At 40.3% G+C, this 136,850-nt stretch overlaps 2 protein-coding genes across 10 annotated transcripts; both read left to right on the top strand.

Moving 5' to 3' along the window:
* Positions 1 to 15,502: 15,502 nt before the first annotated feature.
* On the top strand, positions 15,503 to 80,184 carry LOC131258196 (pseudouridine-5'-phosphate glycosidase). 9 transcript variants are annotated; one of them, XR_009177960.1, is made up of 15 exons: positions 15,503 to 15,664; positions 18,719 to 18,830; positions 29,725 to 29,835; positions 41,346 to 41,428; positions 52,276 to 52,335; positions 52,479 to 52,539; positions 59,498 to 59,604; positions 60,923 to 61,000; positions 69,749 to 69,794; positions 69,867 to 69,987; positions 70,384 to 70,469; positions 76,935 to 77,018; positions 78,308 to 78,400; positions 79,386 to 79,485; positions 79,625 to 80,184. XR_009177960.1 is itself a non-coding variant. In XM_058259318.1 (14 exons), exons 1-14 carry the CDS (start codon positions 15,599 to 15,601, stop codon positions 79,406 to 79,408), a joined length of 1,122 nt encoding a protein of 373 aa, XP_058115301.1. In that variant the 5' UTR covers positions 15,503 to 15,598; the 3' UTR covers positions 79,409 to 79,599. The 9 variants fall into 9 exon arrangements, 6 of the variants coding, with proteins under 6 accessions (XP_058115301.1, XP_058115300.1, XP_058115304.1 ...); XR_009177962.1 differs by lacking the exon at positions 78,308 to 78,400 and having other exon boundaries at positions 76,935 to 77,009; positions 79,625 to 80,181; XR_009177961.1 differs by lacking the exon at positions 78,308 to 78,400 and having other exon boundaries at positions 79,625 to 80,178.
* Positions 80,185 to 82,471: 2,287 nt separating this feature from the next.
* On the top strand, positions 82,472 to 109,761 carry LOC131258194 (ribulose-1,5 bisphosphate carboxylase/oxygenase large subunit N-methyltransferase, chloroplastic). Its single transcript, XM_058259315.1, has 12 exons — positions 82,472 to 82,930; positions 84,444 to 84,607; positions 84,755 to 84,838; positions 85,908 to 85,965; positions 86,504 to 86,557; positions 86,750 to 86,821; positions 87,503 to 87,583; positions 95,344 to 95,516; positions 100,572 to 100,674; positions 103,669 to 103,800; positions 106,394 to 106,516; positions 109,407 to 109,761. Exons 1-12 carry the CDS (start codon positions 82,547 to 82,549, stop codon positions 109,491 to 109,493), a joined length of 1,515 nt encoding a protein of 504 aa, XP_058115298.1. The 5' UTR covers positions 82,472 to 82,546; the 3' UTR covers positions 109,494 to 109,761.
* Positions 109,762 to 136,850: the final 27,089 nt, after the last annotated feature.

The following is a 136,850-nucleotide window of genomic DNA, read 5'->3' as shown; positions in this document are numbered from 1 at the left end:
ATTTTATATGATTAATTTTTGGGTTCAAGCCCTAAAATCATATGGTAAAATGGATGGACGGAGTGGATCAGATACATAAATCATGGTGGATCTCACAGTGTCTACTCAGTATGCTAAGGGTAGTGAGTTACTTCGCAATCTGTTTCCGTCGAACAGGGCGCGGATTAGATAATGACACGCTGAGCAATGAGACTCACTACTGAAGTTACATCACCAAGTTCTGTGGGCCCCATTATAATGTGTGTTTTGTATCCACTCCTTCCATCCACTTGGAGAGATCATTTTAGGGCAATATCCAAAGAACGAGTTAAATCCAAAGCTCCAGTGGACCCCAACACAGAAAACAGTGGGACAGTGACGCCCACCATTAAAAATTTCTAAATGCCACAAATGTAAGACCTGTATCCTAAACCATACTGTTCTGTAGGTCTTCGCGGTCCTCCTGGTCGAATTCCGGCAACCCGCGATCTGTTATCGGTAGTTGCGCGCGACCCTGAATCGTATCTCGTAGATTTGAGTCGGCTTGATCCGAGACCTATACTCTAGTGACCGCGCCGTCGCCGCGGTTCCGATGCCGCGTCTCGCGCGCCGAAGCGATTCCTGAACAAGGAGATGTGGGCCCGCGTTCAGTTCGAGGAAAAACACCGCGCATTTGCAAACCCGAGAAAGATTTCAAATCATGTCCCATCAATCCCATCAATCACATCTCATGTCAAGTACACATCACCCCATCCCCAAGCAACTCCTAAAGTCAACACTCTCTTACATAAAGTACACCCATCACACACTTCACCCATCACCCCCATCACTCACCCATCCCTCTCTCTTATAACCTCTCTCTCTCATTCTCTCTTCACTCAAGCAACTCCCAAGAGAAGCCAACGTCCAAGGTATTTCTAAGCACCAAGAGAACTTTGTGTGGCCCACTTCCTATCTCCCATCCCCACCCTCCAAAGATCATCTCCACCGTCGAAATGCATCCCTTGGAGCTCTACGATGCGTTGATAGAAGAAGAAGTCCAAAAAGATCAAAGGTGGGTGAATCTTCATTGTTTTTGGTTGTTTCTCTCTCTCTCTCTCTCTCTCTCTCTCTCTCTCTTCCCCTTTCTTTTATGATAAGTGGCCCACCTAATGATGCATGTAATATCCTTACCGATCCAGTGGGATCAACCCACCTTTCTACCTATTTACTTGAAGGGTCTAAATGATGGGAAAGTACATGTGTTTGGTAGACCCCAACATGGCCAGATGGGCCAGCCCAGAACTTGTTGGCGTTGTCCAGACCGTCCAGCAATGTCTGGACGTTGCCGTGAACCAAAGAAAAAAAAAAGAATATATCAGCTTGGTTGAAAGCTTTGGGCTGAGCCGCTCATGCAGGCCCCACCTTGATGTATGGGTCCAATCCACGCCGTCTATCCCATTTCCCAGATGATTCTAGGCGTTGAGCCGAGAAATGAAGCTAAACCGACTTTCTGGTGGGCCATAGCATTGAGAATATTACTTTCACCGTTGAATTACACTCCGATATTTCTATACACCAAAACCCATCGAATATTGGGCTTGATGGGTTTATATTAAGACATGAGAACCAACAGCTGGGTCGGATTGCCCTGCTAAGGGCCCCACATAGGAAAAACTGTGAAAAAAACCCTTTTTTCAAAAAAACAAATATATGGTTCATTATGCAGCAGCACTCAACTGGACACAGCAGCATCCTGCGGCTGCGCGTCGATGGAAGAACGGGCAGGGACGGGTCCCAGCCATGGGCCCCACTGTCATGTGTGTGAACATCAAGGTCGTGCATTTGATGGGCCCCTCCTTGCCGTGGGGCATCCCAAATCCTACCGTACTTGGGAGCTCAGGTGGCCCACACGGCAGAAAACAGTGATGAACTGAACATCTGCCATAGGAACTCTGTTCCAGGAGTCGGGATCCTCTGCTATCAGGTCAACAGAGAATTGCTGTTACCCTAATGGTTTGGCGTCCGAAGCTGTTTTTCATTATTTTTAATTTTTTAGTGAATGGTGACGTGGACCAATGAGAATTAGGGTATCAGGAATTCTCTGTTGACCTGATAACAGAGGATCCGGACTCCTGTTCCAGACGTCTTGGAGCAATATTAAATTTATAATTTTTATGCCTATGTGACCGTATCTACAGATGGATGGCAAATAAACGTTATGGTGGGCCCCACGTGGGACCCACCTTGTTTGGTTGCGGATTGGCTGGACTACAGCAGCATATTGCTGCTGTGGGACGTCACTGTAATGCATGCGCCTTACATCCTCGCTGTCCATCTGTCCTGACGGTGGGACCCTACCTCGTCGTATGTATTCTTTAGCCACGCCGTCCATCTGTGTGGACCTCACGTGAGGTATGGGATCCATCTGCACCGTCCATCCATCTCCTGCTGGTGGAGCCCACATGGGGTATGCGTTATATCCTAAACCGTCCAGGAATGTGGACCCATCCTGATGCATCTATTTCAAGTACACCGTCCACTCATTTGAGGCCAACCCTGCACGTGCCACACGTGCAGGTGGTAGGACCCACATTAATGTATTGTTTTATCTGCACCGTCCAAGGTGCTGAGGACCCCACCATGACGCATGTGTTTTATCCCCTACGTCCATCCATTTGGCAAGCTCATCTTGAGGCTTGGGACAGAAAATGAAGTAGATCTAATGATCAGGTGGGCCACACCGCAAAAAAACAGTGTAGAGAGTGAAAGTCCACTGTTGAAACCATGGGACCCACCTTCTGCTGGGAGCATATTGGCTGGTCTACCACACCAGCTATATAGCTGGTGTATTGACGTCACCAAACTCTGATGGCCCCACCATGTCTGGTATATCATCCAGACCGTCCGTCTGGACGGTGGCCTGGTTACACACCAGCTATATAGTTGATGACGTCAGCAGTCCTATGGGCCCAGCGTGATGCATTTGTTATCCTATCCGTTCATCTGTGGACGTGTAGCAGAGCAGCTACTGTGGTACTGCCGTCAGCAAATTCTGTGGGGCCTACACATGATCTATGTATTTTATCCATGCTGCTCGGTAACGTGGCCCCACACACGTGTGGACCCCACCATATGATGTATGTATTATTTCCTTGCCGTCCATCTGACAAGCTATGTGGGGCGCACCGCAATGCATTTGTGATCCACACCATCGATCTATCAGGTGGACCACACTACAAAAAACCGTGGAGATCAAACGTCCACCATTGAAACCCGTGTTGGGGTCACAGAAGTTTTGGATTTGTATGAAATTTATTTTTTTCTCTTAAGTCAGGTCCACGTGACCTTATGAACAGACTGGATGGAAAATAAATGTGATGGTGGGCCCTACCCTGATGTATCTATTTCATACCAACACCTCCAAGGGTAGACAATGCTGTGGTGCTTACCTCGATGCATTTATCCTATCCGCACCGTCCATCTATCCAGGACGGTGGGTTGGATCATGAGGTTGTGTTATATCCAAACTGCTCATTCGTTTGGGTGTGTGGGCAGGTGGGACCCCACCTTGAAATATGTGATTCATATCCACATCGTCCGAGTGTAGGGCACACCGTAATGTAACTGTTTCATCCCCACCGTCCGGCCCATTGTGATGTGTATTAGGCCCACGTTATGTGGCCCATTGTGATATATTTTCGGCCCATATAATTAGGCCCATGTGATGTATTTGAGGCCCAAGTGCAAGGCCCACCTGTTGTGTATTCGAGGCCCGATGTGACATATTTGAGGCCCATCGTGATTGTATGTGAGGTCATGGGCCCACTATACGTTTGGCCCTATATGGGCCACTCCTTGGGATAAATGTTGGTTAAATGTCCACGTTAATGAGCAGTGATGGTTAAATGTCTATATTGTGACCTCCCCTTAGGCCTTGTTAAGCTCATTCTTACCGATTTCGATTGTTATGACCGACTGCTGATTCCGATTGACGTGACCGATTTGTCGAATTCTGATTATTGATCGATTCCGATTGTCATGACTGATTGCTGATTCCGATTGACGTGACCGATTTGCCGAATTCTGATTATCGATCGATTCCGATTGTCATGACTGATTGTCGATTCCGATTGACGTTACCGATTTGCCGAATTCTGATTATCGATCGATTCCGATTGTCATGACCGATTGCCAATTCCGATTGACGTGATCGATTTACCGATTCTGATTATTGATCGATTCTGATTGTCATGATCGATTGACGTGACCGATTTGCCGATTCTGATTATCGATCGATTCCGATCGTCGTGACCGATTGCCGATTCCGGTTGATATGACCGATTTGTCGATTCTGATTATCGATCGATCCCGATTGTCATGGCTCCGATTGTCATGACCGATTTGCCGATTCTGATTATCGATCGATCCCGATTGTCGAGCCGATTGCCGATCCCGATTGTCGTGACCGATTTACCGACTCTGGTTATCGATAGATCCCGATTGTCGTGACCGATTTGCCGACTCTGATTATCGATTGACCCCGATTGTCATGGCCGATTGCTGATTTCAATTGACGTGATCGATTTACCGATTCTGATTATCGATCGAACCCGATTGTCGTAGCCGGTTGCCGATTCTGATTGACGTGACCGATTTGCCGATTCTGATTATCGATCAATTCCAATTGTTATGGCTAATTGCCGATTCCGATCATCGAGACCGATTATTAATCGATTCCGATTGTTATGGCCGGTTATCGAGGTCAATCATCGAGGCTGATTCCAATCGCCGATTCCTACTGTTGAGGCCCATTCTGATGAGCATTCGGCCTCGACCTTATGTATTTGAGGCCTATGTAATGTATGTGAGGCCTATGTGATGAGGCCCATTGTGATGCATTTGAAGGCTAGGCGATGGAGCCCATTATGATGTATGTTAGACTCATGTGAAAGGCCTATTATGATATGTATTAAGCTCTTGAGTGAGGCCTATGTTATTGTATATTTGGCCCTTGTGTGAGGCCATGAGTCCACTATACCTTAGACTCTATGTGGGCCATTCCTTGGGGGTAATGTTGGTTAAATGTCTACATTGTCAAGGTCGATTGTCGATGTTGATATTGATACTGATTATGAGTATGTGACCCCATAGCATCATAACACATGCCCATATGCATCATCTGCATGTTTGTTATGAGATGTGATTGACCATTGCATATGTCATTGGGCAGGTTGTTATGAGACTCCCTGATAGGCAGAGATTGTCTCACCTGAGCGCATAGTATGCGCAGGATTGATGCATGATTGGATTGTGTGACTCATGCATCTCGCATTTATGTGACATGACCACCGTACGCCCTAGCGACATCAGGGCTGTAGCCTTCACAGGTATTTCGTGGATGACCAGATGAAACACCGAAAATCTGTTCTACATGGGGTGCTATAGATATCCTTGGGTGAAAGTCCTTAAACCCTTTTGGTTCCAGAGGTTACTCCAACGTCTAAACCGAGTGGATGCATGAGCGCATGGGGGCCGTATACCGTTAGGCCGCGTCTCCCACTGTGTCGTGGTCGGTTGCAATGGGGTACGGCCTTACCTGCCCGAGAGGAGGGGGCAATGCTAGGCTAAGTCTGACCAGCTCGAGGAATGGGTCCGCTATCGATGAGTTGGGCCCGATATTGGCAGGCGGATAGTGAGGTCTCTTCCACTCACCTTGTTGTGCGCGATGGGGCGGCAATCTGGTTTGAAGTGTAATAAACCCCAGTGATTTCTCAAAGAGGAACCGTACTTATATGTGGACTTATTGAGTACGAGTTGCATACTCATACATTCATTTCATTCACTATCCACTCGGGCTGGTGGTGCGCAACTAATTATTATGTACCTTCGCATGGCCAGGATTTCGGTTAGGCGCGCGACTAACCTGAGATCAGGAATCTACCACATTGGGTCTGACTATCTAAATTTAGGTATGCGACTGGTTTGGATAGAAGCCCTTTGTGATAGACCCTGTAGCTTGCGATACTACGCACTACCATCTCGACTTCACAGTTCAGCTTGGTCATTTCATTCGCGTCGCATATTGCATTGCATCCTCAACACATTGTATTTAGCTTACTGCCTCCACATTGCATAGCTGATCTACATTCCTTCATCAATATATGATATTAGTTTATTATATTTTTGCATCACATAGACTGGACAAGGTCGATGATATTTATGGGCCTATTAACATGTCTTCGCATTACTCTGATATCACATGATTTATGAACTTGCTAGTATTTCGGATATTGTATGATTTATGGGCTTGTTAGTATTTTCACTTACTCTGATTACTCTGATATTAGTTACTGGGCACTTACCTTATGCATACACTTTCACCACCCACTAAACTTTCTATAAGCTTATGCACGATAGATGCGTACAGGTGGTGTTAGGTTGCAGCAGCGTTGAGCTTGGAGCATGCAGCGGACCTCTGGATCTTTGATTTTTGACATATGTATTTCCCTTTCAGCACTGTATTCAACTGTTTATATTAGTGGATATATGATGATGATGTTGCCTTTATGATTTGGGTATACTTACGGTTATGCTTATTACGAGATAAATGTACAAAAAAAAAAAATCCTCCATGTAGGATCTCAGGATCAAAATCTGGCGTATAGGTGCTGGGAGCCGAGAATGGGGTACTACGGAGGCTGTCGGCACCGAATTCGGTGATCGGGGTTCTTGTGAGATTAGTTTCCGAGTTTGGGGCATGACAACAAAAGTTTTAGATCAAGCTAATATTTGTGTTTTCCCTTCTTTCATGTCTTTTTTAACCTTTGAACAGTCTCCCCATTGTTTTCTGTGGTGGGGTCCACTACAGATTTTTGTCTACCTCATTATTTGGCTCATGCCCTAAAATGATATCTCAAAATGGATGGACGGTGTGGATACAATACATACATCATACTGGGGCCTACAAAACTTAGTGACGTCACTTTAGTAGATGAATCGCTACTCAACCTTTCAGTATCTTACCCGCGCCCGTCAAATAGGCCCGTTCCGGAAACGGATTGGCTACTCCCTGCCACCGGAAGCAAAGTGCGTAGTGAGTGCAAATTGCGTGCTTAGCGTACTAAGTAAACTCTGTGGGGTTCACTATGATTTATTTATTATATCCACTCTGTCCATTCATTTTACCAAATAATTTATGGGGTATAGCCTAAAAATGAAATATATAAAATGTTTAAATGAACCACACAACAAGAAATAGTTGAATTGAATGTCTACAGTTGAAATTTCTTGGGGGCCACGGAAATTTTGGATCAAGCTTATATTTGTTTTTCCCATTCATCTATGTTTGTATAATCTTATGAACAGGTTGGATGAAAATTAAACATCACTGTGGGGCTTAGCAAGGTTTCAACGGTGAAATCATGATCTCCGCTGCTTCCTGTGATATGGTCCACTTAATCTTTGGATATGCTTCAATTTTGGTCTCAACCCCTTAAATTAGATGGAAAAACGAATGGACGGTGTGGATAAATCACATACATTCAAGGTGGGCCCAAGTAACTCAGTACGCAATCCGATTTCCCTGCCACCCGCCAATGGCGGGTGGTTAGTGCTCTATGGGCCCCACAATAATGTATGTGTTTCATTCATGCTGTCCATCTATTTTTCTAGATCATTTTCGGGTATGAGATAAAAAATAAGGTATATCTCAATCTCAAGTAGACCACATTACAAGAAACAGTGTTGATTGAACGTCGACCATTAAAAACTTTTTGGGATCCAAAATAGCTTTAAATCAAGATGATATTTGTTTTTTCACTTCATCTATGTCTGTATGACCTAATCAACAGATTGGATGTCAAATAAACAATATAGTGGGCCTTAGGAGGATTTTAATGGTGGACATACAATCACTATTATTTTCCTATGATGTGGTCTACCTGAGATTTATATCCCTTTCGTTTTTGGGATAAAGTCATAACATGATATGTAAAAATGAATAAATGACATGGATGAAACACATACATCATGGTGGGGCCCATAGAGTACCGACCATCACCACCCAGCTAGTGGCAGGGGAATAGCCAATTCGTTTTCCCCCGTTCCGCACTGACGCAAAAGAAAGAGTACAGGGATTGCGTCCCACCCGGTAATCTGTTCGGCAGGACTCTGTGGGGCCCAACGGGATGTAATTGTTTTATCCATGTCGTTCATTGATTTTCTCATATTATTTAAAGTTATGATCCTAAAAATGAAGCAGGTCCACAGCTCCAATGGACCACACCAAATGAAGCTGCAGTGATAATGACACCCACCATTGAAACCTTTTTAAGGGCCACCTTGATGTTTTTTTTTACCATCCAACCTATTCAAAAGGTCATGTAGATGTGGATGAAGTGAAAACCCAAATATCAGATTGATCTGAAAATTCTTCATCTCCTAAGAAGTTTTTAATGGTGGATGTTCAATCCCCAACTTGTGGTCCACTTGATCCCTGGACCTGACTCATTTTTTGGATCATAACTTAAAATGATATGAGAAAAATGGATGGACAGGGTGGATTTCTCAAAAAACCCCACGATAAGCCCTATCTAGGTTTTTAGGGCAGGACCTTCATGCGGAGGCTTTTCCTAGGAAATATACGTGAGAGAGAAAGCCGGTTTCACCGGTTTTATTTCTCCACTCACATATAAAATTTCACCTTTCTCCCTATAAAATCTCACCGTTCCTTTGAAACTTTCGCCATCTGACTGCTAGCATAGTGCCAGCTCTCGACCGTATGGAAGGTAACATACAGTCGAGCGTATAGTACCGTTTCCCTATGTGTGTGTGTGTGTGTGTGTGTGTGTGTGTGTACATATAAAAGCTTGATCCAAAACTCTTGTGGCCTATTAAGAATCAATCATATTAAGTCACAACAAGCTTTAATACTACATGTTAGGTGTGGAAGCAATCCTAGATTTGAATCAAATAAGCAATGGAGAAAATAAAATAGTTAACTAATCACAAAAAACACACGAGATTTCAACATGAAAAATCCTTATGGAAAAAAAAAAAAAAACCATAACATAGAGCGACAATCAATCCACTATAATAAGAAGAAAGTTACAAGAGATGGAACAATTTATAATATAAATCATAGCTTTCTCTTAAAACTCTTGAGTATTCGTGCTAGATTCCTCTCAAGTTATAAGCTCTAACCTAAATTGCGATTAGAAGGGTATATATATATACTTCCGTACTTGATTAGAAACAAAAAATTTGCATTTACACATTTCGTCGATTGAAACGATGTGACCTTTGGTCGGACCGAACGGAATTGACTCGCACACCCTTTGTCGAACCGAAAACATGCAGAAGTGGACAACATACATCTAGGGAATCCACCCCTAATTTGGTCGAACTAAAAAGAGACACCGATTGAACCGAGATAGGGCATCTTTGCACTAATATTAAAGGCACTCGATCAACTATCTCCACTGTGGCTTGAATCCTCCAACTATAAGCCTCCAAGCTGCTACCACCATTTCTAATTATCTTCAAAGTAATACCAACATTGCTTCATACATACTCTGTTTTTATTTCTTCTTTGCCAAGCCTAGAGAAGTTGAGCAAAACTAGAACTTCTTTGTAGGAGCAGCCTTCATAAGCATATTCGTCAGATTCTCGTTGATGTGAATCTTGTCAAGAGTGACACCTCTTACTCTAGCATTTGCCATATAAAAGCGATGACGAACATCAATGCGTTTAGTCCGGAAGTGATACACTGAGTTATGTGCCAAATTGATCGTGCTCTTACTATCACAATGCACATGCACAATTTCTTGTTGAAGCCCTAACTCATTCATCATTCCTTTAAACCAAATAACTTCCTTCGATGCTTTTGTCACTACCATGTATTTATCTTCGGTTGCGGAAAATGCAATCACATAGTAAAGCTTCGTTATACAACTGATAGCTCTACTCACTAACACAAGTGAGTAATCGGAAGTAAACATTCTATTACCCACATTTCCCATAATATACATCCATATAGCCTATAAGTTTTTCCTCGGAAATTTTGAAAGCCAAGACATTCTATTACCCACATTCACTGTTGTACATCATATGTACCGAAGTAATCATTTCACTACATTCCATTGTTGCTTGTCGGGGTTTAACATATATTTGCTCACAACATCAACTGCATGTAAAATATCTGGTCTAATATAGACCATGACATGCATAAGATTGCCAGCTACATTCGAGTATGGCACATGAAACATGTACCACTTTTCTTCATCTAACGTAAGACATAACTCAAAAGAAAGCCGAAAGTGAATAGCATGATAGTGATAACTGACTAAGACCTTCTCAACATATTCCTCCTAAGGCAACTACAGTTTGCTCGTTCCCTATCTCTGTGTATATAATGTCGGGAATATTCTTTATAGCCTCCAAATATTTCATCTCAAATATCTAGGATAATCGAGCCTTCAATATATTAATTTCATACATGTTATGGTTGATGATAAGTATATCATCAATATACAACATCAAATTAAAGAATTTCCTATCATTCAGTGATCTCAAATAGACATAATGATCGAATTCACTTGTGATAAACCATTGATTCAACATGAAATAATCAAATTTCTTGTACTATTCCATAGGCGACAGTTTCATGTCGTACGATGATTTTTTAAAAAACCTGCAAACTAAAATTTTCTTTCCTTATACCTGGAACCCTTTAGGTTGCTTTTAATTCTCCATGTACATATGCTCTACTAGTTCCTTATGTAGAAACGAGTCTTTAAATCTAACTATTCCAATTCTAGATTATATGGGGTAACTAAAGGCAATACAATATATGATTTATACTTGTTTTACCACTGGCATGAATATCTCATCAAAGTCGACACCCTCCTTCCGAGCATAAACCTTCAGTACTAATTTAGCCTTGTACCTATCCAATTTCTTCCAGTAAATCTACTTACAATCAATCACTTTACGCCCAACGGGCAGCTTCATCGACTCCCATGTTTTTTATTTATTTATAAAGAGAGTCCATTTCTTCATGTATCGTACCATCTACTTCTCTGCATCTTTGTATTTTAATGCTTATTGAAAAGTAGACGGATTTTTCTTATATGTAATGAGAGCAAATGTAATATTTGAGTTATTCATGTATCTCAATAATATCTTAAGATCCCTTAGTGGACTTTCCTGATATGTGGCTACTTAACCTCTTTCTATACATCTATCTACGACTCAAGTTCTTCAAGTGTTTTACTCTTGTCTGTTTTAATATTAATCATTAATTTTTTCGTTTCCTTGTGCTCATCATTCCGAAACAAGGAACATTCATCAAACTTGACGAATCGATTAAATATAATTTTTCATGAAACCCAATCATACAATCCATAACCTTTCACCTCATCATCACAACCAACAAAGTATACTTCTTAGCCTTTTAATCTAGCTTACTTCTCTCAACTGATGATACATGAGAGTAAACGTCATAACTGAATATCCGTAATACCAAGTAATCAATAGCTTGACCAATTTGTACTTATTCTTAAATTTTGCAATTAGTATTTTAGAGGGAGATTGATTTACTAAATAATAAGTCGTAGAAATGACCTCAACTCATAACTCATTGTCTAACTCATAATTACTCAATATACTTTGGACCTTTTCTATAAGAGTCGGATTCATACGTTTAGCTACACCATTATTCTCTGGTGTATGCCCAATTGTGTTATACCTCGCTATCCCCTCACCTTTATAGTATTAATTAAACTCCCTTAAGTAAACTCATCACCGTTATTTATCCTCAAAATTTTCACTTTTCGCCCTGTTTGATTTTCAATAATTACCTTTTAGATCTTGAAAATTATAAAAACATGAGATTTATATTTCAGAAAGTAAACCCAATCCTTCATAAAGAATCGTCAATGAATATAACAAAGAACGATAATCCTCTTATAGAAACAATGAGCGGCAACCCCCACATATCCAAATGCACATACTCCAACTGACCTTTACTAATATGCTTATCAGTTTTAAAGTTTAACACTGATTGTTTTCTTTATATGAAATGCTCATATATAATTAAATCAAAACTTTTAAAACTATGAATTAAACAACAATCAAGAAGTACCTTCATACCCCGATCACTCATGTGTCCTAGGTGTATGTACCACATATGTGCCGATGTGGACTCTACTATAAATGTACAGCTCCACCCGATATATTATTCCTAATCAATTTGCAAAGATTTCTGCTAATCTTTGCTTTCATAATTGTGAGTGCCCCTTTGGAAACCTTCAGGACACCTTCACAACCGACAAACTTACACCCAAGTATATCTAGAGCTTTTAGAGAAATCATATTCTTCTTCAATTTTGGAACATGCCTTACATCGGTCAGAGTATGCTCCATCCCATTGAACATCCTAATGTGAACCGAACCAATTATGACCATCTTGTAAGCATAATCATCACCCATAAGAATCAGACCACTATCATACTCATTATATATAGTGAACTAACTCTGATGAGGACATGTATGGTACGATGCCCCAATGTCCAAAATATACTGGTGATAGAAGTGACCAACATTGGACACTAACAACATGTCGTAACCATCCGATCATTTACTAGATTTTATTGAATTGGCTTCATTCAATTAATCATTTGATTTCTCCTCCTGAGTTATGAGATATTGACAGTCCTGTAGGTATCCCACCCTCTAACAATTCAAACACTTCAACTTGCCTTTGCCTTTTGACTTAGATTTAGATTACGACTTCCTCTTTTCTCACTTAGATGGTCTTTCTTGAGCAAATAATGCATCCGTATAAATACCTTTGACTTCGCTCTTCATTTTCAACTACTTCAACTAAAGAGCTAAGATAACAGTCTTGATGTCCGATGTATCCCTACTGTAGCAAAGACTATTAACCAGATATTCATAAGACTCCAGGAGATATATCAATAAAATTAGGGCCTTTTCTCCTTCATCAATCTTTACATCCACGTTTGTCAACTTGTAAACTAGCTTATTGAAGATGTTAATATGCTTATAGAGATACAACCCTTCCACTATATTTTGAGAGTAAAACTGTCTATTCAGATATAGTTGATTGGTGAGCAACTTTGTTATGTAAATGCTCTCCAAATTCGACCATAAGACCGTGACAAATCGTCTCATCAATGACATTATAAAAGACCACATTGCCCGGGCATAATTGGATTGTATTAATTGCCTTCTGATCAAGTTCATTCCAATCATCTTCCTTCATAGATTCCAGATGTTGCGCTTTCCCAATGAGTGTGTACCGCATTACTTGCTAAACTAAGAAAGCTTTCATCTCTAACCTTCATAGTTCAAATTTGTTTTTACTTGTGAACTTTTTTTTTTCAAATTTCACATTTGATCCCCTTAATACCATGTTTTCGTATTCAATCTAATACTCCAAATTTAGTCGCCAATATCACTTGTTGAGTCGCAACAAGCTTTAATACCACTTGTTGGGCATGTAAGTAATCTCAGATAAGAATCAAATAAGCAATAGAGAAAGGAAAAAAAAATAAAAAAATCAACCAATCACAGAAAACACATGAGATTTTGACGTGAAAAACCCTTACGGGAAAAAACCACGACACAAAGCGACGATCAATCTACTATAATCACAAGAAAGTTATTAGAGATGGAACAAATTAGAGTAGAAGCCTTGTTTTTCTCTCAAAACCCTTGAGTATTTATGCTAGATTCATCTCATGCCATAAGCTCTAACCCTAATTTTGATTAGAAGGGTATAATACACACCCGTGCCTGATTAGAGAAAAACTCATATTTACGTATTCCATCGGTTGAACCGATGAGACCTTCGATCGAACCGGATGGAACCGACTCACACACCCTCAATCGAACAAAAATTATATATGTGCATCTAGAGAATCCACCCCTTAATTTGGTTGAACCGAAAGAGACACTGGTCGAACCGAGACAGGGCTTCTTTGCATTAAGATTAAAGGCACTTGATCAACAAATCACTATTGTTTCATATGGTATGATCCACCTTAGAATTGGATTGCTTCAATTTTGGGCTTGCGCTCGGTAAATTTGAGGGGCAGAGTAGATATAGAATACATGCATTAAGGTGGGCCCCACGATAAGGACCACACCATCTTGGGTGAAGCTAAGGGACACGCCTAATCTAATCCTTGGTAGGATGACTTGGTCATGACAGGAGCTCCGTGGGGCCAACATGGTGTATGTGTTTTATCCCTGTTGTTCATTCATTCTAACAAATCATTTTAGAGCATGAACCCAAAAGGAAGGAAGAGTTCAAAGTAACCACATCACAAGTAGTAGTGGTGGTAATTATGCTTGCTATTGAAACCTTCATACGGCCCACCTTTATGTTTATTTGCTATCCAACCTTCATAGGAAAATACAAATATCAGCTTGATCAAAACCTCTACAATCCCAGGAAGTTCTTAATGGGGGGCACTCAATCTCCGCCGTGTAGTCCACTTGAGTCTTGGATCTGCCTCATTTTCAGCTCATCGGGTCAAATGTTCTGAAAAAATAAATGGATGGTGTGGATAAAATACATACATCATGGTGGGTCATATAGCGGACGCTGATCAGGTGATCAGGTGGTGTTGCTAACATCAACCCTAGTGGTGGTGTCTCTGTGTTGGGCGCTATGGACCCCAACGTGATCATGTATTTTATATACACTCTGTCCATCTGTTTCCCCCTCGTTTCATGGCATGAAATAAAAATTGAAGTAGACAAGAAGCTCAAGTGGACCACACCATAAGAAAGAGCGGTGATTGAACGCTCAACATTAAAAACTTCCTACAGGCACGAAATTTTGGATCGAGCTGATATATGTGTTTTCCCTTCATCCATGTACAAGTGACCTTATCAAAAGGTTTGATGACAAATAAACATTAAGAAGGACCCTAGAAACGTTTCAACAGTAGGTGTCATTATCCCCTGTTTCTTATGGCATGGTCCACTTGAGCCCCCACAGTAGCTGGTGTCAAAGCTCTGCGAGGCTCTCACCAGAATGTATGTGTTTGATCCAGCAATTTATTCATTTTGCCAGCTAATTTTAGGGATGAGCCTAAATTGTCCAAAATCTAAATCTTAAGTAGACCACACCATATGAAACATTGGGGATTGAGCTCTTGCCATTGTTAGCTTCCTGGGGTCACAGGAGTTTTAGATCAAGCTGATATTTGTGTTTTCACGTAGGTTTTTGATCAAGCTTATACTTGTGTCTTCCCTTCAACCAGGGACGTGTGACCTTACGAAGAGGTTGGATGGCAAGTACACATCACTTTGGCCTAGGAAGGTTTCAACGGTGGACGTCATTGTCCCCACTGTTGTCTGTGGTGTGGTCCACTTGAGCTTTGGACCATGCCCAAAATATGCTGGAAAAATGGATGGACGGCGTGAATAAAACACATACATCATGATGGGGCCCACCGAGTTTTGACATCAGCTGCCTGGCTGTTGTGGGGTAACCAGCCAAACCGCGTCGCATATAACAGGGGTTGTAAGAAACTCGCGTCCCACGAACTCCCAGTACTTCCCGCTCTGCTCTCTCTCTCTCTCTCTCTCTCTCTCTCAAAACATGTCTTCATCCTCAGCACTTTCAAGGCTGGCCAATCTACAAAAACATTTTCACCGCACACAGCAGGTCCATACAATACCCGCTCTCTCTCTCTCTCTCTCTCTCTCTCTCTCTCTCTCTCTCTGATTTTCGTCCTTTCTTCGGATGCTTACCTGCTTACTACTTGAATTGGGTGATTATCCGATTTGGGTCTTTTTCTTTTTTCTTTTTTAATTCATTCTCAATCTGATATGTTTATTTCTTTTTCCATGTATCCGCCATAGTTCAGAAATTTATTCGATTCAGTTCAAAACTCGATTGGCTCGACACGTTTGGAATTCGAGTTGAATCAACGGGGAACTCTAATGCAACTAGATAAAGGAAGAACTAACTAAGGAGGATCTTTACTTCATGACTATGGTAGAGTGCAGTATTAATGGCATGGTGGATATTTTCTTGGAGGCGTAGTTATCTATATTGAATTCCTCTCTTTGAGAGCAACTTGTTTCTGAGTTGCACGATGATGGTCTGAAAAGTCACTTTGGTACTGAGAAAATACTTTTGGCCTAGTATGCACCATGATGTCATGTAAGTGTGGCCACATGGCCCTCCTTTTTCTCCACTAAACTAATTGAATGAGTCTAGTGCAATAACTGGGAAAGACCCAGTTGGGAGAATGGTTGAATTGAAGCCGGCTTATCTGGTTGGCAACGGGCATGAATCTCAATGGCTAGAATCCTAAATGCATATAAAAATGTGCACGCGTGATAGAGTGATATAAACTACCATTTTCAGGTACATGGGTAGGTGTTGGGTATGTCAAACCGCGGCAATTGGGAAAAGACCCAGTTGTGTGGAGAACGGTCTTCGCAAGAATGAGTCTCCTACAATAACTAAGAAAGACCTAGTCGTGCGGGAGAACAGTCGAATTGAGGCTGGCTTCTCCGGTTGGCAACGGGCATGAACCTCAATGACTAGAATCCTAAATACATATAAATATGTGCACATGTGAAATAGAGTGATATAAACTACAGTTTTCAGGTATGTGGATAGGTGTCGAGTATGTCAAACCTCTAAGGAACATTCTCTAGAATGTAGGATTATTGACTTCTGGAAATACATTGGGCTGACACTGTATTCGGTTGGGAATTTTATGGTTGTTGTGGACATACTCTCAAAGATGGCACATTGGAATCCATGCAAGAAGAGATTGGTTGCATTCAACATGATTTTCTTTCAGGAGGGCGTGTGGCTGTATGATATTCCAAAGGCCATCACTTCAAATCATGACTCCTTTTATGAGCCACTTTTGGATGAAGTTATGGATGTGTTTGGGGACATGGCATCAAATTTCCAGTGCTTATCTTTTGTAAATATGCAAAGAAGCAGACATGAAGTCTTGTGGTTCAGCGTTTAGAAAGTTGGGATTTAATCTTGCCCAAGCCGGGTTTGCTTATAAAAACTCAATGAATTGCACAAATGGAGATCTCCTTTTGAGACTGTGAATGGGAGGACTCCTAACCATGTCTTTTATTTAGTTCCTTTGCCTGTTTCTAGTTGTGTTTTTGATGATGCCGATGCCTTCGCAAAGCATATTTGCATGCTAAAATCGAGTGACAAATAGAAAGAAACAATGTGAAGTATCGGGACAAGGCTAATAAAAGGAGGTGCATAAGATTTCTAATGAAGGAGTTTTTGTTATGATTTCTTTGACGTGTGAATTTTTCTAATTGGTACATACAACAAGCTCAAATCTAGGAAGAGTGTTCCATGCTGAATTCAAAGGCAATTTGGAGAAAACAAATATGAGTTTGAGTTTCCTGAGGACTTGAATATTTAATGACTCTGACCTCTTTGAGCATAAAGGAGATATTGAACTAGCACAAGGAGCACAAATGGAATTCACCCAGTATATCAAGAAGCATTACCAAAGAAGATGGGTGCCATCAAATGTGTCCTGTGAGTGAGAAAGAAAGGCATGAGAAGAGAAGAACATCGACAATATCTTGTCAAGTGGAAGTACAAACTTGAATCCGAGATTGCTTGGATCTTTGAGGACTTGGAAAGATTGATAAAGTATTGTACTAGTTACATTACGCAACATCCTTGAGGATGAATTCTCTCCTGCCCAGGGCGGATGATGCATTACACCAGTTACCAGGGAAGGGGTGAGTCTTGGGATCCAAGAAAGTCACCGTAATCAGAATAGAAACCTTCTTGGTGCCCAACGGATTGGAATCAACTTATGACTATCACAGGCCTTACTTGGTCCAAGGGAAAATCACTCTATTCTGAATAGTGGGTTTCTTTTAAACCAAAGGATTGGAATCATCTTAAGACTAATACAGTCCTTCAACTGATTCTATTTAGGAAATCAGTTTACCGAATCTCATGTTAATCAGGAAAGTAGCTGAGGTAATTAATTTTAGTTTCTTTTCAATTTAGGAAAGTTGTTAAGTTAGTTTCTATTGATTCTTTTGTTCTGGAAAATAGGTTAGTTTCTATTTATGGAGTGTCATTGTACAAAGCACTTGATAAATACAACATAGAGAAGAAATCCCTTGTAGTTTTTTGGGGTCTTCTTAAATCTGAGCTTTTGTATCTAGTGGTTGGGTTCTCAACCGCTCCCTGCCCCCCTCTCATTCAATCACTTGGTGGCTAGTTTTGATGCCAGTCTCTGCTTCACGCCTTCACTTTGATGCATGTAACATGGTTTTCTCTACTTCTCTTCCTCAATGCAGCTATATAAAATGGATAAATAAGCAAATGAAAGCTTGAGTGTCTGATGGAAACTACGCCCAAAACCTGTGCATGATCATAGCCTTTGCACTATTATTATTTTTGAATTTCCAATGGCAGACATATGGGGGCTACTTAGGTGGGTAGTAACCCTCATTTATTGATCATTTTCACAGTAAAGGTCATTCCTTTATTTAGTCTGAAAAAAAGAAGAAAAAGAAAATTACTTGAGTAACTACTTTTGCTACTTTGTATGTTACCTCAATCAACAGAGCATTTTCATAGTACTAATACAAAGTCATTCCTTAGTTAGGCCAAAAAAGGAAAAGAAACTGAAAATGATTACGTGAATAACTGCTTTTGCCATTTTATAATTTTTACTTCTGCCATTATTCCTGGTAGGGCAGCAAGGACAACATTGGACGAGGGCATGTGAAGATAGCCCCAGAAGTTTCAAATGCGCTTTCACATGGACGTGCAGTTGTTGCTTTGGAGTCTACAATAATATCCCATGGTATGCCAATTTGGATGCTTGCAATGACAATATTAAGTTTGAACCTTTCACCATGTTTGAGTCCTTTCTCTATCATTGTAGTATAATTTATGTAGTTAATTTGCAAGTTTTTATCATAGACAAGCACCATTACATAGCTTATTCATTACTCAGTTGCCAAAAGATTTTGCCATAGTAATAGAGGGCTGCATCCGCTTGTCCCCTTTCCTCTTCACAATTGTTTTTTGAAGGGTAATGGAGACTTTATTAAAGCCCCACTAGCAAAAACTAGGGGGAAGAATACAAGAGGGGGAAACCCCCAAGAAATGCCCAAAAAATTCAAACTACTAACAATCAGAATTCTTCAAAAGGGAGGCCCACTTGCAGACAGAGGCCATAACATTGACTATCACCGCCTCAACCGAACATGAGCTGTTTCGGAAGCAACACTTATTTCTTTCAGCCCACGTTGTCCACCAAACAGTTGGGAGGACCAAATGACATAGAGTCCCATCCTTTCAACCCAATCCATCCCCACGCCACCCCCAAAGAAGATCCCTAATGTTGTTTGGCACGACTCACAACGTCTTGAAAGAAGAGAGGAAGGGAGCTACGGATCCACTGCGGAGAAGCAATCCACAACTTTAATATCTTTGGAAGGCGCTAACTGAGCCAAGTTAGGAAAAGGTTGACAAAATGCCGATTCACCACGCCATGCATCTTCTTAAAATCTTACTCTACATCCATCGCCAATAGAAAAGGAAATTCCTTTCTTCAATTCCTTTCTTCCGAGTATTAGATGCCTTCTAGAGAGAGGACTCCACCTCCCAGCCCCCTCCATGTAACCTGTATTTGCTAGCAATGATGTCCTTCCATCAGCTCCTTTCCTCCATCCCAAAGTGCCATAGCCATTTTCCGATAAGAGCAAGATTCATACTTCAAAGGTATCTCAAGCCAGTCCCTCCTTCATTAAGTGGTTTACAAACGTCATCTCACTTCAAAAGATGGAATTTGTTACCTTCTTCTGACCCTACACAAGAAGTTCCTCAACTTTTCCAGTCTTTTCTGAATTGCAGTTGGGCATTTGAACATAGATATAAAGTATAACGGCATATTGGAAAAAAAGGAACTTTGATAAGGATTAGCTGTCTGCCTAAGGAGAGATAATGATTCTTCCAAATGGACAACTTCCTCTCGATTCTTTCAACCACCTTGTCCCATAGATGCGTGGCGGGTTTACTAATACACAATGGGAGTCTCAAATACAATGAAGCAAGAGTTCCAACTTTGCATTTGAAAATTGAAGCGACATAGGATACCTCATCTTTGGATAGATGAATACCCAAAATCTTTCTCTTATGTTAACCTATAAACCTGATAACACCTCCAAGCACACGATTACCTTGCGCAAGTTTCCATCATAGGAGTAGCTTCACAAAATATAATGGTATCGTTGGCAAACTGAAGATGAGTAATGGGCTCTCCCAACTTGGACACCTTAAAGCCTCTAATAAAATCTATCTCTTGGCTTCTAGATAACAATCGGCTAAAGGCTTCCGCTACAAACAAGAAAAGGAAAGGGGATAGGGGGCTTGAAAAAGCCTTTTGGGGAGCCATTAACAGTATCGAAGAAGTCGAGGAACTGACGCACGCTTGGATCCATCTTCTCCACTTAATGCCGCATCCCATCCTCTTCATCAAATAGTTGAGGAAGTGCCATTTGATGTGGTCATACACCTTGATATCAAGCTTACAAATAAGCTCTGGCTTCTTGGAATCTATGTACTCATTGGCTATGAGAGCATTGTCCATGATCTGACGACCTCCCATAAAGGTTCCTTGGTTAGCTAAAATGACATAACCGATCACCTCACAGACATGCAAACGATCTTAGCTACAATCTTGTATGGACTCCTGATAAGATTGATTGGGCGACAATCTTTCAAACAATCTTCTCCTTCTAATTTGGGAATAATAACAATAAAATACTCACCATATTCCAAAGCTAATCGACCCTTCTTGAAGAAGTCCTTGACGAAGTCCACCATGTTCCTCTTTACAACATTCCAAAACACTTGAAAGAAGGCCTTGGGAAATCCATCCCGGCCTGGGGCTTTGTTTATACCTAAACTGTCCACTATCTTCTTAATTTTAGATTAGGTCACCTGTTTCTCCAGGAAGATAGATTTTTTTTTTTTTTCCAATCGGCTATCGAATTGGAGGTTTTCTAACCATGGCCGAGCCCAATGATCCTTTGAAAGGAACTTCTCATACAAGCTCACAATGGCTTCACAAACTGTGATTTGTCTTCCAACCTTTTCTAGTCCACCATTATGGAAGAAATTTTGTTATTCCTTGCTCTTGCTGTATTTGTTACTAAATGAAAAGATATTGTGTGAGAAAAATCAATGGACTTATCATAACATTTGTTATATCTTTTAATTCACTCTACACCATTCTTTTCAACTAATACATTAAAGGATTGTCGATGGAAAACTGAGGGATATATTAAAGAATGCTTACGAGCACAAATCTTTTACAAAGTTAGTATTTGTTACTAAATGAAAATATATTAAGTGAGAAAGTTCCCGAGTGATGTTCTTTCTAAATCATAGAATCCTTTGACTGCGTGGAAGGCACAACATGCTTAAGCTAATCTAACAGGGCCAAATACTGCATTGCTTCCTTGTTGGATAAGTTCCTCCGACAAGGATGACAACGAACAATAGATTCGCCACAAATAGAGAAGCACCACGATGCTAGAATATGACGGTCCATAGAAATGGTGGCCAAAGTGGGAAGCACCTCTAGCAACGTCCTATCACTGCACCATTTGTCCTTCAAAAAACGAACCCTATCCCACTTGCCAAGAGAGAAGGAGATCCCTCTTCTAAAGAGGTATTCAATCGAAGCAATTGCTTTACATATGCTGAAGGCCCTATATAAAGACGAGTGCTTCACAAACCAGCCCCCTTAATGATCTCCCTCCAAAGACTTCTCGGTTCCATGCCGAACCTCCATAACCATTTCTTAAGAAGCGCAATGTTCATAAACCCCAAGTCTTTGATTCTTGCTTCTCCTTCAAATAGCAGGTTGCACCCAAACACCTTAGCAGAAGGATCCAAGTCCTCAACGGAGACATGAATCTCCAACATCTCACTTTTCACCACATTAATTTTAAGGCTAGAAACTGCTTCAAAACATACTATACTTTTGTGAAGATTATCCACGACATTCTCATCGGCATCACATAACAAAATGGTGTCATTTGTGTACTACAAGTGGTTGATAAGAGGGCCGTTGTGTGAGGCTCTGAATCCGCAGACTATACCGTTCTCCTCCCCCTTAGTTAGCATCTTGCTGAGAGCCTCCCCCACTAAGAGGTATGGTGATAAGGGATCACCTTGTAGCAAGCCCTTAGAAGCTCGAAAGAAACCTTTTAGCAATCCGTTGACAAGGATCGAGAAGTGTACTGATTGCATGCAGGCCCTCATCAAACTCCATTTTTGGCCCCAACCCACCCGGTCTAGTAAATAGTCTAGAAATTCCTAGCCAACGTCGTCATAGGCCTTTTCCAAGTAAAGTTTGCACACCAAGCCGCTTTTTTCTCCCTGTGTCTTGAGTTTATGCATTCGTGAGCGATAAGGGCCATGTCTAAGATTTGTCTCCCCATAACAAGAGCCCCTTGGTTATTGGCAATGATGTTGGAAAGAACATTCCTGAGGCGAAGGGCTAAAGTTTTAGTGAGAATCTTGTACGGACCACCTATGAGGCGATAGGATGAAAATCTTTGAGTTGCTTTGCTCCTTCTAGTAGCTTAGGAATGAGAGCAATGAAAGATGCCCCAATGTTGACGCTGAGCTTGCTTCGCTCATGAAATTATAAAACAAAGTGACGTAGGACAACTAACCACTTGCTCTAAAAGCTCGAACTGATAGAGCGTGGCAAATCAATCCCTTAATCTCATAGCCCAGGTCAGGCCCTCGACTGAACCCCCCTCGTGGGCCCCACTTCACATGGGTCTCGCCTCACATGAGCCACCCGCCTCACATGGGCCACTCACCACAATTGTGCCCCTGCTTCCCACATGCCACCCCACTCGAGCCCGGTGTGAAAATGCCCATGCATTACAAAGTCCATAATGTCTTTTTGAAGCAAATTCCAAAAAATCATTGCATCATGGTACGGATAAAAACTTGTCCTATTTATAGTAGGTGCCGGTGTCATGATTATTGTTGTGCGTTGGTGCCACTAGCATGCATATTGATATGGTTGTCTAGAAATCCTTTTGATTAATGTCTAAACGCAGGTTTTTATTTGTCTCTCAAGCCTCCCTCCTCAGTCCATAAGGTCTATAGACCCAAGTCCGGCCTTCCTCCACCTCCCCCACATCTTCCTCCTCCTCCCCCTCCCCCTCCTCCTCCCCCCCCTTCTGTGTCGGAAGCCCCCTCTTTCAAGGAGGTCCTTCTTCAACAACATCAACACCATGATAGTCCCTATATTCTACCCGATACACCCGATACACCCCCGACTCCTCCGTGCTCTATCCCTGCTTCTGACCCTTTCTTTGTGAGGATGGGTGTTCCCATTACGGTAAATATGGTGAATTTTCGTAAGGCTCAGGATGATCTCAAAGACTCGTTGATCATTGTTTGTAAAGAAGGCGCCTCCCTCTCTCAGGTGAGGGATTGGATATCAGAAACTACGGGGTTCCGCCTCGGAAATTATAAGATTAAACCGCTGGGATACAATGAATTATGGCTCAAGGTCTGCCCAGGGGTTAATCCTGAAATGTTGCTTATGGCTGGTCATCTTCGTTCGGGAGGGCTGGTTGCCAGAGTTATGAGATGGGAGGAATTTTCGATTTTTGGTAAGGAGAATGTTTGGTATCAGGTATGGGGTATTCCGCTGGAATTATGGTACGACGAGTTTTTTATCGCTGTTGCCGCTTATCTTGGCTCTTTCCTTGAATTGGATGCGAAGACAAAACTTGGGGAGGAGATCGGGGTTATCAGAGTCAGAGTTAGACGGAAGAAGGGCGTTGCCTCACCATCGTTAGTGAAGGTGGTTGTTGACAATTGGACTCTTGAGTTCCCGGTCATTATGGAAGCTCCAGATGACCCGTTTCCTCGGTGGGGCGATCTTTGGCGGGTAAGGGAAGATCCTACGCCGGAGCTGTCGCTGAAACAGTCTCATGTGGAAGAAGGTGTACACTAACCATGCTCCAACAGAGTTTTGGTTCGAAAGCCTGACACCGCTAGCAGATGAATCGATCAAAACCTTGCTTCAAACGAGCCACGTGGAGCCCCTCAGCTGTCTCGGCTGCCCTCGTCTATACAATCCCCCCCTCGTCTCTCAAGCGCTTTGATGATGGTGTCGGAGCCCTTGACGCGTGGCCCGCTTGCAGCTACGATCGGGCAGTCGGATACGCAAACTGCCGATTATCCGGGAGATAAATCAGCGAGTCCCCCTTTTATCCAGACGCAGTTGAGTAATAGCCACTCTCGTCAGAAATCTCAGTCAGACGCATTAAAGGGCCCATATCTCTCTCCTTCCTCGTCACGTAAATTTGGACGCGTGGCACAGCCCAAGGGCTTTGAGGGGATAACGTGATCAGATGCTCGACAGGTGGCAGAGATCTGAGCTTCCCCTCTCGCTTCGCGCCTTCGGGAAAGTGGATCCGGGTCGGGTCCGGATCCGAATCTCTCAAATCTCTCTCTCCCCGTCCACTCTCCCGTCATTCCCTTATCCTCTTCTCTTCCTCTTGCGATCTCATCGCCTCTTACTCTCAATCCTTTGTTTTCTTCTCTCCAATCTGTGGAGTCTGACCCTCAGGTCGATTTGGCTGATCTTCCTCTTTCCAATTGCAGTCTTTCAGATTACCTCTCTCAATCCTCCTCTCCTTTATCCCCCTCGAGCTCTTACATTCCCCCGATCGACGCGCTGGAGATGGGCCCGATTACGCCTTTTCAAGATAATCAGTCTTCCGACATCCTCATGGCAGAACCTTTGCAGATGATATTTGAGTCCCAGATCAACCAATCCACTGAGGAATCGTCTCGATCAGATCTGCTAGCTAAGATCCAGAAGAAACGTTGGATAAGAGAAGCCATAGGCAAGGTGGGGCGGTCCCTCGGTCTGTCTTTTGGAGATAGATTGGAGGATTACATTGCTCTGTTCTAGTGCATAGAAAATAGAGGTAGACCTATTGCGAAGTGTAGAACTCCAGGAAAGCAGTTGGTTAAGAGGTCAAGTTCCCGTGAGCTTCAATGACTTGAAGCCAGTCCAGGATTTATCTTAGCTTCGATGGTCAAATCTAGGAGACAGGGCAACTGGGGAAGTGTAGTGAGCCAATGAAGATCGTCTCTTGGAATGTCAGGGGGGTGGGGTCCAAACATAAAAGAAGCCTAATCAAAGCTTCTTTAAGTAGAAAGATCCCGATGTAGTCTGTCTTCGGGAGACTAAGGTTCCTTCTTTTTCGGACAGTTTGCTGTCTACCCTGTGGAGGGCTATTGATGCTAAATGGTTATCTGTGGATGCGGTGGGAAGCTCAGGTGGAATCCTTATCGCTTGGAAAGTGTCCAAATGGGCCCTCATATCTTCTTTCAGCGGCTCATTTTCGTTATCGGTTGTTTTCCAAGATAAGATATCTTCTGTTCAATTCCTTGTTTCGGTTATTTACGGGCCTAACAACAATTCTCTTAGGCCTCTCTTTTGGGCGAGTTAACTCAGGCCAGACGTCTCTTTTCAGGGCCATCTTGTGTGGTTGGCGATTTCAATGTCACTCGATTTGCAGAGGACCATTCTAGAAGAAGAAGTCCTTCCTCTGCTATGAATTGATTCTCCGAATGGATCCAGAGCGAACAACTGATTGATTTGCCGCTTATGGGTGCTAGATTCACGTGGACAAATGGTCGTGCGGCTCCTATTTAGTCTAGGCTGGATAGATTCCTTGTCTCTCCTGATTGGATTGAGACCTTCCCGACAGCGAAACAAATAGCTCTTCCGCGCACCACGTCTGATCATTGCCCTATTCTTCTCAGTGTGGAAGAAGACAATTGGGGTCTGAAAGCATTTTGGTTCAACTCTTCTTGGCTTAAGATAGATGGCATTCGGCAGAAGATTATCAACTGGTGGGCGTCTTTCCAGGTGGAGGGCTTCACGGGCCACAAGCTTCTCGGCAAACTCCGTCTTCTTAAATTCAAGCTTAAGGAATGGCGTCAGGAAGAAGCTGTCAAGCGGGAGGCAAAAATTGATGCGCTTCTTTCCGAGCTTCAGAAAATGGACGTCGATTTTGAGGGAGTCCCGATGTCAAAAAAACTCTTATCTAGGCGAATTTCCATCATTCAGATCCTCTCGAATAAAGCTCTGGAAGACGAAGCTTCCTGAAGGATTAAATCTAGAGTTAAATGGATTGCGGAGGGGGATAAAAGTACTAAGTTCTTCCACAACATGGCCAATATGCATGCGTGGTCTAAGGTCATTTTCAGCATCTCTGAAAACGGGAACATAATAGAGGATAAGAAGGAGATCGAGGAGCTTGCCATCTCCTACTTCTCTGCCCTACTGTCGTCTGATAATTGGGTTCGTCCAGGCCTTGATAATATTGAATTCAACAGATTGGACGAAGGAGAAGCGCTCCTGTTGGAGTCCCAGTTTACTGAAGAAGAGGTCAAGGCAACCGTAGATGCGCTGGGTGGGGACAAGTCCCCGGGTCTTGATGGGTTTCCGATTTGCTTCTATCAACAGTTCTGGGATACTGTTCGTCAGGATGTTCTTCATTTCTTTCACAAATTCTATTTTAGAGGCAGATTATCGAATGGTCTGGGTGCCACTTTCATCTCTCTTATTCCGAAGGTGGCGGGCACTTCATCTTTTTCCGAGTATAGACCAATCAGTCTGATTGGCAGTCCTTATAAAATCCTTGCAAAAGTCTTATCTATTCGGCTCTCCAAAGTTATCGGAACTCTCATTTCGCCTAATCAGAATGCCTTCATTAAAGGGAGACAGATCACGGATGGAGCTCTTATTGCTAACAAAGTCCTCCACTCATGTCACAGGTCCAAGACTCAAGGTATATTCTGTAAGCTGGATATTGCCAAGGCCTACGATCATATCGATAGGGATTTTCTTCTGTACATGTTACCTCGGATGGGTTTCGGGGTCAAATGGAGACAATGGATTGCTGCGTGTATTGGGTCGGCTCATTTTTCCATCATCCTGAACGGGTCTCCTAAAGGTTTCTTCAAAAGCTCAAGAGGTCTGAGGTAGGGTGATTCTCTCTCCCCTTTCCTATTTCTAATCGTTGGCGAAGCTTTGTCCCAAATGCTGAAGAAAGGTCAGGAGCATAATATTCTTCACGGCATAGCGATGTTGGGCTTGGCGGATCCTCTTACTCACATTCAGTTCGCGGATGACACTCTTATATTCTCTGAGGCCTCTCATGATAAAATCGATAACCTCCTCACTACTTTGCATTGTTTTGAAGCCGTCTCGGGTCTTAGGATCAACATGAGTAAGTCGAAGTTGCTTGGTATTAATGTCCCTCTGCCCTCTATCCAGAAATTTGCCGATTCTCTTGGGTGCCGAGTTGAGTCATTTCCAACATTCTTTGTTGGTTTGCCCCTATCTGTGGGAGCTCCGCCGAAGTGTATGTGGGACAGGGTCATTACAAAATTTTAGAAATATCTGGCCTCTTGGAAGTGCAAGTACCTATCCTTGGGCGGTCGTCTGACATTGATCAAATCAGCGCTCTCCAGCCTCCCCCTCTATTTCATGACGCTATTCAGATGTCCAGGGCCGGTCCTCAGGCGTATGGACAAGATTAGTAGAGACTTCCTGTGGTTTGGGAAGGAAAATCAGAAGAAGTTTCATTTGCTTGAGTGGAAAGAAGTTTGTAAAGTATTCAGGGAGGGTGGGGCTAACGTCAAGAATCTCAATCTCATGAATTCGGCGCTGTTGGGGAAATGGGTTTGGAGATTTGCAGCTGAAAAGGAAGCTCTATGGGTCTTGATAGTTAAAGGGAAATATGGTTCATCTCAGGGAGGATGGTGGCCTAGGGAATCTTCGTTTTATAAGGCCTCTCATATTTGGCAAGGAATTCTTAAGTCAAACAACCGGTCATTGAAAATAGTACCTACGTGTTGGGCAACGGTTCCTCTATTCGATTTTGGAAAGATATTTGGATAGGCGAAAAACCCCTCCGTCTTCTATTCCCCCTAATTTATCGCCTCTCTCCAGACAGAGGAATTTGTATTAACAGATGTTGCTACTCTACGTCAGCGAACACAGTATGGGATATTAGATGTACTCGAAATCTCTCTGACAGCGAAGCTATAGAGTACATGAATATGTTGGAATACATTTCTCTTTCTTCGATTACTCCCTCCTTGCCTGACAGCATCGCGTGGCCGTTGGAGAAAACTGCCTCTTTCTCTATCAAGTCCCTTTATTCCTTCATTTACCCAGCTATGCAGGATCAATGTGATGCCACTCCATTTATTTGGAAGTTTCAGGCCCCCCCCTAAATACATTTGTTTTGGGTGGTTGGTGGGCCGCAATAGAATTCTTACCATTGATAACCTGGCCCAGAGAGGCATGCAGATTGTCAATATTTGTTTATGTTGTATGCGCCAGGCGGAATCGGTGAATCATTTGTTGGTTCATTGTTCGTTCACCTCCTCCATTTTCATAGATTTTTGCCAATGTTTCTCGGTCAATTGGTGTTCTTCACTGATTCGCTGGTCGCTTGGAATGGTCTTAAGCTCGGGAAGTCGAAGACAATCATATGGCGTATGGCCATCCTCGCCATTTGGTGGGCTGTTTGGGAAGAAAGGAACGATAGATGCTTCAACAATTCTTCTTCTTCTGTTAAGTCTGTCGGGTCTATGGCTAAACATTTGGTGATTGAATGGGCTGCCAATGTAAAGATTTTGAAAGATGTGGATTTTAGCTTTTTAGGTGCTTAGGTGTCTTCTGCTATCTCAGCAGTTGGGCCCTTCTTTTTTCTGTTTTTTTGCTTTTTCTTTCTTTTCATTTCTTGTATCCGCTCTCTTTTCGTTCAATGCATTTTCAGTTTGTTGGCTTTTAAAAAAAAAAAAAAAAACATGTACTTTAAAAATATCCATCATTTCCATGTGAAGTTGTGTATGATGTGTTTGACAAGAACCCCCTTGTAGGTTACACCACTAGATTCAAGACTTCTGAAATCAGATTTAAATAGGAGTTGAAATCAATTTTTCATTCATGAACTGATCAAAGTCCACGTTCTCTGTTTCCCCATCTTTTAGATTCTCATTGGATAGGTGGAATCCACAGGAAAAGAGAACATTTCCCTTAATTTTACTTCTTTTGCTGTTTAGATTGCATAGAAAAAAGTTGGTTCCTCGAAGTAATCACTAGGCTTATCTGAGCTGTTGCAAGATTCAAGGTGATCGTTATGACTTGAATTCGGGATTTCTGCTTGTGAAGCAAACTGCCCTCTCTTTTTTGAATCCATAGGTATACAGTACTGGAAAAGGTAATTGTTACACGTATCCATTTCCACACCGTGGATTTCTCATAAACAAAGAGAACCTTTGATTTGAGTGAGGATATGTTCTGGATAGAGTGGAATGGCAGAACAGAATTCGAGTAGCTGACCCCAATTAGTTGGGATAAGCTTAGATGATGGCGATGAGATTTTGAAGGAACAAGTTGATTTTATATCTCTACATGCTTATGGTCTCCTTTCCATTTTAGACAATTTGAGTTTTATATTTGTGCCATTGACATGTTCTAAATGCAAGGATGGAAACATGCATATCTTACAACTAGTGTGTGCATGTTTTTTCCCCCCTCCAAATTACTGTATTTCACATTCATGTTGCACAGATGTCAGTTCAATGTTTCATATCAAGTTTCTATTTACATTTAGGCATGCCCTATCCTCAAAATCTGGAGACTGCAAAAGAAGTTGAGTCGATCATAAAGGAGAATGGGGCAGTTCCAGCAACAATTGCTATTTTAGACGGTGTTCCTTGCATTGGTATCTTGTCCATTCCCATCCTCTCATAGAACTATGCTTAGAATTACTATATTTTGTTGTATGTATAGTGCCAAGTAACCAATATTTTATTTCAAATAATATCTAGTGATTGCCCTGACTGTGTGCTGAATATTCTCCTTGATGTTTGTGCAAGTGTAATGCCAACTTTTTTTATTTTTTATTTTTTTGATGAATGGCTCAAATTTATTAGAAGAAGGAAAGAAAACAAACAACGACAAATTACAGGAGGAATATCATCCTGAACATGCCATGGAAAACAAACAGCTTATATCCTTTCTCTTATTAACTACAAGGAGAGAATCTCTGACAACTCCCTCTTTTCCCTAACTGCCCGATTCTAAATTTGCTTTGTGATGCTTATTTTAGAATGGCACATCGCATGAATCCAGCATCTCCATCCAATTGGCTAGTGGCCAGATTTGACCCACCTGATCGTGCTGCTTGGATCACCTTCAATTATTACCAGAGAAAGGTTCTGACCCCCTGAAGAAGGGCTGCTGCCTCCGTGTAATGGGAGTTACACACGCCATTAGGGGGGTGAGCATTCAATCAATGCATCTCCCGGATCATTCCTAATGATGGCGCCTACACCCTCTGGGCCTGTATTCCCCAGGGAGCATGGTCACGCCTTTCATCTTTTTATCTGCCTTTCCCCACTCCACAATTAGACTGGATATTTTCGTGACAGTTGCATTCACTTGACTTGATTTACTCTTGGAAACTCCTGTTTCTTTTCAACCACAAACACCATGGAGTCGCCCGAATTGCTAACTTCGTAAGGAACTGGCCAATGGGACCCATTGAACCAGCCCACCAGCCTTCAAAACACTCTTCAACAAACCTGGAATCACCCAAACAATGCCGAATTTAGCAAATATAGTGGACTATACTGCCCACTTGTATGTGCAATTCAGGAACAAGTGATGCACTGATTCTTCTGAATTACAACACATGAAACATCTGTTGAGTAGAGAAAAGCTTCTCTTTGTAAGATGGTCAAATGTTAACATTTTATCCAAACATGCTGTCAAACAAAATACATTAACCTTCAAAGGTGCAGTCATGAACCAAAATCTTGGATGTGATATCAAATTATGTCTAGGCTAATCAGATGAGCTACAGAGAAGGATCACACCAAAAAGCATATGTCATCTTCATGGTATTCCGTAACGGCCGATATGGTCTTCTTCTTCTTCTCTCTTTCTCTCTCTTAATTTTTATTTTTTATTTTATAAAAAACCTGTATCAGTCCCGTAACAACTGTTATGGGTCATTTTTCCTGTAATGACCGTTATGGCCGTTATGACCCCATAACATGTAATGGCTGCCACCATTACTGTTACGTAACAGCCATTATGGCACACCTTGGTCCTCTTCGAGGTCCCATATACGTCTATGGGCACCTGAACGAGGAATATAAACCTCCTGCAGCATGTCTAACAATTGAGGCAAGCATTAGGATTTCATCATTCTGAGATTACATCGCAAGATGGGACTTCAAATAATCTTCCCTCCGCTTTCGTGGTAGAAGTTGTTAACTGTTGTGCCCCTGTGAATTGCTATTGCATACAATTGCTCAAATTTCCTACAAAGAGGTAAGTCACATCACCATTGATCTTCCTAGAACCGAATCCTATCCTCAACACCAACACCAACCCCAGCACCCGCAACCCCACCCCCCCCCACCAATTTCTTTGGAAATGTGTTGCATTTAACTGGCTCATACATTTGATCCCAAGCCTGCCAATTCTAATCGGCTTGCAAACATGTTTCCATGTAACCAAGTGATCTTTGTGCGATTCCTTGCTGTTACTCCACAAAAAACTTCTTCTAAATAAATTCAAGCTCGGTTATAACTTTGGAGTGGCAATTTAGTAAGGAGACAAGATATAAATGTACATTAGTAAGAATTGCTTTGATCAGTGTGATTCTAACCTATAGAGAAATCAACTTAGTCTTCCAATTAGCTGCATATACACCTCTTGATCAAATAGTCCCAACCTTTTGTAGCAGGTCTTCCCATTCAGTGAGAAAATCCCTTGGTGCTTTATTGGAAAAATCGCAATGCCAAATACCACCTCTTGAACAATATCGTCTCTCACCATGCTATCAATATTTAGACCAATTGTGCTGCTTTTTGATAGATTTACCTTTAGCATAGAGACAATTTCATATGGCGAAGAATGTCCTTGAAGTTCTGAGCTTCCGAAATTAGTGATTTGGGAATTTTAACTTTCAAAAGCAATTAGTTTATTATGAACAATACGACATTCCAAACTCATGCTAGGGTATTCGCTCTAAGCGACAAGCTGCATCAGAACCTAGGTGCAGTGAGAAATGGGCAAGGGTTGGCTAGGGCATCTCTCGGAAGGGACATGCCACAACAGTGCCCATTTGTGGTGGGAAGTAGGCAAGGGATCTTGAGGCATTCTGGACGCGTGTGGGTAAAGAAGTTAGTCTAGGAGAATAGTATTCGTTTTGTCACATGGAATATAGGAACATTGGCAATCAAGAGCATGAGGTTAGTAGATACGATGAAACAATGAGAGCTAACATAGTCTGTGTTCAGGAGACCAATTGGAAAGGGGCCAAAGTTAGAGAAAGTGATGGATATAAGCTTTGGTAATAATAGAAATGGGTTAGGGATATCGGTAGATAAAGATTTGAAGGATAAAGTTGAAGATGTTAAGAGAGCAAGCGATATGCTTTTATTTATAGAACTTTTGTTAGGAGAGGAGATAGTTAATGCTATCAATGCATATGCACCACAGATAGGGTTAGCGGATAGAATGAGGAGACAATTCTGGGAGGATATGGATGGAATAATGCAAGAAATTTCGAATGGAGAGGATATTTGTAGGAGACTATTTATCAAAAAATATTTGTAGGAGGAGACTTTAATGATCATTTAGGAAAAGAAAGTATAGGATATGAGAGGGTACATGGAGGATATGGTTTTGGGAGAAAAAATGAAATTGGGGGAAGCTCTCCTTGATTTTGCTATGGCATACTATCTAGTTCTGACAAACACATACTTTGAAAAGAGAGATGTACATTTAATAACTTATAAAAAGTGGCTCATATGCAAGCCAAATAGATTTCTTTGTGCTTAGGATGATAGGATGATCAATATGTAAGGACTGCAAGGTGATACCTAGAGAGAGTTTTACTGTGCAACATAGGTTAATGGTTATGGATGTTTACATTAAGAGATGGAAGAAAGAGAATGAAATTAATAGGCGTCTAAAAATTTGATGGTGGAATTTAGAAGGAGAGAAAACAATATTATTTAGAAATAAATTGATGGTTGAAGCAAAGTGGAATGTCAAGGACTAAGCAAATGTTATGTGGAATAAGATGGCTAAGTGCATTAGGAAAGTGGCAAAAGATGTTTTAGGAGTATCCGGAGGGAAAAACCAATCATATAAGGGAACTTGGTGGTGGAATGATGATGTACACAAAGCTATTAATGAGAAATGGTCATGTTTCAAAGCATGACAAGGGGCTTGAAACGAAGAAAATGTTGAACAATATAGAATTGTCAAAAAGCTTGTTACGAAAGTAGTGAGGCTAAGCATAAGGCTTATGATAATCTTTACAATAGATTGGGGACACGATAATGTGAGAAAGATGTCTTCAAACTTGGAAAAATGAGAGAGAGGAAGAGTAGGGAACTAGATCAGGTTAGATGAAGTAAGAGCGATGAATAGAGGGTACCGGTCAAGGATAATAATATCAATGGAAGGTGGAGAAACTATTTTCAGAATTTGTTAAATGACAATGACTTTGAAAGCATAGGGATAGAAGGAACCATAAACTCGAATGATGTTAGAGTCCATAGATACTTTCTTTGGATTAAGATATCTGAAGTGAAAGAAGCTTTTAGAAAGATGAAAATAGGAAAGGCCCTTCTACGGTTGGATTAGATGGTGTACGAATGGAGGTTTGGAAGTGTTTATACGATATTGAGTTGTTTTGGTTGATGAAATTGTTCAACAAGATTGTTAGATGGAAGAAAATGCCAGAAGAATGGAAAAAAAGTAATGTGGTATTTATTTTTAAGAACAAAGGAGACAATAGAGCTATACTAGTCACCATGGGATTAAACTTGTCAACCATACTATGAAACTTGGAGAGAGTGATTGAGTAATGACTAAGGCATGAGATGAATGTATCAGAAAGCAGTTTGGTTTCATGCCTGGGAGGTCTATCACTAGAGGTATTTTCCTACTTAGACAATTGATGAAAAAATATAGGGAGAGGAGGAAGAATCTCCACGTGGTCTTTATTGTCTTAGAGAAAGCATGCAATAGGGTCCCATAGAGAGTTAATCTGGTGGGTGTTGGGAAAGAAAGGAGTTTCAAGAGGATATATTATGTATGAGGGAGCGGTTAGAATGTGAAGACCACTAGTGGAGAGACAAGTGAGTTCCCAATTACTGTATACTTGCACCAACATTGAGCTTGCACCTTCTCGCATTGGTTATGGACTAGCTAATGAGACATTTGCAAGAAGAGATCCCATGGTGTATGTTGTTTGTAGATAACATAGTTTTGATTGACAAGACGTGGGAGGGCGTAAACACAAAGCTAGATTTATGGAGGGGTCCTTTTGAATATAAAGGATTAAAATTAGTTCGATTGAAACAGAGCATATGGGTGCAATTTTACTAACAGTAGGACTGGGAACGAGGAATTAGTAAAGATTGTTGACCAAGAAGTATCCCAAAATGACCATTATGATAGCTTGCGTCGATAATTCATGAGAGTGGAGGGTTTGAGAAGGATGTTGCCCATAGAATTCTAGCGGGGTGGAAGAAATGTAATGTGCTTTTGGAGTTTTATCTGATTGTCGTGAACCGCTCAAACTGAAAGACAAATTTTAAATGATGGCTATAAGACCAGCTGTGCTTTATGCAAAGTGTTTCGTTGCGGTATCGGTGGGCATAACGGTGCCCACCGTTAACAGCCGATACGGGTCTCGTAACGGTGTAATTATTATTATTATTATTTTTTTTTTTGAGGTTAAAAAATTATGAAAAAATATCCATTAAATCCGGAATATTCTAAATATTCCAAATATGTATTCATTTATAATTTGGAACATGTTTATGGTGGTGTAACGGTCCACTCTTTGGTGAGAAATTGTATCGGACTGTCTGATGAATTTATGAACCAGACAACCTGGATTTGACTGCAAAAGTCATATATTTAATTTTCTAACTATCTAATATCAATAATAGATATATTAGAATGAATGTAATATCAAAATATCTTACATGTGTAAGTGTTTGCAATTATTTTTCATAATTTATTCTATATTAAGTTATTAACATACCTGAGGAGGAGTGAAGACTTAGGACTGAGGTCTTTAGAGTCTAAACTAGAGTCCAGACTTGCATAAATTACAATATTCATTCTATTTTAAAGTCTTCATTTTTCAACATGTTGTCAGAGACTTCTCTTCCTATCCTGCATTCCTGTGGCCGTGATTCCTGTCTTCTGACTCGTCATCCTTAAATAAAGAATATTAAAAAAAATTAGTAGTGTCTGATATACTCCCCTGCAACTTGATTAAGGATTACTTGATTGGTTGTTAGGGGAGTTATTTTAAATACAAGTTCGGCAGTGTTAAGTGTGTGCTTGCTTAGTGAATGTGTGAGTAATGGACTAACGGGTATATAATAATAGTACTGCTTCAATACTTATAATTACCATAATAAAATTCACAAGTCACCACCAAAATGAAAATTTGTTTTTTGGTGGTTGCTTGACCTCCACATTGTCTTCATCGTCGTCATCAGGCTGTGGCTGTCCAATAGGTGGAGGTGCTGCATATCTATAATATCCAGTGCCAGAAGGAAATACTAGGTCAACGAAACTCGATGATGACTGATCCTGATTAGGCAAAGACTTCGACTCCGAGTAAGGATATCCACCAATGCCTATCGAATAGCCATACTGGTGCCTGTACTCAGGCTGTTGAGATTGAGAATCTCGAGATTGAGAGTGTCTGTGATGAGTAACTTGGATTTGGATCTGTATATCTATAATCATATGGATATGGATTGGGAGGACTACTCCAACATGAATGTGATGGAACAGGCTCAATATAAGTATAACCATCATAATCCAATTGGCCATAAGAATATCCATCATAATGCCCAGGACCATGTGCCTGGTAATGTTCCAGACCTCCTGGACCCGGTGCACCACTAGACCTACCTTCCTCCTGCTGGCTGTATCGTGACTCAGTACACTCATAAGTTCGACCTCGTGTACTACCTTGTCGATGTTCACTGGCCTTGCGATCTGTAGACGACTGTATGGTGTGCTGAGCAACACCAGAAGTGCCAGCACCAGGGGCAGGGGCGTCATCACCATCATCCGGCACGGTCGGGCTGCTATTAGCCTATTACTGCTCGTACTTTTCCGTTGATCTTGAGCCGTACTTTGCATGATAGCTGCCCCTCTTTGTGGGTCCAATGCAGCTGCAAGACTCTTGTTGCGCTGCGCGTATTAGTGGGTCATCAAGTTCCAATTCTTTACTATCCTCTTCAATTTGCATTTTCCTTGTTTTCAATCAAGGTAGAAGCGGGTCCTCCTCATCATAAATATTGTCCAAGTTTATTGGACAGTAGTCTGTGCCATTGATGCTTGTAATGCTCCTATGATGTCGTCGCATTCTTAGCCTTATGTTATAGTGCATGAAGACAAGTCTATCCAACGTCCTAGTCTGCAATCTATTCCTATTCTTTGAAGGAATAAGTGCAAAACAACTCTAGTTCCTTTCGCAGTTATATGAAGATGTTGTCTGGCTCAAAACTTTTACTGCAATTTTTTGGAGAGCCTTCGTACTCTCTTCGAAATTCATCCACCATTCGGCTGGTTGCAACCTAGATACTGCATGCTATGCAAGAGCATCTCCAAAGCTACCCAAGCTATTTCCAAATGTATCTGACAAGACATTTTTCAATTGTTGTATGCCTCTGTGTTGGAAACCTCGTGTTTGTGTCCATGTCCAACATGGATATGTGTTTATTTCAAGTTTCATTGTCAACTACCGCTATTGCTTTCAGAATAATACATGTTGATGCACCAAACTACAAGGAGTTTAACATGATCTATAAAACCTATACACTTTTTATTTTTATTTTTATTTTGTTTTTAATATAAATGGAAAGATTTAAAACACCATAACTTTGCCTAGGGGTGATCTGCCAGTTGGTTCTAAGCCTGACTAATAACAAGAATTCCTATATGATTTTTTTTGGTCAATCCCAAATAGCTGGGACATGGCTATATGATGATGATGATGATGATGATGATGATGGTGCATTCTTCAACAGGGAAATTAAGGAGCCCATTCTTTTGGACTTTGTATGCTGGCAGAGCTTGTCAGTCATGCATTCTAGTCCGTCACTTGGTTAAATGATTCTATTAGACATTTCACTTGTCATGGCTTTTGAAAAATATATTTCCACTATACAACATTGCACAATATTAGAATGCATAACAAATATCATATGATTTACGAGACAAATACAAAACCTTGAGTGCTATAGTATGGACTGGTGTGTTGATGTCAGACATAACTCTGCGTCCAAATCCAGGACCTAGAAAACTTGAAAGCCAACTCATTTCTATAGACATGAAAGATTTATTATTATATACGATTCAGGTCATATATGCATATGGTACAGGAACATATCTACATACTAGAGTCTAGAAGTACATTCGAACTATATAAAACGACAATAAAAGTAAAGAGGCTCTCTCTTAATATCTGTTTTGAATCTTTTGACGTGTATCTTGCATATGTCTGGCATGGTGTTGGACATGACAATATTAATTTCTCCTCCTTGTTACCTAGACTGAATGTGTGTGCAGGTGCATGTGCTATCTGTTTGTGTATGTGGTATCTGTTATTGCTGAAGAGAAAAAAACACGTTAGGAGAGAACAGAAATACAAAGAAATCTCGAGTTCCCCTTTCTCGTACAGTTCTCATACTCGCCATTCAATTCGTATGCAACAGAAATGATGTTACTTCGTTTAGAAAATACTAAGCTAAGCCTAAACCAAAGCTAGTAGTCTTTCTTACAAGTGTTAGTGTAAATCATGCACTATGTTCAAACTAAAGCAGGGTCCTTACTCATGCCCAGTGTTCAAATTGTCGATGAAATGTCGATATTATCGGCGATAATATCGGTGTCACTAGTCTAGCGATACCGAAACCCCAATTTTTCGTTTCTCTCCCTATTATCGGCGAAAAATCGGAGATATTGTCGATAATTTTGGATTATCGCCGAGAATATCGACCGTAGCCACCAACCACGCAGCCAACAACCCATTTTTTCGATAAATAGGTAAAAATAAGGGGAAAAAAATAAAAAATTTGCTTTGATTTCGCTGTTTTTGTAAATGCGTGAGAGTGATAGCGTACCTGGTTAATCGAAACTCACAGCTCCGAAGAATGCCTCCTGTCGATCTTCGAACAATGCAAAGAGGTAAGAAAAACCGCAAAATCCCCTTTCCCTTTTCCATTTGAAGCTTGAAATTTCGGCGAAAAATCAGCGATTTTAGGAATTTCCTCGCGATTTGGGAATAATATAGGGTTTCGAAACCCTCCCTCAAAAACCCCCTTTCTTCGGCAAGAATCCCTCGCGAACGACATTTCAGGGTTTTCTTCCTCTTTTTTTCTTTCTTTCCTTTTTTTTTTTTCCTTATTTCGGGCTTGATATGAGGACGTGGATTGGCTGGTGTACCTTACACCAGCTGTATACCTGCTGTATTTACGTTAGCAAGTTAAGTGGGTCTGATGATGAGGTATGTGTTATATCCAGACCGTTAATCCATTTGCTCGTCGTAAGGAGTTAGAAGAAAAATAAGATAGATCTAACTATCAAGTGGACCACACTGCAAAAAGCAGTGGGAAATTGAACGTCTGCTATTAAAACACGTTTTTGGGTCACAAAAGTTTTGGATCAATATGAAATTTGTTTTTCCTCTTCATTCATGTCTTTGTGACATTATGAACAGATTGGATGGAAAATAAACGTTACGGTGGTCCCTATGAAGGTTTCAATGGTGTACATCAATCTTCCTGCAGTTTTGTGTGGTGGGGTTCACTAAAGCTTTGGATCTGCCTCATTCTCTAGGAAATGCCTTAAAATAATATCTCCAAATGAATGGACGTTGTGGATACAACATGTACATCCTAGTAGGGTCCACAGAACTTGATGACGTGTAGCGAGTGTCCCTACGGTAGTATCTAATCCGCGTCCAGTTTTTACGTGGAAAGCACATTGCGTACTGAGTTATACGCTCTAACCGTATAGAGTAAACTCTAGTAGGCCCACCGTGAATGCATCTAGTCCATCCACGCCGTCCATCCGTTTTTTCATATTATTTTAGGGGTTGAGACCAAAATTTAAGCATACCCAAAGATTAAGTGGACCATACCATTGGAAACAGTTGGAATAATAACTTCCACCATCGAAACATTTCTTGGGCCCACAGTGATGTTTATTTGTCATCCAACCTGTTCATGAGATCACACAGACATGGATGAAGGGAAAACACAAATACAAGCTTGATCCAAAACTTCCGTGGCCCCCAAGAAATTTTCAACAGTAGATGTTCAATTCACACTATTTCTCATTATGTGTTCCACTTGAGGTTTGGATATAGTTCATTTCTATGCTCAAGCCCAAAATTTATCTATTAAAATGGTTGGACGCAGTGGATAAAATACATAAATTATGGTGGACCCACAAAGTTTACACAGCACGCTTAACCTATTGAGTTACTCGGTACGCAATCCGCTCTTCCTTTTAACATAAGTGGTGTGTGGACGTCACCAAGTTCTGTGGACCCCACCATGACGTATGTGTTATATCCACATCGTCCATCCAATTAGCGAGACCATTTTAGGTAGTGAACCCAAAAATGAGGTAGATCCAAAGCTAGGGTGGACCACACTGCCAAGGCAATGGGGACAATGATTCTTACCGTTGAAACCTTCCTAGGCGCCATGGCCCACAGTGGTGTTTATTTGTCATCCAAGTTGTTCATAAGATCACACGGGGATGGATGAAAGTAAGATACAAGAATGACATGGATCCAAAACTTTTGTGGCCCCTAATAATTTTTCAATGGTAGGCATGTTCAATTCACATTGTTTCCTGTGGTGTGGTCCATTAGAGCATTGGATATGCTTCATCTTTGGGATCAAGCCTTAAAATTATCTTGTAAAATGGATGGATGGGGTGGATAAAATACATAAATCACAATGGGCCCCACGCAGTGATAAGCGTACTGATTTATAGGGTGCGCACGTGTCACTTGTTTGTATCCGTGGATTGATGGGTCAATGTTATGTGGGGCCATCATAATGATAAATATTTTATCAATGTTGTCCATTTATTTTGATAGATAATTTTAAGGCATGAGTCTAAAATGAGACAGATCTGCATGACTGCATCTCAGGTGGACCACACTAAAGGAAACAGTGGCGATTAAATGCTCACCATTAAAAACTTCATAGGGCCATTGTAATGGTTTTTTTTTTTTTTCTTGCCATCCAACCTCTTGATTAGGTTGCACAGATCTTGATGAAGCAAAAACACTATTTAGATTATGTTAAAATTTGCCACATGTACCATTTTCAAATGTTAGGTATCAAGCGTCATACACAGCCAAAGTATCAAATACCACACTAATTGGATAATCTAATCCATCCTTGATTTGGCATCTTTGAGTTCATTTACTTTTACATGTCTTAATTACTGTATACCAGCTGCATTTGTATTATATAAACTAAATTTGGTTACTATTTAAGTGATTTCTTACGACAACGCATACTTTTTGGCCCCTATTAAATGAAAATTTCTAATTTAATGCATTCTTTTTGCAAAATTTTCATTCCTGAATATGTAAATATGTGTATTTAGGCATGTTCTGAAGCTTCACTGAAAAATTCCATCATTTTCCCCATATTTCCCCCTTTTTCCCTGCATTTCCGATTATCAGCGATATTATCAGCGATAACGATATTATATCTTTATCTCCGGCCAGCGAAACTTGTAGCGATACCGACAACTCGAACACTGCTCATGCCTCAGTGGTAGACTCACAAGAGTTTCAACACGAGGTCATGGGTTCAAGTACCCATTGTGGTGAAAAGCCATGGTGGTGAGTGAGTGGGTGTGTGAGTGCGTGTGTAAAAAAAGACAGTTCAAACTAAGGCAGAGTTAGATTCGGCCCAGTTTTTGACAAAAAAAAAAGAGAGTAGAAAACACTTTATTGTTTGACTCTTGTTTGACCTTATTTAGATATGAGGTCCATATATCAAAGATGTCTGATGTTGTTGATAAGTGCTGTCTAAACGAGCAGCTAATTACCTTTCTTCCTAGAGAGGATTTTGACACAGTATACTCGATTTACTCTTTGTTTCCTTGTTCATTTACCTCTCCCATTCACTTCTGCAGGTCTCAGTAATGAAGAATTGCAGAGGTTAGCTAATCTTGGTAAAAAAGCTCAAAAGACAGCTCGCAGGGACATTCCACATATTGTGAGTGTCATTTATGCTACATTTGAAATCTCTGAATCAAATTGCAATCATTCAGTTGAATAAATATGAAAGGACCAGAGTTTGGGTATTCCTAGTCCATTCATTAGGAGCCATTAGCCCCCAAGTTGCAATTTCTGTTGTTTCTGTCCATCTTGATATGCATGTAATTGCAATCAAGGGTTTGGTTACCATCATGAACAATAATTGTGGAATCCTCATGTTGTTCGTTTCTTCTGTATTAAGTCAGATTATTGCTATCCAGTTCAGTTGAGCATCCAAATTCCAAATGACTATTAGTTGTAGTTCACTTTTGTATGAAGAACCCTGGGGACACTATATTTTATTTTATTTTTTATTTTTTATTTATGTTCAATTCAAAAGTTTAAGCTTTAGTGCAAGTGCAAGAAAACACGAAAACCCGACTTGACTTGCTATCTAGCTGAGTTGTGTGACTTGGGTTGGTTTCCAAACTCTTCGTTAGTCTTTATGGGATTTGACTTGTATATGTGAAAGTGTAACATATAGTATAAACAATAAAAATAAAACCATATAAGGAAAATTAGAAACGGATGACAGAAATATGCAAGAAAAGATTGAAATTCCACATACTCAAAGAATTAGATTTCAATTCAAGAACTACTAACCGTGCTAGAAGGATGAAGAGAGAAGAAAACATAGGGTAGTTCCTAGAGAGGTTATGGTCAGTGGGTTCCTTTAAAGCAGCAAATATGTGGTCATTCTTCCCATGTGATTATGTTAGGGCATTTGGGAAAAAAGAAGAGAAGACTTTTTAGGATATTTCAGGTATAGGAGAAGTTCAAGATGATACTCATGATTGGGTTCTCATTTCGAAAGAGTTTAAAGGAGTGTCAACATCGGATCTTCAAAAAAATTGGGGGCCTGTCAGTTGCAACAGAAAATTAAATCCCAAAGAAGATTGACAAGAGGGTCCCTCTTGGTTGTTGGAAATTAAATGCAAATGGTAGCTCCATTGAAAATCCAAGGAATTTAAATGTTGCTAGAGTTTTAAAAGACAACAAAGGTAAAATTGCATCATTCTTTTTTGGGTCCTTGGTAACTCTAAGGGAACGAGGTAGCTTGTCATCACTCTATATTGGTTAGTAGGAGGGAGGCTTGTTAACACAAGTTGAGTTCACTTGCAATCTTTTCTGGGATGATATGGTTTGAGATATTTGCAGGTGGGACAAGTGGTCGACTTTCGGCTGGGAACAATCATGGTTCTAGATCTGAGATCTCCCTTTCAAGTTCTAGATCCAGGAGGTCTTTGTGGAGGTGGGTTCATGCGTCGGAGAAGTGACGGTGATCGATTTGACTTTTGAAAGGTGTGAAATGGTTTGATTTGCTAGGATTTGCATTAGGCGTATTGCTTTGGTGCCAAAGACAATTTCAATATCTATTGGGGAAGAAAGAAGCAAGATGTGGGCGTAGAAGGATTCGTCCTAAAGGGATGAAAGATCAAAGTAAAATGGCTGCTTTGGGAGCATAGTTTTTGAGTAGAAGTGGGGTTGAAGGAAGTCTCTGAGGAAGGAGGAGCACATGCCGGGTGGTCCTTTGGAGCTCTGAATGAGAAGAGGATGGCGTGGCAACAAGGGGTTCGTGCAAGAGAGTGGGATGTTTTAGCAATGTGTGTTCTGCCAGCTGGTTGTTGCAGAGGAGATGTGAGGGGGCTAGCTACCTCGGTTCCGCTGTAGGGCGTAGGCAGCGGGATGGCATCTGAGAGAGTGATGCGTGGTGAAACTGTAGTGGTTGGTGGTAAAGGTGGGGGAGAGATGACTGACACATGTATGGGGTTGGTAGCATCTGTTGGAGTTTGCAATGGGAGCAGGATGTGTGGCAATGAGGTGGAGGGAGATGTCATCTTAGCAGGGACACATGTAGATAAAAGCTCGTGTTGAGAAATTGATTTTCTTTCCATTTGGGTGGGTTTTTAAGTGGAGGAATGTGTGATGGTTTTATTTACTATTTGTGTCCTCGAACCTCTTCGAGAACCAGATAGGTGTTTACAACGACGGGTGGGAAGTAGCACTGGGCTCCACTCTTCTAGAGTGTGATTTCTGTCTCATCTCCTCCATTTGGAAATTTCTGAATGGGGGGCTTTGTTCCTGTTAAGAATTTCAAAGGCAAAGTTGCTTGTGGATTGACATTAGTGGCTTTTGAGGCTGAAAAGGTTGATCGATTTGTGGCGATGGCCCTGATTTGTGATGATGATGATAAGGGCTCGGTTGTTAAGGTTTCGACAAATCTACACGCAAAGAGACAGTGATTTGATGCAAGAGGCTTTGGAGATTCCCCTACTGCAAGTATCTATCAATGAAGGTGTGGGGACCTAGAATGTCAAGAGGTTAACTCCCAGTGACATTGTTCTTTTGGGTGTAGGAGAAGTGGGCCACGTCTTAGTGGCTCGGGGTATGAAGTGGATTGGGCAAGCTTTGGGTCATGTGGGGAGAATGATGGGGATTTGTTTTGGCAATTGAGAAGAAGATTATATTGCTCTCTTTCAGTTTGTTGAGGAAAGGGGGCATGAGAGATTGCAGGGGACAACGTAGGCAAACTCAGAGATCTCCGAAGGGGACAAGAGAACTAGACAGGTTAATGTCTACCATCAATTACGATGTGGGGGATTTTCTTAAAGGCGAAGGCAAGGGTAAAAGTCTTAGAAAGGTTATTCGATGAAAATGAAAAGTTGGAATGTGAGGGGGCTAGGTTGCCTGTTGAAAAGGCTCCAGATTAGGGACCTCCACAAGTGCTATGAAGCTCAGTTGGTTTCTCTACAAGAAAAAAAGATGAAGTTGGTAGATAAGAGGTGAGTTGATTCTATTTGGGGTGCAGAGATAAAGATTGGGTGGTGCTTAATGTTGTGTGATTAGCTGGGTTATAATGGGGAATTGGATACCAAGGTATGGGTTAGAGAGGACTAGTGGAGTGGGCAGTTCTATGTTTTTGTGCTTTTGAAAGATGTGGCTTTTGGTTTTGCTGGGTTTTCTCAGCGGTGTATGGGCCAAATAATACGAGTCATCATCCTCAGTTCTGGGTTGTGTTGGATGCGTGTTGGGAGAAATGTAGATTGCCTTGGTGTGTTGGAGGTAACTTCAATGTGGTAAGATTTGTGTATGAGAAGTCGAATGGGGGTCGCACTACTCAAGAGCATGAAGGATTTTTCTAACTGGATTTGTAGAAATGAAATGGTGGATTTACCATTAACGGATGTGAAATATACTTGGACTAATGGCCGGGTAGGGTGGTGAAATCAAAGTTGGTTTGCTTTTATTGTTTTTGATGGAACGGGTAGTGAAATACCCTCTTGTGCATCAGAGAGGCCTTTTGAGACTAATTTTTGATCACTGTTCGGTTGCTTTGTAGGCGGATGAGGATGATTGGGGCCATGGCTGTTTAGGTTTGAGCTGTCATGGCTAGGGGTTGCGATGGGCTGGGTTAGGGCTGGGCCAAGCTCTGTCCAAGCCTGGCCCGCATTTTACATTGCATGCCCAAACCCGACTTGGGCTCATCATGGGCCAAAATAATCCAGCTCATGCCCGGCCTAGAGTTTTTGTATAGGGCTTGGCCTAAGCTCGAGCTTGAGCTTGAGCCTGAGCCTGATGCCTAAAACACACAGAGAGAGAGAGAGAGAGAGAGAGAGAGAGAGAGAGAGAGAGAGAGACGATGGGATGAACCCTTTATAATATTTCATTCAATTGGAAAGTCCAACTGCCGACTTTATGGGGCCCGCCATGGTCTTCATGTGAAATCCATGCCAACCACTAGGTGTTTCACCCCATGTTAGGTGCATGGCCTAAAAATCATCCCGGTCCGTGCTTCAGGTGGACCACATGATTGGAAAAAAGTATATAGAGTAACACTCACCTTTCAAACTATTTCCATTTGTGTGGCCCACCTATATAATTGATGGGCTTGATGTTTGAGAAAGGATCCTAAATTTTGGTTTGGTATCTAATGGTTGGAGTTGATTTTATATAATCATCTCAATCGGCCCTATAAATATCAAAGGTGGACATCTCTCTCAACTATTTCCCTTAGTGTGGCCCACTTGAATCATGGGTCCGTCTAATTTTTTGTCCATGGCCATAAAGTAGGATTATACATATAATGATCGGAGTGGATTCTACCTATTGCATTAAGGTGGGCCCCATGAAATATCAAGGGGCCCTCTACCAGAAGCGTGGATTGAGTACTAACCCCACCAAGACCTGGTGAGAGACGGACTTGGCAGGGGCTCTATGGGGTGCACCATGATGTATATGTTTTGTCCACTCTGTCCCTTTATTTTTACTCATCATTTTAAGGCATGAGCCCAAAAAGGAGGCAGATCAAAGGCACAAGTGGACCACGCCAAAGGAAGCATGGTGACAATGACAACCACCATTGAAACCTTCCTAGGGTCCACCATGTTGTTTATTTGCCATCCAACTTGTTCATAAGGTCACACAGACTTGAATGAAGGTGAAACATAAATAACAACTTGATCCAAAACATCTATGGCCCCCAAGAAGTTTTCAATGGTAGGGGTTCAATCCTCACTGTTTCAGTAGTGTGGTCTATTTGAGCCTTCAATCTGCCTTCTTTCTAAGCCCACCACTTATAATGATCTTTCAAAATGGATCGATGGCATGGATCCAAAACATATAACATGGTGGGCCCCATAGAGCCCCTAATAGGACTGTCCATCTCTACCTAGGTCCTAGTGACGACAATACCCAATTCTCATCCAAGGAGCCAACTGTTAAGGGCTTAGAAGGTTTTCCTAAAATAAAAAAGAAGAAGAAAGAAATTTGAAGCACAAGGAACTCTTAATTGTTTATAGGCTCGTCGTGATGTGTATGTGAGATCTAATCCGACCATTAGATGTGTAATCTGACATTAGGCTCAGAATGAAAAAATCAGCTCACATGTAATTCTTGTGGGCCGCACCAAAGGAAACAATTGTAAGAGAGATGTGCACCCTTGATTCTTACAGGGACCACTGTGATGATTATATAAAATCCACTCCAACCATTAGATTCCTGACTAATATATATGCATTGGGTCCAAAAATAAAGCCAATTTGTGATTCAGGTGAGCCATGCCAAGAAAAACAATTTGGAGGGTGATCATTGTCCTATATACATTTTCCAACTTTATGGTCCACTTTAATTACTGATGGGGTCGATTTTTGGGAGATTGGTGTAACATGTTGTTACACACCTAATGGCCGGGGTGGATTTCACACCAACACCAAGGTGGAGCTCACTAAAGCCGCAACATATTTTACAAGATAATATACGAGATTATCACCTCAAGACGCCCACCATATGGCGGTGGCGTGTACGAATTAACTCCCTCCCTTCATTTTTTAGGGGACCCATTGTGATGTGTATGTAAGATCCACTCCGACCATTAGATGTGTAATTCCATTTTATGCACATGGATTAAAATTCATGATGAACCACATTTCAGGTGGGCCACACCAAGGGAAAAGTTGGGAGAGACATCCACCCTTGATATTTACAGGGCCCACTGTGTTGATTACATAAAATCCATTCCCCCCATTAGATACCAAACCAAAACTTAGGCCCATAATCTAAAATCAGCCCCATCCAATATTTACATTGGCCACAATAAGGAACACATTTTGGGTGGTGTTCGTTGCCCTGTATGTTGTTTTCAAGCTTGTGGTCCACCTGAAACATGGACGAGACTTATTTTTGGTCCCTGTACCTAGAATGAAGTGACACACTTGCTAGTTAGGGTGGATTTCTCTTAAACACCATGGTGAGGCACATTCAATCTGGCAACCCCTTTTGCACCGCAGATAAAAAAATTTCTCTTTTTCCCTCTGCTAGTAAAATTCGAAATTTCGATTTGGAACCTCAACGGTTCAGGCCAGGCCGAGGGGTCTTTGGTAGCTTAAGCCCGAGCTCGGTCTAATTTAAAATCGGGTTTGAATCTAAGCCTGAGCCCGGCCCAGCCCAGTCCTCAGGCCTGATATTCTAGTCCAAGCTCGGCTTGAGATGGGCCAGGCCTGAAAGCCTGAGGGGCCAGCCCGGCCCATTGGCACCCCTAGTCATGGCAGTGGAGGGTTTTCCGAAGCTAGTAAGGGAGTGGTGGTTGTCATTCTCATTGAAGGATGCGTGGGTTTCTCATTGTTTCAAAAGCTCAAAACTTCTAAAAGGTAAGATTATTTTGTGGAAGAAAGAGGTTATTGCGAATCAGGAAGCCGAGGCGGATTCTATTTGTGGAAAATTTGAGCTCTTGATATATCGTAAGACGGGAGGGATTTACCGGATAAAGAAAAATCTTCGCACGAGTTTAAAGCTCAGCTGAGGGAAGAGGAAATTAAATGGAGTGGTTGAGGGAAACTTGGGTCAAAGGAGACATAAATACAAAATTCTTCCAAGTAATTGCTAGTGCTTGGGCAGGAAATTACAAGATTACAAGTGCGATGGTGGATGGGGTGAGAAAGTGAATATGTGTGACACTGTTGTAAAGTTCTATAATGACCTTTTTGGAGAGGGATGGAGGAGGTAATGTCTTGACAATTTGGAAATGTCATTTTCTGAGGTGGAAATCAAGATGATGGTTAAGGATAAGGCAGAGACAAGGCTCCTAGGCAGGTCCGTTTCTCTTTAACGTTCATTCAGGCATTTTGGGAGCTAGTTAAAGATGATATGATTGGCTTCATTAATGAATTCTTCGAATCTGGTCGTCTTGTGACAAAGCTGAACTTCGATTGTTATCATCTCGAAAAAGGAAGGCGCTGAATGTATGAGGGGTTTTGTATTGATTAGTCTTCTCAGGGGGTTCTTAAAAAATTCTAGCCAAGATATTGGCTTCCAGACTTGGGACGGTCTTATTTAGCATGATCTCTAAAGCCCAAAGAGTGTTTGTGGCTAGAAGCGAAAATACTGTGTATTAATCGCCAATGAATGCATTGATTCATGTTTTATAGAAGGAAAAAAAGGAGTCATGTGTGAGCTTGATATCATGAAGGCTTGTGATAACATGGACTGAGAATTTGTAGATTATATGTTGGGTATCTGGGTTGTGGGCAAAAATGGAGAAGTTGAATCCAAGTTTGCGTCAAATCTCCTAAATTTTCAGTTTTGGGGAAGGGATCTCTTAAAGGCTTCTTTTCAGCATCGAGAGGCTTGCACTAGGGGGATCCGTATCCCTATTTGTTTGTGGTAGTGGTTGAAGCTTTAAAATGCTAGACTAAAGGACTAGTTGTGGGGTTAATCGGCTTTAGGGTGAGCAAGTCAAATTTCCAAGTTTTGCATCTTCAATATGCAGATGACACTATCCTTTTTTGTGATGCGGACAAGTCTAAAGTGGACAACTTAAGGAAGATTATGAGATGCTTTGAAGTTGTTTTGGGATTAAAGGTGAATAATTTAAAGAGTGAATAATAGGAAGTGGTCAAGTTTGCAGAGATTTTCGGCTGTTGTGCAGGAACTTTTCCTTCCTCCTACCTTGTTGTGCAGGACCAATGCATGAAATCAAATAATGTGAGAGATCAATCAGCAAATTTAAATTAATTAATGAAAATTACAGATCTTGCTAACATCATCACCAATATCAAGATTCAAAGAGGAAAACATGCATAGTTTAAGCCTAACTTGTCAAGCGTCATCCTACAAGACCATTAGACATGAGAAACTAGGATCTAATGGATGTAGAAACATCCAAATAGTATAGGGTTAGGCCTATTGTAAAGGGGAATGTCTAATACTACTTAGGGTTTACTAGATTTGAGTGTAGGTGAAGCTAGGGTTAGGAAAGTTTGGGAAAAAGGGCGAGATTAAGGTTAAAGTGGGGAATTGAATAAAGTGATTAAAGGATTTAGGTATTAGGAGGTGGGAATTAGGGTTTTGGATGTAGGGAAATTAGGGATTTTAGGTTAACTGAAGGATTTGTAGATCTAGGGTTTGGGAAATTGGGGGAAATTGGGAGATTTGGGATTTTTGGGTTAGGGTTAGGGTTTTGGACAAGGGAAGATGGGATTTTGGATGGAAGGTTCAAAGATGCAAGGGGAATAGAGATGTGGCCCTACGGACCAGCCCGTTGGCTCGCACGTGTGGCCGTACGGTCACATGTGTGGGGTCTGGTTGGCTAGGGTTTGGTCCGTAACCTTGGGGTTTTGAGGGAAAGGATAAAGAAGAAGAAAAGAAGGTGTTGGGATGAAGAACTAAAGAGATTTCAACAAAATACCTTGCAAAGAAGAACTCAAGGGGGTAGATGAGAATCTCGATCTCTCATTGATGGAAGATTGGCCTCGTACCAATCTCTCTTCCAAATCACATGGAAGACTTTTTTCACATCTCATGAAGAATAGAAAAGAAAGAGAATTTTCTTCTTCTTCTTTTTTTTTTTTTGAGCAAACCAAACCCCCCACCCCCAAATTATAGTCTTAAGAAAATTTGAAAATTACAAAATAGACCTTGTTTTATGACGTTTAACCAAAATAGCCATAGTCTAATGAAAAAACATATAAAGCTACTCATAAAGTGTCTAAAGCATAAATCCAATATAAATTAGATCATAAAACATATATATGTCCTATGATGAAAAGAATGGTTCATGATCATTGGCCCGATCATGCAATCCATGCGATCCAATGGCCTGATCGTCATGTCCCTCAAATCCAACGGTTCAAATTGCTTTCTAAAGCAACCCATGTATATATTCCCAATGTGGGGTCTTCTAGATGCTTGCATATGCAGTATGTGGTCTTCAACATGGATACTCACCTAGCCACAGAGAGACCGGAGCCCGCCTCTTCTGATATGTATGCAAAGGCGTATGTGATGTGATGTCCTCATCACCTTGACTCTCCCTTTGCATTGGGAAACAGGCTAAGCATTTGTGAGATGAGGTCATTGAAAGGTTCGAAAGAAAGATTTTAAGTTGGAAGATAAGGTATCTTTTCCTGAGCGGCAGGCTGACATTAATCAAGTCAGCAATGCCCAAGTTGCCGATTTATTTTATGGCTCTTTTTCGATGTTCGAAGTCCATATTGAACATATTGGAAAGGCTAAGGCGAGAGTTCTGACGGCTGGGAGCTGAAGAGAAGCATTAGTTCCACTTGATGAAATGGGAAGAAGTTTGTAGATCATCCGAGGAAGGAGTAGGCTTAAGGAAACTGGAAGCCAAGAATTCCGCTTTGCTAGGTAAGTGGCTTTGGAGATTTGGGATGAAAGATGGTTATTTTCTGAGGGATATTACAGCAAGGAAGTGTGGCATTAACAACGTTAATGGCCACTGATCCGTAGTTTTCTTCACAAGCCACACTTAAAGAGTGATATCCTTAACCAAAGTCTAGAAGCCATGAATTCCGCTTTCCTAGGCAAGTGGCTTTGGAGATTTGGGACAAAAGATGGTTATTTTTGGAGGGAGATTGCAGCAAGTATGGCATTAACAACATTAACGGCCACCGATCCGTAGCGTTCTTCACAAGCTAGCGAAATCCTTAACCAAAGTGAGCCCTGAGGTTGTGACTTCTAGAACAAAGCTGACGAAGAACCATAGAACTTGTAACCAGCTCATTGCTTCGTTTAGGAAGGGGGATGGTGGACTAGGGGACTTCATTATATAGAGCTTCTTCGATTTGGAAGGCGGTGGCTAGTTTGAGGCGTAAGTTTAGAGAGGGGGTTGGTTTTTCCTTAGGTGATGGAAAGAGGATCTGGTTCTGGTAGAATGTTTGGCTGGCTGAGAAGGCGTTTCAGGAGGATTTTCCATGGTTAGTGAGGTTGTCGTTGGGGGTGGATGTTCCGGTTGCTTGATGCTTCTCATTGTCTGTGGTTTAGGGGCTTGCTGGACATAGAGCTGGATGAGTTTGTTGGGCTTCTAGAGCAGCTGAGTAATATCTGTCTTTCGGTGGGAGATTGGGATGCAGTGGTGTGGGCCAAAGAGAAGTCTGGCCAGTTTTTGGTTAGGTCCATGTACAAAGGAATCATTGGATATCCGTGAATAGGTGAAGTTTGCCATACTGCTTTTGTCTGGCATTATGGTGCCCCAACAAAGGTCGCAGCTCTTGCCTGGTTAGTGGACAGGAAAAAACGTTCTCACAATTGATATCATTTGGAAAAGGATGATTGTCCTCCCAAATGTTTGTGTTGTGCATGAAAAATGAGGAGTCAGTTGATCATCTTTCATCCATTGTCCCTTATCCTAGAAAGCATGGGATAGCTTCTTTGCTTTGTTTGGTGTTTCGTGGCTGGTGTTGGGTTTGATTGAAAGCTTTTTCTTTGCTTGGTATGGGGGAGTGGTTAAAAAAGGGTGGACAATCTGGAGGCTTGCTATGTTTGCTGTCATTTGATCAATTTGCGGGGAGATGAAAATCACTGCTTTAGGAATTGAAGCGAGCGGGTTTGGGAGGTCTTTCATAGGGCAAAATTGGATGTAATGGGTTTAAAGGTCCTTGGTGAGAGTCCCTTTTTTCCTTTTTCTTGGTCTGAGGTGTCGTTTGCTTTCAGCTTTGGCCTTCTTTTTAATAAATCATTACCTATTAAAAAAAAAATCTTATGTTTTTCATGATGATCATGACGATGTTCTAGTCTTGAAATTCAATCTTTGCATTTAAGAGTTATGTGATATAAGTCTTTTCAGTGCAATCCTTGAGCCTTTTCACTGCAAAAACTTGAAAAGCAATATTGTTTGAGGCCAACCTTTGATATATCGGTATAACTAGACCACGATAGTCCAGAGTGTTTCTAAGTTAACGGATTTTGGGATAGATGCCTTGCGTCCCATTTTGTGACTAATAATATTTTACTTGTTATATGACAGCTTAATTTCCTGACTAAACTTACTCGCCAATTTATGATTGGTTGCAGGTTGCTACCAGAGGAAATGGCGCAACAACTGTTTCTGCGAGCATGTTTTTTGCTTCTATGGTAGCTCATATGTTCTTAGATATGTTCACCACTTGTCCTCCACCAGATCCTTCCCCATGCATATGCATACAAGCATACTAATATATTTTATTCTCTATACTTTTTGTTTCTGCGGCATATTTAATTGCACAAAATCCTTGCAGGTTGGCATACCTGTGTTTGTTACTGGGGGGATTGGAGGGGTGCATAGACATGGAGAAAACAGTAAGCATGATCCATCTGTTTTCTAGGAAATGGTGAAACTCTGATAAGTTTGTGAAAATACTTCAAATAGTAAAACTGTGCCTAAGCAATTCTTTTTAGCTAATGATGTGGGATATCTAGTTCTTACACTTAACTTTCTAGAAAGAATGATAAGAGGGCAGGCATTTTCAAAACAGAGAAAGGGAGAATGACCAAACGCCTCCTAGAATGAAGTATTGGGACCAAGAACCCTGCAGTCTTGGGGCGATACATGGAATCGGTGGATAGCACTATCCAATGATAAGTCACTGTAGAAAGTAGGATTCCAAAAATGGGCGCTTGTTTGGATAGCAAGTGGAATCCTCAAATTCTTTAGACAGCAGTCAACTTATTTCTTGTGCCGGAGAATTCTGACCATGGACAACAGTAATGATTATCGTGTCGAATCCACATATCCAAACAGCCCAATTGTCTTGTGAATGGAAAAGAATTTCCATTTCCTCATTGATTTTGTGTATTCAAACACACCCTTACTGTCATCCTCCCAAAACCTTACGAGTTTTGAAAACTGTCTTGAAGCGCCCCCCACTTTGTGCATGATTCGTCTTTTCAAATATGCCTCTACTAAAATAAAACAAAATTTGCCCGACTTATACCAACTAAGGTGTGCATTTGCCACAATTTATTGAACTCATCCAAGTGGCATCTCATCCACCATGCATTTGGCATGTATGTCAATTCTATCCAGACTGGCAATCCCCTATTATGGGTGGAACAGAGTTTGAAAATTACATTGGCAGAAGAATCTTTTAATCATATGGTTTGTGTTGTCCCATCAATAGAATTGTGGAATACCTTTTGGTCATCCGTTTGAATAGAGTTTTACGAGTGACCCCTATGGTTGAGCGGTTCAAGCTGATGACATGATGGGTCCACTGTGAATGGTCCATGCACCAAAATCATCTTTGGCACTTTTTCTAGTTGATGTGGGATGTTGCTATGTTTTCTTTCTTAATTGTCTAGTTGATGAACATACTAAAGGGTTACGATTTTCCCATCTGATTGATTTCAGATTCATTAGCCATCTATAGTGTATCTGTTCATATTAACGGTTTGGATGACTTGACTACAGGCTCCACGGGTCCAAACTAAACCATGAGTTGTACTCTTCCTTGATGTCATTCCGCCTTTCTGGATTTTCAGATTATAATTTACAGGATTTTGACCCATGTCTGATCTCCATTGATTGGGATTTTCTGATTCCAATGGAGAAGACAAGAAGTTCGAGGCAATTTTTTGTTAGGATGGAAATGGGACTTAGGAGGGTTTGGTGAGGAGTATTGTTAGAGGTGGGCATCGAGTCGAGTTGGATCGGATTGGGTCCAACTTGACTTGATCCGATTTTTCAAGAACCTGACCCGAACTCGATTCAATCCGGGACCAAGTCCAGCAAGGTTGACTCGATCCGATCCGAATCCTTGCTGGCCTGATTTGAACCGAGTTCGACTCGGTCATGGAAACCGAATCGAGTCGGATCGAGTTGAGTCTGTCCAGTTGATTCGGATTGGGCTGAATCAAGATTGGGGGAGAGAGGGAGAGAAAGGAGGAAAGAAAGAAGGAGATGTGGGAAACCGAGAAAGAAAGAAGGAGAGAAAGGAAGAGAGAAAGAAGGAGAGGAGGGAAATCGGGAGAGAGAGGGAGAGAAAGGAGGAGAGATGGGTGGGTGCGCCGCCTCTTTCAGGTAGAGAAAGAGGGGTTAGAGTTCATTCGGTTTGGACGGGATGGGTAGTAAAAAGTAAAAAAATATATCTAAAAAACTTATATATAGGACCCGACCGGATCGGGTCGGATCAGTTCTGATCCATTCAGATCGGATCGGTCTAGATTGACCACGATCTGAACTTGATCCAATGTACAATCAGATCTGAGTGGTCTTACTCGATCCGCACCTATCCAGGCCTTCGGTTCGGTTTGGATTGGGTTGGATTCTGCTCAGCTCTAAGTATTGTAGTCAAATTACCCAATCTAATTTTCTACTAGATATGTTTTGCTATGTAAGAGAATAAATATTGGCCTTTTAATGAGAAAGTGCATATTTGGAAAAATGAATCTACGCTCATGGATGGAAAATGCCTGTTAAGAGGCAGTGGGGGGCAATGTTTACCGTTTCGGTATTGCGTTGTGTATCACACCCTTGGGTTATGGATAAGTATTGGTTATTGCATGGGATATATAGGTTGTATCGTGGAATTTATCGCACTTTTTGGGAAACATGGGAAAACATTAGTAAATTGGTTGAATTTTTCAATGAAACTTCAGGGATTGTTAAAAAAGATATTAATACGCACTTTAAATCATAACATCACAAAAAACAAGTGCACAAAATAGGTTTCCTTTGTATAGGTTCCTAAGCTATGTGGTGTTTGACTGGACTGATGCAAGTATATTAAAAGTCTATTCATATAATTTTTAAATGTAAGAAATGTATCGAAACACAAGCAATACATTAAAAAACATAAGAAGTAGAAAACTATAAATATACTTGTGAATAATGTGCGTGGCTATGGCTCAGACCCACAGAGCTGCGCGATGGCTCAAAGTCATCATCTCCATCTCAACGGGGTTGGGAATAGTATTGTTGCTCTACTAATCGATAGTATTGTGCCAATAATAGTAAAATAGTACTAGTGAAGATACTCTCTGACATAACGATGGTGCTCATTCTCTCCAAACTGAGCCAATATGCCTATCCGTGGGTATTGCATAATTGTCAGAGTCTGTGATTGATATGGATTTAGGGTGGGCACATATGTAGCTCTTGGATATCCATACTATTGGTCATATCTAGACTATGGATATCCCTGCTTGCATGTGAAATTGTGTGGATTGTCTGTCATGGCGCGTGTGGTAGCTTGGTGGAGCTTACAATTACGCCACGGCTCGTGTAGAAGCTTGGTGGAGCTTATAATTACGGCTAAATCGGGGGGGGAAAAATCATCAGTTCTTGCAGTCCTCTTGTTTGATTAAATTGATTGTTGTAAGGTAAATTAACACTTAGGCTTCCAAGCCAAAGTGGGTTCAATCACACAAACTATAAAGATGCAACAATAAGCAACTAGTATATAGGGAGATAGCGAACTTGTGTGTGCTTTGCAAGGTAAGTGCCTAACATATAATCAATTCAAGCATTCATATAATTTAACTAATCAACTACATAAGCATGAATAGAATTGTGCTCAAATGACAATCACAAACATAAGCATATATAGTGGTTCAGTTTCCTTACTTTACTCTCGGTGGACGCACTCTCCTTGATTGTACTGGTATTCACTATCTTAGGGGTTTTCAATAGGTTCACCCCTAACCTGTACAACCTTGTACAAGGACTTAAACGCCGTACACTCCCGTGTCGGAGGAACACGTTTCGACCCATGTCAGTGGCTCCTGCAAGAGACTTTAGTTGGTTTTCTATCGGTTAACCAACAACCACTAGTGGTCCTAATCCAAGGTCCTATGTATACTCCCACTAGAGGCTCCTTAAGGAGACTAACATGTAAATACCTGCGTTTGGTGAATTCGGCCCTGCACAAGAGCTTAGGTCATACACAAGAACCTATTCGACTTTTGGGTCACAAACTCTTATACTCAATCCTACATAAGGAAAGATTGTATGGACTCTAAATTGACAACCTTGCTTATCGGATTGAACCCCTTTGTAGTGCCTTCTTGAAATGCTTCTTTAATGCTCTCTCATACTTGAATCAGCTTATTAATTGCTTACACATTCGTCGATGCCGCTAGTTTAGCTCCATGAACAAACACCTTGCATGCGATGTACCAATGAGGTGATCAAGGTGGTGGGATGATGGTGAAATCTCCTACAACCAAAGGTGTAGTTGTTTTCCGAGGGGGGAATCACCTAGATGAGTGTTCTAGAGGATTTAGACAAGGTTTTACCTATATATTTAGGTCTGCTCTCTAGAACAAGAAAGAAAGTATGAATACCTTCATAATTGAGCTTGGAATGCTCATTAGAGTGGTTAATCACAAGAAGGATGTCATGAATCTCTTTGGTTTGGAGTCTAAGATGGGAGATATGAGTGGGGAATCACCTAGGCTCCTATTGCACAAGAAACCCATTAATTTGCCCAAAGCCCAAATGCCCTTTTATAATAAACAGGTTTGCAACGTTAAAAAAAGGGGTAGAAAATGGCACATTCGATCGATCGAGCGATGCTTTGATCGATCGACTGATTCCAACATTTTTTCAGAAAGCTTACTGGATGATTTTGGTCGTCGTTGATCGATCGAATAGGGTTTGTCGATCGATCGATGATTTGATTGAGACCGATCGAAGGTCTGTCTATACAATCGAGAAATTCTAAATATATATAATTTGCTTGCTGGACATTTTTGGCAACCGTCGATCTATCGACCAGGCCACCGATCGATCGAGTTGCGCTCAACAACACCTATGATCTGCAGGTTTGGGCAGTTTGGTTTCCAGCAGCTCGAGACCTCCATAACCTATATAAGCATGTTTAAATGGAGCTCTTAAGGCTAAAGGATGATCAAAAGAAGGTTTACCTATTACGGTTAAGATCATCTAGAGGTTAGGTTGTTTTGGGTCCAAGGTCAAGGTCACCAAGGCACCTCAATTTACCCGTTCCTTCACTCTATGCTTTATGTCCTCTTGTGTCTTCAGTCTTCAGCTTCCAAGGGCTCAACTGAAATATGGACTCACGTGATTGACAAATAGGTAGACGAATCAGTGCACTAACAGTATGCAGAAGTGAACTTCCAATTATAGTCGAAAAACATGTGTCGTAAATGTTGGAGTTGCTCGCCGCGTATCCACTAGGTCCGTATGCATATCCATACTGTGGCACATAACTAGAGCTACCCTCCCACTTCTGTGATCCATATCCATACTGTGACATAGAAATCGAGCTACCCTCCTTATTCGTGATCTAGACTAATGCCACCCCGTCTCTCACTAACGCACATCTTGCATACACTTTGCCAATAACTCCTCTAAATTTGTTAGCTTCTAGGTATGCTTCTTCTTCACTAGCTTCTTACGCGTGTATGCTTTATTAATGACAAGGTGGGGTTGTGGTTCTTGTGGGCGAGAACCATGGTTAGTGGCCTGGGTGGTATAATCAAAATCCCTCTCCCCAATGAATGGGCTAAGAGGCCTCTGAGTCTGAATCTCATAATGAGTCTCGCTGTCACCACTACCATCCCCTTCGCCACCATCACCATCGTTGCTACTGGCGCTAGAGTCACCGTCACCATCACCATCACCATCGTTGCTACTGGCGATGGAGTCACCATCACCATCACCATCATCGTCGTTGTCATCATCACCGGACCCATCACCCGCATCGCTCTTTATCTCACTCTGAGTGTTGGTTAAAGTCTCTCTACCTTGTGTTCCGCATGATAATGATTGCCATGGGCTGCCTCTGGACTCCTCTTTAATGGGTCAAAAGCTTCGTCTGGAGATCTAGCTTGTTGTACATTAGCGTCAACATCAGTCCCATGTGAGCTACCTCCTTCGCCATGTGAAGTGGGCCCTCTATATCCAAGGTATTCCATGATAGTAATGGTCACCACCTTTACCTTTACAATATGGAGTGTAACGGCCGTTATAGGGGCAATAATGGCCGTTACGGTCTCTCTCTGTTTTTTGTTTTTTTTTTTTTTTTAATTTTTTTTTAATTTTTTTTATTTTTTATAATTGAAAAAAAATCCGAAAAACTTGTATTGGCCTTTACGGGGGGTGTAATGGGCCATCGCAGGGTTGTAACAGCCTTTACGGGTCATTTTAAAATTTTTTTTTTTTTTGTTACAGCCGTTACAACCTTTATGATCCCGTAACGTGTAACAGTTGCCATCGTTACCTTTACGCAACGACTTTTATTCCCCTGTAACGGCCTTTGTGGCACACCATGTTTATATCCTCTTCAGCATACATACTGACAGATTGTCATCAAGTCCAATGGGTCCTGTGCCTTTTTTTTTTTTTTTTTGTGCGTAGCAGCCTCTCTTGTAGCTTCATGTTGTAGTGACAGTATACTAGCTTTTAATGCTTCTTGTATCCAAACTTGTTGTGCTTGTTTGTGCGAATGATAGAGAAGGTGCTCCAATTTCTTTCATAGGGTGAGGAGGACACCGTCTGTGGAAATATGCGGACATCCAGCTGCTACAATGTCTCGCAATCACTCCCATACATGGCCCACCATTCACCAGCCAAATAGATAAAAATTTTCCTTAGTTTCACATTTACTACTAAAATATTAAAACTAACTTCAAGTTGTAAGAGGTAACTAATGCGGAAACTCACATGCCATCATCTAGCTCCTCGCCTTTCGTGCGGCCTTGCACCCAAACATCCCAATAGTGTTGCGGAATTTAAAAATCCATTGATGGCATTTAGCATTAAGTGTGAGTATGAAGGTTTTGATGAAGTTAGAGAAAAGGTTAGTGCAAAACATGTTTAACTCATTACCAAAGCCGCCTTTCTTTGGACGGTTAGGGAATAGCTTTACATACACCTCATGCACAACCCTCTTCAAGGTAATTGTGTCCATTCTATAACAGCCATTATTTAGGAAAAATGGCTATTGTATACACCCGTTATGGTGTTAATTCTTAGTTGCATATTCCTTCTAACTAGGTGCCGCTCCTGTTTCGAATTGCTACTTCGGACTCTCACACTCACTCCTGCTTCCTACCTGTTTATATTTGTTTACATGTTAAGAGAGATGCTTCCCTGCTCCTGCACCCAAATTTTTTGCCGCTTCTTTTCACGCTTTGTGCAGCTGTATGTTGCATAACATGATGCTTTGGGGCCATTACTGTTTTGTGGCTGTTATACACATTATTTATTTATAATGTTTTTTTGGTTCTAAACCATGATTTGGATTCATGATATCATCTGATTTTAGCTTTTGATTTTTGGTGTATTATGCAGCCATGGATATATCTTCCGATCTCACCGAGCTTGGGAGGACACCAGTGGCAGTTATCTCTGCTGGTGTAAAGTCAATTTTAGATATTCCTAGAACCCTTGAGTACTTGGTATGTTATGTTGATCATGTATATAAATTTTGGGAACCTTGATGTGTATATGCTGTTGTTTGACATTCTTAACATCTTGCATGATTTCATTTTCATAAAATTCTATGGGAGTACAAGCAGCAGTTGCTTGCACCAAATGCTTGCTAGATTGTACGGTTTTTAGACCCAGTGGAGGAAATGGCTATGTCAAGGACTCTTGTATCAACAATGACTGGCCATCTCCTGGGCTATGCCAAAGAAAATAATTATATAAAATAATCATGAGGATTTTGTTAACTATAGAAAATAATTACATTGTGGGGAGGGGATTTGGAAATAGAGAAGTCAAAAATTATTTGAAGGCAAAGAAGTCTCATCCAAGAAGTTAAGATACATGATTTTTTCCATGGGCTATCTCCTAGGCCATGCCATCTCCCAAGTTTCGAGGGATTTCCTTCTCTCATCTCATATGGTTTTGGAATTCTTTAATTAGAAATGTTTCTTACTTTGTTGTTGTTGATGGCTGGTTATGTTCAGCCTTCACCTTTGAGGGTTCTGTCCTTGCTTTTTGTTCTTCTCCATTCTCTGGTGTGAGGGATGACCTCTGATCATGCTTTAGTTTTGCCAATGTTTGTGTCTCCCTCTTGTTTTGTGTGCTGCCTTAAAACAACAACAACAACAAAAAAGAAAAAAGAAAAGAAAAAAAGAAAGAAAAAAAAAAGGAAGAAGAAAGAAAGAAAAAGAAACAGCAAATGCAGATTTCATGCAAATCCTGGCAGCTGGAAATGGTAGAAGACTGCCAATTATATGGCAATGTTGGACATGAAAGATTTTGCTCTGATAGTTGCTGAAAATCCTGATCATTGGTCATTATTACAATCATGCACCTGACACTGACCTATATTTAACTTTAGGGGACCCTCTTATCAGTTATAGAGAGTAAGAGATGTCTTTGTCATTCTCACAGAGTTGTTATTGCTTTACTTGGAGAACTCATTCCCAATCTGATGTTGGAACAAATTTTCACTGTGTTTAATTGAAATCCACTGTGGGTACTTGAAGTTGGCATATCTGATTATTTCGTTTATATCCTTGCCTTCAGTAAATAGCCAAATTTCTTGCTTCTCAAAAATGCAATGGCATGTCAGCTGTTTCCCTTGTTATTTATATACTTTTATTAGATTTTTCTATCATAGTTTTTGTTGTTTCCTTTTTATTTCTGTAAATTCCAACACATTCCACTCTAGCCAATGGGTCTTTTTAGATATGGAGCTCAATAAAAAATAGATACAAGATCCAATAGTTTCTGTCATGTAAACATCTCTTTGCCCTTATGCAGGAAACTCAAGGTGTTCCAGTGGTTGCTTATAAAGCCCAAGAATTCCCAGCATTTTTTACGGAATCCAGTGGCTGCGAGGTTGGTACTTTCATACTTCAGAAATCAGTTGCTTCTCTTTTTCATGGCAATTAAAATTGCAAGGTTGCTGCTTTTGGGAAAAAAGCATGATTTCTAATTTCCTTACATGCAATCTTTATAAACATGATTAACAGAGGTGATGCTAGACAGCCTGTGTCATGGGCTTGGAGGTTGATCTATTTTGACTTGGCCATTCATGGCTCTACTTGTTCATACGAGAGGTTTGTACATATAGTACAGTGTAGAGAAATCTACAGTTCTAGAGTCTTGTATTCTAAATAGTCTACACTATGGTAATGTAGAGATCTCTAGAAGGTTCCGGAGTTTTGTAACTAAAAGAGTGTGGAAGAGTAGAAAGTTTCTAGAGCACTCTTTTACTGTTGGGTGAATGCCACATGACACCTTCCTAGCCATTGATGTAAAACCTGGAGTTCCTAGGGCACTATAAAGGGACCCCCTCATTTGGGACTCAACTCCTCAAGTTATAAGCTTCTCTCCTTTAGGGCCTATTTGATTTGAGAATTCCACAGTAAAGTAAATGAAAAGAGAAATGATTGCGTTTTCCTTTTATTGGCCCCTGAAACAACTACAATTGACCGACGATTGCAGTGTTTGTTTCAACAGTAGAAACATCAGTGCGCACCCCCAATGGTCTAATTGCTCTATTTGGATTGTATATGAAAATCATGTGGCCTAAAAAAATGTTTCTGTAGCTTTGAGTTGTCTAAATACTATGCCCATGGTTCTAAATATCGATATTGGCAGGCATATTGGCTTGAAAAAAAAAAATGAAGTGTATAAATTGTGATGTTGGTTCCTTGGGGTGGACCCGATCATCATCTGGATCCCATCATTAGATCTCATGATCGTGGCCCACTACCCTAGGTGACCTAGGACTTTGAGTTTTGCTTACTACCATTATTAGGAACATCATGAACAGTTTATATTGCATTGATTAGTTGTTAGTTTTTATTAAGTAATAGTATGCGCACATAGCGCGACTTTTGGGGTATAGGTTTTTCTTATAAATAGGCAACCCCTTGTAGGGTTTTTTTATTGAAGATGATTAATAAAATTCTGCGTTTTCCTGCTTCTCTAACTCTCTGAGTTGTGAAAATCCAATTGGGTGTGAAACCCTCCCTTCTTCGAAGGGCTAACTACTGTGGTGCGAAACCACACCCATCCCAAATCGCCCCCATCTCCTACCTTCTATATTCCTCATCTCCTATAGCCATCCCTTCATCAAATCCACCCATGTTTGCAACTAATCTTTCCCCTATAGCAGATTTTCAGAATCTGGCCCTGCAGGAGTGCTGAAACTTCGGCAGAGTACCGTATTCAAACCGATCATTCGTTTGACTTGAAATTTGGAGGGAAGGTGGCCCATCCCTGGCCGATTCTAGATTCGTGGGCCCCACACACGTGCGGGCCGCCATCCATGCACGTGTGTCAAGCCGGTTTGCCGTCCACACGTGCGGGTTGATCACAGGTTCCCTTTCGTCTCTATTTCACTCCCCTTTTGCCTTGTTTTTATAACCCTAACCCTAGATCATTTCAAATCCCCAAGTTTTATTCCACTTTTTCAACCCTAGGGTTTCCCGAATTGAAACATGTGAATCCCTGGGATTGAGAAAATATTCCTATGCATGTGTGGATGAATCTACTATCCTTTGAACATTGTTTGGTCTATAATTTTTAATCGATCTAGGCCTAGCATGTGTAGGCTTGGACTCTTATAGATCCCCTTTGTTGAATGTTTGACTTTATGTGGGATGTGGAGTTTTTGTGATTGTTTCTAACTTAGCATGATCTTAGGCCTGAAATTTTGCATATTATGTGGGAAGCATGCTAGTGTATTCGCCTGGGGCCCTTTAAGTGACAAGGAAAACTTGTTTGTGTTGGATGTGATAGCTCTTACTGAATGTATTAATTTTTCTTGTAATAAGGTTGGTTTTTTTTTTTTTTTTTTTTGAAATATACGCATGGCATCCTAGATTAGGGCACATTGGAAAACATAAGATGAAAAGGCTAATAAGGGTTTAATATCCGATCTAGAGAAAGTAATATTTAACAAATGTGAGAATTGTTTGTCTGGTAAGATTACCAGAAAACCTTTCCCTAAAGGTATCTAAGCATCAATACTCGACAGGCCTTCTTTGTTTTTGGATCATTGGATTTTCATATAAGTCCTACCTATTTGTTCAATTCCCTTGTAGTTGCATGGTGGACATTATCTCCAAAGCTCCTGTTTGTTGTGTTTTCTGACAGTCATTAATAAGCTTAAGCTCTTGGTGGTAGACAAGGAGGCATTGGAGGTCTTGCTTCTTTAAGATGCTAACATCAACATTGGGTGTCATTGCGGGTACATAGAATACATCGGTTTGCGGAAGTTCCAAATTTTCACACTTCAATCTATAGGTTATCACACCCAATATATTACAGTAGGTGTTATTTCTATGTAAATCGACTTCTCTCCGGCTTTAAATTCCACAAGGGCATCAAAGAATTGTTTCGAGTTGGCAATGTAAAGATCAGCCCCATGTCAGCCCATGAACCCTTGTTGTCCTGTTTAATGAATGGTCCGTCTGGAATAACATAGACTATATCGCCACTTCCGATGCTGTTTTCATTTTAATCTCCACCATTCATTTGATTTTTGGGCAATTAATTTCATTGTAATCAGACCGGTGATACATACAACTTATGGCACATTTGTCTTGCACTAGGGTTTAATACACTTTTGATAAGTAAAACTTTTTAGACATTTGACTTGCACTAGGGTTTATTATTGATGGAATTTCTGGTAAGTGTAGGTGGTTCCACCATTTCATACCTCATGGTAAAGTTTGTGCTATCTATGTAGTTTACTAGGTTAGAGGTTGTTATAATTTTCTTTTCTTTTACAAGTGTGTCTACCCACTACTTTTACCATTGCTGGGCCCCACGTGTCTTGACGACTAATGTGTTGATGTTGCTCGATTTGCTTGATCTGCTCCTATCATGTGGGCATCAATTAGAAGATTTCTTAGGTTAAGATGGATAAAAAATCCGAGTTCGGATGACTAAGATATGAGACGTGGAGGTTTTGATGAAAAATGTGCCTATAAGTGGGCCTAATTGAATTTTAGGTTTGATTTGATTTTTGGCTTGGTCTACTTTTGAGCTCGAGCTGGACTTGGACTTAATGTGTAGTGGGCCCAAGCAAGGTGTTCCGTATTCGTTATGATACACCCGTAAAGGCCGATACGTATAGGTAACGGCCATGACTGTTACGCGATATGGGGGTGAAACAGAAAGTTGGTTTTTTGAGACTGTATCAGCCGTTACGGTGGCCGTAAAGGCCTTTACGGGGCATAACGACCGTTACTCCCATAATAGTCGAAAAACGGTCACTTTTTTTTTTTTTTTTTTACTATTTAAATTCATTTGTCTCCTCTTTTTCTTTTTCACTTTTCTCATTCCAAAAACTCTCCTAGATCATTTTACAACAGATTTCGACCATCTTACTTTATCTTTTAAGATTAAAACTGTAGATTGAAATGATTTGAGTGAATAGAAGCTTCGAGGCCTTTTTTTTTTCAAAAAATTGAAAAAAGTAGTATTTATGCATTTTTTCTGATTTCTAGTTCTAATGCTTGATTGTGATGTGTAAACATTAAAGACATAATCATATTAAAAAATTCACTAGACAACCTGATACAACACTCTCACCAAAGAGTGGACTGTTACACTACCGTAAACATGTTCAAAACAAAAAATGAATACATATTTGAAATATTTACATTATTTTTGATTTTCTAGATATTTTTTTTTAGAATTTTTCGGGCAAAAGAAAATTTTCAGCCGTTACGGGGTTCGTAACGGTCGTTATGCCCCCGTATCGGCCGTTATGGCCGATACCTGTATCGGAAATGGTGGTGACCGTTATGGCCACCGTTACCGATACAGAATACCTTGGGCCCAAGTCATCTTGGATGTGGGCTAATGTAGGCTTGGACACAAGGTGGGTCCATGTAATGGGCCTGGATTTATGCTTGGGCCAAGTATCCTTGTATATTGAGTTGGGCTAGGGGCTCTATTGTACTTTCCAAAAATAATATGATGGTTGGTGGGTTATATCTTCAAAAGAATCATAATGATTACTTCTTACTTCCCCAAGATAATGGTTTGAGAGATGATGCTTCTCCCCCCTTTCACCTCCTTTTCTTTTCAATGTCTATTACAACAACAATGGTTGCCAGACGGGATGAGTAACTGCTTTCTCCGTTGGGATTTTTCAAAACTTAAGTGGATACTCCAAAATTTTGAAAAGTTTCAGATTTTAATTAGGCCCTAATTTGGACCCCATGTATGATATTATCAAGTTTCTATAATGCAAAATTATATATAAAAAAATAAAATTCATACCTTGATTTGTGCCTTCTGATCATCGTAGGATGCCAATGCCTCTTTTTCAAACTAGGAATTCTCTCCCTGATCTATCCTCGAAAATAGGCAAGGAGAGGAAGTTGCCTCACACTTGGGGTAGGGATGGGCGAGTACATGTAGAGAGATGCCCAAGGTGGGCCTCATACGTGTCACCCTCCCTCTTCTTCTACTCTTTTCTTCTTTTCTCCTCCTTCCTCTCACTACTAATGTCCAAGGCTCTCTCTCTCTCTCTCTCTCTCTCTCTCTCTCTCTCTCTCTCTCTCTCTCTCTCTATCTATCTATCTATCTATCTACCCTTCCGGGATATGATCTAAGGAGGAATCAAGGTTTTAGAAGAGAGCACTAGTTGTCGTACTTCTTTGCCCTACAGGCTTTGGTGTTGCCCTACACCATCAAAAAGCCTGTAAGCCCAGCTTCTCCATGCACCCAAATTGACTAGGTCCCTGCACTAACCAATGACATCCACTCCTGACCAAAATTCCATCTAGTATAAGAAGTGGACCACAAGATCTCAACCATCGGATGTCCATCAAGCACGTTAAAACAATTTTAATAGATAAAAAAAATCAACGCTCTAATCAAACCTTTAAAACCTTTAAAACGCTCGGCCCAGCTAGAAAACCATTTGATGGACAGTGCAATCACTAAGATCTGTGCCATAAATAAGTTCCTCGAGGTAACTAGTGGATCCATGTTGGAATATTTAGGGTCTTTATACCGTATCCTAATGCATGTGCCCAGCCACACCCATATGACAATCACACACAACACTAGGACCATGGAGTCCCGATACGTCCTCAGGTCTAAGGACTGGTCAAGACTGGTACATAATCAAGTTGATCTGATCCGGCATGATGGGTTTACCGATCTAGAGACTCGATGTGGTCCTTCAATGTAAGTGCTCAGCCAGGTCCAAGCACATGAACCTACACAACATGAACACTTACACTTCTATGTGCGGTAGGCCCTAAGCACCAAAACCTTGTTGAGCCTGATGGTGGAGACATTCCATTCCAACTCATCGTCAATTCCCTCACTTAGGATGACCAATGTACCTTCCGTGGATTGCCTAATCTCGCTGCTATGGTGATGGAATTTAGGTTAAGCACGATAGCCAATCCACCTCAAGTCATGTTTTCCCTGTTGAAGGTAGTGTTGTTTTTTTCCCTACTAGGAAATGAGAATGTGTTGCCAAATATACTCGGGAGATGAATTTATTACTTGTTGTTCAACTTCTATTTTTTCCATCTGGATAAAACAATTTTAAAAGGATATGTAGTTGGATATAGTTGACTAGCTAGTTCTCATTTTTTTTGTGATGATCAAGCTGCAATTATATTAAGCTAATAGCTCAAAGGCAAACAACATTGAAGTATAATGTATAATATCATTACACACAGGACATTATTGAGAAGGAAGAAGTAACTGTGAGTTGCCTTCAGGTGATATGATTGTCAATCCATTGACAAAAGCATTGAGTGCAGAATTGTTTGCACAACATGTAGGCATAATGGAACTTAGAGATGCCTAAATCAGTCAAGATATGAAAGCACTTGGGAAGGTGACATCATGAGTGGCATACTCGCAGGAGTGTGAAAAACTTTGTGAGAAGAATCTATATGTAAAGGGTAAATCCACGAATATTGGGACAAACTTTATGGCAGATTTGGCCCTCATGGTCAAGTGGAGATGTTGGATGAATGAGAATGAGGCCCTCTTGAACCTAGCCATTCGTGGTGGAGATCTGGTAAATCTCCACTTCGGTTTGTTAATCAAGCTCCTAATCAGTCTTCCTTTTGTATTAACACTATTTATTCTCAAAGCCATTCTTGAACCGTTGAAAATTAGAGACTAAGATGGGGATTAACGTTTCCCAAATGAGAGGGCTGTTTCACCTCGGGAGAGTTGATGATCCGATTGTTAGGATGATGGATTGGATGTTTATAGAAGGGGACTAGCAATCCCTTTACAAACACAACAAGAAGCAAGAGGGAAATCAAGAATATCACAAGAAAACACAAAGAAAATCCCTATGGCTAGGAAGAGCACTCTCCACTTGTGATTCCCAGTCTCATGACATTTCGCTCATTTAGGTGATGATCAATGATCCTGTTCATAGAAAATTTCAATAGCAATACTTACCCAAAATGAGTGAACACAAACCTCGAATGTACACATTATAACCCCATTTTTCTTTTTACACATTGTCTTCCCAAAACTAACAATAAAGTTGGTTTTAAATGCTGGATCTCTTCCCATTATGCAATGTTGTTTTCTTTGAAAGAGGATGTGATGTCCTCTTTCACTAAAAATCTTTCACATCCTGTTTTCTCATTCTTTTGTTTTAGAAAGCATGTCCTTATTGAAGTTACGTGAAGGCAGGTGTGCTTTTGTGTAATTCTACCAAAAAAAAGGAAATCCTATGGTCGGTTGTAGGTTACAATGAACTGATTAACAGAACTAGCATATCCAATGATGAGGACATCACTTCACGTACACCCTTGCGTACGTATCAGAGGAGGAGACGGGCCACACTGATTTCCCTGTGGCTAGGCGAGTATCCGTGATTTTGCTGAAGACCCCATGTGCATGTGCGAGCATCTGGAAGACCCCACACTGGGAAGATACACATGGGCTGCTTTATGGAGTGATCCAGACCATTGGATCGAAGGGACGTGACGATTGGGCCGTTGTATCACATGATCGGGCCATTGCTTTATGGAGTGATCCAGACCGTTGGATTGGAGGGACGTGACAATCGGGCCATTGGATCACAGATCGGGCCATTGATCGTGGATCTTCCTCATTAGTTTTTTTCAGCGTTTATCAACTTACAAGATTTAGTTTTGTTTATATTATGTTTGGACGCTATTATGAGTGTTTTTACTTAATTTTAGATAGACTAAGGCTATTTTCATCAAAATTCACGAAATAGGGTGTTTATTGTAATTTTTGAACTTTCGTGAAGCTATAAAAGAGGGTGGGCGTATGATCCTCTCCCTCATTGGATTTTATGATTTAAAAAAAGAGAGAAAAGCTCTTGCTTTCTTCTTCCATCTTCATGCGATTTGAAGATACTTCCATGCGATTTGGAAGGGAGATTGGTGCGAGGCTAATCTTCATCAATGAAGATGCGAGGTCTCCATCTATTCCCTCGCCATCTTCTCTCTTCTCATCCATTAAGGTATTTTCTTCGAATTCTTTGATTCTTCCATCCTAAGCCTTCATCCTTTCATAAACCCATCTTTTCTTTACCTATCCACAATCCCAAACCCTAACCACCATAACCCGTCCATCCCACGCCACACGTGTGACCATACGGCCACACGTGTGAATCCTTCGAGTTGGCCGTACAGCCACACCTTGCCCCTTTTAGCTTTCCATCATCCTTATATCAAAACTCCTTTCTTCTATTCCCAAAATCCTAACCCTAAAATTCCTAATTTTCCTACTTTCCCAAATTACCCAAACCCTATTTTTTTACCCTAGGTTGTATTAGGTTTTCTACTTTGAAATAGACTATACCCTATGCTAATTGGATGTCCTTACATCCATTAGATCCTAGTTTCGTTTTATTTAATGATCATGTGTGATGATGTTGGTAACTTACACTAGGATCATGCATGATGTTCTTTGGTTTTCATGGGATTCGTGATGATTATGGCAATGCTTGTGGTTTTTTTTTTTTTTTGTTAATTATCTTAATTCTATTACTTGATCTCACATGTTATTTGGTTCATGCATCGGTTCTGCGTCATCCAACCCAAGATATGTTACTCGTCCTTTGGCTTGAGTGCATTAGAATCTGGCGAGGAACTATCAGCTCTTGAAGGATGATGTGTCAGGATGTGAATAATATTCTGGTGCGTTGCATTCTATATCAGTGCCATGGTTTGGTGATCTAGATTGTTGATATGATGGGCCCTGCCATTATGGGTGATTCCACAAAATTTCCCTGATTGGAAGTTCTCAATCCTTCCACTAGTGGCCCACGAATAGGCGTCTGATAAAAGAAAACAGCTAAAGACTGGATCACTTTCTAAGCTGCAAGAGCCTTTGAAGCACTTCCCATCAACATTTTGGCCCCATTGTATGGTGTGCGTACATCAAGAGATGATGGTTCCTTCAATTTGGCAAAGGACCCTCATAATTACATGCATAGACACAGACATAGAATGTGCATGGATATGGCCGCATGCAAAAAAAAAAAAGAAAAAAAAAGAAAAGGAAAAAAAAAAAGAACACATACTATTGTAACTCATCTTGGACATGGCTTGATCAAACTAAAGTGCTTGGTGTTTTTGTCCATTGGAAATTTAGGTGCCTTGTCGTCTGGATAGTCCAGAGGAGTGTGCTCAACTCATACGTAAGTGAAAGAAATAGTTCCATTTTTTCTTATATTCTTTTATTTTTCATTGTACCCCTTTGTAAATTGCAGATGCAAGCATCAAACTCAGACTAGGAGCCGGCGTTCTGATTGGGGTGCCCATTCCTAAAGAACATGCAGCCTCTGGAAGTTTGATAGAATCTGCCATACAAAGAGCCCTTAAAGAAGCCAGGTTATCAAGTTTAACTCTTTTCCATTGTTTCTTGGTGAAATTAACCTGAGAACAGTGCACAATTTCCTTATCCTTACCCTCTTGACTCAGTTGGACATGTGGGGCAGCATTCCATGATCTGAACTGGAAATTGGATGCCCCCATTGATCGTCCATGTTTAATGTCTCATTGGTTGGATTATCTAAACCTTCAAGAAATCAACCAATTGTATAGTTAGATTGTCAATTCATGGTGACACCCATCTAATGAACTGTTCAGATCATGAACTACTTTTCCACATGTCCAATTTGAATGGAGTGTGCCATATTGGAGACCAGTGCACTAATGTTGTCTTTTGTCTTTTCTTTTTCAAATTTTGTACTTTTATTTACTCTCACAAATTGTTTTAATGCTCAGGGATAATAAGGTGACTGGAAATGCTGAGACACCTTTCTTGCTTGCGAGAGTAAATGAACTTACGGGAGGAGCTTCACTAGCTGCAAGTATCCTTTTTCTCAATTTATGTAATGGATGTGTTCATATTCCATGGTTTTCAAACATGTCATGTGGGCTAGCATATGATCCTTGATGCCTGGTGGCTCACACCTCTAGGGTCCGATCAGGATAAGGCATACTAAGAAACACATTGTTGATGATTATTCAAATGGTCCGTGTGCTATCTGGCCAGCTGAACCTCACTAGGATGAGATGATCCTTCCACTGTAAATATGTTCCCAATTGTGGGTGGAGCATAGCCTGAAAACCGCATTGATGCCTGTTGAATTTGGGTTGTTGACCATTCTCTTACCCTTATTTGATGTCACCAATGGGATGGTTAGGATCGTCTGATCAGTTTGATTTATGGGTATGCTTCACGCATCATGGGCCTCTTGGTTTTGAGGTCTGGATTTGTAGGCATTTAGGCATTTTACGATGGGTGGGTTTGTAGCACCTTAGTGAGGTGGCTGGTCGGCAGGATATGAACTTTTTCTTTTACTGAAACCTTTTAACACAATATGACAATAATTACTGACAGGGAGAAGCCATCGTCTCCCTGCTTCATGGGGATGCTAGCAATGGTTTCTGAGCTTTTGAATGAAACATGGGACAGCAAACCATCAATCTGGACTGTCCCTTTGTTATGTACCACTGTTGGAGGACATGATACAAAATGACACCTATCCATTATAGCCTTCTGAATGCCGGACCGATTCTTTTCTTTGCTCGACCCGGTCTGTCCATCTTTCATGCTATTATGGATCAGATGGTTAGCATCATTTGATTGTGAAATTTTTGCATCATGGCTTGCCAATGGTGGTATGGAAAGAAATGGACTGTTCGGATGTTTCATTTAAAAGGCTTTAATGATGTTCTTAACATTCCCATCAAGGTGGGGACTCGAGCATTCCTCTTCTCTTAAAGTTATTATCTAATAGCAAATGAAATTGGCCTTTACTCTTAGTCACGATGCAACATTGAAATCAGTGGTTCATGATTCATGCTTGCTTATTAAAAAACGAAAATTAGTTAATATTAGCAGTGTTGTCAAAATCCTGTGATTTACGATTTAAGTCGAATCTTAAGAAAAATGATTTGAATCCCTGTTCACAACCCCAAGTGTAGGGTCGCGATGTATTAATAATCTCGGTGAGACCGAGGTCGAATCCACAGGGACTAAACTAGTACATTTTTTTAAAGTAATTAGAAGTAGAACTAGAAAAAGATGTAAATCTAAATCTGAAATATTAGAGAGAGTAATTTTGAATATTGTAGATTGAAGCTTGTGAATTTAAAAGGTGGGAACTAGGGTGCCAAGGATCCACTTATAGTTATTAAGATACTACCTTACTTTGATTCAAGAGGCAAAATTGGAATCAGAGTCCTATCTTATCCAGTTGGAAGGAGAGATGATCAAATCTCCGAACTTCTCATTGATCCAGCCTCAATGGAAGAAAATTGTGAAGATTTGGAAGGGATTCCATCACCCAACCATGCCCGGGAGACTATGACAAACAACAAGATTTACTAATCCCACAATCTCAAATAAGAAAAGAAGATATTCAAAGCTATCGCAGCGTCTATTGTAATTTGAGTCACAACAAACCATAGAAAACTGAAAATATTCCTTAAAATCAACTAAAAATCAATGGAGTTCAATATAAACATGAATCAAAGCAAAGTAAACATCCCAACACGTTACGAGCTTCTCCTCTTAGCCCTAGCTAAGAGCTTAGCTAGTCATAACTAACTCAAAAACATAAGAAAAACAGAAAGATCTACTAGAACCCATAAAGAAATCGGAGTAGAAGAACGTCGTCGGCACTCCACCTAGGCCTCCTTTCCCTTTCCAAACCCTAGAAGATGCCTTGTAGCATCCTAGGAACTCCTATTTATAGTTGGAGAACTCCAACTTTCGCACCGAGTTGGAAAAGTCTAGAAACCACCTCAAATTTACGCAGTCCGCGTAAAATTTGCGTAATCTTTCGACGCTATCGAAGGGCCTTCGATGGAAGCTTCGATAGAAGCTTCGATGCATCTAAGTACCTTCGATAGAATCGAAACTGGTCCAGAACCGACCAACGAGTTTGGCTTGAAAATCTTGAAATTCTCGATTGCACCTTCGATGCGTCTAAGTACCTTCGATTGAACCTTCGATTCATCTAAGTACCTTCGATTGAATTGAAGTCTATTTTGGCGGTTTTCCAGAACTATGCTTTTCTGGTCCCAGAATCTCTTTTTAGGACAATTTTCTGGATTCCTTTTCTTTACTTCAAATCTTCGATTCTCTTCATTCATCATTTGGCTTATTTGGATCTTTGGCATGTGAATTCTTCGATCTTGGTCTCTTAAGATCCATCCCTAGCCTTGGTGATTCTTGAGCATCCAATCCATGATTTTAACATTCTTTTCAATCCAAGCTCTTAGATTTGCCTTGCAATACAGACATGTATAAAATATACCCATTAAGCATTATTATGTTCATTAAACCAAGATATAAATAGGGAAAATATGCAATATTTGACACTCAACAATCCCACCTTTGAATCCCTTTTTACACGAATCTTACAATTATATGATTTGAATCCTACAATTTATAACTCAAATCCTGATTTAAGATTCAAATTATACTTGTTCTTTTCTATTTTAAGCTTCACTTGGCTTTCATTTTATGTTTTTAAATTGGTGGAAGATTTAAGAATCGTTTAGAAAAATCATTTAAAAAAGAAACAAGAATCATTTTAAAGGTAAATTATTTTATTTTGTTCTTTATAAGAAGGTTAAATGATATATATTCTGTTCAACATTAAATCATAGGGCCTTATATATATATATATGTATATGTATATGTATGTATGTATGTAGTTTCTTACTTCTTAGCTGGTTGAAACACCAAATTGATTTATGTCTTATCTGAAGTGTTTTTATGGATGGTTGCATTCAGGTTGACTTTATATGTATTGTGGAATAATGGTTAGAAATCAAAATATATTTTTTCATCAGTCTACAACATCAAATGTCACTTTTCCAATGTGATTCTACATTTAAGAAAGGTAACGAGAACATAAATTATTTAGCATCCTTGTATGTTTTTAAGGAAATTTTCTTGAAAGACCAAAAAAAAGAAGAAGGATAAGAATCTTTTAACACTATCGTGACATGGTATTTCTTGGTGCATATTGATGGCAAAAGGATGATTAATGAGTTTAAATTTTTTTTTGATTTATTTATATTTATCATATTTTTCCATATTTTAAAGAAAATTATAAAAGATCTTACGATTTATGATACATTTTGCAATTCGATACGATTCAATACCTATTACGATCTGTGATACAATTACGATTTTGACAACATTGAATATTAGAGGTGTATGTATGGTATCCATTTTATATGAAGTGGTGGCCATGCTTCAATGATCCATACATTTTTCTATGGGCGGCCCTGTTGTGGATGGATCATGTCCCAAAACTAGATTGGAAGTTCCCGTACATCCTACCTTAGCCTTTCTCGATTGAATGTGAAATGTTTTTGTATGTTTTTCCCAGTGTTTTAAATAGCGGTAGCGTGTTGCGTAGCGTTCAACCCTCTGTAGCATGTAGCGAAATAGCGTAGCGTGTAGCGTAAGCTACACAATACTTCTATTTTTTTTAATTTAAAAAAAAAGGAAAAAAATATGATAAATATTAAATAGTAAGAAAAAAGCAAAATATATAAATGTTACATTCTTCAAAAAAACATATATCACAGTGGACCCCACACATGTGGGCCATGCCATACACACACCATAGTGGACCCCACGCAAGGGGGCCATGTCATACACACACCACAGTGGATCACACACGTGGGCCATGCCATACACACACAACAATGGACCTCACACATGTGGGCCATGCCATACACACACCACAATGGACCCCACACGTGGGCCATGGCCGCACATATGGGCCATGGCATAAAACACCATAGAGGACCCCCACACATGGGCTGTGGCATAGAACTCCACAGTGGACCCCACGCATGTGTCCCACGTGATGGTTGGATGGGTCAAATCCATGCCATACACACCACAGCCCCCATAACAAAAATTGAAAAAATGAAAAAATAACCACAATATTTCAGCATAGATAAAAAGAAAACTCATTAGCAATGATTAAAGGGCCAAAACATACCTTAAATAGAGATTTAATCAACCGAAAATTGATTTTTGGGAGCTACGTGTCCACGTAACTACGAAAAGAGGGATATGCGATTTCTCCCTTGTTTGAGCTTCAATGCTCCTGAAATTCCAGCAAGATGATGCTCTTGTAATTCTGATTGAACTCCAAAAATTGGATCTGAGAAAGGGCTCTTCGAAATCTTGGAATCAAAGCTTCAAAAATGGGGAACCTGCGGCTGTTGCGGCATTGCAATAGGGCTGTTCAAAAGCCCTATTACGATTGTTTTAAGTTAAAAAACAAAAGACTTATAGTATGAGTCTCCCACCACCTACTCAAAAGGAAAAATGCACAGTCACTACCATTTAAAAACAAGTTTTTAACAAAAAGGACTTTTATTTTAAAATTCTTACGGTAGTCCTGAGGCGTACACGATATACGCTACACACTACGTATGTGTAGCGTATGCTACTGCGTATTTACGCTATTTTATACGCTACGTAGTGTTTTTTGTATGCTAAGCTACGCAGCGTACGCTACCACGCTATTTGATACACTACTTTTTCATAATTATCTATTTGCCAACCACCAAATGGAAGGTACATTGGATTGGCTTGTTAGGGGACTTTTGATCCATGATCCCATTGACATTGGGGCCAATCATATCAAAGGTTTGGATTACTGAACCATGGGGTCACTTGCACAAACCTAGTGCCCAAAGATACCATATGTAACCTCGGGTCAAGATCATATACATACAGTTAATATTATGCACAATACTCTCTCTCTCTCTCTCTCTCTCTCTCTCTCTTAAATGAATGACACAACCAAGATAATTCATTGGTGATTTGTCTTGTCTTGTCCATATTTGGTACTTCAATATTTCATGCACAAATCATACTTATGCCCCATCCTTGCCGTATGCTACCCATATTCCGTTATTCAACAATAGCTTGTGGTATGATTGATTATTCCATTTAGATGATTGTTGGTTCCTAACTTTGATGAAATACATGCTAAACTATAACTTTGCTTGTGTCAGATGATTTCCAATGATGTGTCATCATCTTTAGATTCTCTTCCAACATTTTGAGTTAGCTTTTAAAGGACGTGGATTGCTTGTAACTGGGGCTTGTAGGAATTGACGTGGCCCAATGAAAAAACGTCGTGTGTGCATTCAAACGTGGGGCCTGCAGTGAAAAGCAAAGATTCCCCTACGTGAAATGATGATTTTTCCCTTTTTACTGCAAACCCTGCATCTGACAAACACACACGGGCTTTTTCGTTGGACCACGACAAGGATTGTAGGAATCCCTTGTGGACCCTAGTTGTATTGGCCTTTATCGGCTGATATGGGGCCTATCATCATCGATATTGGCCAATACACCCATAAAGGCCCAAATTTGGAATTTTTTTTTTTTTCAAATTTTCTCTCATTTTCCTCTACTTTTATTTTTTATTTTTTGTATTTCGAGAAGCTTAGAAAATCATTTTAGGCTAGATCTAGGTCTATTTTCGAGATTAAAAAAAATTGAGTGAGATCAACGAATTGAAGCAGAATGGACCACTATGCAAAAAATAGGAACGAATGGTGACCATCCACCTTTTTTTTTTTTTCATCTTCTTTTTGTTTTTTTTTCATATAATGGGCACTAATTTACCAAATATGCTTGATTTTCGTTTTATTAGGGCCCATTTGGTTGACTTTCAATAGGTCATGCCAACAAACAACATGCTTATAAAAGAATGGTCTAACACACTTTATATACATGTCCAAAATGCAAAAAATAAAATGATAGATTCTTGAATATCTCATTTCCCCCTCTTTTCTAGTATTTTCCTTAATTCTTTTGCTTAAAATTTTGACTGATACATGCTGATATCCATACGCAGCATCATTGTTTTCCAGCCGGGCCCCGATACCGATATTTAGAACCATGGCCAACATGGAACATGTGTGAGATTCAAACACCCAGTTGGCAGTCTCCATTGTCTAGATGCCATGTTCCAAGATTAGGCTAGTCTACTCATTAGGTGGCAACAAATGGACAGGCCAACAATCATCGTTTAGTGTCCCTATGTATGCAACCTGATGAGTAGAGTCACCTGATTCTTGGTTCAGGGCATCCATATGTTGGGGCTGTGCCAATGGATGACTTGGATTTTGCACATGTGCCATATTGACATATGTGGGGCATGTATGGGGGTTGGGCTACATGTGCTGGGGGTTCTCTGTAACTAATTGTACTTAATATCATCTCTGTGGAGTTAATTTTTTCTTATTCCCTGTGGATTTACTTAACTGAAATATAGACATCGCACTTGTAAAGAACAATGCACTACTTGGAGCAAAGATTGCCGTTGCTCTTGCCAACCTCAGACAAAGAAGTAATAGCAGTGAGCCTCTACATTTTCCACTATTATCATTATCATAATTAGTGCAATGAATTTCATGGTACCAACCTCACTCTCTGATAAAGCTTCTCTGCCACCATATTCATTTATCTGAGCAGTGTTGATATTGGTGGAACTGTTACTACTGGTGGTGATGGCAGCGCCTACCTTGTATGCCGCTTGCTATGCATGCCATCATTGTCAAGTCAAGATGCTTTTAGCTCCACGCCTGTTGGGGGTCATGACTTGCGGACCATTGGTCAATGGACCCACCATGGACAGGGTTTGTCCCAAAAAATACCTAGATTGGAGGATCCCAATGAATGATATTTGGCCCTTTATTCTGTTAAATTCGGACTGTTTCTGTATTTCTTTTCTTAACCATCTATATGAACTCCCCAATCAAAGGGTTAAGATCTTCCAGTCTAGGAGGTTTTTGTGGGAGGAATTTGATGATCCTTGAGCCAAGGCTATGAGTAGAACCCTCGAGCCTGAAGCTTGTACAAGTTGGAAGCCATGGTTTGGTGATCCAGACTGTTGTTATGGTTGGCCTAATGTGGATCAGAGATTCCCCAAAGTTCCCCCGTTTGAACAATGGCAACCATTCCAACAGTGGTTTCTAAATAGACAGTTAAGAAGAGAGAGCAGCAATTGTTCACATTCAAAGGAGAGAAGTGAAGATCGGATGGATCCAAGCTGCCAATCTGGGAGATTTTTGGGGATTGGTCTATCCACATCAGGCTCATCAGATCAAGAGTTTGGATTACTGAACTATGGGCCTCACATGTATGAGAATGAAAGCATCAAGAAATCGTACATCTACAGACACTCCGAACTCTATAATTCCTCTATAAAAGTCACAACAGCAAACTAGAGGTGTTAATACTCACATACAGAGGCTGATATCTCTATAATGCAAGAAACATGTGATCCCCACATGCTTCGGAGGGAAATAATTCATTAAAGCGTGCTGTACCATAATGTGGTATGTATCCAATCATGGCATGCCTTTGGCGTCTTAAAAGCATTTTTAAACAAAAATGCAGCAAAAGATCTTGAAAAGTGACTTTATACACCACTTGCCCATATGTGGTTGGATATATACCACATTACAGTAGCAAGCTGTATTGCATCGTTTTCTCGGCATTGAAATAGGTTACCATCCTTACTGGATACTTAAATACTGAGCTGTGTTTGGATCCACAAATGAATTAAATTACAGAATTCAATTTAATAAAGATTCAATAAGACTCGAGAAATAACTTTTGATGTGTCCTTGTATTTATAATTAGAAAGTATTGCAACTTGCATTTCTTTCAAGTCCAAATTTGGAAGTATTGTTTTGCAATTTAGAGGCCATGCCCTCAATATGGACTCAGACAAAGGTAAATTACAGTATGGCTCTTTTCACTTAATTGGATCAATTATTTCAATTGTATTTGTTAGTGTGTCCAAATGCACTCTAAGCAAAGTATTCAAAAAAGGTCACGTAACGTCCAGTAAATGGTGGAGCCGTTATGTGTTATGGGGCCATAACAGCCGCTGCGGGAAAAAATTGGCCCGTAACAGTCATTACTGTTCGAATTTTTTTTAAAGGCCATTACAATGCATATCGTAATGGGTACTATGGTGGCTGTTATGGCCACCATTACTGTTATTGTATACCTTGACCCTAACTGTAGAAGTTGTGCTGACACCATACCCATATTACATAAAAATAATGATGATTATGATGCTACCTACATGAGGAAATTAGCGGTCCCCAAATCTTTTAAACGACACATGGTACAGCCAATCATCGATCTAGAATTCCTATTTATTCCATGACAGCATTGACAAGCCATGATGCAAAGACCATCCAGTCAATAGCAGAAAAAAGAACACTCAAATGAAGTAGAGTGAAAAAAATAGGTCCAATCATCATCTTGAAACATCTATTTTGACTAGCCTCACCATGGGTCTCTTATGATTCCAGAGTACTTTGGTCAATTTCATCATCTTGAGACATGTATTTGACTGGCCCCATCATGGGTTGCTTATGATTCCGAATCACTCTGATCATATGATGCTAACCATCCGATCCGTGGCTCTCTGAAAACAGTGGTGATGATGAAATGACCAATTTTCAAGGGGGTAGGATCATACAATCAGTGTTTTTTTTTTTTTTTTTTGGTTTTTTGTTTTTTTGCATCGTGGCTGGCCAACAGTGGTACGTAGTGAATGAAAAGTCTGGATTGATGATTCGTCATCCCATGTCATTGAAAAGTTTTTTGAATGTTGCTAATGTTCTTGTGAAGGTTTGGGACATCAGCATCTCCCTACACACAACACAACACAAACTAGTTTGAAGATGACATAGCTATTTTGCAGGTCATGGTGGGTCCGCGCTGTAGGCTGGGGGCAAGTTGATGCCTGAAAAACACTTTTTCCGAAAATGTAGTGAATTTATACATTTCTGAAATAATTTCTTGTAAGAAAACATTTTGTAGATTTTTTTTTTTTTTTTGAGTTACAGAAGTTATTTATATCATTTTCACTAATAATCTCAGGGCAATTATCCTGATTTTATTTATTTATTTCATAACTATGTTGTATCTTTTATTGGATAGGTTTAGTAGTCTGCAGGATGACCTGAAATCAGTCTGGAGGACCTCAATACATGGGGCCCGCACTTGGTGATTGGATCTGTTTATCTGCTGGTGCTCACCATAGCTTGCAGACCTGTCCAATTAATGGACTGATCCTTGGATTTAAATTGTGGGCCTTCTCATTTTAGCAACCTCTTCAAAGGCAATGATGGGAGCCATCTGATCGTGTCTGATTCGAAGGATTCACCGAAGGACATCTGTGGTGGGAGACACTGGATGAATGGTTAAGATCACAAGGGTGGGGCAGGGATCTTGCCAAACCATGGATTGAGGCATTCCTACTTGCATGCCGTTTTGTCATTTGTTTTCTATTGTGAATAACTGAGTATGGTGACAAACATCAATGTAGGAAAGAGAAATGACCTCATTGTCATTGTGCTCTAGTTGCATCAAAACACTTGGACAGTTCAAACAATTGATCTGGACTGTCCGTTGGGTTACGATCACATTTCAGGGCCTATATTGCTTAATTGACACTTGTATGTGTGGGGTTTACCAAGGGATGGCTTTTCTGTGCATTGCCCTAGCCCTACTCTAGGTTTGGCTAGGGCTGCCAACATGACAGGTTGGCCCAGTGGGTTGGGCTAGAGTATCAAACCACGTTTGGACCCTTTACAAGAGCCCGAGTCTAGCTAGGCCTTACCCATTAGGGTTGCAAAGGCAATTTTGTAAAAATCCTCATTTACTCTATTGCAGAGCTCATATTTATATTGTAGCCTGTGTTCTACCTAGGAAATACTTAGGCTGGACCTAGCATGAACATTTTAGGCTAGACTAGGTTGTGCTATTTCGGCTAGTCACGAGCTCAAACCCTATGTTGAACAATGCAAGTACGGCTAGGACAAAGCTTAGCCCAGCCCTAATCCGACCCATTGACACTCCTAGGGCTTGGTGTGTTTGCTCATCTCCTCTCCTTTTTTCTAGAGCTGGGCATCGAGTTGAGTCAAACTGAGTTAGGGTTGACCCAACTCGATTTGGTTTTGAAATAGACCTCACCTGAACCCGACCCGACTCGGTACTGAGTGCATCATGCCTCACCCGATCCGAGTCTAGGTCTAGCCTGGACTAATCCAGACTGGGTCGGCATCGAGTAGGGTTGGGTGCAATGGGTAACCACAAGTTGAAATCACAACCCAAAACCTAGATGCACTTGCCGATCTGGGTTTTTTACACACACACACACACACACACATACACATATATGAGTTGGGTTTTGGACCGAGTCGGGTTAGTACCGAGTTGGATTTTGGGTCGAGTCGAGTTACTGGGTGACCCGAACTTGACTTAGTTTGAGTTTAGGTTGGACAAAGTCTACTCGGTTCGGATCGAGTCGGACGAGTCGAATCTGCCTAGGCAAGCCGTCCCATGCCCAACTCTACTTATTTCAGATATATTTGGATATATATAACCTTCTCAACTGAAGATGTAGCATCAACATCTTAAATAGCTTTTGGCAACAACAATGCTAAGGTTACTCGCAGAATTCTACTAGTTTGTTTTTAGTAGAAGCATGATTATATATAACGGTGATCCGTAAGGCATAATCATTAAATCTGGACTGTGGAAAATGTCCATTTAACTCTTACATTTAACGAATGAGTTGTTAAGTCCTAGCCTAAGCAAATCATTTTGACCTATACTGCAGAGATTTTGAAAATATCTCAATATTTTCTTCGAAAATTCTTCAATAATATTCTCAGATTTTTTTATTTCTTTTTTTCAAAATATGAAGAGTTGTTAATTTTTCACATTTTTATTGCAAAATATCTTGATTTGAACTAAATAAGCATTTAAAAGTGTAAATTTATTTTTTTTAACCCACATTTATTTACTAATTTATAAATATTTTAATTTCTGCAAGAGTTTGTTGCAAATAGTTTTAAATAATTAATCAATTCTAAATAATTTATTAAATAAGTATAGCAAGAAAACATACAGGTATGAAAATCTCCCCGTCCCAAAAATTGCCACGAAAGGGATTTGTCACAATGCAACTAAGGAAGGAAAATGACCTCGAGATGATTGGAAATCTCCTATGGCACACAAGCAAATTGTGGCACACGTGTGCAAGATCCGAGCCATTCATTCGGGTGGGCCCACCAAGAGAATTTCCAGGCCGGAATATCAGGCCGGTCTGCTCAAGAAATGGGCGACACGTGTACGCTAAAAATGCCCACTTGACATGGGCGTGGATTGGTACCCCCACCAGGACCTAGCTAGAGACGGACGGTCCAGTCAGCGGCTCCGTGGGGCTCACTGTGATATATGTGTTTTATCCAAACCGTTTATCCATTTTAAAATATCATTTTAAGTCATGAACCCAAAAAGTAGGTAGATCAAATGCTCGAGTAGACCACATAACCGGAGGTAGTGGTGACAATGTCCCCACCGTTGAAACCTTCCCAGGACCTACTTTGATGTTATTTTCCATCCAACCTGTTCATAAGGTCGCGTATACCTTGACGAAGGGAAAATATAAATATCAGCTTGATCCAAAACTTCTGTAGCCCCGTAGCAGTTTTTATCGGCAGGCATTAAATCCTTACTGTTTCCTGTGGCGAGGTCCACTCGAGGATTCGATCTCCCTCATTTTTGGGCTTATCTACTAAACTATTTTTTTTTTTTTTTTTTTAATGAATGGACGGCGTGTATAACCCTGAAAGGACCGTCCTTCTCTACTCAGGTCCTATTGGGGGTACGCGTCCGGTAGGGACGCTTGCAAGTGTGCTTCCGCAGTCAGTCGTCTACGTTTTTCATGACCAAAATACCCTTCCACCCGCCATAAAACCCCAACTGTAGAAACGGCATATTTCCCACTCTCCTCCCATTTAAAGCCTCACATTCTCCTTTTCTACAGAAGATAAGGTTCTCTCTCTCTCTTCCATGGCCGAAGTTTCTAGAATCTTCCACTCCTCCCTTCTCCTCCCCAATTTCTCTCAATCCCTTTCTTCCTACCGCCGAACTCCCGCCTCTCCAACAATATCCCGAAAAACCCACATCCGTTGCTCGATTTCTGCCGCATCAAACAACGGTGGCACAAGAGTTGCAGAAGCGATCCGTAAGACGATCCCTTGGGGCTGCGACATCGACTCATTGGAGAATGCGTCGGCCCTGCAGCAATGGCTGTCCGAGTCGGGCCTACCGCCGCAGAAAATGGCGATTGACAGGGTTGAGATCGGTGAGAGAGGCCTGGTGGCTCTGAAGAATATAAGGAAGGGCGAGAAACTGCTGTTCGTCCCACCATCTCTGGTTATAACAGCTGATTCGGTAAGATTATTGTTTTATTCTCTTTTAAAGAATTCGGGTTCGAAGTGGGTTTATAATCATGAATTGATTTAGTCCATTCCAATCTCCAGCATTGGAACTTTTCATTCTGTGAGTCCTGCTGTTAGTGGGACCCCTTTTGAAAATTGTACAGATCAGATGGTCCTGGCTGTCTGATTGTTAGCCTACAAATGGTATGAGGGCTGGAAGTTTTGTACAACACCATTTCAGTTTCCAGTTGCACGAGTGGGACCCACGGTTCAGTGATCTAAACCGTTGATATTATGGCTCCAGTGAGGATGGACCACCCACCAAGAATTCCGTTGTGGGAAAACTTATAACCACATCAGCAGGAGGTGAACAAATTGATGGTTAGAACAACAAGGATTCATATTCACTGAACTGTGGGACCCACCTTTACACATGAGAACCCCGAAACTCTAAACCCAAGCACTGTTGATACCTCGAAGATGGAAGTAGGGTAGTTAGGAATGTGTTGATTTTGCACCATGGTTTATACGTGGTGGGGCCCTCTGAATGAGAAGTTCTGATCAGTGGAGAATGAGGCAGTTGTCCATTTGGGGTTTTGACAATAGGCCACCTAGCCAATTGGTATATTTTAGAGTGAGATTGTTCTTGAATTATTGTAAGTGAAATGGTTTAATATAAGTTGACATGCATAAATTTGATCTTTGATTCTATCAAAATAGAAATAGGTTTGTTTCAATTGCTTTGAACTGCTTTGGAGAAATCATATCTTTGAATTTCTAAACTACATTTGGGTTGCATTTGAACCGAAAATAGAAAATTTGAGCAACATCCATCTTATCTTTCATGGATTCATTTTAAAATATATCAGCACGCTTACCTAACATCTGCAAAAAGAAATCAAGATGCTTGGAAGCATAGGATGTCTGCTTTGGTAGTCTGCAGTACCACCAATTAGATGCATAAAAGCCTATGAGGTCTGGTTTAGGAACCTGCTGGACCACCAATTAGTTGGTTCCCCAGCTCTTCTCGGTAGAAATGATGGGACCTGCCTGTGTTCATTATTTCTTCCAGAGCCCTGCTATGTCTACTTGTAAAGATGAGAGGATTTCATATTGTACTCTCCCCACATGTGCCAAAATTGCACAAATGTCTAAGATCCAGGCCGTTCATCAGGTGGGGCCCTCTGTGCATACTCTGTGTTCCAAGAATAAGATCTGTCCCAATAGTAGGTGGTCTTCATTTATATGTGAAATGTGGAATGTTGATAAAAATTTTAATGCTCTGTTTCTTTCATATGGGAGTTGCCCACCCAATGATAGCACTGGCTTAGTTTTCAGGGCACAAAACACACTGGGCCCACCAGATGTACAACCTGGATCTCAAACACTGCTTCGTATACACGAGGAGTAGATCTGAATTTCCTACTCTAGTGAGTAGCTATTTTCCAAACGGTGAATTGACCAAACTAATCATTGATGCATATTTTCCAAAAAACTTTTTTGAACTCAATTACTTTGGATGCTAGGAATGGAGCCGTCCGGAAGCAGGTGAGATTTTGAAGAGAAACTTTGTCCCGGACTGGCCACTTATTGCGACTTATCTGATCAGTGAAGCAAGTCTCATGCAGTCTTCGAGATGGAGCAGTTATATCTCTGCCCTGCCTCGACAACCCTACTCGCTTTTGTACTGGTATGTTTCTGGATTCTAATTCTCTTACTTGGTAGTGTTGTGGGAGATTAGCTGGACTATAAGACCAGGATGCTTTAAATTTTCTCTTCTGCATAAGAGTCTACTCTCAGATTTTTTTTCTCCTACAGCCTCTATATATCATTGCAGGACACGTTCAGAACTAGACATGTATTTGGTTGCTTCACAGATAAGGGAAAGGGCCATTGAGAGGATCACTGATGTAACTGGAACGTACGCATCTCTCTTTATATATTCAATGACTACTTTCTGGAGTAAAATTTCTAATCCTACTCTTGCAAATGTTGCATGAGCAAGCGAGATCTGGAAAATTTGGTGGGCCCCACTATGTATGTGCATTTTTGCACAATCAGGCCTGTCCACATCAGGTGGGCCCCATGTGGTAGAAAAATTGAAAGTTAAAAAGGATCGAGCAAGGTTCAACATCCAACTCACATGTGGTCTGCATGATAACATGACAGGTCTGATTTCGGGACACGGGCACACATATACAATGTTGCCCATCTGGTAAATGGCCTTCATGTTGCACACAAATTAGCACATGTTGGGAGTAGTGTTTTAAAGAGCTTACATTGCGAAGTGTAGCTTAGCGTTCATGCTACGTCGTTCATGAAAATAGCTTAATTCATGCATGGCTGCGCTACACACTAATTAGCAAACGCCTATGTTATATATGATGCAGCTTATACTATTAAGTTATTTTTCACTAAACATTATGATTAAATGTTTTAACGATTTGCTATATTTTTCTATGTTCGATAAACATTAGTTAATAGTTTCATTTTTTAGTAAAATTAAAATTATATCAGTTCCTTAGCTATTTCTTTATTTTATACTTAATCTTTGCCATTTTAAAATTTCCTATTATTTTAGGATGTGTTTGGTTGTGCCAAATATTAAAGTTTTATTTATTTATTTATTTATTATTATCAATTGGTCTAATTTTGTACAAAATATCATAAAATTTGATTATATTTGGTGCAACCAAGCATATCCTTAATTAAAAATCTAGAAGTAGTGCTACATAACTTACGTCTCACGCTTCAGAGGGGTGAACCCTTCACTATACGCTGTTCACTATTTAAAACACTGATTGGGAGAGTAGGATCTGGTATCCTACTCTTGTCAGTAGCCACTCTTCTTTCTTTCTTTATCTCATTTTACAGCTAATGCTTGGTTACTTGCTTGTATTCATTGAAACTACATTTTCTGGGCTTTATCATGTTCTAAGTATAAACCTGTAGTTTTAATTATTAAATGCTGTCTATAAATGCTTCTGCAGATACAATGATTTAAAGCTCAGAATATTTTCCAAGTATCCTCATTTATTTCCTGAGGAGGTACTGGCATCATTTGACGAATCACTCTATTCTCATTAACCGATGCACAGTTATCAAAATTCTCCACTAAGGCGACATGCTTGCACTATCGTCCTTCTCTTGATGTTTAGTAAAACAATGGCATCCAGCTGCTGTATTGTTCTACAACTTTGTAAGATGGCAAAGGATACATGACCCGAGCAGACTTCAGTAGCATTTGCATGTACTGGTCGGAGCATACTTATTTCGCTTGGTGTTTGGGGTGGAACCCACATAAAGCGGGATGTTCTATTCCACTTTTCTTCCCCCAAAATGTGGTTGAGATAAGAATGGGACATTGTGCTCCTTATATCAACCATGTTTGGGCATCCCGTTGGCTTGGAACTGATAATTGAAACATACCTAAAGCCTTTTAATTGGGTGCAATATTACATTTTAGACATTTAAAGCCACACATCATGGCTGGAATTCTCCTGATATTCTTTTCTATTTGGTTTCCTGAAGCAGCTGCTTGACTGTACCTATCATGATTCTTTTGTGAATTCATGTCTAATTTCAGGTATTCAATATGGAGACATTCAGATGGTCCTTCGGCATTCTCTTCTCGCGTTTGGTAGGTAAATTTAATTGTTAGTTCAATGAGTGTCTACTGTACAGCATTAAACTATCAAACCACTTATATCTTTCTGAATTAAATTGAATTTTCAGAAAAACTTCGAGGTGTTTTATCTGACATTTATCTTCTAAATGAGTAATGGGTTTTGTAACATGGTGGATTTGGAATGTTTATTTCCTGTTATCCCAGGTTCGTTTGCCGTCAATGGAAGGAAGGGTTGCATTAGTTCCTTGGGCAGACATGCTTAATCATAGCTCCGAGGTATCTTTGTTATTTGGTACCCGATATATATTCCAACTCTGAGATAGTTTTCCTTTCTTTGCAACATAAAAATATGGGAAATGATTGTGCCTTCCCATTGGGTCACATGAGAGATTGCCTCAAATCTCTTACCTTGCATTGATGGTGGGCAGGAATCCCACTGCACATCAAAAATAGGATTCCTGCTCAATTCCCAGTAGGAGACAGGAATATAACTCTTTATGCATACAGATTCCACCCAGTGCCAATGGTAGGTGTGAGATTGGAACATACTCTTATATGTTCCGAAAGTATGTTGACAACAGTTTCAGCTGGACCTAGTCTTTGTTGCAGGGCCCTTCCAACTAGGTGCCACTCCAGCTTCGAATCCCCACTTCAGAATCTTGTTCCTGCTTCTGCTTCCTACCTATTTATACTTGTATACATTTTGAAAGAGACGCTTTGACTGCTCCCATACCCGAATTTGTCACCATTTGCTTCACATTTTGTGCAAATATAAACCTAGTTACCCGTGCTTGTGTTTCATTTAAGCATTACACACAACCTACTGCTACTTTTACATGTATATTGTATCATTGAGTACTCTCACATGAGCATTCATGGTGATAAATAAGAAACTTTTATCTTTTGCTTTATATGATTCAACTTTTCACTGGAGATGTTTGTACTTGAATGGTTTAGGTGGAGACATTTTTGGACTATGATAAATCTTCACAAGGGATCGTCTTTACAACTGATCGGTCATATCAGCCAGGTGAGCAGGTAAAGAAATATATAGTCTTTACTCCATATATGTTACTATGGTTATGCAAGAAGTGTAAAATGCAGGTTAGGAGGATTCCACAATAGGGTAAACATTAAGACACATTGAAACTTAACTAAAACTGTTTCTAATTCAGATAGGTGATTTTCAAAAGGAATTTAGAAAATCGTTTTCCCCTATTCGATCAATATTATTTTCTAGAAACCTTTTATAAATGTTGGGATATAGATCTTGGATGATTGATTTTACAATTCAATTTTCTTTTTAAAGAAAGAAACCTTCTTCTTCTTCTTCTTCTTCTTCTTTTTTTCTCTCAGATATGTTTCTATATAATTCGCTAGGGCCATTTGGGAGTTGGGATCTATAACATCAATGAAAATCGATTTTGTTGCTCCAAGAAGCTTGCTGTGGGGCCTTCATTTTGTTGTTTCTTTTTTTTTTTTTTTTTTCCAAAATAGCCCCTGTAAGTAATCATGCACATTACCCCCTTTTGTACTTCCACACAAGTATCCAAAGATTTATTTTTAAGCTCCTTATTCAAACTAGTCATTAGAAATTTATCCATCCACGATAAGAATCCTTAATTTCCCAAAGAATCCTCAACTTCCAACTCGGGAAAAGCAACCATCTAAAAATTATCTAATTTATATAATATTCTTTTGGAAGCAGCTTTTAGAGAATGATCATTTATACAGAATTTTGATGCCTGATAGATCTAATTTTTCAATCTAAATTAATACTTAAAACCCTTCTGAAGGTGGGATCCTTTGCTGGGTTACCAATGAGATCTTACCTTCCTACCACCAAAACATGCACCCAAAAGCCAAATCATAGCCACTCAATTGGCATTACCGGTTGCTTAATCTAAACACACGATATGATGATTAGGTCTTCATTGGATTGTTAGTTCCGGCAACTATTCTAGATGTGGTATTATCACCTTATCATACACTCACTCTTGAAAATTAACAACGTCATTAAAGGAAAAAGGGGAGCTACATCAAGGAAGAGGTAAAGAATTCTTGATTGAAAGAGACACCCGATCAACACCCATTTTGGCAAAATCATCAGCCACCCAGTGTTTGAATTGTCGACGAGAAATCGATAATATCGGCGATATTATCGGTGTCGCTGAACCGGCGATACCGAAACCCCAAGTTTTCGTTTCTCTTCCAAATATCGACGAAATATTGGCGATATTTTCGATTTTATCGAAAAAATAGCTATCGTTCTCTTTATTATTGAAAAAAAATTGAAATAAATACAAAAAATATATACAAAAAAGATCTCTTACCTTCTTTTTCTCCCGATCTACCCGCGGAAGTGGATTTCGGCTAGATTTAGTGGCAAATCGCTGTTGATAGCTCTGAATTATCCGAGATAAGAAAACCCTTTTAAAAAACCCTTTTCTTTTCTTCAAAGAAAGAGATTTGAAAGCGAACTTGATTTCACCGAGATTTACGGAGATTTCGGTTCGGATTTGAAAAAGAAAAAGATAAATTTCTGGAAAGTTTTTTACGGAAGATGAGATTGATTGCGATTTTCCGGAGAAGAGGAGAGAATTTCGTAAAAACGAAATTTCTCTCGCGTCCGGGAGGGGATTAGCTACTGACGGGTTGACTATACTCACAGGTTGAGTCGCGAGACTAGCTACTGAAGTGACGTCGGCAAGTTCCGTGGGCCCCACCATGATGTATGTTTTGCATCCACACCTTCCATCCATTTGGAGAGATCATTTTAGGGCAATATCCAAAGAACGAGTTAAATCCAAAGATCCAGTGGACCCCAGCACAGAAAACAGTGGGTCAGTGACACCTACCGTTAAAAACTTCTAAAGGCCACAAAAGTTTTAGATCAAGCTGATATTTGTGTTTTCCCTCATTTAATGTCTTTTTTAACTTTTAAACAGGTTGGATTTCAAATAAACATTATAATGGGCCTTAGAATAGTTTCAACGGTGGGAATCACTCTCCCCGTTGTTTTCTTTGGTGGGGTCCACAACAGATTTTTATTTGATTCATTCTTTGGTTCATACCCTAAAATGATATCTAAAAATGGATGGACGGTGTGGATATAACATATACATCATAGTGGGGCCACATAACTTGGTGACGTCACGTCAGTAGCCAACTGGCTACTCAACTTGATAGTACCCATCTAATCCGCGTCCTCTCACACCCGCTGTATAGCTGCTGTATACGTAAGCAAGTTCTGTGGGTCTGATCACAGGGTATTTGTTATATCAAAACCGTCCATCAAGTTGGCGAGCTCTCTTAAGGCTTGAGACGAAAAATAAAACAGATCTAACTATCAAGTGGACCACACTGCAAAAAGTGGTGGGAGATTGAACGTCTACCATTGAAACCCTTTTTGGGGTCACAAAAGTTTTAGATCAATATGAAATTTGTTTTTATTCTTCATTCAGGTCTTTGTGCCCTTATGAACAGATTGGATGGAAAATAAACGTTATGGTGGGCCCTACGTATTTTTTAACGGTGAAAATCATTACCTCTGCTACTATTTGTGGTGCGGTCCAAATGATCTTTGGACATGATTCATTTTTTGGATAACGCTCTTAAATGATCTCTAAAAATAGATGAACGATGTAGATATTATAAATACATCACTGTGGGGCCCATGTAACTTTGATCTCCTTTGAACCGTTCGTACAACTTGGAGCTCTAGCAGCGTCAGTGCACGTCTTCGCACTACACGAACCTGCAGCAGCTATATAGCTGGTGTGTGGTACACCAGCCAATCTGCTTCCAATTTTAAGGCAATGGAATGTGCTTCCAATTTAATGGTGGGATTTAATAGCGGTTGTTCCCTTTGCTGTGGTCCACTTGAGATTTGGAACTACCTCATTTTTTGGACCATGTACTAAAATGATATGCTGAAATAGATTAATGGAGTTGATTTCTCGCATATATCATGGTGGGCCCACGAAATACTCTCCAATAGCCACCTCGTTATTCACAGCAACATAAAACACATGGGATACGGTGGGTACCACAAAGTCCTTACACCACCTAGAGGACTTGATTTGGCTAGTGACGTTGCCACTGTTAAGATGGCTAATGGTTGGTGCTATGTGGGCCTAATCATGATGTATTTATTTGATCCATGCTGTCCATCTATTTTTTCAGATCATTTTAGATCTTGATCCAAAACATTAGGCATGTATAACTCTCAAGTGGACCACACCACAAGAAATAGTAGCAATTGAATGTCCACCATTAAAAACCTCCCAGGGTTCAATGTAATGTTTATTTGACATCCAACTTGTTAATTAGGTTATACAAACTAGTTTGATACAAAATTTGTGGCCCTTGAGAAGTTTTTAATGGTGTGCATTCAATCAACACTGTCCTGTGATGTGGGTCACTTAAGATTTGGATCTATCTATTTTTTGGGCCTATACCATAAAATGATCTGAAAAATTGAATGGATGCGTCAATATGTCAAACAAGTGCCATATCCAAGCCATCAATCACCAAGTACACCAATATATAGATTCCATGTCCCAAAAAAGGTGTACTTTTTTAGTTCATTAACTTTTACATGTCCTAATTATTATATGTTAACTGCATTTGTATTATATGAACTCATTTTGATTACAATTGGAGCGATTTCTTATGGCAGCATATGCTTTTTGGGTCCCGTTAAATAAAAACTTATTATTTAATGTATTTTTTTTGTAATTTTTTTATTCCTAAATATGCAAATATGTGTATTTAGGCATGCCCTGAAGTTTTACTAAAAAATTCCATCATTTTCCCCATTATTCGTCATTTTTTTTTCGCATTTCCGGTTATCGGCGATATTATCGGCGATAACGATAATATATCTTTATCTCTACTTAGCGAAACTTGTAGCGATACCGACAACTCGAATACTGCAGCCACCTGATTTGCTTCTCTCCAAACGTGGACAAGTAAAATGTTAATCCTAGAAGGCAAAGCATGGATCTCTTCAAAGATGAAAGACATCATCCATGGCTCCACCCAATGGTATTAGGCATGCAATCAAGTGCCTAGAAAAATATTTTGGAAAAATCCTTTCATTTTGTTAGATAGGACAAATTCTCCAGGAGATAACTGGGAGTATTCGAAAGGAAAGATCCATTAGATAATGAATCTAGGTTAAACTCTCGGAGAAAGAGCCTATGCAAGAAGGATATATGAGCGAGGTCATTCTTATCCTAGATTATCTCACCAATGCCATGAGGAATTAGATTCCTATGAGAAGAGTCATCAAAATTAACATTCAACTTTCCAGGTTGCAGCCTTTTCCAATGATATGAAGATGTGGAGTTTGACACCTCTTTATTTGCTACCAATCACCAATCTTTATGGGGATCTGAAAGCCAATTTGATGATGCTAGACAATTTTCAGAGATTTTATCAAGCAGGATGGAAACATTGCCAATGATGTGATTGTATCTCTCTTTCCACATTTCTGAGAATAACACAAATGGAATCACTTGCCTAGCAACAACCTTGACTTTGGAAGATGTCTCCAACTTCGCATAAAGAAATTCATTGACGCTGAATAGGTTTAGTAATCACAAACATATCTCATAGGTCACAATTGGGCAATCTAAGAAGAGAGTGAGCATTTTGTTCATCCCTCTTACGCCATAAATACTTATTTGGAAGAAAAATGTTCCTTTTTCTTAAGGTGCTAAAGATCTTCTTGGTTGTTGTCCACATGAAGGGTTTTACTTTTGTTGAGATCAACCCACTCCACTGTAAGCCAAAAGGTGGAAAATCCTCCAATTGTAGAGAGATTATGGAAGGAAAACTTAGAAGAGAAGACCCCACTTAGATTCAATTTCCAATTTCACCACTTCCTCATCATTTATGTCTTCTAAAGGTCACAGTTGACACTATTCTTACAAGTTACACCCCACAAAAAAGAGTCTTTTACCCATCTTCCCTTACTACCCTTCATCCTATAAATCCTCAGAAATTTTGAAGCCAATGGCTCTCCACCCACCTGAAGGTCCTCCCAAAGACACCCCTTATGACCCCTTCTAATGATAAGTCGGATCCCTCATAACATTACATTTCCATGCGTTCCTTCCCTCTGTAGATAACTCTTTTCGACAAGCTCCACAAGTTCCTTTCCAAATCTCAACCCCACTTATAAAGAAAGCTCCAATTTCGGTCTCTTATTCTTCCTACACCTAGGCCTCCCCTTTCTTTGAATTTTGAACCTCCTATTCTTCCTTTCATCTTGCCTTCTCTAAGAAAGCCTCCTTGGGGATTCTTAAGATGCTTGGCTACACTGATCGGAATTTTGAATAAGGTAGTAGAAATTCAACAATGTTGCTTTATGAGAATGATGCGACTCCCAAAGGGAGACAAACCTTTCTCCAACATTTGATGGTGAACTAGCATATCATCTGCAAATTGAACATGAAATGGAAACCTCGGGGTTTGTCTTTAAACACCGCCACTCTTCCGCCCTCAAGAACATTAGACTAAGGCCCTCAACCACAATTATGAAAAAGAATGGAAATAGAGGTTGACCTTGCCAAAGATCTCTCGTACTAGGAAAGAAACCCACTAGAGTGCCTTTCACTAGGACAGTGAAGGAAGTATTTGAGATGCATTCTTTCATCCAACTAACCCATTTGTCTTTGAAGGCCATTCTTTGGTGAAAATAAAGCACATAATCCCATTCCACTGGCTCATAAGCTTTTTCCATATCTATCTTGCACAATATGCCCTCTTCTCCTTCGTCCTCTCTAAAATGAATGCATTTGTTGTCAAGGTATTCAATAATGGTAACGGTGGCTGTAATGGTGACCACCATTAGCTTTACGACATAGGTTGTAATGGCCGATACGGCTTCTTCTTCTTCTTTTTTTCTCTTTTTTCGAAAAACCTATTCCGCCCCATATCGGGCCCGTACAGGCCATATTTTCCTTAACGGCCATTACAACCCCATAACACGAACGGTTCCCGCTGCTACTCTTACGTAATGGCTGTTACAGCCATTATGTAACTGTTTTTTAATACCGTGTTTGTTGTCCACCAATGCCCCATCAAGAATTTGCCTCCCTTGATGAAAGCACCTTGGAATAGAGAGATAATGAAAAGCATAACCATTCTTGGGTGAAAGGCTAACAGTTCCACTATTATCTTGTAAATTCTACCAACAATAATAATGGGGAGTATATCTTTCATCAATCATCATGATTGCCTCTTCTTTCTAACGTGCATGACAATAGAGTTAACACCTTTGTCCAACCTACCTCTCATGTGGAATTCATTCAAAGATTCCATTACATCACTTTTTTTTCACCTCCCAACATACACAAAAAAGAAAGGCGATAGACTAGCCATACGGACTCAGGGCTTTGTCTTTCCCAAGTCCATTACCACTATTTTGACTTCCTCCTCACTGAACTTCCTCTCCAAGAGATCTGCTCAACCATGCAGGATAAACTCAAACTTGAACCTATCAAGAGGGGGATGAGCAACCTCTTCCTTTGGGCAAGGAACATTGATATCAGTGTTCTTCCCTAGGAACTTCGTGTGCTAGTATGACGCCATTATTTGTTCCTTATAGTTTTTACAACAGTAGACCTAACAAATATATCAGTGACTTGTAAGTCGCAATGCCTACATGCAACATAAAAACTTCATGTGCTAGTGCTACACCACTTTTTGTTTCTTACAGTTTTTACAACAGTGGTCCTAACAAATACATCAGTGACTCGTAATCGTAATGCCTGCATGCAACATCAAGATTCCAAAGACATTTGTGAGTGAAATAGATTGTTTTAGTTGACATTATACCTATGCAGGCATCATCTAACAGTCAGTTGATAATGAGCCTGCAGTAGTCCATTCATTAATCAGGCTGGACTCATATGTTTGTTAATCAGGCATAAAATTTGCATCCAAGCCAGCCCTGAGCTTGGACCAAAGCTTGGGCTTGGCCACAATAGGAAGTTGCCAAATCTGGACCATAGCCCATAACATTTAATGATTGGGCTTGAAACTCCAGCCTGGGCCTTAGCTATGCACCTCAAACTCAGGCCCAAACTCAGCCCTTGGCACAGGTCAAGAGTCCAGAAGCCAGCCTAACTTTGGTAGTTGCATCATGCTCTGGTTGACCACATTCCAACATTCTGTTGATTATATTTTGTATTTCATGACACTATTTGTTCAGTCTGCTTGTTATGGTAGAGAAACGGTAAAACTGACCTTCATCATAAAATTATCTTTCGTTGTAATTGTTCATGAATCATGCTGGGATTTAAAATAGTACAAGCTATCAATGGCTTCCCATTAATTCTTATTTCTTAAACCTTGGGGTTTGTTTGGATGGTCAGAAAAGAGAAGAAACAAAAGGAAAATTGATGATTTTTTTTTTTTTATTTCCCATGGTGGAATGTCTCACCGTGTTTGGATAGCAAAGGAAACATTGGATGGGAAAATGCAATCATTACCCAAACATCATAATAAAATTCTCACACATGAAATACATGGTGACTTTTGTGAGAGATCACTAGTTATCCGAACAAGACCCCCAAAATGGAATCCATGCTCATGGGAAATCTAGGGAAATCATTACAGTTATCTTTTCTTTTCCCACCATCCAAACAGACCCTTTTGGATGAAATATACATCTTGAGTCATGCCTTACCATTTCTAAGGGTTAAGTATTTCATATTTTGCAGGCATTCATTATAGAAATGTACTGAATGTCTCTCACTGAGTTCACTTACATAATTTGACCACAGGTTTTTATATCGTATGGCAAGAAATCAAATGGAGAGCTATTGCTTTCATATGGATTTGTTCCCAAGGAGGGAACTAACCCAACTGATTCAGTCGATTTGCTATTGTCACTTGACAAATCTGACGAATGTTACAAAGACAAGTTGGAAGCGTTACAGAAGTATGGTTTGTCGCCGTGAGTAGTCAGCATATTCCCCTCACAGTTTTTATTTGGTATAAAATATGCTTGGCTTGGCCAAAATCATGTTTTTACGTGTTTTGTCATGTATTTACTCATATCACAGGAAATTGTGGACAATGTTATGCCCTGGATTATTTCTATGATGGCATTATGGCTGCCAACAGGCCAGGCCTGGGGTTGGTCTCGGCCCGAATTTTGAATTGTTTCGGGCCAGGTCGGGTCGGCCCTATTCAAAATTCTGATTTTGCAGGCCTGAGCCCAGCCCATTGACACCCTTAGATGGCATTAATCACTCTTTACAATGGATATTATCAATTTTCTTGTGTAGTTAAACAATCTGAATTCTGAACTGAAGATTATCCACCTTACCATATTTTTGGGGTTGTGCCTTTTCTTCTATATCCACACCAATGCTTATAGAGAAATTATTTGATCCTTGAGCCAAAACATATGCTTAGCATGCTCAGGTCCTTCGTAAAAACAGGGTTGATGGCAGTGTTTTAAGTATTGACGATATCAGCCGATATATCTCTCAATATATCTTGTATCCCACCTGTGAACAAATCTCGAATTTTCGAATTTCAATCCTTTTATTTTCTATAAATCATGTTAAATTAGTGTCAAATTGTTACAAATCCATGATTATTCATGTTTTGCATGAAAAAGCATGGATTGGGAGCTTCGATTTCAAGATTTGGAGATGGGCCGAGCTGTAGAAGATTGAAAAAAAAAATCAAAATTTCCCAATTTTTCGCAAATCGATTACAATCTTTGTGTCTAAACATAAATTCAAACATGTATATAACCTGATTTAGTGATTCTTCTTTTGCTTTTGAATATATTGCTTGTGTTCCACAAGTCTTCTTACATTTATAAGTTATATGAATAGACTTTGAATATACTTGCATCAATTCAGTTAGAAACTTAGAAAGCGCATAGATTAGGACCCCATACAAAGAAAACCTATTATGTGCACTTGTTTTTTTTGTAATGTTTTGATTTATAAGTGTATATTGATGTATTTGTTTAACAATCATTGAAGTTTCATTGAAAAATTTGACCAATTTCCAAATGTTTCCCCATATTTCCAACAACAGTGATTCATGACGCGATACAACCAATATATCCCATGCGATAACCGATAAGTATTCGTATCTTGAGGGTGCGATATGTAACGCAATGCCAATATTTCGAACATTGGCTGATGCTTGGGTAATCCAGATCATTGACCTTTTGGGCCTCAAACTAGACGGACCAGGCCACCAAATTCTCCTTGATGGGACAATTCTAAACCTTAGACTTGAGAACTACAAATAGATGGTTAATAAAAGAAATACAACAATGATCCCCATTCAACTGAATAAAGATAGAGGATGGCTAAGGTTTTCCAATCTAGGAGAGTTTTTTAGGAATGGTTCATCCTTGGTGGGGCACATCAGATCATTGATCTAGATTCTTGAACCATGGCCCCTACTTCTATGTATTGAGGACCTTAAGATGCTATACATCACCTCAACATCCACAGGTTGAGGATCATATAATTCCTCACAATGGGTATGGCATGTGCAAACACACCTGGAGAGAGTAGGGGAGAGAAAAACAGAGAGGGAGAGAGAGAGGACATATCTTGTGCTAACTAAGAGCTAAGTGTGAAGAACATGAATAATCCATCGTGCATCAGGTGCATTACCACATTTTCACCACGGATCCTAAAAGTCAATCCAATCCAAGACTTAGGTGGGCCACACCATAGGACACAGTGTAAACTCATGCCTAATACATCTAAATTCACGTGGTGTAGCCTGCATTAGTTTTTGTATGTTCTGAGGGCATATGGTCATCCTCATGTGGCGTTTCAGATGAGTGGATTGCGTGGCATATAAACACGATGGTGGACCCCACATAATTTGGATGATTTTACTAATGGGACTCTCCATCTCGAAAGTTCCCCATGGTGTAGCCCACCTGAGTTTTAAATCGGCCTGATTTTTGGGCCCTGGTCAAAAAACAAGGTGGATCTCATCTGCATGAAGTGATTCCATCCACCCAACAAAGTCATGCCCCCCTACAACTACCAAAGTCACACAAGTGAAGGAGAGAGATGGAGGGAAAGGGTTTGGCTACACCCGTATGGGCCAAAATCACCTAGAATACTTTCAATTGTGGGTGACCCATCTCAATTTTTTCTTGTGTTGTGGCCCGCTTGATTTCTAATCATCATCTTTTCTGGGCTTATGTCTTAACATGAGCTGGTGCAACCGATCTATGTAGTGAATGTCACACAACCATCAAAGTGGTCCCATGGAGCCTCTATCTCACTTGCTCCCTGATAGTCTTCTTCCGTAGGCGCTACACGCAAACAAGAAGGATTTGAAAGTATGAAAATGCCCTTAGAAAAAGCAAACTTACACCTATTAGCAGAGGAATTGGCCAAACATAAAATCCAATTATATTTGCATTTGCAAAGTACTCCTACCTTTGTTTAAAATATCTTCCCATGTCCTTTGCATATGCAAAGTCTTACACCCTATGAAACTAATTGCAAGGGAAAAGTTGTCCAAAATCTTCTCGCTTTATTTATAGTATAGATATTCCTATAGCCAAGAACAATTTCCTTGGCATAAAATTTTAAAGGACAAAATACTAATGACATTGGCCATTGTTCTTTGCATTCCATAGGAACTCACAGGTTATTAGTCTTTCTCAGAGGATATTAAAAATCAAGAATCTTCCCTTTGTTTTCTATGTTGTTGTAATCACAGATTATGTTGGAGGAAACTACTTTCGTTCCTGCTTTTGGGATGTTGCTTTGCTTGACATTACATTGTTTCATGATAATTTCACTGCATTGAGTGGCCATCTAATTAGTCCCTTTCAGAATCTACTCCATTTTATTAGAAACCAAATCTACAGTTCAAATGCATCCAGGGACCAGGATAAGTAGATGCTCTCTCTATTAAAACTTGCAATTTCATTTCAGCTTAACCAAAATCAGAACTAGATCCGTGCTACATTGTCAAACAGCTGTATTTGTTAATAAAGAGATTTTGCATTTTCAGTCCGTTACCTAGTTGTACTTGTATTGTCATATTTGTTCATGCTTCGTCCAGATCCTGGCTATAACTTGATTAAACCTCACTCTTCGACTTTACTGTAACTATAGTTTTGGAGAAATTATATGATCACTCAAATTTGAGTTGAGTTTATACTCGGGTTGTCAGTTTGTGCAAGTGGGGCCGGTGGTCCAGTGAGCTAGACCATTGGCCAGTTGATGAACTAGTATGAATGCATTGAGATCATCAAACAAGTGAAGTAATTAGAACGCAAAATCAGGCTTTCCTTCCACAATTTAAGAAAATTCAGATTTACAACTAGCATGAAATTCAGACCATAAACGTTCCCACAGAGATAATCATAAGATAAAGAGGAAATTGGTCATATGGGAGATGGAACTCCCATCTAGCATAGGCAAGACTTGATTCATGTGTTAACCCTCCATGCAAATTAAGAATCCCACAATAATAGGGCCGTTTTAGATGGGAGGGATGGTTCGGGTTTTAATAAATTCAAAACTATGATTAGGATGATCGGAATTAAAGGGAATTAAGGTTTGGATAGGCTAGAATTGGGTAATTAGGAATTTAGGGTTAGGGTTTGAAATTAGGGTCAAGAAATTTAGGGGTTTTGGATAGCTAAGGGTTAAGGATTTGGAATATGAGAAATTATGAATTTAGAGGGATTCGGCAAATTGGGGGAAATTGGAATCCTAGGTTTAGGGTTTTTTTTTAAAGAAAGGTATTATTTATTTCCTAGGTTTAGGGGTTTTTTTTTTTTTTTTTTTTAAAGAAAGGGATTTATTATTATTATTATTATTTTATTTATTTATTTTTTTTTTTTTGGGGGGGGGGGGGAGAAAAAAGAAGGGGCCCACACGTGGCTGGTCATATAGACACATGTGCATGCCTACATGTGGGATAGCTTGGATGTGGGTTGAGGGACAAAGAGTTTGGATTGGGTTGGGTTTGGCAAGAAGAAGAAAGGAAACAAAGGTGATGATGGAGAAAGAAGAAGAGATGAAATGGGTAAGAGATGCTTACCTTGGAACGAATGGAAAGAGATGAAGGATAAAGTGGAATCACTCCATGCAGGCTTCACACCCTTCTCCAATAGTTGGAGATTCAACAAGCTTTCTAAGCTAAGGAAGAGAGAACTCCTTTTTTTTTTTTCCTCACAAAATAAGGCATGGGAACCCTTGGACGCCCACCCCTTTGCTTTTATACTTTCAGAAATTTAATTACAAAATTGTCGCTACAAAGTAAAACGTGGCCCACTCTAAAATAAGCAATCTAAATCAAATAAAACCAATCTAAAGTATCCATCATGTCCAAAATAAATAATAACTAAGAAATAAAATTAAAAAATGAGACACATAAGGTCTGAGATCTGGTGGTCCAAGTGGTCCAATGGCTCGATCGCCGTGATCTGACGGTCCGATGGGCCAATAGACAAAATCCGACGGTCAAAACCTCCAATAAAAGCAAACCACATGCATCTTCCCAGTATAGGATTTTCTAGATGCACGAACATGCATGTGGGGTCTTCAATGCAATCCGTTGGGCCCCACGTAGCAATCGTCCAGCCATAAAAAAACTGGGGCCTCAGTCATGGTCTTCCTCCTCCACTGGTAGACATGATAGGATGATGCTCTGATGTCCTCATCACCAGTTGGCCCCACTGCACATGTACCATGCCCCCAATGCCTCCTTGATAGAACAATCCTTAAGAAGAGAAATATGGTGAGGGTCATTATTCAACTGTAAAAGGACATGATTGGTGGCTATAATCTTCATTTTGGAAAATTACAAAGCCATGGTTCATCCACAAGGGGGCCCAATAGACCATTGGGCAAATAATGGAAGCATCCCCATTTGTACAAACTGAAATCAAAGCATCCATTGATCTGTTTAGATTATACTGTATTCATATTATTGTATTGTATCCATTTATAACTTCACATTAATAAGGATTTTCTTTATTCTTTATGAGCAGGTCTCAGCGGTTTCCTTTGCAGATCACTGGTTGGCCATTGGAGTTAATGGCATATGCTTACCTGGCGGTCAGCCCCCCAAGTATGAACAGACATTTTGAAGAGGTTTGACCATTTTAACCTTCTAAAGTGTTTTAGCCATGCTAATGTTTCCTTCCCAAAAATTTCTTCGCCCACATGCAGTGTTCCACATCATCTGTGGTGGACATCTGAACTATGCATCAGGTCCTCCCTTCTGTGTATATGACCTGGCCTAAAACTCAGGCCCATTAGTTCATATGTGGGCTACAATAAATCAAGTATGGACCATTGGCAACTTCTCAATCATCCATTGTCGTCTACCTGTATGGTCCACCTGATGAGTTGGCTGGCCTGATTTTTTTGGCTGGATCATCTAAACAATGAAGCCTATCCATGTTGGCACTACAGAGTTGTGCTTGGAGAGCTGCATGTTGGCTTACGAAGCTCTACTTGTGACTAGAAAGTAAAGATTTAAATACAACAGTATGCTTACTGATGTGAACAGCTAGATGGTCTTATCATGCCTTTGGATACAACAACATTCGTGCAACATTTGGTCTTGACTGTAATTTCCCCTCCAATTTTTTTAAGTGCTGTCTTAGAATTTGGTCCAAAATAATATGCATTTTAATGATGATTTGGATTTCTAAAGAGCAAAATTAACATGGATCCATATAAAGTGTACATTGATATGTGGGCCAGTTGTAGACACAAAAGCCGGGAAGTTGTAATCTGTGTCCATAGTATAATATTTTAAATGAAATTGGTATATCCACCTCCTAAATTTTTTAGTTCCAACCCTGAAAGGGCAGTTTGGTCATTAAGAGATCGTTACAGGCAGTCAACACAAGTTTATTGTGACTTACCCCTGTCAGGGTTCACTTTGAATGGGTGGAAATAACATTCATTCCCCTGTTTAAAATGCATTCTTATATATAATTTCTTTCATATAGCAAATAGCTACATTTATTTAAAGGGCATATGCCTCTATATTGGAAGGAGAATTTGATAACATCAGCATGAGACTTCTCAAAATTGCACTGAGGTTACATGTCACTAAGGATGGAATGCATTTTATGGTATCTTTGGCATCAGTCAGCAATATAATTCCTTCTACATGTGAAGAAATTCATGCATTGTTGTAGCTTTCCTCAAGAATAGTTACATCTTTGTAGTTAGTTATCTTGCTAAATGGGATGACATGCAAACTAAATATCCAAAGGCTAGAGCCCTGAGGTCTCGCCCACCAATTGATCACCATACATGAGACATCTATATACGATTTAGAAAGATTTCTAAAATAATAGGTCCAAATCCATGTAACAAGGATATGAAACTTTCTTGAATTTTCCCATTCGACACAGATGCTTGTGTCAAACACTCCTTAACATGGGTCATGAAAATCTTGTTCGTCTGTGTACTTATTTTTATCTTTTACTTTTGGATCTTTTGTAAATATAAGTAATCAAGTTTAGGTTTATTGGTATTTATTTCTGCATATAAATAATTATATTGTACTATTAAAACATGGGAAAAGATTGTGCGCGTCAATGTGCATGTTGGTGTGGACGTATCTACCACCGTCTGATGAGAATCTTACCTGCATTACAAAATGGACTATTGCAAATTCAGATTTTAAAATGCTTATAGATTCCTGTCAGCTTTAAATGGTGGGAACAGTGTGTGCACTGACTCTCGATGCTCCCTAGAGTCCTAGACATTGTAGTTGTATTTTATTCATCAATTTTTTGTTGTCGTCATCATCTAACCGTTCTTCCAACAACTAGGGGTCCATTTTTTAGATGTTAGATTCACGGAAGTTCTATGATAGGCTGCCCCTACACATCAAGCTTCCTCTTTTACTGGATTTTGGACCCTGCCATGGCACAAGCTCGCATTTACAACACACGCAAGTCACATGCTAACATGGTCTACCCAATACAACCCCAGCCCAACTATTGTCATGGAAACCCCAAAGACAAGCAAACAAAGGAGGGTCCTAGAGGGGCAATTGTAATATATACCCCTAAGCAAAAGGCACATATATGTGTCTTGCTCAAATAGTTGGCTGTCCAAAATTGGAAGGAGCCCACCTGTTGGTGATGCAGATTCATTTAGTGGATTTGCTATGCATAGGTCATGCCAGTAAAGTCTCTTCTGGAAGACGATCTTAACTATCTGATTGGTGTCCTGCAAATTGATGTTCTGGATAGCAGTTTACATTAAACAAGAAGAAAAAACTGATTGTGGCTAAGATTTCCAAATGGCGAGATATTGGGAGTTCAGGTTGAGGCCCACAACATAAATGGTCCGAAGCACAGAAAGGCGGGCCCACCTGTACAGTTGCTGGTTGCTCCAGAAACATCATTTGATTCAGTTGGGCATTATAAATTTCCTGAAAAAGAAAAAAAATGCATTCATTTTAATCAATTTTTTGAAATGAAATAGACTGAATGTGTTCTCTCTCATCTTATGGCCTCTTTATAAAAGTTGATTTTGGACAAATTACTGGTATATTAAACAAATCTGAGACAAATTACTGATGAATATTAAGTACTTAACTGTCTAAACTTGATTGTGGAACTTAAGCTTTTCGTTTCTGTATATGTGATCAAGTAGAATCACAAAGGCTACTAGCACGAACAGGATAAGCATCCCACTCACTGGGACATGTGCAGGAAATTGGGGCTTTTCATCCAGTAGGCCTCACCTTGTATGTGCCCTGGACCACAACTCAGGTTGGCCCATACATTAGGTGGTGGATCATCCATGTACGTTAAATGTGGACCATTAGCCAAGTTTCCTTAAGGAGTCCATGTTCCGGTCGCATGTGACCCACCAAATGAGCTGATCAGCTTGCTTTCTGGGCTGGGGGCATATACTTTGTGAGGCCCATCTGATGAATGGTGTCAGACCTCACACAGGTGTGCCATGGTTGTCCATGTGCCTGCAAGTAGCATTCATATCTCGCTCAAGTAGCATATTAAGCCTAGTTTCCATGTCTACCATTCGATGAGTTCATTCTACAGTGTTTTCTTCCTATTGTTTTTCTTGGATATCTTATAAAATTTGCTGCAGATGGCTGCTGCAGCATCAACTAAGACCACCACTAAGAAGGACAACAGATACCCAGATATTGAAGAACAAGCCCTACAATTTATCTTGGATTGCTGCGAATCAAGCATATCAAAATACACCAAATTTCTTGAGGTAAGAAATTTGTTTCTGTTTCTAAGCACAAAGCAATTAGTCAGATAGCTTAATTCAGCATTTCCAGTCATTTAAGATGCTAAAATTAGAAATCGTCAGAAGCACACAATAATTTTTAATGCCAGATAGTAGTTTTTATTTCTTCACATTATTCTCTATAGACCCAACTACACACTACCACAGATGCCAATGTTGCCCGTGTTCCATAGCCTAGTGGTCCATCAGATCTGCCTGGTAGTGTAAATGGCCTGGTTGAAAATCAGGATAGTCCAATCATTAGGTAGTCAACACTTGTACTGTGGACCATTGTAGAGCATTGGAACATCCATTTTTTCATACAGTGGTCCACCTGATAATTAGACCAGCCCGATTTATTTATTTTTTGATGTGGCATGTACATTGCAGCTCATCTCATACATGAGTTGGATGCATGGGCAACCATGGCATGTGTAACAGCATGAACTGTTGTGCACTATTAGCAGACCTTTGGCTAGACAAATTTTTAGTTTTTATGTTATGGGATATCTTGAGTTACTAAATGACATTCATAAGTTATAATATTTTAATTGAGTAATTATTTGTTTTTCTATGGATATCAGGCAAACCATGCAATGTTTACTTTAAATTTCTTCTCTCTATAATGATTCTTACCATGCAAATATGGTACGCAGTATGATATCTGGATTGTTCTGTTCATCTTCTAGGCCCCATGGATAGAATATAGGGAAGAAAGCAAGAAATCACATTGATTTGATGATACTTGTTAATTGAATGGTATCAAGAGAGAGAGATCGAGAGGGTGTTAATAACCAAGTACAGTTGTAAAGAGAGAAATGTAGAAAGGATAAATAGAACTGGTAATGGCGCACCGCTCGAATGCCCCATATTTTCTACACCATCACATTGCCATTTTGCCAACACTCCCACTCAAGCTGGAATGTAGATGTCACACATGCCCAGCTTTCCTAAGACATCCACATCCCTTGTTCATCATCAACTGGTAGCCTTTATGAAGATGTTGGCCAATTGGTTGTTAGAACCAACAAACAACATTGTCAGTATTCTCTACATCAACTTTTCTGGAACCAAATAACAATCCACTTAGAGATGCTTGGTCCTTGAGAAACCAGAGTATTTGCAATATGGGTGGACCTTGACTGTCACAGTGAAGAGTTTGATATCTAGCTCTCTTCTTAAATGTATTTCTTTTTTCTTTTCTTTTTTTTCATGATTGTCCCTGGTTAGAACAATGTCATCGACATACGCAATCAGAATTCTGGTACCAGGGGAAAAGGGAGAAAAGGAAAGATGAGAGGGTCGTAATTCTCTCACCCCCTTTGCATTTTATTTATAATAGCCAAGTACAGTTACAAAGAGATAAAAATAAAGAGGATATAACTGGCTATGGTGCAAGTCACGAGTACCTTATACATTGTACACCATCATGCGTCTAACAGAACTAACTGTCAGGAGGATGGTTAGAAGAAAATTTGACCAACAATCTCATCCAACAGGCACAAGTCCTTAACCTGGACAGTTGGAATATCTGATCTGTAATTTTTTTGGCTATGGCATTCCGTGGTGAGGCCCAACGGATGGCCGAACGGGATCTTAAAGAGGCACAAGAGTGTCTCTCCAGGAGTTCTATATATCCTGGATATTATAATCTAGAGACACAAGAACCTTCCCAGATCAAGCTATCCATACCCTTGTACTCACATCTTTGCACTCTTGCACTTGTCCTCTTGAGAATGTTTTTGTGAGGCATATGAATGTCCACACTTTGAGATTTGTTCAACACTTGGATGTGCAAATATTTCTGTTGAATTTTGGATCTGTGAGTTCATTGTCTCTTGAAGACAGTTTGATATCTCTGTTCTTTCACACTTGCTGGAATATCCAGAAAAGGATGACAAAACTGTCTTAAGATATTAACTATTCAAGTCAAGACTTGAACCCACAAATCTGATGTTTTGGTCTCAAAATTTTCTTCATTTACACCATTGGGTGCTACTCGTCTTTCAAAATGGTCAAAAAATCTCACTAATTATATGATCCTAACCATCCATTCAATAACATACACAATGGACAATATCATCTGAAGAAAAATACGTCCAATCATTCTAGTTTTGGGACCTCCCTTCGATTTTTATGGTTCTAAAGAATTGCATTGTTAAGGTTATGCTCCCATTCGGTCGATTGCTCCAAAAATAGACATTATAAGAAAAATTGTCTATATTTAGATGATGGTTGGAATCGTCTGGTTGGTTAGGATTCTGCACTGCAGCTTGCAAAGAGTTGGATGGAATCAACGGGTGATTCAGATCATCGTTGAATTCATTGTTTATTGTAGGCCTGCAACAACTTGTTGTATATGATCTTTCTTCAAATGCAAAATTCTATTTATCTGCAAACTAACCAAGTTATCTTTAGGTTGATTTTGTGGGTTTAGGGGATGGATGGAAGGATGGGTTGCATTGATGAAGCCAAGACTCTGAATTTGCATGCCTGTTACTTGCTGCATTTATTCCTTTTATTGAAAGTTTTATGTTGCTTGAAGTCCAATGTGTGATATATTCTTATTCATGACCAGGGAAGTGGATCTGTTGATTCAGATGTGACATCTCCAAAGCAAGTCAATCGAAAATTGCTATTGAAACAGCTAGCAATAGACCTGTGTACCAGTGAGCGGAGGATCCTATTTCGCACCCAATATGTAAGCTACATAACTTCCTAACTATGTTGCACTGATGATTCATTCCAGGATACACAGCGCAATTCAGCCCCACCACGTCAGTATTAAAAGTAGTTATTTTAGTTAGGAATTTAAGAATAAAAAAATCCCCGAAGGTTTCTAAGAGTCATTGACACATACAATGCTTTTGAATTTGATGGTTGAGTTAGATGGAAGTGGAATGACTCAACTTCAGTTTTTAGATACAGGCTGGTATTTTTGACAGTCTAAACCATGACTTAGGGAAAATTTCAACTAAAATGGGTTGCATGGGAAATTCACATGCAACCCAGATCACATGGGTCATGTGTCTAAGCATCTAAGCCTTGCATACGGTGGACTCCACCATGAGTCACCAGTCACAAAAATCAGGCCAGTCTGCTCATGAGGGCTGGTCGCCTTGTACAAGAACAATGGAAAATCTGATTCAACATACAAATGTGTGCCTATTTGTTGAGTGGACCATTCTGATTTTCACATCAGGTCATCTTCATGGTGGATCCCACCGTATACAGCTTAGATGTATTACACTTGACACATTGGCAAATGAGCTTGGTTGCCTCTGAAGCTCACAACCAATTGTATGCAATCGTATGGGTGTTGTCAACCCCAAGTTGCTGAGTTCGACTCAGACATGTTCCAACTTGAGTCTTTAGAGAAGGATCCAACCTTACCCTCTACTTTGACCCGATCAAATTGCATGTATATACTATTGCATTAAATTGATATAGTTCCTGGATATAATATAATATATATGTTATTACATTAACTATAGCATATTTGCATAGTAATTGACATTATTGTATTCAAACAAGATTGGCATTTAATATGGACTAGGCTTTAGTTGAAATACTAACACATGTATCAAACTTACTTATCAAGCATCTGTCTCTGTACATCTGGCACATGTGCAAGATCTGGACTGTTCCTCAGTTCAGCGCTACCTTTGATGGGACATGCACCAAAACTTGCAGTGATTAGATGATCTTAGACGGCTATTGGAAGGTCCTTTACCCATTGAATGTCAACCATTGGTTGGACTTTCTTCTGATCTTCTGGCCATCCATTTATAGTAACTCAAAGTCCACCAGTGGGTGGCTAGGATCATCCAACCTGTCTTTTTGGGACATGCTGTATCCATGGTCAGGGAGGGAGAGGAATGGTACAGATCTCATAAACATGTGCCATATTTATGATGCAACGTGTGATAACCAACTTAAATATAAGTGATGACACTGTAGCTATACTCAAAATTCCATTTAGTAGCAATTGCACCCACCGGGAGTACTTGCAATGCCTATTGAAGAGAGCTGATGTCAAGTGGGCAGCCGGTTGTCAAGCTTCTAACCAGCAGGGATGAATCATGTTTCTAATCTTGATCAAGCTATGGCGTCCTAGAAGTGAAGTGCCAGAATTTTTGATCCACTGGTGGTGAAAATTCAGCAACAGTGTGCTAAAGCTTTCCCTATAAGAGGTGTGCTACAATTTTTAAACCCAGTAAGAGCATGGGGTTGTTGCATACAATATGAAGGAGTGTTAGTATTGCATGTTGTAGAAAATGAAGCTGGAAGGTGCAGAAGTTAAGAGAGATGGCTAAAAATACTTGCATACAGAGAAAGACAATACTAGCAAATGGCTAGGGATAGTTATTAATAAAGACTTTGAGATAGGTTAGCATAGGTTTTGAGAAGGGGTGATTGACTTATGCAAGTTAAGGTGGTTACGAACAAGGGGATACTTAATATTGTTATTTGCTAGTGCATCTGCAGTTTAGGTGGGACCAAAAGAAAGTATTAGAAGGCGGTTTTTGGACCAGTTCAATGAGGTCATTCATGGTTTTGCAGAGGGAGAATAATATTAATAGGTGAAGACTTAAACAGGCATGTGGTGATGGATAGTGAAGGGTAAGAGAAGGTACATGGAAGACGTTGGTTTATGGAAATGAGTTGCTAGAGAAGATACTTGAGTTTGTAATAGCTTGTGACTTAGAGGTAGCAAATACTTAAATCTGACTAGCATACGGACAGTGGTACCAAACCCACTAAGGTTGTTAGATACTCCTCTCAACTTTCTGTTAATACAATGACACAACTTTATACCTTGTGGTACGAAAATTTGAATTCCAACTGGGATGTGTGAAAATACCAAATAGGGCTCTCTTTCTACAAAAGCCCTTCTTTATTTGCCTCGTAGAAATCTTATCTTTTCAGTTTGCTGATACGTAGTCTCTTTCTTGAGAAATCTGGTAAGACGGGACAGATATTGATGTCAGAATCTTGACTGTGTAGACTATGGGACCGCTCGAATTGGCACCCTTCCCAATCTCCAATGTATGCATAACCTTGGTATTGTCGACCATGGCACCACTTGAATCATGCCCTTCCCTATCTCCAATGTAGGCATAATAAGTGTACGGATTGGTGTATGAAGCTTGGCATTGTCAATCATCGCACCACTTGAATCGGCGCCCTTCCCAATCTCAAATATTAGCATGGTAAAAATTTATCCAGTAGCCTCCATCCAAGCTGTGCCACAGCATAAACCACAATGAAATTTTCGTAACCATCCAATCGGTGGCCTACTGTGATCAATTTGATGTAATCGTTACTGAAAGATTCATGCGACTTTCTAATTCACACAAAATAAAGAACAACTATGAACTCTTCTTCCTCTGTAACAGCGTACATACATAAACTCTTTTTCATCTGTAATGTACATATTGCCATTGTCACTATTTCTTCTTCAATAAAGAATGACTAGGAACTCTTTTTCCTCTGTAACAGCATACATACATAGAACTCTTTTTCATCTGTAATGTACATGTTGCCATTGTCTCTATTTCTTCTTCAATAAAGATTTTTGTGTACTGTAGATACTGCGGAGGAGGTTGCGAGACATGAGAACTGGTGAATTGAGAGCTCTTAGGATACTGGACGGATTCAGAAAGATTTTCAAATGAAGGATTTGAGTCACCTGATTGCTGTATCTGCTAAGCAGTTTGAGGTGAGTAATGAGATTTTTTCGGCCATGTAGTTTGTATTGGAAATGTACTGCTTAGCTCTTCTTGGGTTACAGGCAAACGTTCTTCTTTATGACCCATTGTAATATATGCTTACAACACCCAAATCATGTGTTTTCTCTGTTATTATTTCTTGTCATGAAAACTGGCCTGTATTTCATAGAGTTCATATCATAGCAATTGAAATTTTTGATTGTTTCTTGCACAAGATTATGTGCAGACTGCTTGATTCCACTGATTTGAGTGCTCCTTATCATTGCATGAAACAATTAAGGGGGTTTTTTCTTAGGCTTTTTTTTTTTTTGGGAAGCATTTACTTGGCTGTGAAAATGGGACCCACATTTTTTCTGGCCATTCAATGCTCACCAGCTGTGGTGCCACGTGTCCTAGTGTACCACATTTTACTTTTCCTTGTGGATAAAGTCTGGTACCTTGTAGTAGTGACCCACATTTCAGTTCATGGGATTTCAACCATAATTGGGCTCACCCTCAATAAAAGGAACAGTTGATTTAGGTGGGCCACACTGTGCAAAAGTCCCACAGCATGGATAATCCAATTGTTTCCCATTGGGGCTGGAAACAAATAAGGGCTGACAGTTCACATTCAGTAGTAAAAATTCCACTATTTTGGATGGTTAGGACTGTCTACGTGGTGGGAGTATCTCATGCTTGAAAAACAGACCATCCATAGGGAAGTGAAATCGACTTAGTATGCTTTTATCGTACTGAGTAAACTCTGTTGGGCCCGCTGTGAATGTATGTGGTTTATCCACGATGTCCAGCCATTTTTCCAACTCATTTAAGGGGTTGATCCCAAAATTGAAGCAAATCCAAAGCTCAAGTGGACCACACCACAGGAAACAGTGGGAATAATGATTGCCACCATTGAAACCTTCCTAGGGTCCACAGTGATGTTTATTTGTTATCCAACCTGTTCATAAAATCACACAGGCATGGACGAAGGGAAAACACAAATATCAGCTTGATCCAAAACTTCTATGGCCCCCAAGAATTTTTCAACGGTAGACATTCAATTCACACTGTTTCCTATGGTGTGGCCCACTGGAGCTTTGGATATGCTTCATTTTTGGGCTCAAGCCCTAAAATTATCTGGTAAATGGATGAATGGAGTGGATAAAACAGAGTTTGCTCAGTAAGCAATCCTCTTCCTAGGGAAGGCCATTGGATGAACAGTTTATATATGTTATCTCTATGTGAGAAAAGGAAAAAATAAAATTTCCATTAAAGCAGCTTAAAAATTTATGTTCACATAAGTTTATGTGGGTTAGCCTACTCTCAGCTTGGAAAATGACGATCAATCCCCACCTTCAGATCATCCTCAAGTGACTTGGTGTAATGGTTCATGTTTTTAATTTGTAGTTTTAAGAAAATAGAGTTTAATTTTGCTTAACAAAAGAAAGTCTTTTTGCCAATCTTTTTGGTTATTTTCTTAGGGGGTCTTTGGATGGATAAAAACTGAAATGTGGGTAAGAAAAGTATCCTAGAATCCCGAGGAAATAGAAAACCATGATCCCAATCTTTCTTCCATTGTTTGTTCTAAATTCTGGCTTTACACAGATCCAATGTTCGAAGTATCAGTATCATTGCAAGTTTCGATGGATTGGCATTAGTCATACAAAAACAATATTGATATCGCCCAATAACCAGAGATGCAAGGAAACATTGGGGAAACATGGGAAAACGGTGAATTTTTTTAGTGAAACTTCAAGAAACCTTAAAATACACATATTTGCATATTTAGAAATAATTTTAAAAATTACAAAAAGATTGCATGCATAATAAGTTTTCATTTAATGGGGGATTAAAAGCATGTACTGTCATAAGAAATCAGTTAGACCATCCCATCAGTCCCATCTATCCATCCAACCATCTAACTTTCTATCCAAACATCCATCAATATTTTAGAACATCAACAACACATCCATCCAACCATAACATTCCATCAGTTCATCTTTTATGGAGACCTTGGGTTTGCAAATCAAGACAGTGAAGCAGAATGGGACAAACCATCTCAAATGATCTCAACATGCGTGTTTGTATATTAGTGGGCGAATGAAAATGAGCTACATCAGAGGAAAGGTTGCTGACCCCGATGCTAAAGATACTTATTATGACCAGTAGAAAGCTGAAAATTCAATGGTAATGTCTTGGTACTTACATTCTATGCAACCAAACATTAGTACGAGTTCTCTTTCAAGGACAGCAAAGGAACTGTGGGACAAGGTTGTTGGAGCATATTCTCAAAGAGATGATAATGGAAGAATATGTCAGTTGTATTAGGAAATTTCAACTGTAAGATGGAAAGATAGCGTGGAAACGTACCACGGATACTTGCATGACAAAGGGGAGTAGATCATTACCAGCCCTTTTCTTATGGTTGATATTATTGAAGAAACAGACAGAGCAAGAATTTTCAAGTTCCTGGACGACTTAAATCTAGAATATGAGATGCAACAAGTTCAGGTCTTAGGAAAGAGTCCCCTTCCAGCTCTTGACTCTGCATATGACTACCTATAGGGGAATGGAAGCCTCACTCCTGCTGAGAAAGAAAAACTGAAGTGCAAGCACTGAGCCTCAAAGAAAAACAAACACAAAACCTCCCGGTCTGATATCAATTTGATGCAGGACAATTAACTACTTGTTCTAAAATATCGAACTGGTAGAGTATGTTGAATTAATCCCTTTTTCTCATAGCCTAGGCCTCACATCCATGGATTATGTCATCAGCCAAGCTCTCCTCGTGAGCTCCAAATCATATGGGTTCTGCCCTTTCATGGGCCTCAAATCACATGGGTTCCGCCTCACATGGGCCACCCACCCGAGTATGCCTCCGAATCTCACAGGCCACTCCACTTGAGCCTGGTGTGAAAAATTCCCCGCATTACATGATCCGATGGACTGAATAAAAAAAGAAAGGCCCCACTTGTACGGATGGAGGACTGATTAGGCATGACTAAGTTTGTTGGCACAATAGAACACGAGCATCAATCATTTGGATCCCAAACACACATGTCCATTCATGGTGGGACTCATCAGATCAACTTTTAGGTCAGATATCCGATGGCCTTGTTTGCAACGCTGGAAAAAAATGACTTCAGCATTGTGTGTGTGTCGCTTGATCTTGTTCAAATCGACTTCATCAGTTCAACTTTCAGGTCACATTTCCTTTGCTGGTGACCTCTCTTGCCAAAGTAGCCACTTACAATGATTTCCTCTTTCCATGGAGAGAACCTAGCCTCATGAGAGAGTGTCCTCTGTAACGAGGGCAATACCATATTGGAAACTATATAATTCTTTTATTGCATGTTAATGTATTTTAGAATGATTCACTTTCAATTAGGTAACTCAAAATGCAAAAAGCAATTAATTTTCTCTAGCTAATGGGCCTTACTACTTAGCTTGAGCGCTTGACGGAAGAAGGCTGGATGTCACAATTGCCTCATCGACCAACCATCAGTTTCTCATCCCTCTTAAGCTTCTCATGATCTTGATTTGTCATTGCTCATTGTAAAGGCAGTCTGCTTGCTATACTTGGTATCCTTCTCGTGCTTGGAACTTGCATCCCCTCGTAATTTTGTTTCATGTAAGTCAATGTCTCATTCTTAAGTCTTTTTCACTTTGTTGTCTTATGTTCAACTCTCTTCTAGTATTGCAGATGTTAGTGCTTTGTGCTTTATAAAATCAATGTGTTAATCTTAATCGTTAATTTGATGATCTTGTTCACATATCATAATGACTATGGGTCCTGCATGACATATTATTAATGTCATAACTAATTATGTACGGCATATCTTAAATCATATATGCGTATGTTCAACGGAGGGAGATTCATCTGATTATCCTTGGAAACTTGAGATTGAAGACAACAAGCACAAGTTAAGGGAGAGTTGTGTTCAATGAATCTAAATACCATGTTGTTCCCTGACCCCTACCATGTTATAAGACAAAACTACGATTGTTATTCTTATATAATCATCTTGTATAAGGGAATTGATAGAAAATAAGAATGGAAGGTCTCCACCATTGGTTTGATGAAAAGTCAGTGCCCATATTTATGGGAATGCGATCGATATTGGTATTAGACCAACTGGATACTTGATTGGATGATCACTTCAAGTCTCTCGGACCGAGAGACCCATTATCCTTGATTCAAATCAACTTGTATATGTATTAGCTTTGACTAATCCTTAGACTTGATGACGTATGAAGAGTTTAAGTTCTTAACGTAATGTACTTTGGCCCACCTCATGGTGTCAATTGCAGTGGCTCATATGTGGATGTTGATGGGTTCATCCATAAGGAAACGTTTGAGATATATGTAATCCAACAAAGAATTCACTCTCCTAAGGACACTCTTACAGCTAGATTTTATAAATCAGACCATTCATCAAATAGTTATTCACTAGTACCATTATTCCAAAGGATTTAAATGATTTTACAAATATTCTCAACCATTGATTTATTATTTTAATCATTAAAATATTTTTATCACACTTAAGAGTAATTTGAACAGTTAAGATCTTATTGTTCATCACTTAGTTTGCATAGGAACTCGATCGAGGATGAATAGCCATGTTCAATAAAGGATGAAGTTAATTTAGATACATGATTAGGATAATAAACCTCAGATGTAGGGGTCGTTTGGTAAAACTTATTTTCAGCAGTATTGCCGAAATTTGATGTTTTTAGTGATTTTCAAGGATACGGATTGTTTGACAAATCTAATTTGTTAAGTGCCTAAGTTAATTGTTATTTAAAATACCAAGGTTTTTTTTTTTTTTTTCCGGCCCCACTTTGAGTGGGGCATATATCAAAGTATATAAGCATTGGAGCATCATGCTGGTTTCTCTCATTGAAGCTCTTAACTCTTTGTAGACAAGATTCTGTAGTAAAGGAAGCCAAAGAAACAGAAAACGAGAGCTTTGGACACCCATGCTCCTAAGATCTTACCATAAAAATAAAACAGACAGAAAAAGTAAAAAAGAGAGAGAAGATAGATTGCTTCTATCTCCTCAGTGTATGAACCATTCCCTGGAGATCTGGTAGATGAGAGAATCCTGACCCTTCCATCAGTGGCTTGGAAATGATTATATATATATATATATATATATATATATATATAGCATTAAAGAATGTCTAAATCGCAGGTGGACCACACCACAGGGAAACAGTGGTGACTGAATGCCTACTATTAAAAACTTCCTATGGCCCACTGTAATATGTATTTGCCATCCAAACCTGTTGATTAGGTCACAGAGACTTGGATGAAGGGAAAACACAAACGTTAATTTGATCCATTTAGGTCACAGATTCAACGAAATAGCATCCAAAATGGGTCCCCACCCGATGAATGGCTCTGATCACCATTTAGGTGGACCCCTATAACACAACTTGCGCAGCTACTCTGAGGGCGTGAACCGCGTGACTTTCGCTGAGCGAGCGCCACATGGGCTGAATGGGAACCGGATTGGGTGAGGCCGGGGAAACGGACGCGGATTGCGTCCTACCCCCGCCCGGACGGTAATCCGTCCAGGCAGGGCTCTGTGGGGCCCACCTTGATGTAAGTGTCTTATCCAAGCCGTTCATCGCTTTTCTCAGATCATTTTAAGATATCATATTAAAAATGAAGCAGGTCCATAGCTTCGGTGGACCACACCAAAGGAAACTGTAATGATAATGACACCAACGTTGAAACCTTTCTAAGGGCCACCGTGATGTTTTTTTTTATAGCATCCAACCTATTCATAAGGTCATGTAGACGTGGATGAAGTGAAAACACAAATATCAGCCGGATCCGAAACCTCTCCAGCTCCCAAGGAGTTTTCAATGGTGGACGTTCAATCCCAACTTTGTGGTACACTTAAGATCTGTACCTACATTAGTTTTAGGATAATACCTTAAAATTATCTGAGAAAAACGATGAACGGCGTAGATAAAACACCTACAATAAGTTGAGCCCCACAGATCCCTGCCCGGACGGGGGTAGGACGCAATCCGCGTCCCGGGAAACGAGAAATTTACGACTGTGGACCCCACCTTTTATCCAGTGGTTTTTACGAAGAAAACCAAACTTAGACCTGCTGGTACGGACACCGAAGATGAGGACGAAAATACCCCTCCTTTCAGGAAACGGATTGGTTACTCCCCCATGCTACCCACCAATGGGTTGTGGTCGGTGCTCTGTAGGCCCCACCATGATGTATATATTTCATCCATGCCGTCCATATACTTTTATAGATCATTTTATGGTATTACACCAAAGATGAGGTATATCCCAATCTCAAGTAGACCACATTAGGAAACATTTTTGAATGAGCATCAACCATTAAAAACTTTTTGGGGGCCACAAAACTTTTTTATCAAGCTGATCTTTGTTTTTTCCCTTCATCTGGGTCTGTATGACCTAATCAACAGATTGGATGTCAAATAAACAATATAGTGGGCCTTAGGAGGATTGTAATGGTGGATATCCAATCACCATTGTTTTCCTGTGGTGTGGTCCACCTGAGATTTACATCCCTCTCATTTTTGGGATAAAGCCTAAAATAATATGTAAAAATGGATGAACGGAATGGATGAAACACATACATCGTGGTGGGATCCACTTAGCACCAACCATCAGCCATGGGGTTGGTGTCAGGGGGAGTAGTCAATCCGCTACCCTCTTCGTGATATTTTCACTGCATTACTTTCACTCCCCTTAAAGAAAAAGCAAGCGCTTCCTTCTCAAAATAACTTTCATTCACTCCCTTGTAACGAAAAACCGACGGACGAAGGTTTTTCTTCTCATTTTCTTGACCGGAATCTCTGTTTCAAGGTTGAAAATATTCCCTCACTCCAAAGTATCTCTCTTCAACCTGCATTTGATCAGTACTACGGTAGTTGAAGGTACAGATCTTAAAAAAAAAAGGCTATTATCATACAATTGCATTACATGCGAAGTTCGGTCAATTCCATATGTTGGGCTTAGTCAATTTCATGCGTTAGGCTTAGTTAATTTTATGCGTTGATCAGTCAAATCCATGTAAAACACGCTCAATTTTATTTGAAGCTCACTCAATTCCATGTTAGGGCTCACTCGATCTCATGCTAGGCTTACTGAATTTCATGTTTATCCTGCTCAATTTCATAATAGGATCGCTCAATTTAATGTTTGTCGGGCTTAATATCATGGTAGATAAGGTCAATTTAATGTTTGTCTTCATAAATTTCATGCTAGGATCTAGGGCTGAAAGTTGGGAGGGTTGAACCCGACCGACCTGACATTGGGTTGGGCTTGGGCAAGATGTATCGAGTTCGATCTCAGGCTTGGGCTATACAAACACCCGCCCAATAAATCTTGGGTCGGGCTCAGGTTGAGGTCTTGGGTTGCCCGACCCAACCCAAACCCGATCAACATATAAGTAACTTATAAATTATAATTGAGTGTGGATCGTATATGTTGAAGAGATAGGAAATTCTGGTGTTGTCGGGTCTCATTGGTCAACATCATTTCCAATGACTCAAGCTAACAAGAAATGTTGGATTTCTCTCTCCCAAACAGATTGTGTGCTACACAACACGACTTTTAGATGAGTAGTTGTCTTATATTTTAGCTTGTTTGTTTAGAATAAATTAAGTTCTTTATGATAAATAATTACATATATAATTAATAAAATCATAAAGATAAAAAATAAGATGTGTATTAAAATATAATAAACTAATGTAATCATTAAAAAATTAGCATATATCCACCCAACCAACCCGACTGAACCGCTTGGGTTGGGCTTGGGTTGAGAATTCCCAACCCGAGGTTGGGTTGGGTTAGGTTAGGGTTAAGGTACAAGAACCTTGAGTTGGGCTAGGGTTGAGCACCAACTCGACCCAACCCGCCCGACTTTCAGCCCTACTAGGATCGCTCAATTTAGTGTGTGCCCAACTTTCATAGTAGATAAGGTGAATTTAATGTTTGCCTCGATAAATTTCATGCAAGGCTCGCTCGATTTAATGTTTGCCCAGCTCGATATCATGCTATGCTCGCTCGATTTAATGTTTGCCCAGCTCAATATCATATAAGGCTCGCTCGATTTAATGTTTACACCGCTCAATATCATGTTATGCTCGCTCGATTTAATGTTTGCCCAGCTCAATATCATGCAAGGCTCGCTCAATTTAATGTTTGCCCCGCTCAATGTCATGCTATGCTCGTTCGATTTAATGTTTGTCGGGCTCAATATCATGCAAGGCTCGCTCGATTTAATGTTTGCCCCGCTCAATATCATGCTATGCTCGCTTGATTTAATGTTTGCCCAGCTCAATATCATGTTATGCTCGCTCGAAATATCATTCGCCCAACTCAATATCATGCTATGCTCGTTCGATTTATCGTTTACCCAGTTCAATATTATGTTATGCTCACTCGATTTAATGTTTGCTTGCATAGCTGAATTTATAGTTTGTCTGGCTCAATTTTCAGTTTGCCCCGCTAAATTTCTAGTTTGTCCCATTGAATTTCATGTTTCCCTCACTGAATTTCATGTTTGGCCCACTTAATTTTCAGTTTTTTCAGCTAAATTTCATGATTCCCCCGCTGAATTTCATGATTTACCCCGATGATTTTCTAGTTTGTCCCGCTGACTTTCATGTTTCCCCTGCTGTTTTTCTAGTTTGTTCCGCTCAATTTCATGTTTCCCCCGCTGAATTTATAGTTTGCCCCGCTCAATTTTTTAATTTGCCCCCCTCAATTTCTAGTTTGCCCCGCTGAATTATCAGTTTACCCCGCTCAATTTTCTAGTTTATCCCACTGAATTTCAATGCTTCCCTCGCTCAATTTCTAGATTGCCCCGCTCGATTTTATGCTTGCCCAGCTCAATATCATGCTATGCTCGCTCGATTTCATGCTTGCCTCGCTCCATTTCATATTTGCCCCGCTCAATTTCTACGTTGTCTCGCTCATTTTTCCAGTTTGCCCCACTCAATGTCATGATAAATAACCTCGCTTAATTTAATAAAATATGACATGAAATCATTCGTACCTTTGAAAGCCTAATCTACATGCTCGAGTTGTTTACTTGAAATTTTAATGCGTTGCTTACCCTTTATTTCTTTAAGCTTTGTATTGTTCTCATCTATAAGGGAAAGCGAGTTTTCGGTCTTCTATTATTTAATTGAGTTTTGTCTTATGGCAAGCTTCCGTTGTTTAACGATTTATTGATAATTTGTCATTGTATTGGTTTTCAGATAATGGCTACGAGAATCATCTGTTGTTATGGCGGGGAGTTAGAATGTGAAAACAAACAATGGACGTACACGAGTGGAAGTACGAAAACTATTTCGTACGTGTCGATACTACGTACGAGGAGCTTCTATCTAGAATGTACATGATTATTAAGAGTAGCCCAACGGATTGTTATATTAGGATGAAAGTATTATATCCTTACTCCAATAAATCAATCCCTCCAACTGAAATCGAAGACGACGATGACGTGAGAGAGTTCTTGGGAACACGGTTGGAGCATTCGAAAAAATTCAACCTTTTAGTCATCGAGACAATGCAACACATTAATATGACAACACACATGGACAGTGTGGCTGAGGAGCATGGCGTGGAATTTGAATATAAGTCAAGTCCATTACAAGTAGGAGGAACAAATGATCAATTGCCCGAGCCGCCCTAAACATCAAACTTAGTGAGTTGCCAAGTCAGCGGTGCACTTGACCTTGACCTCATTTATGATTACATGGCACCGCCTTTAGCAACAACAGCAAATTTGCCGTCATCATCCACGACTCGAAGATACATCAGACGTGAAAGCGACATTCCGCATCCAGACCTTCCCGAAACGTCAAACTTCATCACTCGTTAAGTTCTTGGGCCGTTTGATGATGCTGCATTCACCAATGCATCAATGTTGGAATATACGGATTCGTTGTGTGAACCGATCGATATAGCCGTTGGGCAAACGTTTAAGGACAAGAGTCGGTGCTAGTATGTTTTGAGTCAATTTCCAATTCGCAATAAATTCCAGTATAGGGTATTGTACTCAAATTCTAGGAGGTTTACCGTGGTGTGCTTCGAAGATACATGCGAATGGAGGGTTCATGCATCTCGCATGAATGATGCGGGGATATTCAAGATACGGACTTATACGTCAAAACACATGTGCGGCATGTCATGGATGAAGAGCGATCACTGACAAGCAAGCAGTAAGTTAGCGTGTGATTTGGTTGTTAGCTGCATTGAGCAACACCTAGGGTTGAGGCCACGTGATATTATCTTCACCATGCAAGAGAAGTATAATATTGTTATCAGTTATAGGAAGGCATGGGCAGCTAGGGAGCTTACAATTAATCAGGTGATGGGGACTTATGAAGACTCCTACAATTAACTCCCCTTGTATTTGCATGAGTTGAGCACAGTCAACCCAAGGACAATAACTGCCGCGCTTGTTAACCAAGAGACTTTCAGGTTCAAGACATGTTTTGTTGCGCTCGGACAATATGTTAGAAGTTTTCAAAAATTATTGCGGAGGGTATTAGCCATTGACGGGACACACTTAAAAGGCAAATACAAGGGTATTTTATTCATTGCCATGGACTTAGATGGGGACAATTATCAGCTTCAAACTCAGAAATCGGGCTCACAAAATTTCCGATCACTGAATCCGGCACCGACAACCTCCGTAGTACCCCATTCTCGGCTCCCAGCGCCCATTCGCCAGGTTCCGATCCTAGGATGCTACGAGGAGGATTTTCAATGTCAGTTTGATTTATAATAAGCATAACCAAAGACATAACCCACAAACAACAACAAAAACTCCATCACATTTTCACTATGATTAAAAACTTCATAAGTATAATGAGCATAAAGGGAAATACAATGATAATGGACAAAAGCTCTAAGATGATCTGCTAAGGGCTCCTGCCTCAGCGCTGCTGCGGTCCAACGTCACCTGCACGCAACGGTCGTGCATAAGCTTATAGAAAGCTTAGAGGGTGGTGAAAGTGTGTGTGCAAGGTAATAATACAATTATGCAGTATCAGAGTAATGTAAAATATGTTGACGAATCCATGAATACTATTAGCTGTACCAAGGCTATGCGATGCAAGGCATAAATGATGTCAGTCATACCAAGGTCATGCGATGCGAGATGCAATTCAAGCATACGAATCCTCATCTAAGTCCACATATCAATACAACTCAACTCTGGAATATAATCGGGGTCTAGTACACTCCAACCAGGTTGCCGCCCCATCGCGCACAATAAGGTGAGTGGAAAAGACCTCACTATCCGCCTGCCAATATCGGACTCGGCTCATCGATAGCGGACCATTCCTTGAGTTGGACAGACTCAACCTAGCTTTGCCCCCTCCTCTCGAGCGGGTAAGGCCGCACCCCCTTCCAACCGACCACGACACAGTGGAAAGCGCGGCCTCTTGGTAATCGGCACTCGGCGCTCATGCACCCACTCGGTCTAGACGTTGGAGCAACCTCCTGGTACCATAAGGGTTTAAGGACTTTCACCCAGGGATATCTATAACACCCCATATAGAGCAAGATTTTTGGTATCCAATCCTGCCAACTACGATACACCTATGGAGGCTACGGCCCTGATGTCACTAGGTCGTACAGTAACCATGTTACATAATACAAGATGCATGAATCACGTAATCCAGTCATACAACAAACATGTACGTACCGCGCACTCGTGTGGGTAACTTCCCTTACCAGGAAGTCCATAACAATCTGCCCAATAACATGTGCTATGATCAATCACTCATCTCATCACAAGCATGCAGATGATGCGTATGGACATGTATCATGATGTTATGTTGTCATATACTCGTAATCGGAATCGATAATCGGAATCGAAAATCGAAAATCAAAAATCAAAATCGGTAATCGGAATCGATCAATCACATACAGCGAGTGGGGCCCATTTATTTGGGTTAACCCACGAAGAGAATGGGCCTAACAAGGCCTAAGGGAAGGCCACAATGAGGACATCTAACCATCATTACTCCTCAATGTGGACATCTAACCAACATTGCTTCCAAGGAGTGACCTACATAAGGAATCCATACACAATGTAATGGCCACACATACATCTCATTGGCCTCGCATACATCACATCGGGCTTCATATACATCAAATGGGCCGAATCAATGGGCCAATTCAAATGGGCCGAATAAAATGGGCTGCACCAATGAGCCAAATGTATATCAAATCAGGCCCACCCTTATGTATTTTTGAGAACCAACCTAATCATAAGTTAACATAGAGGTAAATGAAGTGAAAACAATATCACCTTAAATGGAACTACCATGGCCTTTAGAAGTTGAACGGTGGATGTCACGGTCCACTATTTAAATGGTGGGGTCCACTTGAACTTTAGATCAGACTCACCCATTTTTCCATGCTGTTAAATGATCTTACAAATGGTTGGACGGCATGGATATAACACATGCATCATGGTGGGCCCCACCGTCCAAACAGTGGATGGTGTAGAAAAAGCAAATACATCATCGGGGCCCACACCACAGGGATGGAGCACATACATATGGAGTGGGTCCCACCGTTAAATGGACGGCATGGGATACAAAATATACATCAAAGGTGGGCATGCGGGCTGCTGACATCCAGAGAGCAGCTATATAACCGCTACACGTGTAGCATTGCTGCCTTACAAAGGGAGAGGTCGGTCCCACGGACCCCACCAACATACACACACACACACACACACACACACACACACACACACACACACACACAGCAGCAGCAGCAGCTTTGTGCATTAAAGAGAGGGCAAAGGTGGGGTAGTACACGTAGGGCCCACCACATCAGGTATATAAAATATATATATTACATATAAAATATATATATTATATAATATATAATATAATATAATATAATATATATATATATACCATATCTAACGTCGAGGCTGTTCAGGGCCTGGACGGTCACGTACATCAGGGTGAAGCCCCACACGTGGGGTGGGTCCCACCATCCATGGACGGTGGACATAACACACACGTACAGGATGGTGTGGCCCACTCCAAATGGATGGACAGTGTGGATGGGTCCCACGGACCCACTAACCATCACACTTCACCGTTAGCCACCCTACTAGGGAATCCGTTCCAAGACCTCAGCGTTGAAAGGAGGTATCTTTCACTCAGTCTACCACTGGAGCTATGGTTCTGGGTGTGTCAGGGAGGACCCCACACAGACGTGGGTCCCACCGTCCAGGGGTGGTGGATGGTCTGGATAAAGCACATGCACCATAGTGTGGCCCATCTAAAAGGATAGACAGCATGGATGGGTCCCATGGACCCCACTGTCAGCACACACTCACCGTTAGCACACCTCCACTGCCAGTTGACACTTCACTGTCAGTACACCCACTGTCATGACACACCTCACTGCTGGCCACCCACACCGTCCAGTTCACACTTCACTGAGAGTGCACATCTAGTGTCCCTGGACGCTGGACAGTGTGCATATAACATGAGCATCGTGGTGGGTCCCACATGGACATGACCCACCTGATTGGATCACTCTAATATTTGTGTTTCTCCTACATCCAAGCCCACCCAAAGATGGTCAGCAAGGTGGGCCCTACGGATGGGACGGCGTGGATCATACATCATAGTGGGGTCCACAATACATGAGAGAGAGAGAGACATCGGCGAGGATGGAGGGGCCCCGCCACAATGGGCCCCTCTTTGATACAAAGCCTACATCAAGGTGAGTCTCATCATAAGTGGGCCCTTACATCATAAAAAGACAAAGAAATGGAGATCCAAGATCACCCACCGTCTCCTTCTTGCTCCCTTGGCTTTCTTCGCTCCTTGGCTTCGATCCTAACGGAGGAGATGGAGTTTGGATGGTTGAGATGGGAGATGAGGGGGTAGGAAGTGGACCACACACAAAGTTCTCTTGGAGGGCTTGGGAGGCTTGGACATGGGATTTTTCTTGCTTGGAAAGTGGTTTGAAAAAAATGAGAGAGAGAGAGAGAGAGGGTTGTAAAGAGAGAGGGAGAGAGATGGGTGATGGAGTGATGGATGTGGTGAGTGATGGGTGTAAGAGCCTTTTTGACTTTGTGGTAGATTGTGTAAGAAAGGGTATGGGCTTGTAAGAAACTTTTGACTTTAGGAGTTGCTTGGGGAAGGGTGAGAGGTGATGTGTACTTGACATGTACTTGACCCTTAATGGGATTGATTGATGGATTGAGGTGACATGTTGTAGAGATTTTCTTGGGTTTTGCAATGCGCGGCGTTTTCCTCGAACCGAACGCGGGCCCACATCTCCTGGCCTGGGTATCGCCTCGGCGTGTGAGTCGCTGCATCGGAACCGTGACGACGGCGCAGTCGCTAGGGTACAAGTCTCGGGTCGAGTCGACTCGGGTTGACGGCGTGTAACTCAAGGTCACACGCAAATGTCGGATAAAGGTCGAAGGTTGCCAGAATTCAACCTCGGAAGCCTACGGAACAGTACGGTCTAGGATACGGGGCTTACAACAATCATATATTTTCAGTTACGTTTGGCATCGGGGAATTGGAGAACAGTAGCAGTTGGAATTGGTTCCTTACCTTCCTTAACGATGCATTAGGGTCTCTAAAGGGTCTTATCATTATATCCGACCTACATAAAGGTTTACTGAAAGAGGTTCCCCAAGTCTTCCCATATGCAATCCATGGCTACTGCGTGTACCATATCTATAGAAACTTGGTAGACACCTTTAAAGATAAGTCGTTGGAGATATACTACTGGAGGGCACTCAAGACATGCAAGAGGGTTGAATTTGAAAATTTAATGCATGATATCGAAATGGCCAACCCCCTAGTACATGCATGACTGACAGAAATTGGCTACGAGAGATGAGCATCTTCGCACTTTTCAGAAAAAAGATTCAACTTGGTCACTACAAACATCTCTGAGTGTGTTAATGCCCACTTCAAAGAAGCACGTGAATACCCTATTACTAAATTGATAGAGGCGGTAAGATTGAAGATACAAGAAATGTTTTACAAGTGAAGAGAATCTATGGCATCATTTATAGGTCCATTGACACCATGGACGGAGCAACAGTTGAAGGATCTTGTGTAGAAGGTACGAGATGTTCGTTGTCATGCAATATCTCGAGATGAGTACTACGTTGTGAGAGATTATAATGATACAGTTAAGCTCAGTGAGTTTTCGTGTACATGTCGTGAGTTTGGCGTGAAGGGGTACCCTTGTATGCATGTCCTGTCAGTATGCATAAACTACAATCTTCCTCATTACTCATATTGTTCCCCATTCTACATGACGCAAAATTATTTGGCCATGTATAGCGAATCGGTGTACCCAGTATGTGACAAGAGCGAGTGGGAAGAAATTTCAATAGCCTTCAAGGAGTATTGTGCATAAATTAAACCCCCAGGACAGAGGAGGTCAACTGGAAGACCCAAAAAGCTTAGAATTCCATCGCGTGGAGAGGAATCGAAAACAGCGAAGTGTGGGCGATGCAAACATACAGGGCATAATCACCAGAAGTGCAAGTTTCCTATACCTGAAAAATAACATACTTTGTAATTTATATAGTATTTTGATGTATAGCATACTTTGTAATTTTGGTGGATGACGAAATAAACTTTGTACTTTGTCCCACTATATTTTCAGTTTGTCCCGCTATGCTCGTCGAAAAGGAAAATGCACATGGAACTCAATGCTTGGCAATTGCTCTAGATCCTAGAATGAGCAAAGCAGAAACACACCTGATAAACAAGAACTTCACATACATAGAAGAGAAACCCCTTGGATTCGGGGATGTTTGAGATGATGCCTACTTACATGCTTAGAATCAACCTCCAATTTTAAACCAACCAACATGAACGATGAAAAATCACCATCTAACTTGACATGCTTGGAGCCAGCCAATGATTTTAAACTGCTTAATTTCTAGTTTGCCTTGCTGAATTTCTAGTTTACCCCACTCATTTTCATGTTTGCCCCACTGAATTCCTAGTTTGCCCCGCTCAATTTCATGTTTGCCCCACTCAATTTCAGTCTTGAGGCGGAGATGCTAAAGTAGGAAGCAATCATTAGACCCTCTATATCTCTTGAAAGTTAGTTTTGGCATCTGAGTCCAAATTGCTAATGTTATATCCATCTTATTCAATTCTTCTAATCAAATGTTAAAAACTTAAAAAATTAAAAATTAAAAAAAAAAACAACAAAAAATAAAAAATCTAAAAAAAACAAAAAACAAAAACAAAAACAACAATGACAATGACAAGAAAGACTAGAAAAACAAAAGCATCCATATTTAACGAACCTATTCATCCAATGAAAGCAAGCAAATGGAAAGTACATTGGCTGGTAAAGATGATTTTTATCATATATAAGGAAAAAAGGACTGACTTACAACAAAGTAATAATATGCATGCTACCGATATCATCAAGATACTATCAAGCACAACTTGAATTGGAATAAATGAGAACATGCAACATAACATGAAGTGCATAAATAAATATCATCATAAAACCACATACTATAATCAAAATAACTACCCCAAGTTTGGGTAGTAAAATCATCAGTCTACTGCATAAATCAAAATAATATTCACACCACTATCTAAGGAAATAGTTCGAAAATAAGACCCGATAGGCTTGGCATCCCAAAAAGATATTTAATGCGTAAGTGAACAGTCATGACTAAGCACAAGCTAGCTGAACAGACCCCCATCCGGTGGAGTGGCATCATCACGCCGGCAGGTGATTTTGCGATAAGGGTGTCAATCTTCTGCTCCACCCGCTCCAAACCATTCTTGATAGCTTCAGAAAGTCGCTCCAGTCGTGTAAGTCGTTTGTCATGTTCATCCATGCACATAAGAATGGATTCCCTACGGTCACGGTATGGCATCCGCCGACTGGTATGACTATATGAGCGTCGTGGCACCTCACGTTGCTCTCCCTCTATAGGATAGTCGGTGTCGGCTACCTCTGTCTCAACGACATCTGTCTCCGCTGCCTCTACTTCTATCTCTCCCTCAAAACCTTTACTGCGCGCTGTTGATGTCGATGCCCCTTTCGGCCTCAGTTTCATGCACTTAATATTATTTTGTGTAAACATGCGAACGGGTCTAGGTCTGTCAGTGGTGGGCATCAGACCAACATAGCGCGAGAGTAAACATAATATGTATGGGAATGGAATGGCCGTGCTTCTCGTGCTCGCTATGCAGTCGGTAATGAAGTGAACAATGATGCTGGAAAGACATAAGAAAATACCCTGACAGATGTTGTATAGAATATCTATCATATACTAAGTTATGTTAGACTTGTTTGAGTCCCTTGGATAAACATTCAGGCAGAAGATATTGCGGAGCACCTTGTACTTGTCTTCCATACTCGATATATCAATTTTCGATTTTCGATATTATCGATATATGATCGATATATCGAGAAATTGTGGAAATTTCATTGTTGGTTGCTGGACATTTCAAAGGCAGAGTCGATATTATCGAGCAACTCTCGATATATCGAATATTGAATATATCAATATTATCGAGACACTCTCGATATATCATTAAATAATGCAATTTTTAGTGTTTCTTGCTGGACATTTCAAAGGCAGAGTCGATATTATCAAGCAACTCTCGATATGTCGAATATTGAATATATCGATATTATCGAGACACTCTCGATATATCGTTAAATAATGCAATTTTTAGTGTTTCTTGCTGGACAGTTTGTATGCAAATTTGATATTATCGATCGTTTATCGATATATCGAGATATTTAGCTTCGATATTATCAAAGTGTTTTCGATACATGTCAATATGACTTTTTCCATCAACCTCACTAGACATAAATGGTAAGTTATTGATAATATCAATCCATTGTCAATATTATTGATAACTTACTATCGATAATATGGACCGAATATAGATAATATCGAAGGCAAATTTTTTAGTATAGTGCAATGTGCTGACTCGATATTATCGACAATATGTTGATATATTAATACTTACATGTCGATAATATCGACGAGTCCTAGATAATATCAACGAACACATATATAAAATTTAGAGTAATTTTAATTTATTTATTTTTCATTTTTAAGAAAATTAAGCTATTTTCCACAATAAGGGCCCTAATTTGAGTGAGCTGATTGGCATGAATGCATAAGTAGCTTATGCACATGAGTGGCTAGTTGCTGCAACATACTTGAGCCATGGCAGATGAACATTATAGCCTATTTCACAGTCAAACCTTAAGATTCACTTCAAGCAGCTCTAGTTCAGATTACAAAGAAGCAGCTCTTAAATTCTAGAACATTCAAGAGATTATTACAATGTATTGGAAATTTCAGTCATCATTCACTGCTGATGCCAGGTTGTTAGAAATAATTAAACAAAGGATATACATAATATAGTAGGGCTTTTAATATGTAGTTTTTACAAATGGGACCCATGGTTTTAAGCTATTTTCTGTTGGCAGATCATGCCCCAAAATCTCCTTGATCAGGTGCTCTGAACTCTCAAGTAGTGGAATGCAAATAAACGTTCAAGATGAGCATTATAGATATGGTGAAAGGTCAACTTGAAAAGGGCCCTGGGATTGGTGACCAATATCTCAAAAAATGATCTGTTAAACAATGTGACCCACTGATCTACTAAGTACATGAAGCATATCCTCAGGCCAAGCAATGTGGGAATTGCATTTTATGGTAGAGAGGTAAGAACAAATAAAAAATTATCCTACCTCAATTCTGCTTGTTTCCTGTATGATTAATCACATTATCACAACTCACTCTACCTGAGCATCCAAACAATAGTCTTGTATAGAGAGAGGGAGAGAGGGAGCATCCAATGGGCCCTACTGTTAATGGCTGACAGAAATTCAGCAGGGCAAACTGAAAGTTGAGCGGGCCAAGAATAATCACATGTATTGGGTCAGGTAGGGTCGTGTTGGATTAGTTCCGAGTATAGTGAACTTCAGGTTGGATTTGGGTTTGGGTTTGGGTTAGGCACCTGGGGTTGGAATTCTGGTCAGACTTAGAGGCTAGGTCATCTAGATGTCATGTTGGGCTCAGGTTGCCCTCAACCCAACCCAACCTACCCTTCACTACAACTTGGGTTTGGATCAACTGGCCCAACTTGAGATGGAGTTAGGTTCACTCAGGTTGTCATGGTCTTGAGCGGGGCAAACATGAAATTAAGCGGGACAAGCATGAAATTGAGTGGGGCAAACTAAAAGTTGAGCAGGGCAAGTATGAAATTGAGCGGGGCAAACATGGAATTGAGTGGGGCAAACATGGAATTTCAGCTGGGCAAACATAGAATTGAGCGAGGCAAACATGGAATTGAGCGGGGGCAAACATGAAATTTCAGCGGGGCAAACATGGAATTGAGTGGGGCAAACATGGAATTGAGCGGAGCAAACATGAAATTTCAACAGGGCAAACATGGAATTGAGCGGGGAAAACATGAAATTCAGTGGGACAAACATGAAATTGCCATTAATGACCTTAGTTCTAATATATGGTAACAGATGAGGTTGAAAAATGTATAGTAGTTGGACATCGAATGATTAAAAGCATTAACCACTTTTGTTGCTTTTCTGCATATACACAAGATTCATAGGCTGAAAAACAACCATTGTGTTCATGTTTTATGTTCAGTTAGTAGAGAAGGACAGGCTCTTTATACCAGATGACCTACAGCTGAAGAAAATTTCCAAGTAAATTGTACGAGGTTTACAACAATCTTGTATTCTCAGAAAATTTTCAAGTATGTGCATTTCAGTCCGAATTATTTCTCTAATCACGATAGCCTTGAGAGGGTTGATTAAAACTATATTGGGTTATCTTGCTGGTATAATGATTTCAGGACCAGCAAGATAACCCAATATAGTTTTTATTAGCCCTTTTGCAGTCAACCCATCCCTCGGATCTACCCTCCCAAGGCTATCGTGATTAGAGAAGGAACTCGGACTGAAATGCACAAACTTAAAAATTTTCTGCACTCCAAAATTACTGCAAACCTCGTACAATGTATATTCAATGATGTATATAATACAATATATATAACATGAAATGGTACATGAGTGGGACAACAATGTACAATGTATATTCAACAATAAAATTAATACAACATCTCTCCAAAATTCCTCTCATGCCCTAGACAAATATCATCTACAGACTAGAGACAAGTAATCATATGCTATTGACTTCCTCCAATCGACGGTGAATTTTTGCATATCTGTTCTCGCCAAGGTGAGACCACTATACAAAATGTTGATGAATTTCATTACGAATATGCCGCATTCATAACCATTGTCCTGCTTCAGCGCCGATTCATCGACTCTGACGGTCCACTTCTTCCCTTCAAGCACAGTGTTGTCTCCAGTGGCATGGAAGAGAATGGGGAGTGTATCAGTCATCTTCTTCATCTTCTACTTGTACTTTAGTAATGGATTTATGTATAAGCTATCCAAAATAACAATTTCTCTTACTCTAGGATAGATGACCAGCAAAAACCAATGTGAATTTTCATGGTTTATGGGCGCATATACGTTTCCATGATTCAAAAAATAATATATTAGTCAAAACATGATAGAACACATAACAGTCAGAGATGATGTTCTGTGACGAGTGCATTACCCGTTCATAACACCAAATCGCTTTGGCGTATGGTTTATCTCACTGCTTGGCAATTGAGTAGGCCGCGGTTAGCTCGCCTATTAGCGAGGCCCGTTCTGACGCCAATTTGGAGGCACGGTATGTGATCAAAACCGGCAAACACCCCTCAAGGCTTTGCTGTTACAAACATGATCAAAGTTCAATACATGTAAGAAAATTAAAAAAAAAAAACAGATCAATGATTGCCGAATTAAACAGTTACCGTAAAATACGTGGGACAGAACTTGCAATCTTGAGGATATGTTATTGAAAGGTTGTTAAGCCTTTTCTCAAGGAAATCGATGTATATATCGATAGCCTAATCAATAGGATAGTACAATTTAGCCATAGATTAATATAACAATTTATTATATGTCAATCAATGCATATAGAAAATAAATTAGTAATGCTTACCTCGCTAACCCACGAATCCTTCTTCCATATCGTACTGAACCATTTCCCCGCTGCCATGTCCTTGTTTGCTTCATACCAGTCCTCTGCCTCTTTCACCTCCTGCGCAGATAGTATCTTGAATGGATCCATCTGTAGAGGAAATGGTATCGGAGTAGTAAAAGGTGTTACTTGCTCAGGTTCGGGAACCGCCCTAGGGGTTGTATCGAATGTAGACAGGGACAAGTACGGAGAAACCTTGTAATATGATGGCTTCAGTAGCCTTTTGATTCTCCTTTGATAAACGGGATGAGAAGTTGATGCATTCAATACATTACCTTCGGCAATACTATACGATTCCACATCCAAATCCCCATGTCCAAGTTCTTTTTCTTCAATGTCATTTACCTCCCCTCTCATCCTCAACTCCTCACCCTCCTCCTCCATCACAAAACGTCCCCTCTGTGTATGATTATCTTCCTTCTCCTTATTAAACTCCTCCCTCTCCTTCGCTAACTTTTCCTTGTCCTCAAAAAACAAATCCTTTTCTCTCTTCAATTGTGCTCTCTCATTCAACTCCTCTCTCTCCTTCTTTAATGCTTCTTTCTCTTTCAATAACATCTCCCTCTTATCAAACTTTGCTTCTTTCCTTCTCAACTCTTCCCTCTCTTTTCTCAATTCGTCCCTCTCCTTCTTTAATTCCTCTCTCTCCTTCTTCAACTCTTCCCTCTCAACCTAGAATTCCTCCGTAAAAAGAACATTTTTCATAATACCCCCCCTCGGTCCCTCTCCCTCCACACCTTTCTCATTATTTTCATCTACTTCGTCATCATTCTCATTACCCTCCTCATCATCTTCCTGGGTCTCAGTGACTTACAAAATGTATCGATGGATATGTAAGAGGAAGGATACTTTTACAATGACAAAAAGAATATAGTTCATTTTTCGTAACATCTCACCTGGAAACTGTCCCAGACCGAACGAACGGCATCCGTTTCCCATTCTCGTAGGGTTGGTTCTAATGTCATTACTACTGATGTCTGTAAAAGAACAAAGAGTAATGTTAAATTTTTTTAAAAAAAAAGCGTATACGTCAAATTAAGCAAAGTAAATGGTGGAGAAATATTTAAACTTATAGTTTTACTCTCGAAAATATCATGTATGTTGTTGTACCTCTAACCTTTCTAGCCTCGATATTGAATGAAACGTGGAACTTGATGGGGAACATACGAAACCATACACTCTTGTAAGGCCGGTAATATCTCTACTGCTCATACTTGTTAAATGAAATTACACCGGGTTAAAAATCCACAATTGACTATAGATGGTAAACATGTAGAAAATAAAAGGTGTTCTTACTTGCAGAGGAAGGACACAACCACATATAGTGTACCGAGGGGCACTTGATGCAGCAATGTTAGTTTCAATTCCTTGAGACATTGTATAATATCCCAAACTATCCCAAGGATAGCTATAGAAATCATCTAGCGAGTCCACCAGGTGAATATAATCCATATTGCACATGATTTTCGGTTCAGTTACCCTAAGAAAGCACTCCACAACCAGCAGTAGGGCAACCTTCATGACATCCTTATGCTTATTGGTTTTAACTAATCTATCAAACACATCCATTAGGTGCTTCTTTAATACTGAATATTCTTTGAAGTATTTATCTTTTAATGTACTCGTAGTGCAATGATTTTTCAGTACCGTAAGATCTTCAGTCTTAAGGCCCTTAATGAGAGCGAAGTCCATCTCGGTAAACTGCAATCGTCTCCCCTTAATCTTAGATACTAAATCACCTTTATATCTTAAAAAAAGAATGTGAAATAGAGCCCCTATAAATCTAAAGGATGTAACATTCAATAAAAATGAAAATGGGGATTGGCTAAACAATTTTAACCAGCTATCATGCTTCTCCACTCCACCCTTCACCTTGTCAAACCAACATTTCAATGTACACCTAGAGGTTGGGTTGGGGAATACAGCAGAATATTCGTCACTTGCAAACATGAATTGAAAAACATATCAAACATAAAATTCACAAGATAAACATAGTGTACATAATTAGACATAATTGAAAACAATGTAGCATTTCATGAATTTGAACAACCTTCATATGAAATAGAGATAGAAATTGAGCGAGGAAATACTAGAAATTGTGCGAGACAAACTATCAAAATAAGCGAGGCAAACTAGAATTTGAGTGGGGTAAACTGCTAATTGAGCGGACCACATTTGGATATTGAGCGGGGCAAACTAGATATTTAGCGGGGCAAAGTGGAATTTGAGTAAGGCAAACTACAAATTGAGCGGGGCAAACTAGATATTGAGCGGGGCAAGCATGAAAGTGAGCGGGGCAAACTAGAAAATCAGCAGGACAAACTGAAAATTGAGCGGGGCAAACATGAAATTGAGTAGGGCAAGTATGAAATTCAGTGAGGCAAACATGAAATTCAGTGGGGTAAGTCATGAAATTTAATGTGGCAAACTTGAAATTGAGTGGGGCAAACATGAAATTCAGCGAGGGAAACATGAAATTCAGCGGGGCAAACTTGAATTTTAGCGGGGGAAACATGAAATTCAGCGGGGCAAACTAGAAAATTAGCGGGGCAACCATGAAATTCAATGGGGCAAATTGAATATTTAGCGAGGCAAACATGAATTCAAACGAGGCAAACTTGCATTTCAGCGAGGCAAACATGAAATTGAGTGAGAGTTTTTGGTCCATTTAACATACTTCTCAGCAATTTTCACCTTACCTCGCTCAGTTTCTAGTTTGCCTAACTCAATTGCTAGGTTACCTCGCTTAAATTCTAGGTCGCCTCGTTGGATTTCTAGGTTGCCTCGCTCAATTTCTACGTTGACACTTGATTTTTCAGCTATCCTGACTAAATTTCTAGGTTGCCTCGCTAAATTTCTAAATTACCTCGCTGAATTTCTAGGTTGCCTCGCTCAATTTCTAGGTTGCCATGCTCAACTTATACGTTGCCTCGCTCAATTTCTAGGTCGCATCGCTAAATTTCTAGGTTGCCTCGCTCAAATTCACCTTACCTCGCTCAATTTTTTACGTTGCCTCACTCAATTATCACCTTGCCTCGCTCAATTTCTAGGTCACATCGCTAAATTTCTAGGTTGCCTCGCTCAATTTCACCTTGCCTCGCTCAATTTTTTAAGTTGCCTCACTCAATTATCACATTGCCTCGCTCAATTTCTAGGTCGCATCGTTGAATTTCTAGGTTGCCACGCTCAATTTCACCTTGCCTCGCTCAATTTTTTAGGTTGCCTCACTCAATTATCACCTTGCCTCGCTCAACTTCTACTTTGCCTTGCTCAATTTTGAGCTTGCCTCGCTCGTTTTCTAGCTTGCCTCACTGAATTTCTAAGTTGCCTTACTCAATTTCTAGGCTCCCTCGCACAATTTCTATGTTGCCTCGCTAAATTTATTTCATGTTGCCTCGTTGAATTTCTAGGTTGCCTCGCTCAATTCCTAGGTTGCCTCACTTGATTACTAGCTACCCTCACTCAATTCTTAGGTTGCCTCGCTCGATTACTAGCTTCCCCCACTCAATTCCTAGGTTCCCTTGCTCAAATCTTAAGTTTCTTCGCTCAATTCATCAGTTCCATTACTCAATTCCTAGGTTCCCTTGCTCAATTTTTAGTTTGCCTCGCTCAATTCCATGTTTGCCCCACTAAATTTCTAGGATCCCTCGCTGAATTCCTAGGTTGCCTCGCTCAATTACTAGGTTCCCTTGCTCAATCCCTAGCTTCCCTCGCTGAATTTCGAGCTTGCCTCGCTGATAATATAAAAACTACAATTCTAAGAGATCAGAATCTCCGAATAATACATGAAGGGAAATCTCCCCAAATGAACATCTCAGTTTGAACGGGGCAAGCATGAAATTGAGCGAGGCAAACTAAAAGTTTAGTGGGGCAAATATGAAATTGGGCGGGGCAAACATGACATTTAGCAGGGCAAACTGGAAAATCAATGGGGGAAACTAGAAAATCAGCGGAGCAAACTGCAAATTGAGCGGGACAAACATGAAATTGAGCGGGGCAAACTGGAATTTGAGCAAGGCAAACTGCATATTGAGCGGGGCAAACTAGAAATTCAGTGGGGTAAGCATGAAATTGAATGGGGCAAACTGAAAATTCAGCGGGGAAACTACAAAATCAGCGGGGCAAACTGAAATTTGAGTGGGGCAAACGTGAAATTGAGCGAGGTAAACTAGAAATTCAGCGGGGCAAACATGAAATTCAGTAGGCAAACTGGAAATTGTACGCGTAAGCTTGCCGTAATGCACAACTCGATTAAATAATAGAGGACCGAGTACTCACGTTCCATAATAGATGAGAATGATAAAGAACTTAAGGAAATAAAGAGTAAGCAATGCGTTAATTTTTTAAATAAACAAATAGAGAGAGTAAGCTTATATGGATCAGGGCTTCAAAGATACGAATGACTTCATGTGGTGCTTGCTAAGTTCAACGACGCTATCTATCATGGAATTGCATGAGGCAAGCATGAAAATTGAGCAAGGCAAGCATGAAAATTGAGCGAAGCAAGCATGAAAATTGAGCTAGGCAAGCTAGAACTTGAACGAGGCAATCATGAAAATTGAGCGAGGCAAACTAGAAATGGAGCGAGGGAAGCATGAAAATTTACAGAGGCAAGCTAGAAATTGAGAGAGGGAACCTATAAATTCAACGAGGCAAACATGAATTTGAGCGGGGCAAACATGAAATGCACGGGGTAAACATGAAATTGAGCAGGGCAAACATGAAATTGAGTGGGAAAAACTTGAATTTCAGCGGCGCAACCATGAAATTCAGCGGGGAAAATCATGAAATTCAGCAGGGCAAAAGTGAAATTGAGCGGGGCAAACATGAATTTCAGCGGGGGAACATGAAATTCGGTGGGGCAAACATGAATTTCAGTGGGGCAAACTTGAATTTCAGTGGGGTAAACATGAAATTCAACGGAGGAAACATGAAATTCAGCGGGGGAAACATGAAATTTAGCAGGGAAAACTTGAATTTCTGCGAGGCAAACATGAAATTGAGCGGGGCAAACTGGAAATTGGGCGAGGCAAACTAGAAAATTGAGCAGGGCAAACTAGAGAATCAGCGGGGCAAACATGAAATTGAATAGGGCAAACTAAAAAATCAGCGGGGCAAACTTAACAGATAATTTCATGCCTTGAGCCTAAAAATCTAAAACATATCCAATGTTCAAATGGACAACACCACATGATAATTTTGAATTGAACTTCTATTGTTGATCATTTCTTAGGGGCCACAGAAGTTTTGGATCAAGCTTATAATTGTGTTTTCTATTAATCCATGTGATTTGTAGGATCTTATAAACAAGTTTGATAACAAAGAAACATCACTTTTGGGCCTACTAAGGTTTCAACAGTGGAAATCATTATCCCCACTGTTTCCCGTGCTATGATCCACTCGATCTTTTGATAAGCTTCAATTTGGGGCTCAACCCTTTAAATTAGATGGAAAAACGGATGGACGGCGTGGATATACTACATACATTCAATGTGAGCCCAACTGAGTTTAAAATATACATGTGGTGCGTGCTTTCTTCATTGGACCGACCATTTTCAAAAGATGACAAAATGCTGATGTTTAGAGAGGATGCAATCCAATGCTGATAAGGAAGGGGCCACGGCAAAATGGGCTTTTTACCTTTCTTATTGGAAACCGAGTGAGGAAAGGAGGTGAAAGCAATGGCAGTTAAAATAATGCAGTGAAAAGGAGGGGTATGTATGTCCCCATAGCGGCAAGTCTAAGTTCGTATGTTATGTAAGACTCATATCCTAGTCCGTACTGTTCTGTCCAATTCCGCGATCCTTCCTGTTGAATTCTGGCAACCTGCGACCGATAATCAACGTTTGCACATAACCCTAAGTCGTATTCTGTAGAATTGAGTCGACTTTATTCGAGACTTGTACCATTGCGACCGCACCGTCGCCGCGGTTCCAACGCCGTGACTCGCTCACCAATCCGATACCCTGGCAGGGAGATGTGAGCCGACGTTTATTTTGAAGAAAACGCCACGCGTTTACAATCCCAAGAGAATCTCTACAACATATCAAATCAGTCCCATCAATCAATCCCATCCATCACCTCATGTCAAGTACAAAGCAACCCATGCTTTCTTTCTCCACAAGTCAAGCAAACCTAAAGTCAATCAATTCATCACCTTACCCATCACTCACAT

The sequence above is a fragment of the Magnolia sinica genome, chromosome 10 (genome assembly GCF_029962835.1).
Source record: "Magnolia sinica isolate HGM2019 chromosome 10, MsV1, whole genome shotgun sequence".
In the NCBI taxonomy this organism is placed as follows: Eukaryota; Viridiplantae; Streptophyta; class Magnoliopsida; order Magnoliales; family Magnoliaceae; genus Magnolia; species Magnolia sinica.
Note: the sequence above shows the minus strand (reverse complement) of the source record. Positions and strands in the feature narration are given on the sequence as shown.

What these genes read in the sequence shown, in the direction of transcription:
- LOC131258194 (XM_058259315.1), top strand. Translation starts at nt 82,547, where the DNA reads ATGGCCGAAGTTTCTAGAATCTTCCACTCCTCCCTTCTCCTCCCCAAT. An exon ending in CCCTACTCGCTTTTGTACTG is followed by an intron (nt 84,608 to 84,754) that starts GTATGTTTCTGG and finishes ATATCATTGCAG; the next exon opens with GACACGTTCAGAACTAGACA. An exon ending in CTCATTTATTTCCTGAGGAG is followed by an intron (nt 85,966 to 86,503) that starts GTACTGGCATCA and finishes GTCTAATTTCAG; the next exon opens with GTATTCAATATGGAGACATT.
- LOC131258196 (XM_058259322.1), top strand. Translation starts at nt 15,599, where the DNA reads ATGTCTTCATCCTCAGCACTTTCAAGGCTGGCCAATCTACAAAAACAT. An exon ending in GCATGTTTTTTGCTTCTATG is followed by an intron (nt 52,336 to 52,478) that starts GTAGCTCATATG and finishes AAATCCTTGCAG; the next exon opens with GTTGGCATACCTGTGTTTGT. An exon ending in AGAGCCCTTAAAGAAGCCAG is followed by an intron (nt 69,988 to 70,383) that starts GTTATCAAGTTT and finishes TTTAATGCTCAG; the next exon opens with GGATAATAAGGTGACTGGAA.